The sequence below is a fragment of the Bos taurus genome, chromosome 9, assembly GCF_002263795.3.
Source record: "Bos taurus isolate L1 Dominette 01449 registration number 42190680 breed Hereford chromosome 9, ARS-UCD2.0, whole genome shotgun sequence".
NCBI classification, from domain to species: domain Eukaryota; kingdom Metazoa; phylum Chordata; class Mammalia; order Artiodactyla; family Bovidae; genus Bos; species Bos taurus.
In genome coordinates, this window is record NC_037336.1 from 99,893,609 (window position 1) to 100,037,787 (window position 144,179).

General features: G+C 39.5%; 1 protein-coding gene and 1 pseudogene across 1 annotated transcript; both read left to right on the top strand.

Moving 5' to 3' along the window:
- The first annotated feature begins 38,021 nt into the window (after window positions 1-38,021).
- LOC100848504 (growth hormone-inducible transmembrane protein-like) lies at window positions 38,022-39,326 on the top strand. Its single transcript, XM_059889982.1, is given in 3 exon segments — window positions 38,022-38,140; window positions 38,143-38,874; window positions 38,877-39,326. Coding segments are annotated over 3 exon segments (1,020 nt in total). The 5' UTR covers window positions 38,022-38,097; the 3' UTR covers window positions 39,122-39,326.
- A 3,983-nt stretch (window positions 39,327-43,309) lies between these two features.
- LOC112448110 (regulator of microtubule dynamics protein 2-like) lies at window positions 43,310-105,262 on the top strand (annotated as a pseudogene).
- The last annotated feature ends 38,917 nt before the right edge of the window (window positions 105,263-144,179 follow it).

The window sequence follows — 144,179 nt, forward strand, 5'->3', positions numbered from 1 at the left end:
TGATGCTTTCTATAAAAAAATTATCGGAGTATAATTGTCGTCCAATGCTGTTTTAGTTTCTGCTGTGCAACAATGCGAATCAGCTCTGCGTATATGTGTGCCCCTCCCTCTTGGTCCTCCCTTCCTCCCACCCCATCTCGTCTCTCAGCCAGCATAGAGCACTGAACGGGGCTCCCTGTGCTCTGCAGCAGGTCCCCACTAGCTAGCTATTTTGCACAAGATAGTTTATGTATGTGTTCTGACCAATTTCTGATTTGTTCTCCTGTCCTCGCTCAGCTCCATCCACACTTCCAGGGGTCTCAGCATAGCAGGTACACCCCTGTCTCCCGATTTCTGTTTGCTGTCCACGCCCCCACCCCCCTCCCTGTCTTCAAACCTTCCCTCCAGCTACGTCCACGCCCTGGAAGAGTGCGTCAGCAACCACCTGTGAGCCAGACGTTTCTTTAAGGGAATGCTCTTTTTAAGGGAATGATCCTTTTAAGGGAATGATCTTTTCACATTCTTAAAAAAAAAAGTCACAAATGACACATCATTTGTGTCACAATTCTGTCCACAATTATCTGACCAGCTCTGTGGCAGTGCCAGCGCCAGCCCCCATCTTCCCTCCCTGCCCACTGGGGAGAGGAGAGAGGCATCTGCCTCATGGAGAAGCTGAACAGAGGATTTACAGTTGTTTTCTCTTTAGCTGGTTGTTTGGGTAAAGGAGCAACCATGTGGCATTTTCATATCATTAATGGGCTCAAGTTTTAGGGAACACAATTTGCAAATTTAAGGAGAGAGAAGGCTGAGAATTTAAAAAGTAAATTAAGGTGTTTCATCTTAATAGTAATCAAGGACTTGCTGGTAGGTCCAAAATATAGGGTGCTTCCCTGGTGGGTCAGATGGTAAAGAATCTTCCTTCAATTCAGGAGACCTTGGTTTGATCCCTGGGTCTGGAAGATCCCCTGGAGAAGGGAACGGCTACCCAGTTAATTATTCTTTCCTGGGGAGTTCCATGGAAGGAGGAGCCTGGTGGGGAAGGGAGAGGGAGAGAGCAAAGAGGGAGGAGATGCAGAGTCAAAACATCTGACTGAGGGCTGGAAAGTGTTAGCACACACACACAAAATCTGAAAACAAGAGTTTTAAATGCAGTTTTAAGTTGTTGCCCAGATATTTCTCCAGCAGAAATAGGTTTATTTGGGGCCAGCAGGGAATTGAAATTCAGGGTTTGCAACCATGGTGTGAGCCAAATGCACACACAGCAGGGGAAGGAGAACTCTTTTATGGAGGGAAAGGAAATTTACAAACTGCAGGAAACAAAATCCTGGTTTTTCATTGGCTGAGACCTTGCAAGGAAGAAGATGCTTCCTTCTCTTCCTGTTGGGCTGTGCTATCATCACAGGGCTCCCTCTTCTGGCTTCTTAACTCTAACTGAGGTTTCTGTTCATTCATCTGTAGACTCTGATCCCTCCTCCCGACCAATTTGCTGATAAATCTGCTATCCTCACTCACATAGGAAAATTTTGGTCTGTTTTTCTTTCTCTACATATACTGGATTGAAAGAAAGTGAAAATTTCTATCCGTTGTAACAGAACAGATCCAGTTCCTGTTTGACAGGATCAATACCTGAAGCACTTGAGGAAATCCACAACCTGCGCTCTGGAAACAAGAGCTAGGAGGCACAAGTGAGGTCAAGCATCTGGAAATGCAAAGATTACAGCAATAGTACTTGTTTGCTCTGGGGTATAGTGTATGGGCATGTATGAACTTCGTCTTGACCTCAAGGGGCAGAATTGACATTTAGATTACAGAGATTAGGCAACACAGACAAACTCTGAGTAAATAAAGAGTGCAAAGGGAGACACAGATCCATTCTTTCCCTTTGACGTTATGAGAATACAAACTTCATCATGTCTTACTTATATGGTACAGTGAACATTCACACACGTCCTCCCAGTCGGAGTGCTGTGGGCATGTAACACACAGCTATTAACTCCAAAAAGGACCCACTCCCTGAATAAAGACAGCTCACTTTGATAGTTTACAACACAAAAACAAAACAAATTCAGAAATGTTGAGTAATTCCTGACAGTAATTGTTTTCCTAAACAGTGAAGATAGACAGTTACTTGAATTGTAAATGAAATCTAAATGTACCCATTTATAATTGTTTGAATGTTAATAGGGGATAATGACATTACTATTTTAGAGAACAGAACATTCAAATTTATGAAAGTCAAGAAGTAAAAGCACATTTTAATTATTCATAAGCTGCATGTATTTATATTGTTAGGCTGCACATATTTTCTTTCCCAAATCTGTTATTTTAAATGGTTTTTTGTTATATCAATATTTTCAGTTAAAAATTAGGAAACATATTTTTTTCAAAAAAATGTGAGATGATCTTATCCAAAAATATTACCCACATCTGCCTTTCTAAATGACTTCATGTATTTTAATCTCTTATCTGGCATAAGGGAGAAAGACAAGCTCACAGAGAATGATGTTTTGACTGTTGTCGGTTCATAGTTTTATGTGCTGAGGGGAAATTAAAGCACCTTCTTTTTCACTTGGACAGTGGTCAAGTGGAAAGTATGTGGCTCAGGATCTTTGCTGCTTTCAACATCCTACATGTGTGATGAGGTAGAGACTGCTAGCTGTCCATAAAATTCATATTTGTTCTCTCTTTTTTAGAGTAACACATGCAGAGAAGAAAGACTGTTTGCAGTCCCATGAAATGAGCATTTCGGAGTATAACATCGTAATACTTTCTGTTAAGACTGCAGTGAATTTTGTTTTGCTTTTTGTTTCTTCATCAGGTTTGTGTTTTAGATTCCACATATAAATGAATGCATACACTGTCTTGGTCTGACTTATTTCACTTAGCATAATGGGAAGGGAACTGGGAGGTGGGCAGAACAGGGGAAGAGGATCAAAAGCAGAAACTTCTAGCTTATAAATAAACAAGCCATGAGAATGTAATGGACAGCATAACTTGTTGGGGGCCAGCGTGAGGCGCTCCGCCCTTGGCAAAGGTCATGAGGAAGGAGGCTCGACATACGCAAAGGTGGGATCGAGCCTCAGGAGTCCCCCTGGAAATCCTCGAGCATCTACCCCCATAACCAGAGCCTGCCTACTTTACTACTTTGTGCTCTCACCTACACCTCTGACTTTACGGGGGGCTGTCCCCCACCACCTCTTTTGGAGAAGGAGTTAACTTACAGCTCCAGTTAATAAAAACTCCTGGGTGTGACAAGAGTGTTTTAACCTACAAACTCCTCTGAAGGTTCTCTAGCCTGCCTTACAGGCTTGTCCGGCCACATGTGATTGCTCACAGCCTCCTAACCATGAGAAGCACGAGATGCTTTAAACCTTCTAAAAACAGGTTCCTTAGAGAAGTTAGAAAACTATTAGTATAAGTATAATGGGCTGATTAGAAATTGTATTGGTGAAGGGTTTTTCATTTGTTGAGCCAATGTTTGCTGCTAAGTCTCCACATCCCCTGCCTTTACACACATTAATGAATATATAGAAGAAATAAGTATTAACCTTTGATATTAATCACGTTAGACCTTAGGCTAAGTAAATTCTTTCCTTAACTAAAACCCACTACACCCTCACCCTGTAGGAATGTAACTTTATTTGGGTGGCGTCTGTTTTAAGAATAATCACCCCTGGAGAAATAAGTGTCCTGGTTGACTGACCGCTGTCACAAGGAGAGGGTCATAAATTGTCAGCAGGCCCCCTGGCCAGAAGATGATGTAACACCCCTAAGACCTCTGTATACATTTGTATGAAGCACCTGACTTTGATAAAAGTCAGGACTGCTGACCCCATGTGACTTTTGCATAACATCTCAGTGTATAAAAGTAGACCATGGAAAATAAAGAATTGGGATCAGTTTCTCGAAATCCTGGTCTCCCCATGTCTCTCTCTCTCTCAAACTCTGGCTGAGTCTCCATCTGGAGCGCGGAGCCCGCCATGCTTACTAATTATGCCTGGGCTTCTAAGATCCGACCCGGGAGGCCTCAGTGTCTCCTCTCCTTCGGGAGAACGGAAGGACGCCTGCGGCCTACGTAAGTGGTGCAAACTTCTTGTCTTGAAGTTTTATTGGTCTCCCACGTAAACCAAGCTACTCAGCCTCTTTTCTCCACTGAATTTTCCTACTGAGCTATCCTCATTCTATTACTCTTTACATCTCTAATTAATATCTAATTGAAGCTATTGTATCCTGATCCTCGCCAACACCGTCCCCGCTTCAAATACCCTGGATCAGCCGGGGCTGGACCTCGGCAATAACTATAGTCAAAATATTGTGCTGCGAGTTTGAAAGTTGCTAAAAGAGTAGATGGTCCCATCTCTTCATGGGAAATAGATGGGGAAACAGTGGAAACAGTGGCTGACTTTATTTTGGGGGGCTCCAAAATCACTGCAGATGGTGATTGCAGCCATGGAATTAAAAGACGCTTACTCCTTGGAAGGAAAGTTATGATCAACCTAGATGGCATATTGAAAAGCAAAGACATTACTTTGCCAACAAAGGTCCATCTGGTCAAGGCTATGGTTTTTCCAGTGGTCATGTATGGATGTGAGAGTTGGACTGTGAAGAAGGCTGAGCACCGAAGAATTGATTCTTTTGAACTGTGGTGTTGGAGAAGACTCTTGAGAGTCCCTTGGACTGCAAGGAGATCCAACCAGGCCATTCTAAAGGAGATCAGTCCTGGGTGTTCTTTGGAAGGACTGATGCTAAAGCTGAAACTCAGTACTTTGGCCACGTCATGCAAAGAGTTGACTCATTGGAAAAGACTCTGATCCTGGGAGGGATTGAGGGCAGGAGGAGAAGGGGACTACAGAGAATGAGATGGCTGGATGGCATCACTGACTCGATGGATGTGAGTCTCAGTGAACTCCGGGAGTTGGTGATGAACAGGGAGGCCTGGTGTGCTGTGATTCATGGGGTTGCAGAGTCAGACACGACTGAGCAACTGAACTGAACTGAACTGAAAAGAGTAGATTTGGAAGAGTCTCACCTTAAGAAAAAATAAAAGTTTTGTAACTTTGTACTATGGTGAATAGGAACCAATTAATGTGGCAATCATTTTGCAATGCATACAAGCATCAAGTTTCTATGTGTACACCTGAAACTAACAGACCAACGATGCTTTGATGAAAAAAAAAAAAAAAGACTACAGTAACCTGGGTAAACAGACAGATTTATAATAATTATAGGAATAATGATAGTGGTAATCTCTATTATCTAAGACTATACCAGGCATATTGAAATACTCTCTCTCTTCTTAGTTTCTCAACAACTTTGTAATGTACAGAATCGTTATTACTATCCACATTTTAAGATCAATGATTAGTTGAAGCAGATTTATTATTAAAGCAAGGAGGCAAAGAATGTTTTAGACCATAATATTTGAAGGATTCAAATTACAAATGGAAATTGACTAGGGATGAAAACAGTGGCCCTGATGATGATAATGGGAACGACGATGCTACTAATAGTATCAATGGTAACAATGAGATTCGCCGTGTCATAGTCAAGTGGGAGAGTTAGAAGCATGAGATTCATTCCCCATGTTAGGGATGAGGAGGAGGAGACTCCAGCATTTAAACAGCTTGTCAAGCACATGCAGTCATGGGTGAGCACTGAGGCTTCCAATTGCATCCATTCTGAGGGAGCGTGTGGAGTGGATGGAGAGATAAGGTGTGAATGAAGATGAATGATCTTCTGGTGGGAATTTGGTGACTGAAGCAAGAAAGAATTTTTCACAAGCATAGCAACTATTGAATGATGATAGCGAAAATGCCTCAGTCATGTCTGACTCTTTGCAACCCCATGGACAAAACAGTCCATGGAATTCTCCAGGGCAGAACACTGGAGTGAGTAGCAGTTCCCTTCTCCAGGGGATCTTCCCAACTCAGGGATTGAACCCAGGTATCCCACATTGCAGGCAGATTCTTTACCAGCTGAGCCGCCAGGGAAGCCCAAGAATACTGGAGTGGGTAGCCTTTCCCTTCTCTAGCAGATCTTCCCAACCCAGAAATCAAACTGTGGTCTCCTGCATTGCAGGCAGATTCTTTACCAACTGAGCTATCAGGGAAGCCTGTTGAATGATGGGTATAACATAAATCCCAGCGTGGCAGTGGTGGGATAAAGCAAGCCTGCCTGTCCTAGCCATGGAAGATGAGGAAAGTCAAGTAGTGGAAGCCAGAAAAAGCAGCAGAGATTGGTGAAGTTTAAGCAGGAGAAGTCATCAGTAGATTTTGTTTTATTTTTATTTGCATAGTGGTATATTAAAAATGTTCTATTATTGAATCTTCACCATTCTTCTGACCCTTATCCTAACCCATCTTACGCAAAGAAAGGCAAAATGAAACAGTCAAATCAAGTCCACAGAAATGAGAGAACATAACAAAGCAATGTGATGAAAATGAGTAATCAGGAAATATGTTCTTCATTTTTTTTCTCTTTTCTATACCAAGATAAGAAATAATGCTACAAGTGTGTCAGAGTAGGCTGAATTCCTCCCAGTCCAATCTGGAAAACACACATGCTTTAGATGGTAGGTGTCCTCTAATTCCAATGCCTCAAGTTATATAGCAAATAGCAGTCGATTCTCTATCATTAAGGGTCTAATTAACTGCTCTTTACACCATTAAGTGTCTTGATTTTCTTCTGGGAGCCTGGATTCTGACATCACTCTGATAGCACCTTCCACAGAGGGAGCGAGAGCTGATAATTAGTCCATTTTGCATTTGGAGAACATTTCCTGTAAGTACCCGGTGGACGTCTTAGGTCAAACTAGCACCTAGGCTTCCACTGCTGGCGGCAGCTCTGCGTCCTCACATTCCCGCACTGTGGGTGCTGGGATCACCCACAGATGGAAGGAGCAGACGGGGCAGTCCTCTCCCAGCCTCCTTGCAGCTCCGGGTCCCGGGGTCTGCAGGCCCGTAAGCTTTTCTAGCTGCATCAGGACGCCACTGCTGACAAGAGAGCAGAGAAATAACGAGCTTCAGAGTCCGATCCCGACACGCTGGAAGGGGCGGCTGGACACGAGGGGTCCTTTACAACATCTCTTCCACCAGAATGTGGACAGAGGAGCTTGGTGGGCTGCCGTCTATGGGGTCGCACAGAGTCGGACACGACTGAAGCGACACAGCATGCAAGCATGCACTGGAGAAGGAAATGGCAACCCACTCCAGTGTTCCTGCCTGGAGAATCCCAGGGACGGGGGAGCCTGGCGGGCTGCCGTCTATGGGGTCACACAGAGTCGGACACGACTGAAACGACTTAGCGGCTGCAGCAACTTCCACCAGAAGGTCTATGAAATCTGCCATTTTCACTTGTGCTTCTGCTCACTCCTTGATTGCAGAAGCGGTTCTCCGGGAGTGCACGGAGCAGCTGTTGCAGCTTAGCTGGGAGGACTGAGGACTCAGCCCTCCACAGGAGCAGCCTGGCTCTCCTGACACTCAGGGCCAAGTTCTTGCCTCCTCTCTCTGCCAAGGAGCCATCTCTATGCAGTCTCCCGCCTGAGAACTGATTTGCCGAGCAGGATGAGCCCAGAGGTTGGTTTGCGCGTTGCCAGGCTCTGCACAGATCACGGCTCCACTTCCCGCCACAGTTAAAACCCTCGGGCATTTGCTGTTGGCTCCACCAGCTCTGTTCCCTGAGTTCTTCACATCAGTTCCGCACAGGTACCTGTCAGAGGCAGCATGTTCATCCTCAAAGCTCTTGATGCCCTCAGGTCTGGAGGCCTGAGAGTTCCTTTCTATTTTGGGCAGCCTACACAGAATAGATACTTGTCATCTTTATCCTACCACTAATTTTAGAAGTGCACAACATTATGAAACTGGCTCTACCTTTAGGATTTCCGTGCCTTCTAAAACAATAAGGATCCCGCTTTAGTATTTTAATATTTGGGATTTTAATAGCATGAATTATTCTTTACAAAAAGAGGTTTCATGGAATCCCATTTAATTATCAAAATTCTATGGCATAAGGAGGCAAGATATAATTTCCATTTTACTCATGATCAATCAATATCAGCAAAAAGCTGCAATCGACTAAGTTCATAAGTTAGAACCTATGCTCCTGCCTTGCCCTAGCCTACGCCGCATGGGATGAGGGCTTCTTTATAGACTGTCATTCTCACTCCAAACCCTAAAAACCAGCCTTGAAAATTCAGCACCGGTTATAACTTCTGTTTCCTTTACACTCAACATCCAGGTGTCTAGCCAAGCGACACCAGCTGAACCATAGCCTCCCTTTCATCCCAGCATCATTCTCTACCAGACTGATTTCCCAAGGGCAAGACTTTTAATACTATAGCTTTTAGATATTATTCATTTGTCTGAAGTATGATTCTGATTATGTCATTTTCCTGGCTCATGGGTCTTCTAAAATTCTGTACTAGCTTCTAAATATAAGTTCAAAGGTGATACTCAAGATTTTCAATAACTTGATCAAGCCTATATTCCTGAAGTTCAGTATCACTAACTAACCCAATAATACTGATCCTGCTAATATCAGGTGATAAATTATAGCACTCTCTGGGTCTCAAGCCTTATAGGTAGAACAAGAATTCTCAGAATACCATTGCAGAGATAATATATTAGTCTGCTAGGGTGCCATAACAAAAATACCCACAGGATAGGTAAACTGTGGAAAACTGTATTTATCACAGAGGCTGGGGTCTAAGATCAAGGTGTTGTCAGGATTGGTTTCTCTAGTGGCCTCTCACTGTGACTTGTAGGTAACTCCCTTCTCACTGTGTGGTCATATTTTTTTTTTTTCTTCCTCGTGTATGCATTGTTTGAGTCACTTCCTTTTTCTAAGAACAATCCTATCAAATTGCAGCAAACCCTTGTGACTTCATTTAACCTCAGTTACCTCTTTCAAAGCTCCATCTCTAAATATGGGCTTCCCTGGTAGCTCCGTTGGTAAAGAATCTGCCTGCAATGCAGAGGCCCAATTTCAATCCCTGATTTGGGAAGATACCCTGGAGAAGGGAATGGCTACCCACTCCAATATTCTTGCCTGGAGAATCCCATGGACAGAGGAGGCTGGTGGGCTCTGATCCATTGGGTCACAAAAGAGTCAGACACGACTGAAGCGACTTAGCACACATGAACAAAACCTCAAAGACAATTAACAGGACTGCTGCTGCTAAGTCACTTCAGTCGTGTCCGACTCTGTGCGATCCCATAGACAGCAGCCCACCAGGCTCCCACGTCCCTGGGATTCTCCAGGCAAGAACACTGGAGTGGATTGCCATTTCCTTTTCCAATGCGTGAAAGTGAAAAGTGAAAGTGAAGTCGCTCAGTCCTGTCCAACTCTTAGCGACCCCATGGACTGCAGCCTACCAGGACTAGAACCTTAATATTTGCAGAAGTGGAAACATAGTATTTCTCTCTACTATCACCATAATTTTTGACAAAGATAATCCCAGTAAAGCTAGTTTGTTTGTATTAAACTTGACCTAATTATTTATATAAATGTGACAAGCATAGTAACCGGCCATATAAGTTCCTTTTTAAGATGGCTTTGCTGAAACTTTTCATAGGTATTTTCAGACTTTCTTCTCAATACCATTTCAGTCCAAGCCTCAGTACCACGGTCAATGTTTGCACTCTGTCCTGTTACAAGGGACATGAAAATAATACTCCCTGAGGATACTTGAATTCTGGAAGAACCAGGTAGGGAGAAAAAGTACATTTTTCATATTTGGCCACAAGATGCTATGCTGTGCTAAGCTGCTTTAGTCATGTCTGACTCTTTGTGACCCATGGACTGTAGCCCACCAGGCTCCTCTGCCCATGGGATTCTCCAGGTAAGAATACTGGAGTGGGTTGCCATTTCCTTTTCCAGGAGATCTTCCCAACCCAGGGACTGAACCCAGATACCCCACACTGCAGGTGGATTCTTTACCGTCTGAACCACCAGGGAAGCCCAAGAATACTGGAGTGTGTGTGTGTGTGTGTGCGTGTGTGAAACCACTTCAGTCGTGTCCAACTCTTTACAACACTGTGGACTGTAGTCTGTCAGGCTCCTTTGTCCATGGGCTTCTCTAGGCAAGAATGCTGGAGCAGGTTCCCCTTTTCTTCTCCAGGGGATCTTCCCAACCCAGGGATTGAACCCTCATTTCTTACGTCTCCAGCGTTGGTAGGTGTGTCCTTTACCACTAGCACCACCTGGCCACCAGGGAAGCCCAAGCCCACTGGAGTGGGTAGCCGTCCCCTTCTGCAGGGGATCTTCCCAATCCAGGGATCAAACCAGGGTCTCCTTCACTGCAGGCATATTTGTTGCCAGCTGAACTACCAGGAATTGTTTATAAGATAGAGCTTACCAAATCGTTGAGTGCTTACAAGAAAGATTTCTTTAAATTTGGGAAAAAAACATTAAAAGCCCAGAAGTATTTTAAGCACTTAAATCATAACAATTATAATCATCTCATCAGTTCCTGCAGCCCCACGTTATTCATTCTTGTTCTGTTTAAACCCAGTGTATCCAGTAGTTCTCCCAACTTTGCCTGGTGACTCAGGGTGTTAGGAAGAGTGTTAATTCCAAGAAACTTGCAAGGTTTTTGTTAAGGCACATGTAATTCTCCCAATTTTATCACTGGAGATTGTGGAAAGTATGCCCCTAGAAGGAAGCATGTTTTCTAAGTTTCTTTTCCTCTGTGAAGATGTTGGCTTTGCAGCAGTGGGAGGCTTCAACCTATCTGGCAAACATATGTACAATGATAAGAATATATTGAGAACTCATCCCAAGTGACAGTTGAATGAAGCCCAGATGCAGGTGTTCAAGGGTCCAGAGTCAAGAGGCCTTAGCCTCTGAGAACAAAAGTAGTTTTTTGTTGTTAAATTCACCGTGGTGGGTGAAGGAGTGTAAGATCTGATACATGGGGGGTTGACAGGATGTAGGGGTGAACCAGAGGCCATCTTGGATTTTCCATACATTCCCTGACTATTTACTTCATTTACAGCCACTGTTTATCCATCTTAATTTCTCCAATTCAGGAACAGAGTGATGCCACATTATAAGGACATTAGAATGGAAACAATTGTCAATAAAGGGTAGTTATTTTTTCAGAAGCAGAATGGCCTTCATCCACATGTGCCAACCACCTTCCTACACCTGCCCCTGGGTGAACACAGGCGAAGACACTTTCCTGATATTCAAGTCCACTCCTTGTAGTGAGAGCTCAGTTTTGATAGCAACATTTTCAAAAGCTACCAGAGTAACAATCAGATCAGATCAATCGCTCAGTCGTGTCCAACTCTTTGCAACCCCATGAATCGCAGCACGCCAGGCCTCCCTGTCCATCACCAACTCCCGGAGTTCACTCAGACTCATGTCCATCGAGTCAGTGATGCCATCCAGCCATCTCATCCTCTGTCCTCCCCTTCTCCTCCTGCCCCCAATCCCTCCCAGCATCAGAGTCTTTTCCAATGAGTCAACTCTTCGAATGAGGTGGCCAAAGTACTGGAGTTTCAGCTTTAGCATCAGTCCTTCCAAAGAAATCCCAGGGCTGATCTCCTTCAGAATGGACTGGTTGGATCTCCTTGCAGTCCAAGGGACTCTCAAGAGTCAGAGTAACAATACGAAGATATAGAATATCAACGAGATAGATCATTTTCGTGTCCATTTTTTGATAGGTGTGGCATCATCCAACATGTTAATGTTGATGTATGGCAAAACCAACACAATATTGTAAACTAGTTAGCCTCTAATTAAAATTAAATTTAAATTAAAAAAAAAGATAGTAACTAGAATTACAAGTGATAATATCGTACCAGGGCATACTAGATTTCTAGAAATTTTACACAATTTCTAGAATATTTGTATTATTGACACCTATCTATACAAATATAAGTAAGGAAGGTTTGGCATCTCTTATTTGACAATGCCTCCCTTGTAATTTAATATATCAAATACATCTCATTAGTTTAATAGCTTTCTTTTTATAAATACAGAGAATAAACCTTTTAAAATATTTTAGGGCCCTCTGAAAAATCTCAAAGTTAGATTGTGGTCAAAAAGACTTCATTTGGAATTTTGGGAAGTTTGTCAAAAATGTTTCTTTTAAAATTTTAAAACGCTTGCCTAAATAGGATCACAGAACATTATAAAACTTAACACTTAACTACCTATTAATGAAAGTAACTCTTTTAACATGAAGAGGACTCAGTTTTCCTAAGTAATCAAAGACCTGATGAAGACAGCAGACACAGAAAATGATTTTGATAAAACACAGAACCTTTGTTTTCAAGGCAAACCATATAAAGGGTAAAGAAAGCCTTTGTTTACAATTTCTTATTAACAGCAGACCAGCAATCAAGAAAGCTCTCTCCTTTCAGCAGACGATAGAAAATCAAGTTTAGTTTTACATAAGTACTGAACTGGGTAAAAAGTTCATTCAGTTCCCCTAAATCTCACTGAAAAACCCAAACAAAACTGTTGGCCAACCCATACATTATGGATACTAAAAATTATTTTTAACATTCCTATAATGTATATTCATTTGGGGCCATTTTGATTATACAAGATGAAATTCTCTCTTTTTTCTCTTTCTTTCCATATCCATTTAGTTTGTCTTAATTTTCTTCTTCCCATATCAAAATAATCAGAAGTTCTAGTTTAGACAAAATTACTCTCATTCCCTTAACGAAAAGCATCGTCATTCCTCATATCTTTTCAAAAGCAAAAGCAGATCCTATCTTTCCTGCATGCAGAGCTGTTTGCCTTATTATTCTAGTAGCTTTAATTACATATATTAGAATTTTAAACCTGAAATCCTTAATTTCTAGTCAAAAATAAAGAAGTAAACAATTATAAACTGTCTTTTAGGTTAGATTTCTGTGGTTTGCCAAGTTTATAAATACTTGTTATAATTTTTAGAAACGTGCTGTTAGAAAATTTCTCAGCATGGCACCAGATATATATTCTTGTAGACCCAAATATCTAGTTCTTCTGTAATAAGAAGTCAAAAGTAGAGAACCCATATGTTCTGTCATTAATGTTTCAGTATTTTATCTTTACTTGGAAATGATGTAGATGTTTAACAAATTTCTATCATTTAATTTGGCTTAGCAAAACTCTGACATTTCAAGTTACCAAAAAGATTTTGGAGGTTATTCTAAGTCTATATAATACATAATATAATAAGCTAAAAATTTCATCTAAAATGCTTATTCTCTTTATGCCTGTCACTTGCGTTTAACAATTATGTTTAGATCATTCCCCTAAGCTTCATGAGACATTTGACAAGATCAACTGTCATTCTGAGTTATTTTTACTGACAAATTTTGTGACAGAGATTGCAGGAACTGATTTGACTAATAAACTCTGAATAAAGGTTGTTTATTCTTCTCTGGTGGCTCAGTGGCTCAGATGGTAAAGAATCTGTCTGCAATGCGGGATACCCGCGTTCGATCCCTGGGATGGGAAGATCCCCTGGACGAGGGCACGACAACCCACTCCAGTGTTCTTGCCTGGAGAATCCCATGGACAGAGGAGCCTGGTGGGCTACAGCCCACGGGGTCTCACAGAATGAGACACACCTGAGCGGCTAACACACAACACGGAAGTCCTTTCCCTGTGTCACATCCAGTGTGATAACTGCGATGCATATTTGTTTTAGTTACACCGACCAGCTTCTACTGGCTTTTATTTACCACCATTATGCCAGATCATAGGAACTTGAAAAGCATCTGGGTTAATTTCTGTTGATGTCCGCTCCTCCAAGAGCTGGACTTCAAATCAACTAGAGCTCTTTTATAAATTAATTTTAGCAATGCCATCCAGAAGTTAAAAAACATCACAAATCTGCAACATACCCATATAGATATGCACACACTTATATATAACCAGATACAGAGACTTTGGAGAAGGCAATGGCACCCTACTCCAGTACTCTTGCCTGGAAAACCCCACGGATGGAGGAGCCTGGTAGGCTGCAGTCCAAGGGGTCCCGAAGGGTCGGACACGACTGAGCGACTTCACTTTCACTTTTCACTTTCATGCATTGGAGAAGGAAATGGCAACCCACTCCAGTGTTCTTGCCTGGAGAATCCTAGGGACGGGGGAGCCTGGTGAGCTGCCATCTATGGGGTCGCACAGGGTCGGACACGACTGAAGCGACTTAGAACAGAGACTTTATAGTTACTACTATTTGTGGAAATGTAAATATGGTAAATAAAATGGTAAATATTTTACCATATTTACCATTAGCCCAATTAAAAAAAAAAAAAGACTCCTCTCTCTTTTTCCCCTTCTGACTAGACAAAAGTTTAGTTTGCATTTCAAAGAACGCTTCTTAGGTTCTGGAGAATACAGGCTGGAAATCCACATCCACAAAGGCTGATTATGTGCAGGAAAATTCTGTCTCCAGTTCTGAATTTTTCAATTTTGAGAGAGATAGGTGAAATTTGGAGGATTGGGAAAACAAACAAACAAACGAAAGAAACACTTTAACTTTACAATTCTAGAGCCACACTTTGGCTTTGCAGAGATTTGCAAGACAAGAGCAGTGGTTTCCAATTCTCCAAAGAACTGGGTTGTAGTTTTTGTTTTAGCCATTTTTTATCTCTTTAATTTTTCATCAGTTTTTTGCAACAAATCTTTCAATGAGGCCATTGTGGAATTCTGAAACATTCTGGAGGCTTCTGCAAACTTATTAAAACAGGTATTCCATTCTGCTTGACTTGGCAGTTCATGCTTTTAAGTGAATTTTAAAATGATCTCAACTGTTTGGAATGTTCCTCTTAATGGTTATAATAATTCTAAGTTATTTTTAGTAAAATCCTTCCATCTTATTAGATATGCACAACTTCTGGGGCTATAGTTGTCAAATATAAAATAAGCATAAAATATAAAATAAGTGCTCGAAGGTGGTTCACACAAACCTTTGGATATGAAGAATCTTGTTTATTTTAGTTGGCTTTTGGTTGTCTCCTGCATGTGTGCTAAATCACTTCAGTCATGTCTGATTCTTTGTGACCCCATGGACTGTAGCCCACCAGGGGATTCTCCAGGAAAGAATACTGGAGTGCGTTGCCATGCCCTCCTCCAGGGAATCTTCCAGACCCAGGGTTAAACCCACATCTCATGTCTCCTGCATTGGCTGGTGGATTAATTACCTTTAGTTCCACCTGTGAAGCCCTTCTGGTTGTCTCAGAGTCAGACTAACGCCTAAGCCGGGTGAGGCCCTGGCGTCCTTGAAGTGCTTGGACTCCTGCGCACCCATGTTGCCACTTACTTTTCTTCAGAGATTCCTGTTAGCAACTGCCCTTTATTTAGTATCTACCTGAGGCCTTGAGGACTCAGTCCAGCTCCAACTGGACCCATTCTAATATGATCCCAAACCTAGTCTAAATTTCAGTTTGGACCCAGTCTGTTCCTGGACCCATTCCAGTCCTGGTCCTTCAGATCAGATCAGATCAGTGGCTCAGTCGTGCCCGACTCTTTTCGACCCCATGAACTGCAGCACGCCAGGCCTCCCTGTCCATCACCAACTCCTGGAGTTCACTGAGACTCACGTCCATTGAGTCAGTGATGCCATCCAGCCATCTCATCCTCTGTTGTCCCCTTCTCCTCCTGCCCCCAATCCCTCCCAGCATCAGACTCTTTTCCAATCAGTCAACTCTTCTCATGAGGTGGCCAAAGTACTGGAGTTTCAGCCTTAGCATCAGTCCTTCCAAAGAACACCCAGGACTGATCTCCTTCAGAATGGACTGGTTGGATCTCCTTGCAGTCCAAGGGACTCTCAAGAGTCTTCTCCAACACCATAGTTCAAAAGCATCAATTCTTCGGCGCTCAGCCTTCTTCATAGTCCAACTCTCACATCCATACATGACCACAGGAAAAAATCATAGCCTTGACTAGACGAACCTTTGTTGGCAAAGTAATGTCTCTGCTTTTCAATATGCTATCTAGGTTGGTCATAACTTTCCTTCCAAGGAGTAAGCGTCTTTTAATTTCATGGCTGCTATCACCATCTGCAGTGATTTTGGAGCCCAGAAAAATAAAGTCAGCCACTGTTTCCACTGTTTCCCCATCTATTTCCCATGAAGTGATGGGACCAGATGCCATGATCTTTGTTTTCTGAATGTTGAGCTTTAAGCCAACTTTTTCACTCTCCACTTTCACTTTCATCAAGAGGCTTTTGAGTTCCTCTTCATTTTCTGCCATAAGGGTGGTGTCATCTGTATATCTGAGGTTATTGACATTTCTCCTGGTCCTTACCCACTGCCAATTCCCATGAAACTGTAGACTAGGGGAAAGGAATGAACCAACACCGCTCAAAGAATGGGGACTCTCAAACAAACATCTCAACAAATCTCTCAATAAACAAATCTCTCAAGAAACAAACCTCTCAACACCTCTCAAAAAAAGGGAGAACTGTGCATGCCACCCCCAGGTCCCATCATGGAGCTGGGGAAGTATTCCAAACAAGTGGGAAACTACAACAGTGCCCAGCAAGGAATCTGGGAATCAGGAGCTGAGGTTTTCCATTCAAAAACCAGGGAATCGAGGTATGAAATGCCAAACAGATCAGAAACTTGAACACACAGAAAGTGAAGCTCAACTGGGAGGGACTTACCACCAGCCCTTGAAAGTGTTGAGAAAGACGGTGAATTCAAAATGAAATTCTCAAGTGCCACAGCTGATCCCAAATACCACTGGGACTTGGCCTGAAATCCCATCACTGCTGCCAGCCTGTCTAGCAGTGATCTTCGGACAAGAGGCTCCCCGGGTTTCCAGATTCTCACACCAGCTCACTGCAGTGACCAACAAACTGACTGTTTGTGTCCCTTGAAATTCATAGGTGGAAATCCTAACCCTTGATGTGATGGTTTTGGAACAGAGGTCGGGCCACAGGGAGGTGATTAGGTCCTAAGAGTGGAGTCCTCATGCACGGGATTAGGGCACTTATAAATGAGACCACAGGAAACCCCCACTCCCCTTCCTCCAAGTAAGAATAAAATGCAAAGGTGGTATCTGCAATCCAGAAGTCATCTCTCAGCAGAATCCAACCTTGTTGGCACCTTGATCTCAGAATTCCAGACTCTAGAACTGTGATCAATGGTTACTCTTTATAAGGCTTTCTATCTATGGTATTTAGTTATGGCAGCCAAAACTATGAGACACTCAATCTTGGCATTTAGAAACTCTTTAAAAATTTCACATGAACTTGTTACTCATTTTTATGGTGCCCAGCATCAGTCCCTCTCATGCTCTGATGCAGGTAAGTGAATATTGCCACTCTGGTTCCTGGAAAACACCTGGCTTTCATCGTATTACCTTGGAAGCCCTGCTGGCACAGGTCACTTTGAGATTCAGGAAACATTATGAATTTGTAATTTCCCTGAATGTTATTTTCCCGTTAGGTGGACATTCTTCCCAGGCTTACTATTCCTATTCAGAAGCAGAATCTCTTTCTTTGCGAGTATTCAGAATATTGGAAAACAAAAATAGAGATCTATATTTATTTACACATTAATTATATTTAAGCTAACAGATAGGCATTTGGATAATCTTTCAACCTTTAATAAAATATAATCATCAAATTATATTTCCTACTCTCTCATAAGAAAGTAATATTCACATAAGAGACTCAGTTGAGTTCCGTCTCTCAGTTGTGTCCAACTCTTTGCAAACCCATGGGCTACAGCATACCAGACCTCCCTGTCCAACATCAACTCCCAGAGTTTACTCAAATTCATGTCTGTTGAGTCAAAGATGTCATCCAACCGTCTCATCCTCTGTCTTTCTCCTCTCCTCCTGCCTTCAATCTTTCCCAGCATCAGGGTCTTTTCAAATGAGTCAGTTCTTTGCTTCAGGTGGCCAAAGTATTGGAGTTTCAGCTTCAACATCAGTCCTTCCAATGAATATTCAGGACTGATTTCCTTTAGGATGGACTGGTTGGATCTCCTTGCAGTCCAAGGGACTGTCAAGAGTTCTCCAACACCACAGTTCAAAAGCATTAATTCTTCTGCTCTCAGCTTTCTTCACAGTCCAACTCTCGCATCCATACACAACTACTGGAAAAACCATAGCCTTCACTAGATGGACCTTTGTTGCCAAAGTAATGTCTCTGCCTTTTAATATGCTGTCTAGATTTGTCATAGCTTTTCTTCCAAGGAGCAAGCATCTTTTAATTTCATGGCTGCAGTCACCATCTGCCATGATTTTTGAGTCCAAAAAAATAAAATCTGTTACTGTTTCCATTGTTTCCCCATCTATTTGCCATGAAGTGATGGGACCAAATGCCATTATTCTGGTTTTCCGAATGTTGAGTTTTAAGCCAACTTTTTCACTCTCCTCTTTCACTTTCATCAAGAGGCTTTTTAGTTTTTCTTTGCTTTCTGCCATAAGGGTGGTGTCATCTGCATATCTGAGGTTATTGTTATTTCTCCCGGCAATCCTGATTCCAGTTTGTGACTCATTAAATCCAGCATTCCTCATGATGTACTCTGCATATAAGTTAAATAAGCAGGTTGACAATATACAGCCCTGACATAGTCCTTTCCCAATTTAGAACCAGTCCATTGTTCCATGTCCGGTTCTAGCTCTTGCTTCTTGACCTGCATACTTATTTCTCAGGAGGCAGGTAAGGTGGTCTGGTATTCCCATCTCTTGAAGAATTTTCCACAGTTTGTTGTGATCCACATAGTCAAAGACTTTGACATAGTCAATAAAGCAGAAATAGATATTTTTCTGGAACTCTCTTGCTTTTTTCGGTGATCCAGTGGATGTTGGCAATTTGATCTCTGGTTCCTCTGTCTTTTCTAAATCCAGCTTGAACATCTGGAAGTTCATGGTTCACATACTATTGAAGCCTGGCTTGGAGAGTTTTGAGCATTACTTTACTAGTGTGTGAGATGAGCACAATTGTGTGGTAGTTTGAACATTCTTTGGCATTGCCTTTGTTTGGGATTGGAATGAAAACTGACCTTTTCCAGTCCTGTGGCCACTGCTGAGTTTTCCAAATTTGCTGGCATATTGAGTGCAGCACTTTCACAGCATCATCTTTTAGGATTTGAAATACCTCAACTGGAATTCTATCACCTCCACTAGCTTTGTTCGTAGTAATGGTTCTTAAGGCCCACTTGACTTCACATTCCAGGATGTCTGACTCTAGGTCAGTGATCACACCACTGTGATTATGTGGGTCATGAAGATCTTTTTTGTATAGTTCTTCTGTGTATTCTTGACACCTTTTCTTAATATCTTCTGCACCTGTTAGGTCCATGCCATTTCTGTCTTTATTGTGCCCATCTTTGCATGAAATTTTCCCCTGGTATCTCTAATTTTCTTGAGGAGATCTCTAGTCTTTCCCATTCTGTTGTTTTCCTCTATTTCTTTGCATTGATCGCTGAGGAAGGCTTTCTTATCTCTCCTTGCTATTCTTTGGAACTCTGCATTCAAATGGGTATATCTTTCCTTTTCTCCTTTGCCTTTCACTTCTCTCCTTTTCACAGCTATTTGTAAGGCCTCCTCAGACAACTATTTTGTGTTTTTGCACTTCTTTTTCTTGGGGATGGTCTTGATCACTGCCTCCTGTACAATGTCACGAACCTCTGTCCATAGGAGGTTAATAAGGGACAAGTTAAAACTGGTAGAAAAAAAATGATGATAGAAAGAGTCAGATTTTCAAACTCTGGATCTATTATAAATTCAACAATATAAAATGTCAATGCCTATTTCATCTACTTTTCACCATTACAAAAGCAAAGCTATCAACAGTACATGTATACAGTAAATGACAACTCCTGAGGTTTTCCAGAAGATGACTTATCTTCAGAGAGGTTGCAGTGGACCAATTCTATGATCTCCCACATTATCTTCCTGGTGGATCAGCAGTAAAGAATCTGCCTGCAATGCAGGAGACTTCCAGGAGACACGGGTTTAATCCCTGAGTCAAGAAGATCCCTGGAGAAGGGAATGGCAACCTATTCCAGTATTCTTGCCTGGAAAAATCCCGTGGACGGAGGAGCCTGACAGGCTACAGTCCATGGGGTCCCAAATAGTTGGACACGCCTGAGCATGCAGCATACACACACATATCTTAATTGTTAACACGTCTCTTAATAGCTTTGTCTATCAGAATGCATCTTTTATCTCAAATAAGTTCCTTGGATGATTCATCTTTGGAAATGCTTCTCTTTAATAGTGGTTGTGTTGTTTAAACAGGCAGCGCTGACACAGAAATTCATGTTTGGTCAGCATGTTCCCTGCCTGATTGAGGGCTGGGGGAAGGAAAGGGCGGGTCTGGACTGGGCATAAAGGGTATTCAGGCACTCTATTGTTGCAGTCTAAAGTTTCAGTGCCCTGGAAACACCCCATGGGTGCTCACTCCTCGGAACTAGAGACAGGCAGTGCCCAGGCAACAGAGGGCTTCATTGTCATCGCTGCCTTCTCTTGAGAACATTTAACCCAGTGGCAGAGCGCCACTGCCTTCTCCCAGGGATCCAGGAGCCTGCAAGCAGGCAGTGTTATATTACTCCTGGGTGGGAACAAAATCATGTGGGAGAGGTAAGAACAGCTCATGGAGAAAAATTACCATTTTGTATTTATTACTTTGGCTAGTTTAAGAGCCATAGGAATAGACTCTAATGCATTAAAGAGCAGATTCCCCAACAATTCGACTCTGTTGCTTGGTAAACTATTTTTAGAGACTATCTCAGCTGGCTTTTAAAGACACATGCCATCCCATTGTCAGAGGTTATTTTAGTGGTTCCTCAAAATGATATAAATAACACAACCTCCCTCTTCAGATTAAAGAAATATGGGACGTTCTTCGATGAAATTTGTATTCTTAAAAAAATAAGACGGTTTTTCTTACTCAGTACTTTTCATTGCTAAGCTCTGACACAATTCTGTTTCATGTCTTTGATATGATGCTTATTCTGTAGTTTAGCTTTGCTTAGTTGCATAATCAGATGATAGGATTTTCTTGAAGCCTCCACTTGGAAGGTAGCACCTACTTATCTCTGGCGGAGTTCTAGATGCTGGTAAATTTTGTTCTGCAGTTGCATGGCCGGGTCAGCTTGCCGGAGAGCGGTACAGCTGCCATTGAACTTGAAATGCACTCAGAGTTCTTTCATCCTGACATACCTCGGGATTTATTTAATGTGAAATGGGGTAGAGAATCTACATTTCCATATTTCCTCTTTTTCCACAGGACAAAATAGTAAGGTTGAGACATTTGGGGGGATATTTACCGGAATGAGGCATTCCTAAGAAGATTAACTAACACCACAAGGCAATTTGAATCCTGCATTTTCAGCTAAAGGAGCTACTGGCTGTTGAGGGTTTTTGTTTACTGATCAGCTAGAAGCCCTCCCCCCCACCCACCCCCAAGAAAGCTTACCATTTGTAGTTATTATTTTTATCAACTAAATCCCTTTTCTCCAGTGAGGTAACTGTGTTAAGTATATCACAAAGGAGAAATCAAGCAAAGCAGGTTTTCTTATAACTTTCATTGAATTCTTGGAAGATGTGTGGCCTTTTAAAAATATATTCAAATAAATATATTCTCTAGCGGACAGAATTAATGTGATTCTGGAGAACTGTGTTAGCGATTAACTCTTATTTCTTCTTGAGAATAAATGGTTTGAATTTTTAATATTGTTCACTGCTTTCTAACTATTGTATAATGCTAATGTGTTAGTGTATATTATCATCTTTTCATTGCTGGGCCTTTAAATATGCTAGATCAAGAAAACCAAGAATAATTTCAAGTAGTAGGCAAGTATTAATAACAGTTGGCATGTTGAATTTGCAGGCATGTGGTCCTTTATTTGAATATTGTCATAATGAACAGAGTTATTTCCTCTGTTCATTATGGAAATTAAACATATTTTAACGATCCTGCTGTAAACTTCTTGAAAGTTGGGGCCTTATTTATCATATTTTAGGTACTTGGCATTATAACTAGCACCTAATTAATGTTCAAGAAAGGTTTAATAAATAAATGAACTAACGTATGCATGGCAAATGGTTGAGACAAAAATCTTTGATTTGCATAAGAGCCCAAGGAGGCCTGAATGTGAAGAAGTTTTCTTCAATCATTAGCATTGTTGGGAACATTAACCTGGGAGGCATGGAAACTTGCTCAGGACAGGTTTATTATCTTCTCCATCTGAATGTGCTTGAAAACATGCATTAAAGGTTTTGACTTACTTGATAAATGTACTATATTTTTCAGAAAACATGTACCTTAAAATATATGTAATATTAAGTAAGATTCTCTTATCCAAACATTGATTTCTTAAATTTAAAACCAAAGATACTGTTGCGAGCTGAAAAGTCCCGAATGAGGTGCATGGACTTCCCCATCCTCCAAGGTAAATGATAAGAAGAAGAGAGCCCTTGAAGACAGGGGACGTGCTGTGTGTCTTCTTGCATTATGTATTTTACTCTAAAAGTTGGGGAAATCCACACTATCCTTCATATTAAAAATTGCAACATCTATATAACATAGTCAGAGAAGGCAATGGCATCCCACTCCAGTACTCTTGCCTGGAAAATCCCATGGAGGAGCCTGGTGGGCTGCAGTCCATGGGGTCGCTGAGGGTCGGACACGACTGAGCGACTTCCCTTTCACTTTTCACTTTCATGCATAGGAGAAGGAAATGGCAACCCACTCCAGTGTTCTTGCCTGGAGAATCCCAGGGACGGGGGAGCCTGGTAGGCTGCTGTCTATGGGGTCGCACAGAGTCGGACACGACTGAAGCGACTTAGCAGTATATAACATAGTAAAGTACACATTCTCACCTGATGTGAAGAGTCAACTCATTGGAAAAGAGCCTGATGCTGGGAAAGATTGAGGGAAAGAGGAGAAGGGGGTGACAGAGGATGAGACAGTTGAATGGCATCACTGACTCAATGCATATGGTCTGAGCAAACTCCAGGAGATAGTGTCCAGGAGATAGTGAAGGACAGGGAAGCCTGGTGTGCTGCAGTTTATAGGGTGGCAAAGGGTTGGACATGACTTAGTGACTGAACAACAACAAAAGTTGCTTGGTTGAAAGATGTGACTTTAAATAAACACTGAAATCAGGGTAGGCCAGTTTTGGCCATAAGGCCAAAGATATCTAAGACATGCTTGTTCTTTTTCCTTCTGCTTGGAGTCACTTCCCTAGATTTGTGAAGAAGCACTAATATGACATAAAAATGTTGCAAAGTTAGTGTTGCATAGGTTAAGTCTTTTAAAAAGAGAGAAAGGAACAGAAAATATAAGTATTATTTTGTTTTAATATTAGTCTTAGGTGTATGTGTGTGCAAATGTGTATGTGTGGGTTTGTGGTCTTTGCAAAGGCAACTGCCTTTTAGGAATTGAGTAGTGTGGCATTCTTAGTCAAGCTTTTTAAATACTTTATCCATTGATCCTTCACTCAAGCTGTAGAAAAAACTGAAAACACAAAATAAAATAACTTCTGCAGGGATCCTTCTTCCATAGCTTGCCCTATTCTCCTCTTTCTTCCAACCAACCAGACCAGCTTGTCTTCAACAGCATCTCCCAGTATTCCCAGTATCTCCCCAGGCTCCCAGATGCTGCTGATGGAACGTATCTGCTTAGCACCTGCAGAGTTGCAACACCCGGTAAGCCTGGACCACAAGGTGGAGGTCTCAGCCAGCCAGGAGTCTCTCTCCTCTCTGTTCCTGCTTTTCCTTTACTTGCCATCACCTGCCTCCTTCTCCATTACTCAACCACACCATTTATGTGGCGTTCACGGTCATTAAAATCGTTGCATAGACTATGCAGAGAAAGAAAACTGAGAAGCACATTTAGTTGTCATCAGGCCACCACCTCACACAGTCATGAGTCAAATTCTTCCAAATTTATAATTTTTTTTCCTCTTGTTCATAAGACAGTGCCCATTAAAACTTTGATTATCAGTTACTACAAAACGGAGGTAAGTGATGGGGGACAGCTCATTATTTAAGTCTTTCTCCAAATACCTGATTTTCATCTAAGCCAGAAAACTCTTCCCTTTCTCAGCATTCTCAGAGCACTTTTTGGCTTGACTAAGACATAGTGAAGTTCCCCTCAGCTTGACTAAACTTTAAACAGTTTTCTTCTGACTTTTATAGGGCCCCTTGCCTCCCTTTTCTTCAAGAATTTAATTTAGAAAACTTGCATTTGTAAGTTACTTTGTTGCCACTTCAAGATGAAGGCCTCCTGCTGGCAACCAACCTCCCCTAATATCCTGCAGTGCTTACTTTTCCACTAGTTCATCCCAGCTAACAACCATCCTGTTTTTTATTTCAGCAGAGTTGAGTTTTGTCTCATTCCCCCATCGCAGTAGCATTGAATAAAATCTCCCGTAAATTCAACCAGTGAAATTCTTTTACAAGACAGTCTTCGTGAGGAAGGTAACTATTGGTCTAAGGATCTGATCACTGAGAGTGGTCATTGGATGGATCTTCTGAAATTAAGGAAAAGAGGAAAATGAGCAAGTATCTCAAAGAGGTAAAACAACACAAACATGTATGTACTACATCCTAGGCCGGGAGTGTCTCCCATTCTTCTGTGTACTAGTAAACTCAAGATGTTATAGTTGTATCTGTTGAAGACAAAGTAGCAGAACCCAAAGTTCTGCAAAGACTAGATTCAAGAAGTGAAATACTGAAAAAAAGTTTTAAAAAGTCACAAATGGTCTTTTGCTAAATGGTGTATTGGTTCGAAATATGAATAAGTCTTTATTATTTCCCAAATGAGAAAAGGTTACTTGTCTCCTCTGACTAGTTGCATCATACTAATCAGATGACTAGACTGAAAGCAGCTTGATTTTTTTTTTTTTTGTAGTAAGCCATGAGGAAGAGGTCATTTCCCCTCCACATAACTATCTAATTGACTCAGTGTGGGCATATTCACTTGTGTCTGACTCTTTGTGACCCTGTGGACTACAACCCTCCAGGCTCCTCTTTCCATGGGGTTTCCCAGGCAAGAATACTGGAATGGGTTGCTTTTCCTTCTCCGGGGGATCTTTCTGACCCAGGGATCGAACCGGCATCTGCTGTATGGCAGACTCTTTACTGCTTGAGCCATCCAGGAAGCTGGGTTTCCCAGCTGGCACTGGTGGTAAAGAACCTGCCTGCCAATGTAGGAGACACAGGAGACGTGGGTTCCATCCCTGGGTCTGGAAGATTCCCTGGGGAAGGAAATGGCAACCCACTCCAGTATTCTTGCCTGAGAAATCTCATGGACAGAGGAGCCTCCCAGGATATACAGGCCGTGAGGTTGCAAAGAGTTGAACACGACTGAAGCCACTTAGCACGCAGACACAGAAGACTGAACGCAGCCTGAAAGGTGTGGGTCCAGAGTCCTTTCATGGATTAGAAACCGGAGCCCTGATGGTCTGTGTCCTTCCTCAAGGTTACAGACTCAACGCTCCCGCCCTTTATTCAGAGCCCTTTCACCAAACAGCACTAATTCATACAACAGCTTAGGGAAGGAAATACCATGGAACTAAATTTAAATCGTATTAGACCTGACTGTATTGTTGAATGTTAGCAAAGTCATGTTAAGCAATCACTGACCAATTCAACTGCATTAAATTTATCCAAGTCTATCTGAATTCAAGATAGTTTTATGAAATACATTTTATTGTACTCAAAACTCTGTAAAACTTTCTCCTATGTATATAGGCATTCTGGTTTTAACTTTATATTATTTTATATGGTTTTAAATATCAAAATAAATGATAAAAAGTGGGGAAAAATTAGCACCAACACAGTGGATCAAAACCTCTTTAAGTCTGATGTGAACAACATGCAACTCTGCACCTTTTTCCTAAAGTATAGGACGGCTTTCCATAGCCCACCCAGCGATCACTGCTGGTGCCTGAGCTCTTTCGAAAACGCTGTCATCATCACTGAAGCACAGAGGCACCAGCACCATGAAGATATTTCCACAACTTTTAATTAGCTCCCAGGATTTTTCTTTTAGAGACTGCATTGTTTTAGGAGTAGCAATTAGCGGCTATTTTGGCTCCCTGATTCGTGGCTGTGTTTCTGACTGTCTCTCGTGGATTTAGGAGAGAGAACAATTACGTTTGGAAAGGGCAATGATAGGGTTCTTGCCTGACAGTTTTAACCCGGCCCTGGTGTGAGTCACCATGCTCCTGGAAACAAAGGAAAGGAGTGGGAGCAAGATTTCCACTCTGCTCGTCACGTCGCAATTTCAGGGCGCTTCTCTTTGACCCATCTCTGCTTCTTTCTTTCTTTTTTTTTTTTCTCTGCTTCTTTCTCAGTTCAAACTAGCATCTTCGAGGCACAGCAATGAAAATTTCTCATTTATAGCTAAAGATTTTTGACGAAAAAAAAACTGAAACATCTTCAGAAATAGGGAGAGCACAGTGTCCTTTCCCTGTTGAACGTTCAGATAAGACCCTGCATGAGCCTTTCAGCCTGTCCGATATTTTTGCTTGTTTCCTCTGGAATTTTCCTTCTTTTTTTCCTTCTCTCTTTTCTTCCTTCTTTCTTTCTTCCTTTCATTTTATTGAAGCATAGCAGATTTACAATGCTGTGCCAATCTCTGTTATACAGCAAAGTGACTCAGTTATGCGCATTCCTTTTTCGTATTCTTTTTCAGTATGGTTTATCACAGGATACTGAATACAGTTCCCTGAGCTATACAGCCAGACCTTGTTGTTTATCCTTTCTAAACATAATAGTTTGCATCTGATAATCTCAAACTTCCAGTCCATCCCTCTCCTTCCCTGCTCCCTGCTTTACAAACACTATGAGGAACAAGCACGAAACAAATGGAGAAAGGTTATCAACTGGTCAAGGACTGTATAATCATCAGAGGCTTAGGTAGGATGTGGATTCAGCCAACCACTGCGATATAGTGTCTCATACAGTTCACTGTTTATTCAGGCTTAAAAAGATCACTCTGGAAATTAACCAAGACAGAGGGCCTTTGACTATAACCTCCAAGATTCAGCTCTGTTGTTGCTTCCCTTATAAAACCTTCCTTCCCTTTAGTAAGAAGATAGCACTTCCTTCTCTTTGCTTATAAAGTGTTTTGTTTGGTTCTCTTTTATACCACTCTTGACTGTCAGATCATAATGAATGCAACCATATTTACTCAAGGGTGGAAACTGTCTTACTAATGCTATTGTCTAATTGCTGGTGATCTGCCTTGAACACAGCAGGTTTCCAATATAGGTTTGCCTAATTAAGTTAATAAGAGAGTCCTTTGGACAGCAAGGAGATAAACCAGTCAATCCTAAAGGAAATCAACCCTGAATATTCACTGCAAAGACTAATGCTAAAGTTGAAGCTCCAATACTTTGGCCACCTGATGTGAAGAGCTGACTCTTTGGAAAAGACCCTGATGCTGGGAAAGTCCATGGGGTCACAAACAGATGGACACAACTGAGCAACGGAACAGCAACCAAGCTAAACTGCAGACACGCAAGTATTTGTTCATTAAATGAGGGTCCACTTTCAAGAGCTACAAGTTTTGGTGTATTGTAGTTGGAGAAACATTACAATGCAGCCATCCTAAGATCTATTGCTGTATTTCAACAGTTCTTGTATGTTCTTATTTATCCTGGATCTCTTTGTTCTGATGTGAAGAGTACACACAAGTGCCTAAAAGCACGGATCCATTCAGTTCCATTCCAACTGAGTTCAAATCCAAACCTTGATGCTAAGTAACTGAGAATTTGGGCATGTTTTGATCTCCTTAAATCTCATCTCTCGAACTGGAGTACAAACAGTTATCTCAGAGTGTTGAAGAATCTGAAAATGGTTGAATATTATATTAAAAAAAAGTCACAACTTTGCTATCAGTTTCTGTCACTGAGCAGATACTATAATGATTGTTTCATTATTTTTCTGTTTTATAAGATAAATAGGAGAAAAAGCTTTAAATTATTTTATATTATTCATACATAAATAGGAGAGTTTCTAGGCTCTGTAGCTCTCCATTCTCAACTGTCATAACTCCAAAAGGAAGAAAACTACTCAAAAATCATTACCCATCTTCTTCTCTAACTGAAAGGAGCAGCTCTTAATTCTGAACATAATAATTGTGCTTTGGAATTCTCAGAATCTAAGGGCTAGGTAGAATGACCCCACCTCTCCAGGGATGTAGAGGTAAGATTGGGAAAGACCAAATATAATTTAATGTTACAACCAGAAGAAAGTGGGAATAGATGGGGTTGCACATGTCACAGTGGTAAAATGTAGTAAAAAATTATAGAATCCAGCCAAATGCTAGGAAATACATAAATTATATATTGAAGATTAATAATGACCTCACCCAAATTAACTTTTTTCCCTTGCACTGATGATATTTCAGATTTGGTAGCATGTTTTGATATAAAAATTTATGTATAGAGTTTTATATTTCTTTTGTGTTTTTCCTTTAATTCACACCTAAAATGAAAGTCAATTAACATGCAAATATCTGGGGATGTGTCTATTTTTCCACCACTCATGCAAAGAGGCATGTTTAAGTCCATGAAGGGAAAATACAAGTTGAAAAAAATTGACCATATGCTAATAATCACTGGCCACTTCCAATAACTTCAGTGTGTTTACAGGCGTTTTAAGTGATTGAAGCTGTGCTTGAACTATGTGTGCCTGTGCTTAGTCATTCAGTCGTGTCTGACTCTTTGCAACCCCACGGGCTGTAGCCCACCAGGCTCCTCTGCCCATGGGATTCTCCAGGCAAGAACACTGGAGTGGGTGGCCATGCCCTCCTCCGGGGCATCTTCCCAACCCAGAGATCAAACCCAGTCTCCCGCATTGCAGGCGGATTCATTACCATCTGAGCCACCAGGGAAGCCCGCTTGAACTATATAGATGTGTGTGTGTGTGTGTGTGTGTGTATATATATATTCTGCTTTCTTCTCTCAAGGAAGAGGAAAATATAATGATATGTTTGGTAAAATCTGGAGATTGTGAGATAAATATCTTTGCTTTTTTCCTCTTGAATTAAAAAGTAGTTTGAGTAGTATCAGTACAGAAAAGGACGTAGGGATTATCAAATTCTAACACTTTGCTTTTCAGATGAGTAAACAATAGTCTATAAAAGCCAGGTCACAGCGCAAGCTATCACAAGGCTATGACAGAAGCAGGAGTGGAGGTGTCTTCTCAGCTCTGGTCCAGGCTCTTCCACCACTTATCCTGGTTTTGCACAATTTGGGGTGAGTGGTCATCGCACTTGTACACAGCATTCCCGGGAGTTCCTGTAAAAGGCCCATTGGAACAAGTTAGTTTTAATGTGAGGAGTGAACACTCCTTTGGGGGTGCATTCCAAATGTGAAGTAAGAGTCTATTCTTTTTAGTACACACACAGGCACAGACGAACGAAAACACACACACTCACATTATGTTTGCAGCCCCTTCTACATTTGCCAGAAGAACTAAAGAGCCTCCTGATGAAAGTGAAAGAGGAGAGTGAAAAAGTGGGCTTAAAGCTCAACATTCAGAAAACGAAGATCATGGCATCCAGTCCCATCACTTCCTGGGAAGTAGATGGGGAAACAGTGGAAACAGTGTCAGACTTTATTTTAGGGGGCTCCAAAATCACTGCAGATGGTGACTGCAGCCATGAAATTAAAAGACGCTTACTCCTTGGAAGGAAAGTTATGACCAACCTAGACAGCATATTCTAAAGCAGAGACATTACTTTGCTAACAAAGGTCCATCTAGTCAAGGCTATGGTTTTTCCAGTGGTCATGTATGGATGTGAGAGTTGGACTATAAAGAAAGCTGAGCACTGAAGAATTGATGCTTTTGAATTGTGGTGTTGGAGAAGACTCTTGAGAGTCCATTGGACTGCAAGGAGATCCAATCAGTCCATTCTGAAGGAGATCAGCCCTGGGTGTTCATTGGAAGGACTGATGTTGAAGCTGAAACTCCAATACTTTGGCCACCTGATGCGAAGAGCTGACTCATTTGAAAAGACCCTGATGCTGGGAAAAATTGAGGGCAGGAGGAGAAGGGGATGACAGAGGATGAGATGGTTGGATGGCATCACTGACTCAATGGACATGGGTTTAGGTGGACTCTGGGAGTTGATGATGGACAGGGAGACCTGGCGTGCTGTGGTTCATGGGGTTGCAAAGAGTCGGACACGACTGAGTGACTGAACTGAACTGAAGTACATTTGCATTCATATTTATGATTTTTCTGTTACTTCCTTATTGATATTTGAGATTCCAACAATTAAAAAAGAATATTTCATACCCTAAAAAAAGAAAGCTTACTTTTTTTTAACCATATGGCACAATTACAGTGTAATCAATGCAATCAAAACTGCATGAGGACAGTTGACCAGATTTCATATGAGCAGTTCTACTGAAGGTTCACTAACAGAACCTTTGCACAACTTATCAAGTGCTAATATCTACCCAGGGTTACCCCTCATCCTGCCTGTAGTTGGGGTACCTGAGTGATAGCTTTACAAGACCTTATTTGAAATATCTAAGAAGTAGCAAGGTCTTCCCTGGTGGCTCAGTGGTAAAGAACTTGTGTGCCAATGCAGAAGACATGTTTGATCCCTGATCTGGGAAGATACCCTGGAGAAGGAAATGGCCACCCACCCTAATATTCTTGCCTGGAAACCCCCTTGGACAGAGGAGCCTGGCAGGCTACAGTCTGTGGGTCACAAAGATAGTATATTATCGCATACTCAACTGCACTCTGCCCTTAAAAATTGTGAACAATGTTAAGTGTATTCTTTAAGTTTCATAGGGAAATATGAGATTATAAATAAGAAATCCTAGGGAAAGTAAGGCTTGGCTATACATAGTATTTCTGACTTTATACGAATCTATTTTGACATAAAACTTTTAATATTAGATGAATAAGTAGTAAAATGTAAATATCAATCTTTATTACGTTAGGACTCTTTTTTAAATTTAGAACTTTTATTTCAAAATCAAAGTCATCTGATCTTAATTGGTTACTGATGTGCAAAATCTGTCAAGTTCTCTGGTAGCGATGACAAGCAAGGTACGTACAATGATGCCCAGTTAGGTAGTGTCAAATTCAGTGCTGTAACTTGATGGGATGCTGGGATCCATAAAGGAGAGGAAAAACAGCCCATCCTGCGTCCATACCCATCTCTCACAATGAAAACCCCAAAAAGCTGCTCTTTCCCAGACCAAAGCTGATGTGGCCAGTTCACATCATGGCCAGTTCCTTGAGAAATGGTCTCACCCACTAACAGTAGACTGTTTCTAAGACAATGTAATACATCTTGCAAAACCCCTATTTTATTGCCTTTGAAGCTGTTGAAAGTTCCTCTGATGCCCATCCACTTTTTTTTTTTTTTTTTTTCTGGAAAATAAGAGATACCTTCAAGTTCTGAAGACTACAGGAGACAGTTCATACTAAGCTTAAAGTTGTTTCCACCAAATGTCCACTTGGAAACTAGAAGTTAGCGAATCTTACTCTTCTTCCTCCTGTGTCATCTTGGAGTTCAGTTCAATACAATCCCTTGTCAATGCTCATCTTTCCCGTTCCACTTTTCCCACTTCATATTTCTCTGGAATTTTCCTCCATGTTTCAACTTCTCACCTCTTACCTCCTCCAGCCATTTGAACTCTGTTGGACACCATTCTATACTTAAACAACGACAACAATAAAAAAAACACCCAACCTTAGAAACTGTCAAACTTCATTTGACTTCAGTCACCTGATCGTGTGACCATATTCTTGACCATCTCTTAACCCAGAATTACCACTTCTCCAACATCTTGAACTCCAGAAGTTTCAGTGTCTCAAGTCAGGTCTGTGCTGCCCTCTGCTCACTGCATCTCTGTCCACTTCCACTGGGATCAGTATTCTTCCGCTGTGGCGAGCCACCATCTCTTTCTCCATTTCAGCTCAGTAGTTTAGTTCTGTTCTGGCTTAACCACCCTCCCTGATCAATTTAGTCACAAAGGTTCAGCACTTCAACCATATTATCAATATATTTATTTCTGATAACCTCTTATCATGTGGTTACCATGTCTATTAACATCCTGTGAATCTATTAATTAAAGAACCCACCTTTCCCTTCCTATAACAAGGCTGCTTAGCGATGAAAAACCACAGAACAGGCCCACTATGGACTCATAGTCTTCAGTCTCTGATGATTACGTAAAACTCAACTGCCCTTCTTTTATGTACTCCTAGTTGCTTATTTCTGTCTCTCTTAAAACTCTCAGGAGGGAACATCTCCTACTGCAAACAGAATACAGGCCAGAAGTGGAGGACGGGAAAAAACTGCACTCCCTGTCACTTCGGAACCTGTGTCAATCCAGACCCTATGGAGATCTGTCTCTGTTCTCCTTCTTCTAGCTTCAGTGGAAGATTCCATTTCCCCTCTTCATGTGCTAATGTGTTTAAAATAAGCCCCCTGTAACTCCTCTGGGGGATTATTAAACATTAGCTACCGGTATGGCTCCTCCCAGGACCTAAGATTTATCTCCGTCAGTTCTTACCCCATTCCCCATAGTAAATAGACAGGCATTTCTCTCCTGTCGTGAAACAAAGACTTTCTGTTGACTCTCCTCCTCCTCCTCTCCTCATTCTCCTTTCTCTCTCCTCTGTGAAGCTTTATAAATAAAAGTCAATACTTATTTCTTGCATTTCCCCTTCATCACATTGAAATCTGGTGTCTGATTTTCGCACTCTATGACAATTGTTATTATCCAGATTGTAAGTGGTCAGATGACTTAATTCAGTGAATTTTTTTTTTTTTTTTTTTTGGTTCTTATATTACTCATTCCGTTTATGGTGTGTAAAATTAATTGCTTCTTATAGGTTTTAAGAGTCTCTCTGTCGTCATTGATAGGATTCTCTCTGGCCTCAATTTCTCTTCTTCCGTCTCTAAGCTAATTGTGAAGCAGATTCAGAGACAGTGACTGCAGGAAGCAGGAGTGGTGAAGACCATTCTGGCGATGCTGGTGGGGCCACACAAACTTCTGCAAAAGGCAGCGTTGGCAGTGCTAAAAGTAGCACTTCCAGGGCTAAGAGGATTTTCAGGATAAGCTGTGGAGTCCGGTCCTCAAGGCTAGAGGCAGCAGATCCTAAATAGCTGTTGAGAAAATCGTGTTTTTTCCTCATGGAATTGAAACAGTGGAAAAAAAAAAAAAAAACTAGATAAATATATAATGAAACCTCGAGTAGTGATAAATGCTAAGAAAATTTAAGAAAAATGACACTGTGATAGGAAGTGGCCAGTGTGGACATGTAAGGTTTTAACTACAGGATCAGAAATCAAGCTGAAGAATCACACTGGGGCCAGGTACTAACAGAGTGAAGCACAAACCATGAAAATATCTCAGACAGTCCTTTCCAGTCATGAGAAGGGCTGATGCCAAGGCCCCAGAACAGAGACAGGTCTGGCAATTTCCAAACATGATCAACACAGCAGGAGAGATGAAATCAGAGCTTAGACAAGGGCCAGCACTTGGAGGAGCTTGGATTTAGTTCTGCATGTGATAGGTGTAGTTAGAGCGTTTTCAGCAGTGATGAAACACGACCTGGTTTAATTTGGGGAAATGCTGCTTTGTGTCCTGAATGAAGTAGAGAGTTTCAGAACATCGGAACTGGAAACAAAGACAGAAATAACTGAGTTGAAGGTCTTGGTGCCTTGCAGTTAAGTCACAGGAAAGAGGATGACAGGATATAAGTAGATCCAGGAAATATTTTGAAGGAAGAGCTGATAACACTGGATGATTGACAGCAAATGAAGTATGACTTCTAGGTCTTGAACCTTAGCTCTGAGATAGATGTTAGTGACATTTACGACACTGGGGGCGTGATGGCGCAATGAAGAATTCCTTTGGGGACAAGTTAACATGAATAGGCCTACAAGACATCAGAGAAGAGAGCCTTAAATTGAAGAACTTGACACATAGTAGAGATTGAGCTGGAAATGCAAACTTGACAGCTATTCCAGGTAGTAAATATGTACAGAGAAAAGAGAAATGCCAAGCAACTTAAGGCCAGGGAAAGGATGATCCAGTAAATAAAACTGAGAATAGAGAAAAGAAACGCCATGACTGTGGTGCTCTGGAAGGGTACCTGTGGATCGCATTTCAAGAAAGAGTGAATAATGAAGAAATGGTGCAAACTGCTGACTAGGTGTGGAAAGATACAGGGTACTGGTGCCTTCAACATGAGCAGGTTTGTGAAACAGGAGCGCTAGAGAGGTGGGGTGTAAAGAGGGCTGAGAAAGTGGGGGCAGGGATTGGAAGCAACCCTACTAATGAGCTGTGCTATGAAGAGGAACAGGTGTGGGAGTTACGACATATTCTGAGAACAGACAATGTCTCCACGTTTATATAATTGTTTCTTTAAGGACATGTTTATTTGGTGTGATAAATGAGATCCAGTAGAGAGGGACAAAGCAAAGATGCTATAGGAAGAAGGGAGAATTAAAGGACTAAAGGGTAAGGGAGAGCAAGAATCGATGAAATCCAGAGCAGAAATACGATAGTGGGAAATGCACCTGAGCAGCTATCCACTCTAACAAAAAAGAAAGCGAGCATCTTGGTACCCAGGGAGACGGGCTTTTGATTTTCCTGCAGCTCCTGTTTTCTAAGCAAAAGTAGATGAAATGTCATGAGCTAATGGTGAAGTGGAAGCAGGAACACTGGGCATTTGAGAGGAAGGAGAAGATGTAAAATAGATACATCAGAGAGAAGCAGTGTACTTCATATAAATGAATAGAATTACCAGGAAATAGGAAGGACCCACTTGGGAATCATAGGGAAAAGTCTAAGAAGGGACTGGGTAACACTGCTCTAATTTTCACCTCTTGCAGGGTAGGGCCTGTGTTTTATTTTCTCGGTCTCTCCTGAGCTTTCTGTGTGTGTGTGTGTTAGTCGCTCAGTCATGTCCAACCTTTGCAACTCCATAGACTGTAGCCCACCAGGCTCCTCTGTCCATGGAGTTCTCCAGGCAAGAATACTGGAGTCGGTAGCCATCCACTTCTCTGGGGGATCTTCCCAACCCAGGGATCGAACCCTAGTATCCCACATTGCAGGCAGATTCTTTATCCTCTGAGCCTACCATAGTAGATACTAAATATGGAGAAACAGACATAGAGAATAGACTTATGGACATGGGGAGAGGGGAGGAGCAGATGAGATGCATGGAAAGAATAACCTGGAAACTTACATTATCATATGTAAAATAGACAGCCAATGGAAATTTGCTGTATGGCTCAGGAAACTCAAACAGGGGCTCTGTATCAATCTAGAGGGGTGGGATGGGGCAGGAGAGGGGAGGGAGGTTCAAAAGGGAGGGGATATATGTATACCTATGACTGATTAATGTTGAGCTTTGACAGAAAACAGCAAAATTCTGTAAAACAATTATCTTTCAATAAAAAATATAAATTAAAAAATAATGGAAATAAATGAGTTCATTGCACAACACTCTAAATGAGAAAATGTTTCTTTATATGTAAATATATCTCAGACTGTAAAAAAATACAGGTGCATAATTCATCTAAAAGCTTCTTTCACAAGTCATGATTATCCTCAAGATTATTACCATCCTTATATTCCATTATACTTTTCAGTTTGTAAAGTTTTCCTTGCAAAACTGTGTGTTTTTTAAACTTTGCTTTTAAGCTATTTGCATAAGTTATGACTATATTTAGGTTATTATATCACAGATGTTAAAAGTAAGCTTATTTTTGAATTAGACCATCATCCATTTGAATTATGGCTCTAAACCCTGTTAGCTGTATGACCTGAGACATATTACTCAAACTATTTTTGCATCAATTATTTAAAAATAAAGTGAAAATACAAACACCTATTTTCTATGCAAAGTGCACAAGTAGAAAAATCATTATAACTGCAAAGATCACAGGAGAGAAAAGAATCAATGTAGGTATCTCAATGCATCAATGTAGCAGGAGAGAAAAGAATCAATGTAGGTATCATGTAGATAACCATGATGATGTGATCACTCACCTAGAGCCAGACATCCTGGAATGTGAAGTCTAGTGGGTCTTAGGAAGCATCACTACAAACAAAGCTAGTGAAGGTGATGGAACTCCAGCTGAGCTATTTCAAATGCGAAAAGGTGATGCTGTGAAAGTCCTGCATTCAATATGTCAGCAAATTTGGAACACGCGGCAGTGGCTACAGACTCGAAAAGGTCAGTTTTTATTCCATTCCCCAAGAAAGGCAATGCCAAAGAATGTTTAAACTACTGCACAATTGCACAAATCTCACATGCTAACAAAGGAATGCTCAAAATTCTCCAAGCTAATCTTCAACCGTATGTGAGGCAAGGACTTCCAGATGTTCAAGCTGGTTTTTAGAAAAGGCAGGGGAACCAGAGATCAAATTGCCAACATCTGTTGGATCATACAAAAAGCAAGAGAATTCCAGAAAATCATCTATTTTTGTGTCATTGACTACACTAAAGCCTTTGACTCTGTGGATCACAACAAACTGTGGAAAAATTCTTAAAAATGGGAATACCAGACCACCTTACCTGCCTCCTGAAAAATCTGTATGGAGGTCAAGAAGCAAAGGATAGAACTGGACATGGAACAATGAACTGGTTCCAAATTGGGAAAGGAGTACATCAAAGCTATATATTGTCATCCTGCTTATTTAACTTATATGCAGAGTACATCATGGGAAATGCTGGGCCAGATAAAGCACAAGCTGGAATCCAAATTGCTGGGAGAAATACCAATAACCTAAGATATCCAGATGACACCACACTTATGGCAGAAAACAAAGAGGAACTAAAGAGCCTCTTGATGAAAGTGAAAGAGGAGAGTGAAAAAGTTGGCTTAAAACTCAATGTTCAGAAAACAAAGATCATGGCATCCAGTCCCATCACTTTATGGCAAATAGATGGGGAAGCAATGGAAATAGTGACAGACTTTATTTTCTTGGACTCCAAAATCTCTGCAGATGGTGACTGCAGCCATGAAATTAAAAGATGCTTGCTCCTTGGAAGAAAAGCTATGACCAACCTATACAGCATATTAAAAAGCAGAGACATTATTTTACTGACAAATGTCCATATGGTCAAAGCTATGTTTTTTCCAGTAGTCATGTATGGATGTGAGAGTTGGACCATAAAAAAGGCTGAGAGCCAGAGAACTGATTCTAGAACTGTACAAAAAAGATCTTCATGACCCAGATAATCACGATGGTGTGATCACTCACCTAGAGCCAGACATCCTAGAATGTGAAGTCAAGTGGGCCTTAGGAAGCATCACTACGAACAAAGCTAGTGGAGGTGATAGAATTCCAGTTGAGCTATTCCAAATCCTGAAAGATGATGCTGTGAAAGTGCTGCACTCAATATGCCAGCAAATTTGGAAAACTCAGCAGTGGCCACAGGACTGGAAAAGGTCAGTTTTCATTCCAATCCCAAAGAAAGGCAATGCCAAAGAATGCTCAAACTACCACACAATTGCACTCATCTCACATGCTAGTAAAGTAATGCTTAAAATTCTCCAAGCCAGGCTTCAGCAATATGTGAACCGTGAACTTCCTGATGTTCAAGCTGGTTTTAGAAAAGGCAGAGGAACCAGAGATCAAATTGCCAACGTCCGCTGGATCATAGAAAAAGCAAGAGAGTTCCAGAAAAACATCTATTTCTGCTTTATTGACTGTGCCTAAGCCTTTGACTGTGTGGATCACAATAAACTAGGGAAATTCTGAAAGAGATGGGAATACCAGACCACCTGACCTGCCTCTTGAGAAATGTGTATGCAGGTCAGGAAGCAACAGTTAGAACTGGACATGGAACAACAGACTGGTTCCAAATAGGAAAAGGAGTACGTCAAGGCTGTATATTGTCACCCTGTTTATTTAACTTCTATGCAGAGTACATCATGAGAAACGCTGGACTGGAAGAAACACAAGCTGGAATCAAGATTGCTGGGAGAAATATCAATAACCTCAGATATGCAGATGACACCACCCTTATGGCAGAAAGTGAAGAGGAACTCAAAAGCCTCTTGATGAAGGTGAAAGTGGAGAGTGAAAAAGTTGGCTTAAAGCTCAACATTCAGAAAACTAAGGAAGGGGAACTGCGCGCTTGAGGTGTCCAGGGACTGAGCATTTCAGATCTGCTTGGTAAACCTGGTGCACCACCATGCTGGCCGCAAGACTTGTGTGTCTCCGAGCTCTACCTTCCAGGGTTTCACCAAGGCCTCCCCTGTTGTGAAGAATTCCATCACGAAGAATCAATGGCTTTTGACACCCAGCAGGGAGTATGCTACCAAGACAAGAATTGGGATTCGACGTGGAAAAGCAACCCAAGAACTCAAGGAGGCAGCTTTGGAACCATCCGTGGAAAAAATATTTAAAATTGATCAGATGGGAAGATGGTTTATTGCTGGAGGGGCTGCAGTTGGTCTTGGAGCTTTGTGCTACTACGGATTGGGAATGTCTAATGAGATCAGAGCTATTGAAAAAGCTGTAATGTGGCCTCAGTATGTGAAGGACAGAATTCATTCCACTTACATGTACTTAGCAGGAAGTATTGGCTTAACAGCTTTGTCTGCCGTGGCAGTGAGCAGAACTCCTGCTCTCATGAACTTCATGATGAGAGGCTCTTGGATAACCATTGGTGCAACCTTTGCAGCCATGATTGGAGCTGGAATGCTGGTACAGTCAATATCATATGAGCAGAGTCCAGGCCCAAAGCACCTTGCTTGGTTACTACATTCTGGTGTGATGGGTGCTGTGGTGGCTCCTCTGACGATACTAGGGGGGCCTCTTCTCCTCAGAGCTGCGTGGTACACGGCTGGCATCGTGGGAGGTCTCTCCACCGTGGCCATGTGTGCGCCCAGTGAGAAGTTTCTCAACATGGGGGCCCCCCTGGGTGTGGGCCTCGGTGTCGTCTTTGTGTCCTCACTAGGATCAATGTTCCTCCACCTACCACTGTGGCTGGTGCCACTCTGTACTCAGTGGCGGTTTATGGTGGATTAGTTCTTTTCAGCATGTTTCTTCTATATGATACACAGAAAGTAATCAAGCGTGCAGAAGTAGTACCAATGTATGGAGTTCAGAAATACGACCCCATCAGTTCGATGCTGGGAATCGACATGGATACATTAAACATATTTATGCGTGTTGCCACTGTTCTAGCAACTGGAGGCAACAGGAAGAAGTGAAGTGACCCAGCTTCTGATATCCTCAATACATCAGATATCTGGCTTGTTTAATAGGGGCAGATATTCATTAAATAGTTTGTACAAGCAGCTTTCATTGAAGTTTAGAAGATAAGAACTTGTCATCGTGTTTCAAACGTTCCAGTAATGTGATGCTTCAGGTCTGTTTTTCTCCTGGAGAATAAATTCAGTAGTTCTCTTCCAGATAGCACATGCATTTTCAATTCTTGTGTCTGAGTAACTCTACAATGTTCAAAAGATTGTGAAAACCAAGGTTTGTTTTTCAAGAATTTGAGTGTTTTATCTATTTTAACATTTATTTGGTTTAGTGAAAGTTCACAAACTTGTGTACCTGCAGTTTCCTTTTTGGAATGTTGAATATTAACAAGTAATGTCATAAGTGATGAAAGGATTTGGTGAAGGGACCAGAGAGAAGCAAAAGGGCACCTGCAGTGTTTCTTTGAATGCTCAGCACTGAGGTGATGGCCGCGGCAAGCCAGGGAGTCTGCACATGGGCAGACGAGGCATGGCTGCATCTCCGCAGAGCCGCCAGACACACTGAGCAGGTGACAAAGACATCGAGGGTTCTCCAGGCGCTCCTTACAGGACAGATGGGGTCATGCTTGACTGCCTGCTGTCTCATGCTGTTACAGAGTTCAAAATGCTAACCACATGGAGAATTCCTGTTATGTGACGTGTATGTTGTAAGTCTTACTTTTGAATCACCTGAAACAAAGTATCGTTAAAACACTCAGGAAAAAATACTCAAAGCATGAATGTTATTGCATTTTTAAGTATAGAAACAATATGTGCATAATTGCTGAAAAATTTTGCAAATTTATTGAGATGCTTAAAGAAATGCATGCTTGCCTTTCTCATTTCTTCAAGCTTTAAAACTTTTATCAGAAAAACCTGTTTGTGATTTATACTTGAGATTATGAAAGTTCTTCCCTTTAATCTGATTTCTTGCATTCAAAAAGGAAGGCAAAGTGAGGCTTTTTTCCTGAACTGTATCGATCAAAAATGTAATGGAGAAAACACTTCATTAGAGTTTCCCCCGCCAGAATTTTCCTTCCGTATAGACCGTTCTCTTGTGCCCTTTGTAAGTTTTTTTATACAGAAGAGTTATTTCTGGAAGCTCTTAAGAATGTAAAAAGTGTATGATTATTGAGATGGTATATCGACAAATATTTATTACAGTAATCCAGAAAAAACTATGCTAACCACCTCACTTCAGGATGTTTATTTCTGAATAATAAAGGTTCTAGTCAGATGGTAAAAAAAAAAAAAAAGAAAACTAAGATCATGGCATCCGGTCCCATCACTTCATGGGAAATAGATGGGGAAACAGTGGAAACAGTGTCAGACTTTATTTTTCTGGGCTCCAAAATCACTGCAGATGGTGACTGCAGCCATGAAATTAAAAGACGCTTACTCCTTGGAAGGAAAGTTATGACCAACCTAGACAGCATACTCAAAAGCAGAGACACTCCTTTGCCAACAAAGGTCCATCTAGTCAAGGCTATGGTTTTTCCTGTGGTCATGTATGGATGTGAGAGTTGGACTGTGAAGAAGGCTGAGCGCCGAAGAATTGATGCTTTTGAACTGTGGTGTTGGAGAAGACTCTTGAGAGTCCCTTGGACTGCAAGGAGATCCAACCAGTCCATTCTGAAGATCAGCCCTGGGATTTCTTTGGAAGGAATGATGCTAAAGCTGAAACTCCAGTACTTTGGCCACCTCATGCAAAGAGTTGACTCATTGGAAAAGACTCTGATGCTGGGAGGGACTGGGGGCAAGAGGAGAAGGGGACGACAGAGGATGAGATGGCTGGATGGCATCACTGACTCAATGAACACGAGTCTGAGTGAACTCTGGGATTTGGTGATGGACAAGGAGGCCTGGCCTGCTGCGATTCATGGAGTTGCAAAGAGTCGGACATGACTGAGCGACTGATCTGATCTGATCTTATCTGTTGGAGAAGACTCTTGAGAGTCCCTTGGACTTCAAGGATATCCAACCACTCAATCCTAAAGGAAATCAGCCCTGAATATTCGTTGGAAGGACTGATGCTGAAGCTGAAACTCCAATACTTTGGCTACCTTATGTGCTGCTACTGCTAAGTCGCTTCAGTCATGTCTGACTCTGTGCGACCCCATAGATGGCAGCCCACCAGGCTCCCCTGTCCCTGGGATTCTCCAGGCAAGAACACTGGAGTGGGTTGCCATTTCCTCCTCCAATGCATGAAAGTGAAAAGTGAAAGTGAAGTTGCTCAGTCATGTCCGACTCTTAGCAACCCCATGGACCACAGCCTACCAGGCTCCTCCGCCCATGGGATTTTCCAGGCAAGAGTACTGGAGTGGGTTGCCATTACCTTCTACAACCTTATGTGAAGAACTGACTCATTTGAAAAGACCCTGAATCTGGGAACGATTGAAGGCAGGAAAAGAAGGAAACAATAGAAAATGAGATGGTTGGATGACATCACAAACTTGATGGACATGAGTTTGAGCAAGCTCCAGGAGTTGGTGATGGACAGGGAATCCTGTCTTGCTGCAGTCTATGGGGTCACAAAGAGTTGGATGTGACAGAGTGACTGAACTGTTCTCAAATTTGGATATGTTATTACAGAGTCACTGATGTCTGAACTGTCGTAAATAATTAGAAAACTTGAAAAAATATATGAAACAACTTTTTCACATATTGCACCAAAGAAGGAAAAGGATTCAACCCTGGGAAAAGGGAGACCAATGAGGTGTGTCCTACCATCACTCCGATTTTGCAGATGTCCTTTAGTACGCCATTTGTAGGAGCCGTTCTTAAAGTAGAGTCTGGAGTTTTGCTGACTTGACAAGGAAGAAAGGGGTGTCTGGGGGAGTGCTGATGGCTGGAATTTGAGTTGCAGAGTTCCAGAGAGGAGGATGCAGTGCAGAGGAAGAGCTTCAGGGACCCACACAGTGGCCCTGTGAATTCTTGCCTGGATCCTGAGACGTGCACTTGTAGAGACCAGCAAGGAGAAACTACCCTGCAGCCATAAGAGGCCAGATCAGGCAAACACATGGGGGTCTGAGATGTCTGAGTTCCCCTCAACCAGCGTGGGTGATGAAAGACCATTCAACTCTCTGTTGAGATCCCAGGAGGGTAACACTTCCGTGTCAGATTCACCTAGAGGTAACATACGGCCAGTCCAGAGTTGCCTTATCAGAACATGAAAAGAAGCTGCAAAAGTTTTAAGTTTCAGCGTTTACTTCCTGGGATAAAGAGTATCTGCACCTGGACTTGTCCCTCCCATAACTATAGCTTCACATTGGATGAAAAACTGAAGTAAGCAGATCCTCTGAATGAACTTATTGGAAAAGAACCTGATGCTGGGAAAGAAGAATGGGGTGACCGAGGATGAGATGGAGAGATAGCATCAGCAAGTCAATGGACATGAATTTGAGCAAGCTCTGGAAGATAGTGGAGGACCGAGGAGCCTGCTGTGCTCCTCGGGTAACAAAGAGTCAGACATGACTTAACAGCTGAACAACGACAGCCTACAAGTAACTTAATCACCTGCCATCTCAAACTGAAGCCCGATTGAAGAAATGTTTCAAAATTGTAATATCACAATATCCAGAATCTATTTTTAAAAATCACTTGATATGCAAAGAAACAGAAAAAAGGTGAACCATAAATGGAAAATGTTAGGTAATAGGGACTCAGAAATTCCAGAGATAATATAATAAGAGACAAATTCTTTAAAATAGCAATTATAGCTATATTCAAGTATTTAAAGGAAATAAATAAATGATATAAAAAGAAATATGTGGGACTTTTAGGGAAGAAAAAATATGAGTTGAAATGAAATTTTCAGTGAATTGACTTAATAGAATATTAGATTCTGCAGGGGAAATATATAATGAGTTTGAAGACATAGCAATCAAAGTTAACCAAAATAAAGGACACTGGGAAAAAAAGCTGAAATAAGCAGATCCTCAGAGACTTGCATACAATATCAAGGAGTGTAGCGTGCTATTTAAAGGAGAGGCGAAAGGGGGGAGCAGAAACAGTATTTGAAGGAATAATGACTGAAATTTTTCCAAATCAGATGAGAACTATAAAACTGTAGATGCAAAAAGACTGAAAAATCCAAGCAGGAAAGATAAAAATAACACAAATGACATCATAGTCAAATTGCCCCAAGGGTAGGGCATGGCATTTCTCCATCTCATCTTCTTCCAGAACCTGTTCCAAGCCATGGGGTGTGATGCAGACAACGGGGATGATGGGGAGCAGCTGGTGATTGGTAGGTGTCCTTGTTTGTGAAAATAGGATGCATTGGTTTTACTCTAGGTTCTTTCAAGCTTTCTATTGGTTATAAATGTATTTCTCTACTGAAGGGAAAATGAACAGAGCCTTTTTGGCAAAAGATTTTGCACCAGGCTTCAGGGTCTGAAACACAAGGCCGGAAGTTCCTCTGCTTCAAGTGGAAGCAAGTTTTTGGTGCCCCTTCCCTTCTAGTTTTGACTTGAAGCAGATCTTTTGTGCTAGGCCTTTCCTTCTCTGCCCCACCACAAAATACCCTACACACAGCCACATTTTACTCTCAGAAAAATGCCATCATCCCTAAAATATCGGTACAATCTGGAGAAATTAGAACATCCCACCCTTCATTCTCAGCCCTCTTGGTCAAGACCACTCCTTGCTGTCATTCATGCAAAACGCCTGGACTGCTGGTTTTGTTGTTGCTGTTCAGGCACATGGTGTGTCCGACTCTTTGAGATCCCATGGACGGCAGCACCAGACTTCCCTATTCTTCAGTGTATCCCAGAATTTGCTCAAACTCATGTCCATGGAGACAATGATGCCACCCAACCTTCTCATCCTCTGTTGCTCCCTTTTCCTCCTGCCCTCAATCTTTCCCAACCTCAGAGTCTTCTCCAATGAGTCAGTTCTTCCATAAGGTGGCCAAACTGTTGGAGCTTCAGCTTTAGCATCAGTTCTTCCAATGAAATTCAGGGTTGATTTCCTTTAGGATTGACTGTTTTTTTTCTCTTTTCAGTTCAAGGGACTTTCAAGACTCTTCTCCAGCACCACAGTTTGAAAGCATCAGTTCTTCAGCACTCAGCTTTCTTTATGGTTCAACTCTCACATCTGCACATGACTACTGGAAAAACCATAGCTTTGACCATATGAACTTTTGTTGGCAAGGTGATGTCTCTGATTTTTAACACATAGTCTGGGTTTGTCATAGCTTTTCTTTCAAAGAACAAGAGGTTTGTTTTTTTTTTTAACTGCTAAAACTCTTTTTTTATTTTATTTTTTAACTTTACAATATTGTATTGGTTTTGCCATATATCAACATGAATCCGTCACAGGTATACACGTGTTCCCCATCCTGAACCCTCCTCCCTCCTCCCTCCCTGTACCCTCCCTCTGGGTTGTCCCAGTGCACCAGCCCCAAGCATCCAGTATCGTGCATTGAACCTGGACTGGCGGCTCATTTCATATATGATATTATACATGTTTCAATGCCATTCTCCCAAATCATCCCACCCTCTCCCTCTCCCACAGAGTCCAAAAGACTGTTCTATACATCAGTGTCTCTTTTGCTGTCTCGTATACAGGGTTATTGTTACCATCTTTCTAAATTCCATATATATGCATTAGTATACTGTATTGGTGTTTTTCTTTCTGTCTTACTTCACTCTGTATAACAGGCTCCAGTTTCATCCACCTCATTAAAACCGATTCAAATGTATTCTTTTTAATGGCTGAGTAATACTCCATTGTGCATATGTACCACAGCTTTCTTATCCATTCATCATTTCATGGCTGCAGCCATTGTCCCCAGTGAGTTTGAAGGCCAAGAAAATAAAGTCTGTCACTGATTCCATTTGTTTGTTGTTGTTGTTGTTGCATTTTCCTGGCATGGCACAGTTTGAGTCCAGTTCTAGAGGAAACAGAAGTAGTGGGTGGCCTTTACATGGTAACTGAGGATGAAGTGTGCTCAGTTTATTCAGTACTGCTGGGTAACTTTAAGGGACTTGTGTCAGTGGCCACACAATTTTCCAGTTGGGGGCAGACTAATGTAAATCCATGTTTATTGCTAGAAATCAAACTGAAATCTCAAGTTAGTTACAGGAAAGAGAAATAAAATATTGAGTTATTTGTGTTTCTTTTTAATTAACTTTAGAATCTTTTCTAATGAGTTTTGATGGCTTTCCCATCATATAAGCCCTTCATTGCTTTGTATCCCGTCTTTTCATGCTGCTGTTTCCTTCCATAACACTAGCCATTAGAGCTGGGGGTGTAAAAGTCCTCTCTTTAGCACTCAAAGTCACCTAGCACAGTTTTCTTCTCTTGATTCAACTACTTTCCATCCATTCTGAGCTTGCTAATATAAAAGAACCACCTGTTCTTTACAATTTCATAATTACCTTTTCTTTTTCCTTCTTGAAACCATACTAATTTGTCTTACTCTTGGGTTAGATTTCAAATTTAAAAGCTACATAAAATAAAGTGCCATATTAATGTGGCACTTACTGTTCTTGATTTCTGTGTGACTTATATGAACTAGTGTCAAAGCTTTATTGTCAGCAGTCAGAAAAGCTACACATTTCCTACTATGAAATATATTGCTGTGTACCTATTCAAGAATGTAGAAGTTATTTTTGGTTGTTCTCTGGTTTTCAAAACAAAACCAACTCTGATAGAATTTGTCACTATCAGCAAACCAAAAAAAACCAAAAAGAATAAAAATAGATAAACAGTGATAGCTTTTAGCTTGGGATTCTGTGTTTGCAATAAACCCTAGTGCCAGGCTACTGAAAATTATAATTTTATTTCTGAGTGGTTGAGAAGTAGATAATAAATATACACACACTTAGCCTTATGTAAAACTGCAGAGAATACTACCAACAGAGGAGATGTGTCGGAAGACTCAATGCAGTTTACAGTGAATTAATAACCCTTTATAATAAGCATGCAGTTCTATTAGAGCAAGGAACATGCATTCTTTCTCACTTAATTATGAAATAATGAATAAAATAATTAGTTACGTGACACTACTTCTGCCCAGATTATGTGGCTGGTTTATAATCAAGGCATAGCATAAAGAAAAAAAGGAGCACTCTAAGAATGTTTTTGTTTTGTTTTTTGGAGTAAACAATCTTTACTGGCAGTGTTAAGAGTGCAGAAAAGAAACAAGTCCAGAGGGACCATGAGGGAGGCAGGCATGGCTCTCCTCCCTTGGTTAGGACCTGTCACCAGGCCAGTGGAGTGGAAGTGCTTAACTGTGGATACTCTGAACCCAGAGCCTTCCCCAAAACAAGATCTCAGGTAGGAGGAAGCGTCCATGATTAAAGATTACAGAGGAATACTTCCCCATCTATTTCCCATGAAGTGGTGGGACCAGATGCCATGATCTTCGTTTTCTGAATGTTGAGCTTTAAGCCAACTTTTTCACTCTCCACTTTCACTTTCATCAAGAGGCTTTTGAGTTCCTCTTCACTTTCTGCCATAAGGGTGGTGTCATCTGCATATCTGAGGTTATCGATATTTCTCCCAGCAATCTTGATTCCAGCTTGTGTTTCTTCCAGTCCAGCGTTTCTCATGATGTACTCTGCATATAAGTTAAATAAGCAGGGTGACAATATACAGCCTTGACGTACTCCTTTTCCTATTTGGAACCAGTCTGTTGTTCCATGTCCAGTTCTAACTGATGCTTCCTGACCTGCATACAAATTTCTCAAGAGGCAGGTCAGGTGGTCTGGTATTCCCATCTCTTTCAGAATTTTCCACAGTTTATTGTGATCCACACAGTCAAAGGCTTTGGCATAGTCAATAAAGCAGAAATAGATATTTTTCTGGAACTCTCTTGCCTTTTCCATGATCCGGCGGATGTTGGCAATTTGATCTCTGGTTCCTCTGCCTTTTCTAAAACCAGCTTGAACATCAGGAAGTTCACGGTTCACATATTGCTGAAGCCTAGCTTGGAGAATTTTGAGCATTATTTTACTAGTGTGTGAGATGAGTGCAATTGTGCGGTAGTTTGAGCATTCTTTGGCATTGCCTTTCTTTGGGATTGGAATGAAAACTGACCTTTTCCAGTCCATTCTGAAGGAGATCAGCCCTGGGATTTCTTTGGAGGGAATGATGCTGAAGCTGAAACTCCAGTACTTTGGCTACGTCGTGCAAAGAGTTCACTCATTGGAAAAGACTCTGATGCTGGGAGGGATTGGGGGCAGGAGGAGAAGGGGATGACAGAGGATGAGATGGCTGGATGGCATCACTGACTCGATGGACATGAGTCTGAGCGAACTCTGTGAGTTGGTGATGGACAGGGAGGCCTGGTGTGCTGTGATTCATGGGGTCACGAAGAGTCGGACATGACTGAGCGACTGAACTGAACTGAACTGAACTGAAGAATACTTCACAGGAGAAACACAGTGAGAATCTAGCTTCCACCATTTAAGAATACACTTTATATTAACTAGAACTTGACCCAGAAAGTTTCTAACTTTAAATTTGCAATGGTAAATAATGTGGCTACCTATGATCTTGATTTTCTACTTTTCAAAAAAAACACAAAAACCTATTCTCTTGGTTCAAATTTCTAATAACATATGGAAGATTATTTTAGTAAAGGATTGCTAGAGGTAAGAATCTGCCTGTCAATGCAGGAGATGCAAGAGACATGGGTTTGATCCCTGGGTTGGGAAGTTCCCCTAGAATAGGAACTGGCAACCCACTCCAGTATTCTTGCCTGGAAAATTCCATGGACAGAAGAGCCTGACAGGCTACAGTTCCTGAAGTTGCAGAGTTGGATATGGCTGAGTACACACACGTACACTCACACACGGAGCCCATCAGACAATTCCTTACTTGGGAAGGAAAGATCCAGTTGTATTGAAGATTGCTTAACTCTTTGCAGAAGAAAGGGACATGGAGATGTAAATGTCCAACATCTTGCTGTTAGTATGATGGGTGTAACAGGAAAAAAAAAAAACAAAACCCAGCAAAACCAGATTAGGCAGCCACTGATGCTTATCACCTGAAATAAAGTTGCTATTAAATCACCCCTAAAAAATGACGTATAGAGCTCAGGGTAAGTCAGGAAGACTCTCCATGGCCTGAGTGGAGGCAGAACCCTAGGCAGATAAATGATGGGAAAACATTCAAAGAAAAAAACTGACCAAAATCCAGACTGACTGACAGCTTAACCGACATGTACTCCAACTCTGCCTTTCTCTACACTATTCATTAAAAGATGATCTGCACTTTGAAAATAACCCTTGAATTATGCTATAACCAAGCAAAGTCAGACAGCAAAAATGAGGAAAAATAGTTGGGTGATTTTCATCAGTCTTCAAGGTAGGAAATCAATACATAATTGTTAAGAAATATAAGTAAAATTATATAATATATTAAGGTTAATACAAAACAAAAATGCAATCTTTGATATTCTAATATTTCATAAAGTAACACAACAAAGTATTGACCATATTATGAAGATAAAATACAAAGAATCTATAAGAAATTAACCAAAACATTCCAAATAAATAAATATATTTATTCTGTAATAAAAATATCAGTAAAAAAAATAACAAGCAGTGCAAAGACGCCGATTAAAAGGACAATTGATCATGTCAGAAAAAATTTGTATTCAAAACCCACGTTCCAAAGTACTTTTTAAAATTAGTAATGTAAAACTTACAGAAAGTTTCATAGCCATGAATTCTTAAATGCTTAAAATATTACAAATATTTCAAAAGAAGTTAGACATTCAATTTAAAGAGTTGGAAAAACTTTAAGAACTAAATGAAATGAGAAATAATAATAGCAAAGCAGAATTAAGTTAATAATTAGAACTATGTAATAACTAAAAAATACATTTCTGCTTCTAGAAATAAATTGCCTATAAAATCAATTTCTGCTTCTCTGTGGAAAAATAATACTGAGATAGAGAAGGCACTAGCTATCTTGATAAAAAATAATTTCATAAATTTATAACTGAGAATGAGCTAGTAATCACAGAATTAGAAGTAATTCAAATATAGATATTAAGTAATTTGATCAATTGTCTCCATATTTTTTTGAAAACCTGGGAGAAATGGACAATTTCCTAGAAAAATATAACCTAATGAAAGTAACTGCTGATAGTCTAAAGTGACCAATTACTATTTAAGACATTGAGAAAGTGTCAAACAATACCCAGGTATATTCAGTTTCTCAAGTAGATGCTATTAAAACTTCAAAGAACATTTACATATTCATCTAATTGGAATAGAAAGACTGGAGATAGAAAATGAGTCAGGGAAGCAATTGAGACGATAACAATTTGGAAAATTTCAGAACTGATGAAACACTTTAATTCCAATTAAAACTGTATACAATGCAGCACACATCAAAATATCTCTTGATGTTAAAAACTGAACAGTGTTTTAAAATACATGAAAAAACAGCACACGATCCTATAGGGCATGACGGGGTAGTAAGTCCCAAATTGGTACTTACTGGAAAGCATAATGACTTCAATAGTATTAGACCTTGTAGAATGACCAGCACAGGAGTAGCAATAAAAAGTGTAGTTTTAGAATTAATAAATTAAAAACTTGGCAGGAACTAAAATTCTAAATTCAAAAGGAAAAAAGATGGTTTTAAAATATTAGACAGTAGATCTAATTTTAGAAAAAAACACAAAGACGACAGTAAAGACATATGTAATTGGACTAAATAATGCAGCTAAAAGGCAAAATTTTGTCAAGAATTTGGTAAAGAAATTTCCACAAATAATGGAATAAACTCTTCTATATGTTGTTTACAAAAATATATCTAAATTACAATGTTATCAAAATGTTGAAAAAAAAAAGCTAGGAAAAAATCTACCAAGAAAATACTAAGCAGAAAGAATGCTGGTATAACTCTTTCTTACTGGACAAAAATAGAGTTTAAGGGTAAACATTGTTGCATATTTCATAATGATAAATTTTAATATAGCTGAAAGATATAATTGTAATTAAGATAAGAATATGAATATAATTAATGAATAATTATAATTATAGTGTGCATTTAATAACACAGCTTAGAGATACAGAAGAAAATCTGACAGACTGAGAACTTTTTCAGTAACTAATAGATCAAGAAAACAAAAATCAATAAAGGTATAAAATGTTCAGATTTTATGGCAAGGAACCTAATCATAGTATATATATAACTGAACCCTAAAACTATGAACTCTAAAATTATGAACTTTTTTCAGTTCGGTTCCATTCTGTTGCTCAGTCGTGTCCAACTCTTTGTGACCCATGGACTGGAGCATGCCAGGCCTCCCTGTCCATCACCAACTCCTGGAGCTTGCTCAAACTCATGTCCATTGAGTCGGTGATGCCATCCAGCCATCTCATCCTCTGTCTTCCCCTTTTCCTCCCGCCTTCAATCTTGCGCAGCATCAGAGTCTTTTCAAATGAGTCAGTTCTTTGCATAAAATGGCCAAAGTATCGAAGTGTCAGCTTCAGCATCAGTCCTTCCAATGAATATTCAGGACTGATTTCCTTTAGGATGGACTGGTTGGATGTCCTTGCAGTCCAAGGGACTCACAAGAGTCTTCTCCAACACCACAGTTCAAAAGCATCAATTCTTCAGTGCTCAGCTTTCTTTATAATCCAACTTTCACATCCTTACATGACTACTGGAAATCAACGTGCTTATCAACCATAAATGGTGTATTACATACAATTTGCTCTATTTTAGATTATTTAGTAAATTCAGTAAGTTTCAATTTATTTCAAAGGATTAGTGTCATATAGATATTATCTTTTATCTCACTTTCCATATCCAAAATTCTTATATATTGTAAAACTAAGAAATTCTTCTAAATAACTCACAAATTAAAGGAGAAATAATAGTGAAAATCAGAAATATCGAAAACAAGGCATCATTAAAAATGCTACACAGAAAAAAAAAACATGATTTTTTTTAATTTATTGGCAAAATTGCTCTCTTAAACTTTAAATGAGAAAATAGTAAGAGGTAATAAATTAAGCAACAGACATGGGGAGATATTATGGAAAGGCAAAGCCAATCTGAAGGAAAGAGGCAATTTGGCACTTTTATCAATAACCTCAGATATGCAGATGACACCACCCTTATGGCAGAAAGTGAAGAGGAACTAAAAAGCCTCTTGATGAAAGTGAAAGAAGAGAGTGAAAAAGTTGGCTTAAAGCTCAACATTCAGAAAACGAAGATAATGGCATCTGGTCCCATCACTTCATGGGAAATAGATGGGGAAACAGTGGAAACACTGTCAGACTTTATTTTTGGGTGACTCCAAAATCACTGCAGATGGTGACTGCAGCCATGAAATTAAAAGATGCTTACTCCTTGGAAGGAAAGTTATGACCAACCTAGATAGCATATTGAAAAGCAGAGACATTACTTGGCCAACAAAGGTCCGTCTAGTCAAGGCTATGGTTTTTCCAGTGGTCATGTATGGATGTGAGAGTTGGACTGTGAAGAAGGCTGAGCACCAAAGAATTGATTCTTTTGAACTGTGGTGTTGGAGAAGACTCTTGAGAGTCCCTTGGACTGCAAGGAGATCCAACCAGTCCATCCTAAGGGAGATCAGTCCTGGGTGTTCATTGGAAGGACTGATGCTGAAGCTGAAACTCCAGTACTTTAGCCACCTCATGTGAAGAGTTGACTCACTGGAAAAAACTGTGATGCTGGGAGGGATTGGGGGCAGGAAGAGAAGGGGATGACAGAGGATGAGATGGCTGGATGGCATCACTGACTCAATGGACATGAGTTTGAGTGAACTCTAGGAGTTGGTGATGGACAGGGAGGCCTGGTGTGCTGCGATTCATGGGGTTGCAAAGAGTTGGACATGACTGAGCGACTGAACTGAACTGACAGAAACATTTCAAATAATATCAATAAAAACTCATAAAAGAACATTTTCTTAAAACTGAGAACAACACTGAGTGCTTCCACCACTACTTCTATTTCCCTGGTGACTCAGACAGTAAAGCGTCTTGGTTACAATGAGGGAGACCTCGGTTAGATCCCTGGGTTGGGAAGATGCTCTGGAGAAGGAAATGGCAATCCATTCCAGTACTCTTGCCTGGAAAATCCCATGGACAGAGGAGCCGGGTAGGCTACAGTCCATGGGTTCACAAAGAGTCAGACATAACTGAGCGACTTCACTTTCAGTTTCTATATTTCTAGCTAGTTCAGTAAGTAAAAGGGATGGGAAATTATAAAAGTAGAAAGGAAAGTGACATTACTTAACTTTTGTCTCTATAAAATACCCTGAAGAATCTACAAATAAATTAGTAAAATTAATAAGGGAAATCAGCATAATTCCTGAATGTAATATCAAGATTCAAAAGAATGTATTTCTATGTATCAAAAAACAGGAAAATATTTAATATTTAATATCTTCAACAGAAAAGGAGATGCAATGGTTAAGCAACATTGGAAAGTATGTTCAAATCCAGTAATACTCAGAAGAGTACAAATCAACAACATAATGGATTTCCATTCCACAATGTCCAGATTGGCAAAACATTTAAGCTGTTAAATATACCAAATGTTTGTGAAACTGTGGAACCCTAGAGCTCACAGACATTGCTAATTGGAGTGTCAGTGGTACAAGCAAAGTGGAAAATATTTGGCATAACATATAAATACGAACTTATGCTTATGCTACTACTCAGCAGTAAACTAGAGAGAGATGATCTCACTTAGATACCAAGAGGGAATGGAATAATGTTCATCGCTGCATTGTCTATAAGAACTAAATGTGGGACATCCTACATGGCCTATCTAATGAATACAAGCCTGCAAAGAATCCATTCGATAGAATTCTATCATCAGTGAAAATAAAATTAGCTTGAAGAATTAGATTGACTACTTGTAAAATGACCTAATCTTAAATATGAAATGCTGAGTGAAAAGGCAAAAATCCGTGAGTGCAGTAGCATTCCTATGTAGCTCAAAATCGAAACTAAACAACATATCTTTTAATCTCTCTCACACACTCACACATACACACACACTTAGCTATTAAACCTGTAGAGAACAGTAAGGGGATAACTAACACAAGGATCAGAATTGCAGTTACTTCTGGGCAGAACTATCAGTTGGCATTTGCAAGTGGCAAATAGGAGGCGTAAGTTTCTAACAATATTCCAATTTTATTATTTATTACTCTTCAACCATTCAAACCATTCCTCAGCATTTTTGAATCTGTTTTGTTGCTATCACAGATTTTGTAAAAAAAAAAAAATGGAAAGAATATTTAGGAAGAATGAAGTTTATTATAAAATAATTTATATAAAAATAAAACAACTCTGTGATAATTTAAGTGAGTAAATGTGCGATTTTGTGAACCCCATTTGAGTGGCAAAAGAAATCTAGTTTTGAGCTAAGAGAAAGAATTCAAATGGAAAATATTAATATTTAAATACATAAATTGATATTAACATGTTTGTACATATATGTATATAAATGATTATTGAATAGTTTAAAAGTAATAACCACTCAATAAAACGTTTATCAAATGCCTTTCCTGTAAAGTGCGGTGGAGCTTCATAATTTACATGTAGTCTCTTAGTTAATGTAAAATCTCCATAAAGTCAGCAGTATTTTGTTGTTACTGTTATAGGTTATACTCTGCATATATTCCTTAGGAGCTTTAATAAACCTTTAAGAATAAGTAGCACTTTTTTAGTATTGCTTACTCTTTTTTCATTAATGTATATTTTAGAGCTTTATTGAGAGAAAAATTACATAGCATATAATTCACCCATTTTCTATGTAGAATCCAATGATTTTAGTAAAATTATAAAGTGTGCAAATATTACCACAGTAGTTCTAGAATATTTCAAAACGCCCTTGAATCTATTTTCAATTACCTGCTATCAGGTTAAGCCCAAGGCAACCATTGATCAGCTGTCTGTCTCTAGAAATTTGCATTTTCTGTATACTTCATATAAAGTGATTCATATAATCCATTCCCATATATTTGTTTTATTTTTGGTTTATATCACTTTCATTTATCATAATAGTTGTGAGGTTAATCCGCATTGTAGCATTTATCAATAGTTCTAATTTTTGTGTGTGCGGCTGAATAGCATGCCATTTTATGAACACACCATACACTGATTTGTGTTTAACTTTTTAAAAAACTGCCACACTGCTTCCAAAGCAGCTGTAACATTCTTTATTTCTGCCTGGAATATGTTGAAGTTTTCATTTTTTTCCTCCTCAGGAGCAGGAGGCATTTTTTTTGTTGTTTTTGGTCTTTAAATTATGGTCCTTTTCGTGGATAGACATGAAGTGGTATCTCATTTAATTTGCATTCCCTACAAATACATTTGAACACATTTTCATGCATTAATAGCCATCACTGTATCTTCTCTGGTGAAATATCCATTCAAATCTTTTTCCCATTTTAACTGAATTATTGTATTCCTTTTCATTGTTAAGTGCATTATATAGTGTGGGTACAAGTTATTTATTAGAGAAATGCCTTGTAAATGTTTCCTTTCTGTGTGTGACTTGTCTTTTCATTTTCTCAATAGGGTCTTTTGAAGTGCAAAGGTTTTAAATCTTCATGAAATCCAATTTGCCTTTTGTTTTTGTTTTATGGATCATGCTTTTGGCGTTATGTCTAGTTCTTGACCAATGCACAGTCTTGAATTTTTTCTCATATAAATCTTTGCTCTTCTATTTACTTTCCCAGTGGACACTATTATTATCCTCATTTACCAGAGAGGCTTAAAGATACAGGGTGACAGTCCCCAGTCACACAGTGATGGAGCCAGGATTTGAAACTCGCCTGCTGGCACGAGCTTCTAAACTTTGCAAAACTGTGCAGTGCTGCTTAATGCTTATTTTAGATTTGCTCTATACATGCTTATGACATCTGCGAGGCTCAAAAACAGCAGTAATCATGAACATCATGAAGACGTGCAGTTTAGAGATCGGCAGCAAGAGCAACCGCAGTCTTCATGAGTTTGGAAAGACAGCTAGTTTAAAATTTTAAAATTAAATAATCCTGAGCCTGCGTTGAAGATCTACCACTGCCTTTATATAAAATGAACACTCCTTCTCTGACTGTCAGTTCACTCTTTCCTATGCTGCCTCACCTGTGCGTCTGTAGACTCTTGCCTTCCTCCCTCAATAGCCTCTTTACCCATTTCAGAGCCTGAAATGCTGCTCATAATTGTGCATCTCTCTGTTCTTCCCCTGATCTCACCTGGACCATTTCATTCATTAATATTCTGTTATGTGAAGTGCAGTTTATAGACATAGTTGGGTGGACCAGGTTTAATGTCCAGTAGCTATATTCTACTGGCGGAGGCAGATGTTCTAAAAAAAAGCTCCCTGTCCCTTTAATGAGCTTTGAGTCATTAGTTGTCACTTTAATGCCTTCACAGGGTTACTACTCTCTGAATTTAATCTGTGACCTATGATAGAGACACAGTATGTAGAACGGAGCAATCGATTATACCTGTGAAGATCCCAGGAACCTTTACAGAGGTGATATTTGAGCTGTGACAAGTATTTGCAGCCTCTTTATTGCTTTTAAGGCCCATTTTCTTATAAAGACCTTGGAAAATGTTTAAAGTTTATTGCTAAGCAGATCCTGTGAAGCTTCACCATGGTCTGTCTTCCTGATTTACAGGTGTCTAATGAGATTAAAGGCTTGATGGATCACTGTGCTTTCATGATAAATAATAATAAAGTCCAGGGATGTGACAAGCCCTGTGTTATACTCCACTCATGGAGACACCTTTGTTTTATTCTTTCTTTCCCTCCCACTCAACGTAAAGGCCAAATCAGTAAAAGGTCAAGCTGACTGGTATGGATTATTATAATATTGTTCTCAACCTGTCCAGAGATCAATAGTGAATGTCATCATCCATTTTCCAGAAACATAGACACTAACTTCATTATCCTAATACATTAAAGAAAGCAGAGCCTGAAGCTACATTTCCACAACTTTCAAACTTAAAAAAAAATCTGGGTAAAATGTTTTACAGGTAAATGTTTTTCATCACAGCTGCTTTAGCATTGATCTGAATCAAGCCCTCCAAGTTTACTTTGATAAGTTTGTGAATTTCAGATTTATGTCTTTAAGAAAACCATACTCCAATAAAAACCTTCTTAAAAAATAAAAGTCCTAATGATTATGCTCTCACTATAAACTTCAGTGAATGAGGAATGTCCGTTCCATGTGCCTTCTCTAAGGGCCTTAGATACAGGTGCTGACTACCATGATCACCATGATAAGCAGCACGTGGAAACAGTCCCTTCTCTGCTCACATATCCTACAATCCCCTAGTAATTCTGGAAAGATGAGCGATTTCAGTAAGAATGAAAATATTACCTGAAAAGTAGTCTTAGCATAAAAGAATAAAATTGACTCCCACCTAAAAACAATCTTTCGATATATGAATTATCATTATAGTCAAACTTAAGGGACTAAGGTTATACAATCTATACCACATTTCTTATTTCCATAATGCACCTTAAATGTCTTCATGACTTGATCTCTGGATGCAGGTTGATGTATGGCAAAACCAATACAATATTGTAAAGTAAAAAAAATAATAATAATAATAAAAATAAATAAAACATTTAACCCATGTCTATCTGAAATTAGATCTGAAATTTACTAGTTATAGTCAGCATCCATGATTCAAACATCTAAAATTTGACTACCTTTTCTGTAATATTGGGACTAACACTATCTACTTTGTAAGCTTTTCAAGAAGAATAAACGTAAATCTACTCACTTCTATCGGGCTTCCCTGGTGGCTCACAGGAAAGAACCCACCTGCCAGCGCAGGAGAAGGAGGCTCAGTCCTTGAGTCGGGAAGATGCTCTGGAGAGGAAAACGGCAACCCACTGCCTGGGAAATCCCACGGACAGAGGAGCCTGGCGGGCTACAGTCCATGGGGTTGCAGAGTCGGACATGACTTAGAGGCTAAACAACCACAACAGGCAGCTCTTCTCAATGCCTGGATACACATATATTTTCTCGATACAGTTTGGTTTTGTTTGCTTGGATTGTAGAACATAAATTTCGAAGGTCTGTTAGGACCAGTACAAGCATCAGTATTGATAACATCTCATTAATGATGAAGTAAAAGTATTATACAATGTATAAATTAATGTCATTTTATAAATTTCCTATATTTAGATTTTTATATATTTGGAGACTATGATTATAAAAATCCAATACACAATATACTACAATACACTTTAAAATGTTTTCAACTTTACAACAAAATTTCTATCTTTAATAATTTACCACCAAATCAAAAAGAGCTTAAAAATATAGACAGAGGGTTATATATAATGATTCAAATATTACATTGGATAATAGTCTAAACATAAAAGAATAAAATCGACTCCCACCTAAAAGCAGTCTTCCAGTATATGAATTACAGTCAACATTAAGGAAGTAAGGTTACACAAATTACAATCTATACCACATTTCTTATTTCCATAATGCACCTTATGTTTCTTAATGACTATGATCTCTTGGCACCAGGATCAATGACTGATTCTTTTTTATATATCATATAAAACTAGCATATAGCCTTGTATATTTCTAATGAATGAATAAATTGATGAGCAAATAAACTTATAAAGGTGTGAATGAATCATAGCAATGTTACATACACCAAAGGAACGCAATATCTTATTCTGTAGAATAACATCTTTATCTCAGTTCTTTCTGATGTTTCAATACAGGAATGCAGCCTAGGAGATAAACTACCAATTATCAGATCATTGAGATTTAAAACAAAACGCAAATATTTTTCTAGAAATTCTGGCATCTCCAATGATTGTTGTTGCTGTTAAGTCACTTCAGTCGTGTCTGACTCTGCATGACCCCATAGACATCAGCCCACCAGGCTCTCCTGTCCCTAGGATTCTCCGGGCAAGAAAACTGGAGTGGGTTACCATTTCCTTCTCCAATGCATGAAAGTGAAAAAGTGAAAGTGAAATTGCTCAGTCGTGTCTGACTCTTAGCGATCCCATGGACTGCAGCCCACCAGGCTCCTCCATCCATGGGATTTTCCAGGCAAGAGTACTGGAGTGGGGTGCCATTGCCTTCTCCAGAATGATTGCTGTTAGAGAACACATTTGAAGATGAAGATAGGAAAATTGGAACATATTTTAAATACCAACACCAGTATGATGAAGCAACACATTTTTTCCTATAATAAGCTGTACAGATAAATTTTGTTTGCAAAAAAGGTCATGTTGGGGGAATATGAAAGGCTGCCCCCCCATACAAGGGAATTCGCCTTTTGCACTGTCCTAAGAGGCAGGCCTGTTATCTGCAGGTTAGAATTTACATATAGGGAGATGTGCTTCGAGTGAATTTAAGAACTTCCTATAGACATAGCTACCTCATGAGAAAATACCTTGTTCCCAGTACTCCCGGTGTTAAGTGTAGACAAGATGCTCATGATGGATGAAATCCAAGCTTAACAAGTGTAGCTTTAGGATTATTTCCCACCCAATAGTGGGTTCAGTCCCTGGGCAGGAAGGGAGAAGGAGAAGGAAATGGCAACCCACTCCAGTATTTTTGCCTGGGAGATCCCATGGACAGAGGAGCTTGGTGGACTACAGTCCATGGGGTCACAAAGGGTCAGACACGACTGAGTGACTAACACTTTCACATGATTCATGATAAGGTGTTTTTTTTTTTTTTTTAATTCCAATGCTGATTCCAAGGAATTGAGCATTAATGAAGTACATTTATCAAGGAAAAAGTTGGTAAGGAAAGGAGATGAGGAGACCTCCCTCTGCAGCTGAACTCTAAGGCCACGTGCTTCTCCCAGGTCCTGGACTCCCCTGTGTGTATGTGAGAGTGGGTGTGTGTGTGGGAGCCGTCTATGCGGGCATGAGTGTGCTGTGAGTTTGATGTCTTCTTGTTTTGCACTTGAAAAGAGGCATATAATGGGAGAAAAATTCTTGTGTTTTCTCTGAATTGTGTAAAGAGTGCAACCCTGAGATTTTCACTCAGAAAAACCTGATGAAATGAGATAGCATGTATTATTCCAGCAGGTAGATTTTATGTTCCATATTCTAGAAATGGTTACCCTCCCCCCATCCTCCCAGTAAATGGTGACCATTAGAAAGATACCAGAGTAAACAGTGTCAGCCACAGGGTTGCCAACGATCATTCTGATCCTCTTTAGACAGCTGCGTCTACCCTGGCAGGCTACCATGGGGCTGCAAAAGAGCTGGACATGATTTAGAGACCAGACAACAACAACAACATGGATTTGTCAGTTTCTGCTAAGTGAACACTGAAAGAAGCTAAGTAATTAAAGGCAGTATTTGTGATTTAAAAAAAAAACAAAACAAAACTGTATTCCAGCAGTACATCTTGGAGAGATATCAGAGCAGCCTTGTCTATGCATTTGTAGTAACCAGCTAAGATGCTATCTGAGAAGCAAAGACCTTTTAAGATGGATTTTTAAAAATTTTTCTGGGGTTGTAAGTGACACACGTAAATAAAATAAGTAAAAATACAAATCCAATATTCAGTTAACAATTATACTGTAGACAGAAAGCTAAGTTAGTGTACAATACTTCCTCTCCTGTAATAGGCAGTAGAGATGCTCATTTACTGTTGAACAAAATTAAGTGCCAATCCAATTTTCTCCAGTGAGATATTCTATAAAATGTCCATTAGTGCATTTCAGTATTTTAATCAGTTGAGCGCAGAGCAGTTACAAAGACACTATTTGAGAATGATATTTTTTTTTTCTTTCAACAATGTAAAGCATTGATTGGTTTTAATAGATTTTTGTGTTTAAAAAACTATTAATGTTGATGTTTGACGGGAAACAACAAAATTCTGTAAAGCAATTATCCTTCGATTAAAAAATAAATTAATCTAAAAAATGAAAAAAAAATTACTAAAAAAGCTCTGCCTAAATGACAAAGTCTGACCATGTCTCTCCAGCTGGTCAAAGTCATTACTGTGGACACTCATCCCCTCCACATATGGTTTGGACTTTAAAACCTAAGTTTGTACAGTATACTTGGGAAGACAATCTGAGAAAAAAACTGGATATTGGAAAAATATAAATTCTGAGATAAGATTAAGAAAAAAAATAGAAACGACTAAGATAAATTCTACTGTGTGTTAAGTGTAAATACCACCAAGTTATTAGGGAACTATTTTGGTGGTGTTTTCGTTTATATGGATTCCTCCTTCCATCCTTACCATTGATAAAAGAATAAAATAAGGAGTATTTAAAAACATCTCATATATTCGTTAATTGTTATATTTGTATATATATTCTTATATATGCAAATATATGAGATGCTTTCAAATGCTCCTTATTTATTTGTAGGGCATAAATAGAGGCATGAACATAGAGAACACATTTTGGACACAGTGGAAGGAGGGGAGGGTGGGACATGTTGAGAGAGAGGCATTGATGTACATACACCACCATGCATGAAACAGAGAGCCAGTGGGGAGCTGCTCTATAACATGGGGAGCTCAACTCAGGGTGGTTGGCGGGGAGGTTCAAGTGGGAGGGGGAATATGTATGCCTATGGCTGATTCTTGTTGTTGTATAGCAGAAGCCAAAAGGGTATTTTGGATCAATTATACTCCAATTAAAAAAAAATTTAAAACCTCTTTTTCATGAAGCACTGTAATTTTGTGAAATAAAATATTTAGGATATGATGCATTCATAACCATTCTTCTAGGAAGAAAATATCTTTCCAACATTCTGCAAGCAATTTAACTATATCTTTATTGGTATCTTTAAAAATTAGATAAAATTAAAATTATGGTATAAATTATGCTAAGCCATTCATGCAAAGGTATTATTTTGCAATCAACTAAACAAGGAAAATTTAAAGTGTAAAAGCTTTGCTCCACTAATGGATAAAAAGAAACAAATTCCTTACTAAATGGTCTGTTTTAACTCCAACCCCAAAGAAGGGCAATGCCAAAGAATGTTCAAACTACTGCACAGCTGTGCTTATTTTGCATGCTCATAAGGTTATGCTCAAAATCCGTCAAACTAGGCTTCAACAGTACAAGAACGAAGAACTTCCAGATGTACATGTTGGATTTAGAAAAGGCAGAAGAACCAGAGATCAAATTGCCAACATTCCTTGGATCATAGCAAGGGAATTCCAGAAAAATGTCTACTTCTGCTTCATTGACTGTGTGAAAACCTTTGACTGTGTGGATCACAACAAACTATGGAATATTCTTAAAGAGATGATAATACCAGACCACCTAACCTGTCTCCTGAGAAACCTGTATGCAGGTCAAGAAGAACAGTTACATAGGACAATGAACTGTTTCAAAACTGAGAAAGGAGTACAACAAAGCTGTATGTTGTCACCCTACTTACTTAACTTACATGCAGAGTACATCATGCCAAATACTGGGCTGGATGAATCACAACCTGGAATCAAGATTGCCGGGAAAAATATCAACAACCTCAGACAGATGATACCACTCAAATGGCAAAGAGTGAAGATGACCTACATAGCATCCTTATGAGGGTGAAAGGAGAGAGAGAAAAAGTTGGATTAAAATTTAGCGTTCAGAAAACTAAGATCATGGCATCTGGTCCAACCACTTCATGGCAAATAGATGGGGAAACAATGGAAACTGTGAGAGACTTTATTTTTTTGGTCTGCAAAATCATTGCAGATGGTGACTGCAGCCATTAAATTAAAAGACACTTACTCCTTGGAAGAAAAGCTATGACCAGCCTAGACAGAATATTAAAAAGCAAAGACTACTTTGCCAATAAAGGTCCATCTAGTCAAAACTATGGTGTTTCCAGTAGTCATGCATGGATGTGAGAGTTGGACTATAAAGAAAGCTTAGCATCAAAGAATTGACGCTATTGAACTATGGTGTTGGAGAAGACTCTTGAGAGTCCCTTGGACTGCAGGATATCCAGCCAGTCTATCCTAAAGGAAAACAGTCCTGAATATTCATTGGAAGGACTGATGCTGAAGCTGAAACTCTAAAACTTTGGCCACCTGATGCAAAGAAGTGACTCATTGGAAAAGACCCTGATACTAGGGAAAGATTGAATGCAGGAGTTGAAGGGGATGACAAAGGATGAGATGGTTGGATGGCATCATGGACATGAGTTTGAGTAAGCTTGGGGATTTGGTGATGGACAGGGAAGACTGGCATGCTGCAGTCCATGGGATCACAAAAAGTCGGACACAACTGAACAACTGAACTGAACTGATATCATTTTGCATCCTACACAATAAGAAATGAATCCTAGTTGTTCCACATCTCCAGGCATGGGCATTGTCAGATTTCTAAACTATCATGAAAAAGTAATCTTAAATTTGCATTCTCTTAAACACTAAGGCAGGCCAGGAAGCAACAGTTAGAACTGGATATGGAACAATAGACTGGTCCCAAATACAAAAAGGAGTATGTCAAGGCTGTATATTGTCACCCTGCTTATTTAACTTATATGCAGAGTACATCATGAGAAATGCTGGGCTGGAGGAAGCACAAGCTGGAATCAAGATTGCTGGGAGAAATATCAATAACCTCAGATATGCAGATGACAGCACCCTTATGGCAGAAAGTGAAGAAGAACTAAAGAGACTCTTGATGAAAGTGAAGGAGGAGAGTGAAAATGTTGGCTTAAAGCTCAACATTCAGAAAACAAAGATCATGGCATCACTTCATGGCAAATAGATGGGGAAACAGTGGAACAGTGACTGATTTTATTTTCTGGGGCTCCAAAACCACTGTAGATGGTGATTGCAGCCATGAAATTAAAAGACGCTTACTCCTTGGAAGGAAAGTTATGACCAACCTACATAGCATATTCAGAGAAGGCAATGGCACCCCACTCCAGTACTATTGCTGGAAAATCCCATGGACGGAGGGGCCTGTTGGGCTGCAGTCCATGGGGTTGCTAGGAGTCGGACACGACTGAGCGACTTCACTTTCACTTTTCACTTTCATGCATTGGAGAAAGCAATGGCAATCCACTCCATTGTTCTTGCCCAGAGAATCCCAGTGATGGGGAAGCCTGGTGGGCTGCCGTCTATGGGGTTGCACAGAGTCAGACACGACTGAAGTGACTTAGCAGCAGATAGCATATTAAAAAGCAGAGACATCACTTTGTCAACAGAGGTCCATCTAGTCAAAGCTATGGTTTTTCCAGTGGTCATGTATTCATGTGAAAATTGGACTATAATTGAGTGCTGAAGAATTGATACTTGTGAACTGTGGTGTTGGAGAAGACTCTTGAGAGCCCCTTGGACTGCAAGGAGATCCAAGCAGTCCATCCTAAAGGAGATCAGTCCTGGGTGTTCATTGGTAGGACTAATGTTGAAGCTGAAACTCTAATACTTTGGCCACCTGATGCAAAGAGCTGACTCATTTGAAAAGACCCTGATGCTGGGACAGATTGAAGATAGAAGGAGAAGGGGATGACAGAGGATGAGATGGTTGGATGGCATCACTGACTTAATGGACATGGGTTTGGGTGGACTCCAGGAATTGGTGATGGACAGGGAGGCCTGGCACGCTGCGATTCATGGAGTCGCAAAGAGTCGGACACGACTGAGCGACTGAACTGAACTGAAACACTATGGATGTGTACTTCAGGTTCTACTTTGCCATTTGTTTCTTTTAATTCATGAAGTGATTGTTCAATTCTTTGGTAATTTTAATATCTCTCCATTTTTCCCTTTAACATTTAGTCATTAAAGTTCTTTATACCTAGTTGTTTCATAGGTATGCTCTTGTTGTTGTTGCTGTTCAGTAGTGTCTGACACTTTGGACTCTATCTAGCCCACCAGGCTCCTCTGTCCATGGAATTTCCTAGGCAACCATACTGGAGAGTGTTGCCATTTCCTTCTCCAGGGGGTCTCCCTCCCCAGGGATCGAGCCTGCACTTCCTTCATAAGCAGGCAGATTCTCTACCCCAGAACTCCCTGGGATGTCCCAGGTGTGCTCTTAGGCATAGGTATCTACTGTGGAAAGAAGTTTAGAATACAAAGCACGTCTGTCAGGCTGTTGCTGTATTCTGAGCGAGGTGGAACTTCCCCCCATCCGCACACCTGTGCACTTTCTGTCACTTACCCAATGTATTCATCTTTCTTCCTGCTTGGCTTGCTTGTTAAAAGCAATCAATAGACACAAGCAAACATGCGTAGACATCACAGAACATATCTCTTCCCTGCGAATTCACTTTGTGCGAGCTGGAATGATGTGCAGATGTTGCGGAATCATGGCGGCAACTTGTAAATGATGCATGAAAAGGAAACAAAATATCCCAGCTCAGTGTGGGCAGGGCAATCAAAGCTTTAGGGTGTGTGTGTGAGTGTGTGTGTGTGTGTGTGTGAGTATGCACAAAGCCGAGTACAAACAAAGCTGTGGTATGTGTGTCTGTGTATGCACAAAACTGAGTGCAAGCAAAGCTGTGGTGTATGTGTGTGTGTGTGTGTGTGTGTGTGTGTGTGTGCATGAAACTGAGTACAAGCATGGCCTCCCATAGTTTCCCCTTAAGTTAAGAAAATCCTCAGCTATACCTTAAAAAGACGTCCTCTGGATCCTCACTTCCTCATTGTCAGTACTTTAGAAGCCAAATGAAATCCTAAAACATGGACAGTAACCATGCAGCTGAAATGAGTCATAAAATATGTGAAGTGTTTCTCCACATTTTAAAGGACACTTTCTAATCTGGAAGGAAGGATTAGTGAAAGTGTCTCAATTTTATGATCATCTGGCACTTAAAAATTTCCTTGTGAACTAGTCCTGACGTATTTCATGGTTAAGGTCATGCTGTGTGACCTGTTGCTCTGAGACGTAGGCTAAGGCTCCTGTTTATAACACGTTCACAGTCCACTTTCGGTAAGGAGAGACATTCTCATGTTTCTTGAAAATATGGAAATTAAAAGGGTAGACTCCATACAGCAATATTACAGGGAAAAAGTCTCAAGATGACTGTTTGATTTTGCATTTTTAAGAAGAAGCCATTGTTTTTTGTTATATGATAGAACTAGAAGCTTAAATTGACAAGATTACTAAACAGATGTAAACTTTGAAATATATTATGTGTGAATTTTCTCAATGTCTGTAATAAAAATAAAAAGCAGTCTTTTGTAAATGAAATTATCTAAAATTTTCCAAGCTGGTTATTCTCTGTCTCTTACAGAAGAAATAATTATGATTTCTTTCTTTTGAGCAAACTTCTCCCTGAACAGTGATGGACTGTTCCCTTGGATTCTGATTTTGTCCTGGAATTGAGGTATCCTCAGGTTTACCACATTTTCCTTCTTTACCAGGCTATTCAGAGTTTAATTGAATACCAGACTGTGTCATGCAGGCCACTTTACACATCACACACAACATGCATTTTGCCTTATTTTCAATCTATTGGTTCTCTATCGACATAATGAGTGCCATAATCAGGAAACATTGCTGTGAATTTTATACCTATGATATTGAGGAAGATCATGGAACAGATGACTTATCAACCAAGATTAATCAAGAATATGGTTTTGTACTTCATATTTAAATGTAATGGTGAAATAGAAAAAGAATGTGATATTTTTACCATAGTGGAGAAGATAAAGGCAGAAAACTCTATTTTCATTGTCTCTTTCTTTAAAAAAAAAAAATCAAAGAATGAGATAGAATAAGCATTTTAATTTGTTGAGGTATTTCTCTTTGTTATTATTGGGTTTTCAGAGCCCTGTAGCAGCAGATTATTAATAGAAACTGGAGTCATAAAACCATGATGTGAAGGAATAGATGAGGATTTAATTAAATGGGAAGTCAAAACTCAGCTAGAGTTCTCCCTGAGGGTCAGTGGTAAAGAATCCACCTGCCAATGCAGGAGACACAGGACACCCAGATTCGATTCCTGGGTCAGGAAGATCCCCAGGAGGAGTAAATGGCAACCCACTCCAAAATTCTTGTCTGGAAAATCCCATGGACAGAGGAGCCTGGCAAGCCACAGTCCATGAGGCCGAAAAGAGTCAGATAAGACTTGGTGACTGCGTGTACATCCATGCAAAACTCAGCTATCCTGTGTTATCCTTCAAAAGTGCTAGAGAAATGTTTTGAATGCTTTTCTATGTATTACTTTTCATTTATCGTAGACAATCTTTTATAGCTTAAAAATCTTAAGAATTAAAAAAAATCTTTGAATTCTATATCTTTTCTTGAAATTATTTTAAGAAAAATCTGTTATGTTCTGGAAAGTAGTTTTCCAGTCACCAAAAAACTCATCAGACAGCATGACTACTGATAGGAAGCCATTAGGTAAATTTAGCTTTCTTACAAATAAGCTTCTAATAATCATGTTTAGCTTCTGACAACTTCACAGATTTTTTACATTATTCGTAATATACTCATATCTTGAAACTGACTTGGTTTAGAACTACAGCAGACGGAAAGCCAGATTTCTCCTGGGACTCTGCGCCATCCTTAAAGACATGTCATGCACCCACCCCTCTCTGTCATTTCGATCTCAAAAACCCAACTAAAGAGTATCTACTGAAATATATTGCTTATTAAATATACAGATTCTTAGTTTGGTATATAGGTTCTCCTAAGAAATTCGTTCCCTTGTAGTTATAGAATTTTTGATAGAAACTTACTTGCCTATGTCAGAAACACAGTCTCAGAACCTCATGTTATTTCCTTAGGGGATAAATTTTCCACAGAAACATTTTACATAATTAGAAAGCTTCTCTCCAGTGAGATATTAAGTGTTTCTCTCTTGTTCCCATCTCCTCCTCCTGGATTTAATGTATTTCCAGGTCAATTCCCATATAGTTCCAATTGTTTCTACTCCACTTACTTAGGAAATTTAGCCAACACAACTCTCTCAGCCTACACTCTCTGGAATATAGCTTAGATTTTACCCTCATGTAAATGGTATATTTCATGGGTAACATATCATACATGTATTGACCCACTAAAATGACCCTGATCATTCCCAATTATTATTCTTAGGACAATTTTCAGAAACCAAAACCAACATTTGATATAAATTTAAGTGTTTCAACTAGCTTCTCTTTAAAAAATATTGTTTCAATTTTCCAAATTAAAAATATTGCTGTCCTTAGTGACAACTTTGACAAATGACTTAATGAAACTTTTATAAATCAGAAAAAGAACACAATGCAAAATTGGAAGATTTTTTTTAAAAATCAGTTTTGGAAAGATCATTTGGATATCCTTAGAAATGTGAGCTTATAGCTCTGAGAGGATTTTTGACATTGTTTTAAAATTCTTACTTATCTATTTTCTTACCTGTGTTGTGTCTTCCTACAATATGTAGTTGATAACAGTATGTCAATATGTCTACTTAATAGTGAAATGAAAGATGAATGAATAATGCTAAATGGTGTTCTATTCTTAGAACAGATCTCATTATAATAGGAAATTTGGGGAGAAACAGCAAAGAATGTACTCAGAGAATGCAAAAAAAAATACTTTTGAGGATAAATTATGAGTAAAGCAGTCTTCCTCCTTGTCTTATGCAAAATCTAAACTGTATATTTAGCCTTATTCTAAGAGATTTTACGACGTACAGAACTTGGATAACACCAAAGGCAAACTTGGCATGTGGTATGCAAAGCCAGTGACTCTGGGAAAAGCTTCTTCTACAGAAATAGACAAAGCCCTGTGCAGATTCTGTATTGGTGCTACCCGAATATGACCAAACAACATCACTCTTGGAAGGCTAAGGAGTTCCAGGTCAACTGAGCTGGACATTGTAAGACCAATAGAAAAAAAGTGTGTTAGTTGCTCAGTCATATCCGACTCTTTGCAACCCCATGGACCATAGCCCACCGGGCCCCTCCATCCATGGGATTGTCCAGGCAAGAATGCTGGAGTGGGTTGCCATTTTCTTCGCCAGGGGATCTTCCCAACCAGAGACTGAACCCGGGTCTCCCACATTGCAGGCAGGGAAACCCAACAGAAGAAAAGAAGAGGAGAATGAGTAACACTTTTTTGGCTGTGTTGTCATCCTGCCCGTTTCACTCTTTCAAGCTAGAAGAGTCTTACTCTGCCTTTCCCCATTTTTGAGACTTCCACTCTTGGATTAGTTAGTTACTCCTGTAAACAAATGTGAGCCCCGGTGAGTAATCTGGGAAAAACATCATAAACCAGAGGATCCAATAGCAACAAGAGAGAAAAAGATTGGAACAAACTCAAGAACTGGCAAAACATGGCAGCTATAGGAAATCTCATAAGTTAAGGTTCTCCAGGGAAGCAAAAACCATAGCTGGAGATCCAAGGGAGAGCCTGTTTTGGTTCTAGTTTAAAGGCCATTAGCCTGACAGAATCCCCTCTTTCTTGGGGGATATCTTTTGTGGAGCTAAGGTTTCAAGTTATTGTATGAGACCACACATTATAAAGAACAATCTGCCTTACTAGAAGTGCACCAATTAAAATGTTAATTTCATCCAAAATATCATAACAGAAACATTCAGAATAATGTTTGACTACATATCTGGGCACCATGGTTCAGCCAAGTGTTGACACATAAAATAAACAAAAACAGAAACAAGGCATTCAGCAGATAAAAAAAGAAAAAGGAGGTTTAGGAGAATCATTACAAAGACATTATGTAGATAGAAAACATGATTTATCAGATATAAATTCAACTGAAGAAATAAAGATAGGGATCATCATTATTCATACCTGTGTAACCTCAAGAATCACATGAAATTGGTATTTCATTGAACAAAGAGAAAATATAAAGTGATGAAAATTATAAGATTCTTAGAAGATGTAAAAGATTGTGAGTAGTTGAAGTTCCAGGGGAAAGAATACATATGTGGAAGATAAGAATTATACAAAGAACAGAGGAAAATGCCCATGAGTTGAAGAAATAGCTACACCTATTTCTTCAATAGCTATTTGAAGGGTCCACCTGAATCTAAACTGAAATGATGAGACAATCGTAAATGCAGACTCAACTTGGTTAAAAAATATGCCAATTTTCCAGATAAAAGTTCATGTTTTCTATAAAGGATGCAATATTGACTCTGCATGAGGAATCCATCTACTGAAGGATGAGTGTCATAAAAGCAAAGTCAATGAAGAGTCTTCAACATAGGCACTTATGAAGTGAAATCGCTCAATCGTGTCTGACTCTTTGTGACCCCGTGGACTGTAGCCCACCAGGCTCCCCCATCCATGGGATTCTCCACGCAAGAATACTGGAGTGGGTTGCCATTTCCTTCTCCAGGGGATCTTCCTGACCTAGGGATCAAACCCAGGTCTCCCACATTGCAGGCAGATGCTTTAACCTCTGAGCCACCAGGGCAAGAGGACTTATGGATAGCATTAAATACAGAATTGCTTACAGAACTAAGATTAAACGGGAAGCCACTCCAGTACTCTTGCCTGGAAAATCGCATGGACGGAGGAGCCTGGTAGGCCGCAGTCCATGGGGCGGCTAAGAGTCGGACACGACTGAAGGACTTCACTTTCACTTTTCACTTTCATGCACTGGAGAAGGAAATGGCAACCCACTCCAGTGTTCTTGCCTGGAGAATCCCAGGGACGGGGCAGCCTGGTGGGCTGCTGTCTATGGGGTCACACAGAGTCAGACATGATTGAGGTGACTTAGCAGCAGCAGCAGCAGCAGCATGTAGAAAACCATATGATCTGAAAATATAGTACACAAATGTAAAAATAGAATATGAAGATAGAGTATATAAACTAACCTACTTCAGCTATCAAGATTAGTGAGATAGTATTGGTATGGTTATTCTGAGAGATTTGTATGTGTGATGATGAGATATTTCAGTTCTGTCATCTCCTGTGACCCTGACAACTAGGATTCTCAATGTAAGTGAAAACAGACACAGATGTGATGTTGAAGACATAGAATAGAAGCTGTGCTGTCCTGAGAATTAGAAAAGCAAGCATAAACGACAAGGTATGGGGTAGCTATTAGGTAAATACATATTTGTATTATATATACACATTATAATTTATGCTATATACATAACATTATACATTATTTACATATGTGTTTATTATACATTATATATTATATACGTATCATATATGTTATATGCATTATATATAATGGAGAAGGAAATGGCAACCCACTCCAGTGTTCTTGCCTGGAGAATCTCATGGACGGAGGAGCCTGGTGGGCTGTAGTCCATGGGGTCTCGAAGAGTCGGACACGACTGAGCGACTTCACTTTCACTTTTCACTTTCATGCATTGGAGAAGGAGGTGGCAACCCACTCCAGTGTTCTTGCCTGGAGAATCCCAGGGACGGCCGAGCCTGGTGGGCTGCTGTCTATGGGGTCGCACGAAGTTGGACACGACTGAAGTGACTTAACAGCAGCAGCAACATTAAAATATGTGATGATTGGACTCTAGCATATTTCTGATGATCCCAACCTCCTGGAGATACTCTCCCACTTGAGCCTCCAGAATAGTGTGCAGCCCAAAGGCCTCTCAACCCTACTTTGTAAGATCCTAAATAGAAGATCCAGATTAGCTTTATGCTGAAGCTCAGTCCAATGAAGACCCTAGAATTCATGAGAGTCCAAAGACAAAAACATGTCATGCCCATAGACTTTAGATTTGAATATGAAATGCCATTTTCTATGTAAAGAAACCAGAACTTCTTGAAGAAACAGATGAACTTAAATTTTGAGAAGGAAATGTGCAAGAACATTAGACAAAGAAATGATCAAAGATTTCCAGGTTTATGTCAAAAGGAGTAAGAAGCCAGCTTGAAAGAGCCCTCACTGACAATGATATGGAAATGTTGTAAATATAATAATAATAATAATATGTATAAAGGGTTTTGGCTTTCCTTATATGTAAAGGATTTTATCAGATTAAATATATTTAAGCCATAACTTATATTAAATAGGATTTCCCTGGTGGCTCAGATGGTAAAGCATCTGCCTATGAACTAGCTGCCTCTGAAGATGCTAGAAAAACAATTTGCTTGCCTTAAAATTTGGCATTCATTTTGACTTTCCTATATGAACTGTATGAATGAGCAAACAGATAAAGGAAAGAATCTTATTAGAAAATTACTCTAACAAGTATTAATAAAAATATTATGAGAATTATAAAAGTTATTACTTTGCAATTCCTCAATAAATTGAGGATACAGAAATTAAGGGCTTCTCTAGTGGCTTAGGTGGTAAAGAAACTGCCCCAAATGCAGGAGACTTGGGTTTGATCCCTGGATCAGGAAGGTCTCCTGGAGAAGGAAACGGCATCCCACTCCAGTATTCTTGCCTGGAGAATTCCATGAACAGAGGAGTCTGGTGGGCTACAGTCCATGGGGTTGTAAAGAGTCAGAAATGACTGAGTGACTTTCACACACACACACACACACACACACAGAAATTAAAGAGGAACACTACCAATGTCAAAAAAGCACGAAAACTAGAAACCCTGCATCAATATACTGGAAATCATAATACTATTTTCTTTGTAAGACCGTTGTGTGCTTTAGTTAATGCATAGAAGAATTTCTGGCACCAAGAAATCACTGTACAAATCTTAACGATTAGTGTGTATATATATATATGTATATATATATACATATATATAGAGAGAGAGACTCGGGGAAACACACATTTACAAAGAAATATTCTTGCACGCAGTGCTCAATTGTGTCCAACTCTGTGTGACCCATGGACTGTAACCTGCCAGGCTCCTCTGTTTGTGGGATTCTCCAGGCAAGAATATTGGAGTGGGTTGCTATCTCCTTCTCCAGGGAATCTTCCCAACCCAGGTATTGAACCTGTGTCTCTTGCATTGGCAGGCAGATTCTTTACCACTGAGCCACCTGGGAAGCCTTTACAAAGAATTATAATCACTTTTTTATCAATATAAAATATATTATTTAAAATACATGCCTCCAGGAGGCTGAACAACACGCTGCTGAATAACCAACAAATCACAGAAGAAATCAAAAAAGAAATCAAAATATGCATGGAAACGAATGAAAACACAACAACCCAAAACCTGTGGGATAGTATAAAAGCAGTGCTAAGGGGAAAGTTCATAGCAATACAGGTTTACCTCAAGAAACAAGAAAAAATTCAAATAAATAACCTAACTCTACACCTAAAGCAACTAGAAAAGGAAGAAATGAAGAACCCCAGGGTTAGTAGAAGGAAAGAAATATTAAAAATTAGGGTAGAAATAAATGTAAAAGAAACAAAGGAGACCATAGCAAAAATCAACAAAGCCAAAAGCTGGCTCTTTGAAAGGATAAATAAAACTGACAAACCATTAGCCAGACTCGTCAAGAAACAAAGGGAGAAAAATCAAATCAACAAAATTAAAAATGAAATTGGAGAGATCACAACAGACAACACAGAAATACAAAGGATCATAAGAGACTACTATCAGCAACTATATGCCAATAAAATGGACAAATTCTTAGAAAAGTGACAGCTTTTCAAAACTGAACCAGGAAGGAATAGAAAATCTTAACAGACCCATCACAAGCACAGAAATTGAAACCGTAATCAGAAATCTTCCAGCAAACAAAAGCCCAGGGCCAGACGGCTTCACGCTGAATTCTACCAAAAATTTAGAGAAGAGCTAACACCTATCCTACTCAAACTCTTCCAGAAAATTGCAAAGGAAGGTAAACTTCCAAACTCATTCTATGAGGCCACCATCACCCTAATACCAAAACCTGACAAAGATCCCACAAAAAAAGAAAACTACAGGCCAATATCACTGATGAACATAGATGTAAAAATCCTTAACAAAATTCTAGCAATCAGAATCCAACAACATGTTAAAAAGACCATACACCATGACCAAGTGGGCTTTACCCCAGGGATGCAAGGATTCTTCAATATCCACAAATCAATCAGTATAATACACCACATTAACAAATTGAAAAATAAAAGCCATATGATCATCTCAATAGATGCAGAGAAAGCCTTTGACAAAATTCAACATCCATTTATGATAAAAACTCTCCAGAGATAGAGGAATAGAAGGAACATACCTCAACATAATAAAGGCTATATATGACAAACCCAGAGCAAACATTATCCTCAATGGTGAAAAACTGAAAGCATTTCCCCTAAAGTCAGGAACAAGAAAAGGGTGCCCACTTTCACCACTACTATTCAATATAGTTTTGGAAGTTTTGGCCACAGCAATCAGAGTAGAAAAAGAAATAAAAGGAATCCAGATTGGAAAAGAAGTAAAATTCTCACTGTTTGCAGATGACATGATCCTCTACACAGAAAACCCTAAAGACTCCACCAGAAAATTACTAGAGCTAATCAATGAATATAGTAAAGTTGCAGGATATAAAATCAACACACAGAAATCCCTTGCATTCCTATACACTAACAATGAGGAAACAGAAAGAGAAATTAAGGAAACAATTCCATTCACCATTGCAACGAAAAGAATAAAATACTTAGGAATACATCTACCTAAAGAAACTAAAGACCTTATATATAGAAAACTATAAAACATTGGTGAAACAAATCAAAAAGGACACTAATAGATGGAGAAATATACCAGGTTCATGGATCGGAAGAATCAATATAGTGAAAATGAATATACTACCCAAAGCAATCTATAGATTCAATGCAATCCCTATCAAGCTACCAATGGTATTTTTCACAGACCTAGGTCAAATAATTTCATGATTTGTATGGAAATACAAAAAACCTCGAATAGCCAAAGCAATCTTGAGAAAGAAGAATGGAACTGGAGGAATCAACCTGCCTGACTTCAGGCTCTACTACAAAGCCACAGTCATCAAGACAGTGTGGTACTGGCACAAAGACAGAAATATAGATCAATAGAAACAAAATAGAAATAGAAAACCCGGAGATAAATCAACGCACCTACGGACACCTTATCTTTGACAAAGGAGGCAAGAATATACAATGGAGAAAAGGCAATCTTTTTAACAAGTGGTGCTGGGAAAACTGGTCAACCACTTGTAAAAGAATGAAACTAGAACACTTTCTAACACCATACACAAAAATAAACTCAAAATGAATTAAAGATCTAAACGTAAGACCAGAAACTATAAAACTCCTAAAGGAAAACATAGGCAAAACACTCTCCAACATAAATCACAGCAGGATCCTCTATGACCACCTCCCAGAATATTGGAAATAAAAGCAAAAATAAACAAATGGGACCTAATTAAAATTAAAAGCTTCTGCACAACAAAGGAAACTATTAGCAAGGTGAAAAGGCAGCCTTCAGAATGGGAGAAAATAATAGCAAATGAAGCAACTGACAAAGAACTAATCTCAAAAATATACAAGCAACTCCTACAGCTCAATTCCAGAAAAATAAACGACCCAATCAAAAAATGAGCCAACGAACTAAACAGACATTTTCCCAAAGACATACAGATGGCTAACAAACACATGAAAAGATGCTCAGCGTCACTCATTATCAGAGAAATGCAAATCAAAACCACAATGAGGTGCCATTTCACGCCAGTCAGAATGGCTGCAATCCAAAAGTCTACAAGCAATAAATGCTGGAGAGGGTGTGGAGAAAAGGGAACCCTCTTACACTGTTGGTGGGAATGCAAACTAGTACAGCCACTATGGAGAACAGTGTGGAGATTCCTTAAAAAACTGGAAATAGAACTGCCTTATGACCCAGCAATACCGCTACTGGGCATACACATCAAGGAAACCAGAATTGAAAGAGACATGTGTACCCCAATATTCATTGCAGTACTGTTTATAATAGCCAGGACATGGAAGCAACCTAGATGTTCAACAGCAGATGAATGGTTAAGAAAGCAGTGGTACATATACACAATGGAGTATTACTCAGCCATTAAAAAGAATACATTTGAATCAGTTCTAATGAGGTGGATGAAACTGGAGCCTATTATACAGAGTGAAGTAAGCCAGAAAGAAAAACACCAATACAGTATACTAACGCATATATATGGAATTTAGAAAGATGGTAATGATAACCCTGTATGCAAGACAGAAAAAGAGACAGTCATATAGAACAGTCTTTTGAACTCTGTGGGAGAGGGAGAGGGTGGGATGATTTGGAAGAATGGCATTGAAACATGTATAATATCATATAAGAAACAAATCGCCAGTCCAGGATCGATGCAGGATATAGGATGCTTGGGGCTGGTGCACTGGGATGACCCAGAGGGATGGTACGGGGAGGGAGGTGAGAGGGGGGTTCAGGATGGGGAACACGTGTACACCCATGGTGGATTCATGTTGATGTATGGCAAAACCAATACAATATTGTAAGTAATTAGCCTCCAATTAAAGTAAATACATTTATATTAAAAAAATAAATCTAAAAAAAATAAAATAAAATACATGTATATGCATCCTTAAGTTCTCCACTCCTGAAAAATAAAAAGCTTAAATTATTATTCAATTTGTAGTAGTTGGATATCTACCAAGAATTTAGTGTACATATAAGTTTAAATGTCCATGTCTATTTGAAAGTGTGTGCATTTGTGTTCACACATAAACATTTGAAAAAGATCTTACTTTAACCTTCAGAAAAGCTGCTGTAATCAAGCTTTTGCAAACCATATGGAATTCCTCGAAGGGCTCTCCTTTAATGGGGCATTGGTGCTTTGAATACCAGGTAATGTACTGTTTATGTTGGCTCGTGCCAGGAATATCAGAAGAAGCAGTAACTTTCAATGATTTTTTTTTTCCAACTGTGGCTTTTGTTTAAGATTAAGAAAAGGCAAAGAAAAATAATGAATATTATCAGGACATCTTTACAAGTACTGTTAAACCTGAAAGTCCTTGCATGCTGGCTCCAACTTCCCCCGATGAATCCTCAGGACCCCCTTTCTCAGCAGGATCCACTCACACCAGTGTTCTTTAATGTTCTGGATATGGCCTTTGCCTGTCTCTTGACTTTTTCTGTTTCTGATACCTGAAATTCTGAGCCTTCAATACTTTACTATCACTGTAATGCTAAAATGTAGAAATGGATAACTTGTTAAACTGATTACTACCAGAGAGATGGCCTTCCCTGGTGGCTTAGCAGTAAAGCATCTGCCTGCAATGCAGGAGACACAGGAGACACAGGTTCGATTCCTGGGTTGGGAAGATTCCCTGGAGAAGGAATTGGCAACCCACTCCAGTACTGTTGCCTGTAGAATCCTATGGACAGAAGAGTTCGGCAGACTATATTAAGACTTTAAGCTAAAGATTCAATCCACCACATACTATATGGACAGGTATAGGGTATATAAATTTTAGGACTATACCTGCTGCCTAGGCATGCTCTGGGGGTTTCCCAGGTGGTCTAGTAGTGAAGAATCCGCCTGCCAATACAGGAGATGCAGGACTTGCAATTTCAATCTCTGGGTTCAGGAAGATCCCCTGGAGAAGGGCCTGGCAACCCATTCCAGTATTATTGTCGGGAAAATCCTATGGACAGAGTAGCCTGGAGGGGTACAGTCCATGGGATCACAAAAAGTTGGACACGACTGAGTGAACATGCACACACTGGAGATATAAAAAACATCCAAATAAATATAATGAAGCAGTAATTCTTAAATTTGTATTTTTTTAATTGAGGTAAAGTTTACAGATAGTGCAATGCACATGTCTTAAGTGTACAATCAATTTTGACAAATACACATTTTAGCATCACCCAAACAAGATAGAGAATACATCCATCTCCTCAGATTTCCTTGTATTCCTCTTCTTTAATTTTTTACTCACTGTTCGAATTTTTATTACTGTAAAATAATCTTGTTTCTTCTACAGCTTCATATAAATATTTAACTTGTTTTAGATTCCTCCAAGTTATTGCTTATGCCAGTAGTTCATTTAAAAAAGAATTACTGAGTATTCCATTGTGTTTGGGTTTTTAAAAATAATTTTCTTGTTGATGAAAACTTGTCTTTTTCGCAGTTTGAGGATTGTTACAAATAGAATTGTTGTGAATAATTTTACATGAGTCTTTAGGTAAGCATTTTTCCATTTCTCTTAATCAGATACCTAAAAGTAAAATTGTTGACTCATAACCTCAGTGTCGGAGAAGGCAATGGCACCCCACTCCAGTACTTTTGCCTGGAAAATCCCATGGACGGAGGAGCTTGGTGGGCTGCAGTCCATGGGGTTGCTGAGAGTCGGACAGGACTGAGCGACTTCACTTTCACTTTTCACTTTCATGCATTGGAGAAGGAAATGGCAACCCACTCCAGTGTTCTTGCCTGGAGAATCCCAGGGACGGGGGAGCCTGGTGGGCTGCCATCTACGGGGTCGCACAGAGTCGGACACAAGTGAAGTGACTTAGCAGCAGCAGCAGCAGCAGTCTCAGTGTGGGCTTGCCTGGTGGCTCAGTGGTAAAGAATCCTCCTGCCAATGCAGGAGACACAAGAGACGTGGGTTCCATCCCTGAATTGGGAAGATCCCCTGGAGGAGGGCATGGCAACCCACTCCAGTATTTTTGCCTGGGAAATCCCATGAACAGGAAAGCCTGGCAGACTACAATCCATGGGGTCATGAAGAGTTGGAAAGGGATGAACAATTGAGCACAACCTCAGTGTATATTTAGCTTGGTAAGAATTTTGCACATTGTTGCCCCATTTGTGATCCCATTTATTCTATATTTCAGGAAACATTTATCTGAAGTTAAAGATTTCCAACATTTTAGTATGCTTATCTAATCTATAGTTCTTTTAGTTTTTTAAACATTAATAGATTAGCATGGTTAAAGTAAGTATTGGATTGTTACCTAAAGTAGTGCATGCTGTTTGTTATTAGTATATTGTCACTCTAATTATGTCTTTAAATCACTAGAGCAATATTTCTCAATATTGCATGCAAGTAAAAATGGGACGTATACAGGTTGTAATTGCTCCACATCTTCCCAACATTTGATTAGTCATTATCTTGAATTTTGACATTCTTTTTGATGTGAAATGGCATCTCACAATAGTTTTATTTTCTCTTTCTCAGATGACCAGTGATACTGAGTACCTGTTGATATGATTATTGGTCATTTCTGCATTATCTTTGTGAACCTTCTGCGTGTTCCCATTTTTAATTAAAATTATATCTCTGTTATTGAGCACTGGGGGTTATTTGTGTGCATTGTGTTGGTCACTCAGTCATGTCCGACTCTTTGCAATCCCATGGACTGTCGCCTGCCAAGCTCCTCTGTCCATGAAATTCTCCAGGCAAGAATAATGGAGTGAGTTGCCATTTCTTTCTCCAGGGGATTGTTTATGTATTCTAAATGTAAGTTCTTTAAAAGATATATGTATTGTAAACAACTTTTTTCCCCGATCTCTGGAGTCAGCTTTGCTTTTAAAAATTCTCTGATAAGTTAAAAATGGAGAATAAATGCTCATTTAATTTAGTAATATTTCATTAAATTCATTGCAATGAATACTTTAACTAATTTAAAACATCATCAAATCAAAATTTATTCTATATTTCAGGAAACATTTATCTGAAGTTAAAAATTTCCAGACTTTTAGTATGCTTATCTAACCTATGGTTCTTATGGTTTTTAAAAAACATTAATTAGGTTAGAATAGTTAAAATAGATATTGGATTATTACCTAAAGTAGTGCATGCTGTTTATTATTAGTGCATTGTTATTCTTATTCTTTAAATAGAGGAATATTTCTCAATATTGCATGCAAGTAAAAATGGGGATGTATTGCTTTCTTCAACTAAACTATTTTTATTCATCACATTAACAGTTCTAGACAGTAAGTAAGGTTTTTATAAGTTCTTAAATAACCAGGCTAAGCATCTTCTGTGCTACTGAATATTTTATGACATTCCACTAAGAGGATATGTCTCTTAATTCTAACCTAACCCTAAAAAATTATACAAAGTTTATTCTATGAAAAATCAAATTAGTCATTGTAATTTTAGCTATGAATAGTATATTAAAATAATAACCTATAAGGCAAAAGAATTTGAAAAAGAATATATATAACTGAATTGCCAGGCAGTACACCTAAACTTAACATTATATTGTAAATCAAATATATTTCAAAATATTATATAAATATTAATATATCAATTAAGTCCATACTAAACAATTAATAAGTTTGATATTTAATTTCTTAATTTCAGACATTTAGCTTTATAACTAATTTCTCAAACTCTTTGTAAAATATTATTTTTGGAGGAAACCTTAGTTGTTCCTGGCATAGCAAGGTCCGTTTCAGAAGATTAAAATAATTGCTGAATAAATAACAGGATATCGTTTTTTCACGTATGTGCTTTGGCGGTCGATGTTAAGGTTGCTCAGCAGTGTTCTCTGTTCCTCTCCTTTCGAGCACAGGGCTGTGGATGCTCTCCACCATCTCAATATCAGGTATGGCCATGTGAACTGACCTCATTGGATAGCTGGTTCTGGACTCTCCAGCCTTCTCTCATCTTTGACTTTTGGGAGCAGGTGTCTATCCCTAGGTACCATAACATTAAAGCCATCTGCAGTGCTGAGCTAACAAAGAGACGGAGAGCAGCTGACCTTAACAGACAGTGGAGACAGGAAGTACATTTTCCCGTCCTTGATACCCCTTGACATTACATGGGTGTTGTTACTGTAGCTTACCCTTGTCTATCCTTACAATTAGGAATCCCGTTATTTTTAATTATAAACCATAATGATAAACTAATTATAAGTGTTTGAAAAGTCTTGCTGCAATTATCTGTGTCAAAATATAGGTTTTGATAAGCATTAGGGTCTCACAAGACGTGTTCTTGTGATAGGCTGAGATGTCCACCGTGTCCATAAGTGCACCTCTATTTTTTTTAAACTGAAAGAAAATTCTATGGATTTTATTTCCTGCCTTCAAATAGAAAATGTGAAAAGCAAATGTTGCTTTGTTCAGTCGCTAAGTTGCGTCCAACTTTTTGTGACCCTGTGGACTGCAGCATACCAGGCTTCTCTGTCCTCTACTATATCCCAGAGTTTGTTCAAATTCATGGCCATTGAGCTGATGATGCTGTCTAATCATCTCATTCTCTGCCGCCCCCTTCTTCTTCTGCCCTCAATCTTTCCCAGCATCACAGTCTTTTCCAGTGAATCAGCTGGCTCCTTCCATCGGGTGGCCAAAGTATTGGAGCTTCAGCCTCAGCACCAGTCCTTCTAATGAATATTCAGGGTTGATTTCCTTTAGGACTGACTGATTTGATTTTCTTGCAGTCCAAGGACCTGTCAAGAGTCTTCTCCAGCACCACAATTCAAAAGCATCAATTTTTCCATGTTCAGCCTTCTCTGTGGTCCAACTCTCACATCCATATATGACTAGTGGGAAAACCATAGCTTTGACTATATGGACCTTTGTCGGCAAAATGATGTCTATGCTTTTTAATATGCTGTCTAGCTGTGTCATAGCTTTTCTTCCAAGGACCAAGTGTCTTTTAATTTCATGTCTGCAGTCACCATCTGCAGTGATTTTGGAACCCAAGAAAATAAAGTCTGTCACTGTTTCCAGGTTTTCGCATCTATCTGCCGTGAGTTGATGGGACCAGATGCCACGATCTTAGTTCTTTAATGTTGTCTCAGGTCAGTTTTTCACTCTCCCCTGTCACTCTCATCAAAAGGCTCTTTCATTCCTCTTCAGTTTCTGCCATTAGAGTGGTATCATCTGTATATCTGAAGTTGTTGATATTTCTCCCGGCACTCCTGATTCCAGCTTGTGCTTCATCCAGCCCGGCATTTTGCCTGATGTATACTCTGCATATGGTTTAAATATGCAGGGGACAATATACAGCCTTGTCACAAATGTAAAAAAAAAAAGCCATATTAATCCTATTCATGTGTACTTACTTTGATATCATTTCTTTTACAGAATTTGCTTTTCATTTTCTACATATAACTTAAAATTGTTACTATCTACTACATAATGAAATCTGACTATTCTGTAAGTAATTGCATGTTTCTAAAGTGCATTTCATTGTCCCCCAGTTTATTAAACAATAAATATTTTATCTGTTCATTTGATTTTCTTAGGAGCATCACTATGAACAACAATTATTGTGCTGTGATAGTCAGGACCCCAACAGAGCTGGAGGGAGCTATTGTCTCACACCTAAGACCTTAAGTTGCAGCTGTATTATTGGAAGCACTTTTGATCACAGGTCCTTCTTTTACTCTCAGGATCATACAGCTATTAGCATGTATCCTCGGGCAAGCTATTTCTCATCTAGGCTTTAGTTTTGCATTTTCAAATATTCCTACTTCATAAACTACAGGAGAGAATTAGACGACAGTAATATAAGTACTGAGTAGGAACAGTAGGTGCACAGTAATTAGCATCTCTTATTACCAGTTTTGATATGGGCATTATCTACATTTAAATTGTAACTTCAGTTGTACTGTGAGCTTTCCAAAAGATGCAAACCCAGGAGAATTGCATGAAAAAAAAAAAAAAATGAAGAAAACTACAAGCAAATTCCCCAGGGAATGAACACTGTGAAATTTATTTTGTGGCTCAGTGGTCATGGTTCATATGAATGCTGTGCTTTGAATATGCAAGACTAATGACTGTTTCCTTTTAATAAATGCAGGAGCTGTTGTGAAACATAAAATTTACCAAAATTTAAAATTTTGGCTAAGTTATCTTTCAGGAAATCCATGACTGAATTTCACTTTTTCTTTTTTCGCCTGTATTATATATTGCTTTATATCAAAACATAATATGCAATTATTAAAAATAATAATTAAACAGAATACTAGCATTTATATTGTATTAGCCTGAAAAATCTTATGGATGGAGGAGCCTGGAAGGCTGCAGTCCATGGGGTCGCTGGGGGTCGGACACGACTGAGCAACTTCACTTTCACTTTTCAACTTCATGCATTGGAGAAGGAAATGGCAACCCACTCCAGTGTTCTTGCCTGGAGAATCCCAGGGATGGGGGAGCCTGGTGGGCTGCCGTCTATGGGGTCGCACAGAGTTGGACACGACTGAAGCGACTTAGCAGCAGCACAATAGTATTTGATGACTGGAAGAATGGAGTGAAAGATTCAAAGCTAGAAGATCCCCAAAGACATAATTTATCTCAAAGGGACTTTATTTGAAGGATGGGGCTATCAAGTCTGAACGGCTGGGCCAGAAACTCAGAGCAACACTTCCTATTTCTGCTGGTACTGAAGAGTCAGAGACACACTAGATGACTCTTATACTGTAGATATACAATTCTCCCTTCTAACACAACCCCAAGATTTTGACTTTGTGTGGTGCAGGAAGCAAAAGCAAACTTCAAGAACTCTGAAGGAAAGAGCTTTCAGTATCAAAAAGGCAGTGTTAAGTTGCTGTAGTCAAGTTTGACTCTTTGTGACCCTATGGATTATAACCCACCAGGCTCCTCTGTCCATAAAATTCTCCAGGCAAGAATACTGGAGTGGAATGCTGTGCCTTCCTCCAGGGGATCCTCCCAACCCAGAGATCCAACCCATGTCTCTTAGGTCTTCTGCACTGGCAGGTGGGTTCTTTACCACTAGTGCCGCATGGGAAGCCTAGAGTTTCTGGGCATTCCCTAGCAATCCAGTGGTTAGAGAGCAGAACAGGGAAGAGAAGTTAATCTCTCACCAACTTTGGGTGCTTAGAAGATGAAAACTCCACAATGTGATGTAGAGTGGTTTGCCATAAACTTACAGTTCTTCCCCACAAACCATTTGGAATTAGAACTAGATGAAATTTAAATGAAACTTCACCCCAATTCTGGACAAGATGTATTATTAATTGACTGATTGGTTCATCTCCTCATCCTATCTGTGTAACAGGTAAAACAATATACATGGTCTGGGGAAGAACAATAACAATTTCGACTACTAGATATTATGAGACAAAGGAAGAATTTTCTTCAAGGCCAATAAAACAGCAAGAAAATAAAGACTGTGATCAAGAGAAAAAACATAAATAAAAGTGAATGCATAGACAGTCTATCTGCTGAAGTTAATATCTTTACTTCAAATACATATTTTTTAATAGGAGAAAAGACAAGGAAATCAGGATCTTAAAAAGGAGAGAATGTTAACAGATAATTTCAATCTCTTAAACAAAAAGCAGGCATTCTATAATTAATACAATGTCAGAAAGTTAATGATCGTGAAATAGATTTAATTAATACCAAGAAGATAGGATTAGTAAATTTGAAGACAAGTAAATGGAAATTATCAAAATTGAATCCTATAGTAACATTCAAAAAACCTAATCAGGTTACAGAAGTATATAAAACTATCAAATCAGTGATCATATATGAAAGAATGCTCAAACTACTGCACATTTGCACTCATCTCACACGCTAGTAAAGTAATGCTTAAAATACTCCGAGCCAGGCTTCAGCAATACATGAACCGAGAACTTCCAGATGTTCGAGCTGGTTTTAGAAAAGGCAGAGGAACCAGAGATCAAATTGCCAACATCCGCTGGATCATCGAAAAAGCAAGAGAGTTCCAGAGAAAACATCTATTTCTGCTTTATTGATTATGCCAAAGCCTTTGACTGTGTGGATCACAATAAACTGTGGAAAATTCTGAAAGAGATGGGAATACCAGACCACCTGACCTGCCTCTTGAGAAACCTATATGCAGGTCAGGAAGCAACAGTTAGAACTGGACATGGAACAACAGACTGGTTCCAAACAGGAAAAGGAGTATGTCAAGGCTGTATATTGTCACCTTGCTTATTTAACTTATATGTAGAGTACATCATGAAAAACACTGGGCTGGAGGAAGCACAAGCTGGAATCAAGATTGCCGGGAGAAATATCAATAACCTCAGATAGGCAGATGACACCACCCTTATGGCAGAAAGTGAAGAAGAACTAAAGAGCCTCTTGATGAAAATGAAAGAAGAGAGTGGAAAAGTTGGCTTAAAGCTCAACATTCAGAAAACGAAGATCATGGCATCTGGTCCCATCACTTCATGACAAATAGATGGGGAAACAGTGTCAGACTTTATTTTTCTGGGCTCCAAAATCACTGCAGATGGTGACTGCAGTCATGAAATTAAAAGACACTTACTCCTTGGAAGGAAAGTTGTGACCAACCTAGATAGCATATTCAAAAGCAGAGACATTACTTTGCCAACAAAGGTTCGTCTAGTCAAGGCTATGGTTTTTCCTGTGGTCATGTATGGACGTGAGAGTTGGACTGTGAAAAAGGCTGAGTGCTGAAGAATTGATGGTTTTGAACTGTGGTGTTGGAGAAGACTCTTGAGAGTCTCTTGGACTGCAAGGAGATCCAACCAGTCCATCCTAAAGGAAACCAGTCCTGGGTGTTCATTGGAGGGACTGATGTTGAAGCTGAAACTCCAATACTTTGGCCACCTGATGCGAAGAGCTGATTCATTTGAAAAGACTCTGATGCTGGGAAAGATTGAGGGCAAGAGGAGAAGGGGACGACAGAGGATGAGATGGTTGGATGGCATCACCGACTTGATGGACATGGGTTTGGGTGGACTCCGGGAGTTGGTGATGGACACTGAGGCCTGGTGTGCTGCAGTTCATGGGGTCACAAAGAGTCAGACACAACTGAAGGACTGAACTGACTAACTGACTGATAATTAAAGGACCAGAAAAAGAGGAGTTCATGATTGGGATAGAATTAGACTTAGAAATATAAATGGAAATATATTTCCTAATGTTTGTTGTTAGTATACTAAAATGCATTAGATCTTTATACAGTGAATTTGGGACATCTGATCCTGCTAGATGAGCATGTTCAGTCCTGCCGGCTGTTTGATGGGTTTGTTAAGATATTCTGCACATACGTACGCATCACCAGTGAATAAAGAAACTGATTGCTTTCTTTCTATTTGGTAATGCTTTATATAGTTTTCTTCTCCTGTTGCACTAAGAACTCAGGCACAAAGTTAAATAGAAGCAGTGAAGAGAGACGTCTTGTCTTGTCTTAATATAGAAGAAAACATTCCCTCATAAATACAGAGTGGCTTGAAGGTTTTGTAGGGAGCGTGTATCAGCTTAAGCACGCTTCTTCATACTATTACGTCATTGAGACATTGTAAGATGGATTCATTTTAAATTTTGTCAGATGTGCTTTTTAAAAATCTATTCATTCATTATATTTTTCTCTTAAATGCCCTTAATTTGGTGAATTGCGTTGTTTGTTTTTTTTTCAGTTCAGTTCACTGTGTCTGACTCTTTGCAACCCCATGAATCACAGCAGATTTGTTGAACAAATGTTGCATTTCTATGATAAACTTAAGTATAACTTTTTATTCATTTTATATATTACTGATTTTAATTTTCTAGCATTTTGTTAAAGGTTTTTGGCTTTATATTATGAGTGATGTTGACCTGAATTATTTTTGCAATACCTTTTGCTGGTTTTGGAAGCAAGATTATACTTGTCTCATAAATGTGTCTAGAAATGTCCCTTCCATGTCCATTTTCTGAATTAAAAAAAAGAAAAAGATGCATATACTGACACTTTTTTCTTCCCTAAGTGTTTGACATATTTCATGAGCCCTGACACCTTAGTCTGAGATTTATTCTGTATGAAAAAAAAATTCACTTATGCAATTTTAATAGGATTTAAATAAGGCTACTTACTTATTAATAGATAACAAGCTTTAATAGGCTATTGAAGAGCTTATGTTTATGAAGCTAATTGTCTATTTTATCTAAGCTGGTGAATGTACTATAATAAATTTTTTCATGCTCTTCTCTATTTCTTTAAAAATATTTTTATTGTCTCTACTGGTGTCCAATCCTTAATACTGGTCATTTTTATCCTTGCTCTTATTCTCCCGATCAGTCTAGATAGAAATTTCTTGATTTTGTTGAGAGATCTTGACATCCACTGCTTCATTATTTTTTATTTTTTACTTCTTTTAATTTTTACTTCACTGCTTCTGTTCTTTTAATTTATTTATCTCCTCCTGTTTCTATTCATAAGGTGGAAAATTAAAATTTTCTTTGGAAATCTTTATAGATTTACATAGCTATGATCAATATTGTTTGTTTTATTTTGTGTGATAAAAGCCAAATATTCTTTTTCAAATATCTAGTTTTCCAAGAACTATATGTTTAGAGACTATTGCTCATTAAATTATCTTGGTTCTTGAGGGGAAAAAAAAAGACCATATTTGTTTGGTCAAAGTCCACTTATTTGCACTTTCAGTGATATCCAATCTCTTCTAAGATTTTGTATTTTCATCTAGGATCAGTCTTCAGTCTGAAAATTATCTTTGATTATTTCTTGCAGTGTAATTCCCCCATTGACTCAGTTTCTGCCTAAGAAGTCCTAATTTCACTAGCTCTAGAATTTTAGGTTGACTATTATATTTTCTCTTAATTGAGCACAACACTAATTAATTCTCTTTATTAAGCACAAACTGTTTCTGGCCCTTTTAGTCTAACATAATTGTAGAGTTTTCTTGTATATATCCTCCTTAAATCCTCTCTGGGCTTCCTATGAACATAACAGACACTTACACAGTGCCCCAAAGGGACCGTCCATAACCCTTTGGAGACACGCTCTTTTGCACGTGGTCTTTGTGTGAGGCAGTTGTAGTGCCAGGCACTGAGGGTTCTTAGAAGGGCTTTTGCCAATTTTAGCTTAATTCTACTATCCACTGCCTTATATCTCTCTGAATCCTTGAAAGTACATTTGATAGCCTCATCCTGATGTCATCTCTCTTCTGATGCCTTTCATTGCATACAGATTCTTCTAAGAATAAAACTCCTATTAAAAAAAAAACTCCTTCAACCATATACGTTGTCCTCTATACTGCCACTAAATTGTGCTTACAAACTGAACACAACTGAAGAAAGGAATTTTCAAGCAAACAGTTGAGAATTTCAGAGAGGTCTTGAAAATGGAAGTGTGAATCCCCCAGGAAAAGCTAAACAAACTTGGCCGTACATCCACCCTGCTTTTGCCATCCCATTGTTGCCTTCACTATAACTCTTTAAACAAGAGAGATGGCTCTTAAATTCTTAAATAGAGGGAACCTTGGGATTCCAAGGTGGCTCAGACAGTAAAGAATCTCCCTGCAATGCAGGAGACACCAGTTCGATCTCTGGGTTGGGAAGATCCCTTGAAGAAGCTAATGGCAGCCCACTCCAACGTTCTGGCCTGGAGAGTTCCTTGGACAGAGGAGCCTGTAGGGCTACAGTCCAGGGGGTCACAAAGAGTCGGACACAACTGAGTGACCAACAGTTTCACTTTTCAGAGGACATAGTTCTCCTCTGTGAAAAATCTGTTTCCATAAAGGAGAATGACCTAGAACAGTTCAAACAGAGAAGATGAAGAGAACAAAAACATTTTGAAATAAGCACATTCTAGACTGCATTCTGAAAGTTCTATGAACTGCTTTGGGACATTTGGGTTTCTTAATTCTATCTCCTTTTTTTGACATCACTGACACTTCATTTCTCCTTTCTCCTGTAATCTCTCATCTATCAAAAATGAAGGAATAAGGGATTATTTCACCAAAGCAAGGAGCTCCTGGCTAAATGGAAAATAGCATGAGGCTGGAGTTTCTTAGTGGGAGAGTGCCGACAATATTTTATATCCTCTGCCTGCATGGTTTAGAATTTACATCAAACTAGAGCAACTCTTCGTTATCTCTATTCTTCAAATAAGTAAATTCTGAAGAATATGACACAAATACAAGTCAAGTCACATAATTAGGACAGAGAAAAAGTAAAGACTAGTTATTAACCTGGTTCTGATATGAGTTAAATATGCGGTGAAGGGAAATGACATGATCATAAAGGTATTTGAAAGAAGGAGGGAAAGAAACATTTTAATTTTGTTTTCTCTCTGTACCTCTCTTTTGCTCTTCCTTTCCTTCCTTCTAGGGAGAGGTCACGATGATGAGATAGATGAGCAGAAATCAATGGCTCTGGCTCCTTGGTGGTCTGAGTCCATCCGTCAGACGACTGGTGGCAGTCACTCAGCCTCCACAGTCACCCCCCGCCCTGTGCTGGCCCACGTGAGAATTCATTTGCATAGCTGGGTAGCACTCCCTGTGGGGTCGCATCGAGCAATTTTGCAGCTGTAACAGCTTGAAATAGAAAAGCTAATGCAACCAACCCTTGACTTCCTCTTTTCCTAAGCCCTAGCTGGGAATTCTTGACATGGAAAGGGTGAAGATCCCTTAAAATAGAAGGGAAAATGAATAAAGCTGTCAGGTATTGTGTGTTAAAATATCACCAGGCATTTTGCATTTCTAATTTAACATTCCTTGGCTTTGATTTCTGTGTTCACCTCTGATTATACTTACCTACTTTGCTTTACTGGTTGAAAGGAGAATAGTACTGTTGGGCTCCTTAATAGATCTCTTCCCTTTGCCTTTTGGGAAACAAAGACTTGAGTGATTTTCCTAAAGTTTGAAAATTCAGGAAAGCTTTTTTTCACTTCTCTTTTTTTATGTTTCCTTCGATGTGTACTGGCCTCCTTATCTTTTACTCTCTCTCCAGCCACATCTCTCTGTGCAAACACGAACATGGACATACGCATGCATATGGCACAACGCATTGTGAAACAGGAGCCTTTGATTGATTCTCCTGAATTAACTGAATTTCAGTGTTTTCAGAACACTATGTGGAGAAAGTAAAATATTTTTCGCACACAGACCTCTGTACATTTGTCTATTATATTTAACATTACCTTGCAATTTAAGCAATGATTCTTCTAAAATGTGGAAAATAATATATTCAGTTATCTTTCACTGCAATTTCTCGTCACATAAACCAAATAATGGATTACATGTTGACCATATTTCTTTTAAAATAAGTGAGCCACAGCAATATAGCCTCATTATTTTAGAATATATTATCATGAGGCAGGTACTTGGGGAGGTGGGGAACGTCAGTTTTTCTCACTAAAAAGGAATCAAGACAAAAAGTGTATTGGTTGGAGAAAGCTGGGTTGGTGAAGATTAAAATATTTGTTAAAATTTATTCCTTTACTATTTGTATCCAGAAAGGTCTTCATTAAAATTTATTGGCTCAACTAAATAGGTTTATATCAGATGCATTGACTTTTCCAAAATCTAATATAATGCTTTAAATTAACATTGCAAAACCCAGTAATTATTTTATTTCATGCCAAATGTCAGTTAAAACATCAATATCTGAGTGGTTTCCATGAATCAGATTTTGCTAAACTTTCTAGACCCTTCTGGAGGATATATTGCTTATTGATACATATATACATTTGTGATGCTGTTGGGACTGTGGGGTGAGTACAGGGCTGCAGTGGTGGTTGACTAAAGCTGCTGTAAAAATGATCAGAGAGTTCCATATTGTTCTACACACACGTATATATAGGGAACCATGACTGGACATGAAAGACAGTCAGGACTCATTTAAGGAGAATATTTCACTCTGTCGTTGACTCCTGTGAAGCGTCAAAATCCCACCGTGACTCCTGTTTCATCAGGATCCAGGCAGCTTTTAAATTACATGCACGCAGAGTGACTTCTCCAACTACATCTCCAGGCCGATTTCTCCGAACGATGCCATCTGCTTATGCTGGCCAGGGGAAATCAGAACATGTGAGGACTGGCACCAGCCAGAAATCTCCCTGACACATAGTATTGGGGATTATGTGATAAGCCTTTGGTGAGTTTTCCAAATTGGGTGTGTATATTATCAGGTTTGGCTAAAACTAAGGCAAGAATTAATTTCTAGGTCAACTAATGGAAACATTTTTGCAGGAAAAGATAAATATCAAGATGATCCTACCAGAAACTCCCGTGTAGTTACAAACTCCACTTAGGTTTCCCCAAGCGGAAACTTTCTTCTCCAATTCAGCACCTCTTCTCTTGACTAGCACGTGCTGTGTGCTATGTCATTCAATCTTGTCTGACTCTTTGCAACCCCACGAACTGTAGCCAGCCAGGCTCCTCTGTCTGCGGAATTATCCAGGCAAGGACACTGCAGTCGGTTGCCATGCCCTATCATATAAACCACTTATAGATCTCTTACTTCATTATCACATATTATATGATGTATGTGTTATGTCAGTCCTAAGGATCAAGCACTAATATTAGTCTTATTACTGAAACTCCAATACTTTGGAAACCTGATGTGAAGAGCTGACTCGTTGGAAAAGACCCTGATGCTGGGAAAGATTGAGGGCAGGAGGAGAAGGGGACGACAGAGGATGAGATGGTTGGATGGCATCATCAACTCAATGGACATGGGTTTGAGTAAACTCCAGGAGTTGGTGATAGACAGGGAGGCCTGGCGTGTTGCTGTTCTTGGGGTCACAAATAGTCAGACACAACTGAGTGACTGAACTGAACATAAATGAGAAATTAAGGTAACAATGAAAAGAGGAAGAGAGAAAGATAATTCATTACTCTATGTAGCAGGCAATATATTGATATAATATTTTTTCTTTAATCTTTGATTTTCTTTAACTCTCATTATTCAATGAGTTGAATATCATCTCCATTCTACACCTGAGGATAACAAAACATTATACAGGCAATTGGTGGAAGCAGTGATCTCCTTGGACACAAAGAGAAACCTGTACTTCAGAAGCCTCCATGATGGCCCTTCTCTGACCATGCTTCTCTCCTGGCAAGGAGTCTTAAGCAGCAAAGGGAGATGCCCACAGAACTACTATGCCCGTCTGTAGACCAGGTTCAGGTTCAAGAATCCTGGATTCTTAAATCCTCGGCCAAGTGATCTAAGCTCAGTTCCATCATCAGTATGGATCTTCTCGCCTCCCAAGGATAATCCATACCGCTCAGGACTTCTAACACTGAGTCCACGGGGACTCGGCTTGGGTGTGCAGGCGGGTGTCCATGTCCGTGCACACCAGACTCCTTGTGACGCTGCATAAAGTCAGAAGCAAGAACAAGGGGTGCTAGGCCAGAAACTTGGGGAGAAATCCAACGAGTCTCAATGTGGTCCTAGCCTTTCAGAGTGCTATAAAAGTATATTTGTTGAGGTGAGAGGGGAAAGCCTGTTTTATTTAACATCCTACTAGCTTGGTGTGCAATCTTCCAACCCTGAATATACGTTGGAAAGACTGATGCTGAAGCTGAAGCTCCAATACTTTGGCCACCTGAAGTGAAGAGCTGACTCTCTGGAAAAGACTCTGATGCTGGGAAAGACGGAATGCAAGAGAAGAGGGAAACAGAGGATGAGATGGTTGGATGGTATCACCAACTCAATCGACTTCAGTTTGAGCAAGCTCCGGGAGATAGTGAAGGACAGGGGAGCCTGGCAGGCTGCAGTCGGTGGAGTCACAGAATTGGACCTGACTGATTGACACAACAAAAATGATACTTAGATATGTTGTACACGAGCTTTTGGGGCCTCAGAAATAGTATGATTGGCACTTGGTGCAGGAACCAGACTTTAAACCAAAATCTCTTACTCCGAGTTCTAAGCCCTTTGCCAGTAAACCAGATCTGTCTCTCTCCTTTCGCTTTGTGGGAGAAGTAAAGTAAAAGCCCTATAGATTCCCATCAACTTCATTCTTCTTTTTATCTTTTTATGTACTTTAAGGACAGAAATTCTTTTAAACCTGCTGCAGACTGAATATTTCTCACCCCCAGTGTGGCAATTTTTGGAGGTGGGGCCTTCAGGAGATGTTTAAGTCATGAATTCAGAGCCCTCATGACTGGGATCAGCAGACTTACACAAGAGCCCTCAGAGAGATCTCCCACCCTTCTGCTTTGTGAGGACACAGCAAGAAGAAAGGAGTCTAAACCAGGAATCCGGCTCTCACCAGACACCGACTCCACCAGCGTATTGACCTCCAACTGCCCAGACTGTAAAGCTGTGAGAAATCCTGGCTGGCCACAAAGCTTGCTTCAGTTTTTCTGTAAGATGTTGCAGACTTTTGGACAATCCAATATATTTCTGCTGTTTATAACCTGAGAAAGACATTTCTGTTGTTTATAATGTCCTGGATGGGCTCTGATATCATCTTTTCTTGTTTCTGGTCATAGAAGGAAAGCTTTCAAGAATTTACCATTAAGCATAACGTGAGTCCATCCTAAAGGAGATCAGTCCTGGGTGTTCATTGGAAGATGTTCATCAGTCCTGATGTTGAAGCTGAAACTCCAATACTTTGGCCACCTGATGCGAAGAGCTGACTCATTTGAAAAGACCCTGATGCTGGGAAAGATTGAGGGCTGGAGGAAAAGGGATGACAGAGGATAAGATGGTTGGATGGCATCACCGACTCAATGGACATGAGTTTGGGTGGACTCCAGGAGTTGGTGATGGACAGGGAGGCCTGGCATGCTGTGGTTCATGGGGTCACAAAGAGTCGGACACGACTGAGCAACTGAACTGAACTGAGCTGATAAAGTGAGTTTTGTTTTATTTTTTTATATCCTATTGTTGAGTTCAGAAAGTTTGTTTCTATTCCTAGGGGGATTATTCAACTTTTTTTTTTTTTCCATAAAAGAGTAATGGATTTTATCAAATGATTGTTCTGTGTCTATTACAATTGTATGTTTACTTCCCTTTTATTAATATGGTATATTATATTGACTGATTTTTGTGTGTTAAGCCACACTTAGAATTGTGTGGCAAATTCCATTTGGTCATGCTGTATAATCATTCTGATATGTTAGATTCACTTTTCTAGAAATGTGTTAATATATTTTATGTCAATATTTTTGTAATATTTTGCTATCAAATGAGACTGATCTCAATAAAATTGAATCAGAAAGTGTTTTCTTTTTTTTTCTTTTAGTTTAATGTTAATTCTTTAAATCATCATTATAGTTTACCAACAAAGTAATGTAGGTTTGGATTTTTCTTTGTGGGAAAATGGTTTCAAATACTCAATCTGTACACTTGTTACTGATCTATTCAGGTTTGTGTCTTCTGAGGAAGTTTATTTATTTATTTATTGACCATGCAGTATGGCATGTGAGATCTTAGTACCCCAACCAGGGATTGAACCCAAGTCCCCTGCTTTGGAAGCAGAGTCTTATCCATTGGCCAGCCAGGGAAGTCCCCTGAGTCAGTTTTGGGAGCTTGCATCTTTTTAGGAATTTGTTCATTTCACCTGCATTATATAATCTATTGCCATACAATTGCTCAGAGTATTTCCTTACAACCTTTATATTGTAAATCCAGCACTAATTTTCCCTATATCATATTCAATTTTAGTAATTTAAATCTTTTTTCTTGGTCAGTCTTGCTAAAGTCATCAATTTTATTGGTATTTTAAGTGTTTCACTTTCTTCATTTTCTCTATTACTTTTTCTGCTTTGTAGGTGTGGTTTATATCTACAATCACTTGCCTTCAGGATAAGAGATTATCCTTAATAATGTGGGTGGGTCTCATCCAATCAGTTAGAGGCCCAGAGAGCAACAAATGAGGTTTAAAGTGAAACGAAATTCTGTCTCAAGACTGAAGTGCCAACTTCCACCTGTTTCTAGCCTATGGCTTGCCCTGAAGATTACAGACCTGCCAGCTCTCATAATCACATGAGTGAAGTTTTTAAAAATTATATTTATATAGATATATGTATGTATACATATCATACATACACACACACACACACACACACACACTAATATTCTGGTTTGGATTCAGTGAATTTCCTAAATATGTAAACTGTATATAACAGATTTGGAAACATCTTCTAATTTGCCCTTCTCTCCTGTCCTCTATTATTTCTAACTGGAGTCTTGAAATGGTGCTAGAACGTCTTACACAATCTTATGTATCTTTTTAAGTCTCTTTAAGATATACCCCCACTCTTCTACAGAGCATTTCCTGTACAATTTCTTCAAGTCATCTGTTTAAGTTTTTCAAATCTATCTCTAACTCTCTCTTAAGTGATGTTTATTTTGGTGCACAGCTACTTAATTTCTATTCTAATTTTCATTTTATAATTTGTTTATTTCAGATTTAAATTTGCTGTCACGTATTATATCCTGCTTTCCTTCATTATATTTTGTTAACTTTATTTCTTTAAGTATCAGTTCAGTTCAGTCGCTCAGTCGTGTCTGACTCTTTGTGACCCCATGAATCGCAGCACGCCAGGCCTCCCTGTCCATCACCAACTCCCGGAGTTCACTCAGACTCACGTTCATCGAGTCAGTGATGCCATCCAGCCATCTCATCCTCTGTCGTCCCCTTCTCCTCCTGCCCCCAATCCCTCCCAGCATCAGAGTCTTTTCCAATGAGTCAACTCTTCGCAGGACGTGGCCAAAGTACTGGAGTTTCAGCTTTAGCATCATTCCTTCCAAAGAAATCCCAGGGCTGATCTCCTTCAGAATGGACTGGTTGGATCTCCTTGCAGTCCAAGAGACTCTCAAGAGTCTTCTCCAACACCACAGTTCAAAAGCATCAATTCTTCGGCGCTCAGCCGTTTTCACAGTCCAACTCTCACGTCCATACATGACCACAGGAAAAACCATAGCCTTGACTAGACGGACCTTTGTTGGCAAAGTAATGTCTCTGCTTTTGAATATGCTATCTAGGTTGGTCACAACTTTCCTTCCAAGGAGTAAGCGTCTTTTAATTTCATGGCTGCAGTCACCATCTGCAGTGATTTTGGAGCCCAAAAAAATAAAGTCTGATACTGTTTCCACTGTTTCCCCATCTATTTCCCATGAAGTGATGGGACTGGATGCCATTATCTTCGTTTTCTGAATGTTGAGCTTTAAGCCAACCTTTTCACTCTCCTCTTTCACTTTCATCAAGAGGCTTTTTAGTTCCTCTTCACTTTTTGCCGTAAGGGTGGTGTCATCTGCATATCTGAGGTTATTGATATTTGTCCCGGCAATCTTGATTCTAGCTTGTGTTTCTTTCAGCCCAGCATTTCTCATGATGTACTCTGCATATAAGTTAAATAAGCAGGGTGACAATATACAGCCTTGGCGTACTCCTTTTCCTATTTGGAACCAGTCTGTTGTTCCATGTCCAGTTCTAACTGTTGCTTCCTGACCTGCATACAAATTTCTCAAGAAGCAGGTCAGGTGGTCTGGTATTCCCATCTCTTTCAGAATTTCCCACAGTTTACTGTGGTCCACACAGTCAAAGGCTTTGGCATAGTCAATAAAGCAGAAATAGATGTTTTTCTTAAACTCTCTTGCTTTTTCCATGATCCAGTGGATGTTGGCAATTTGATCTCTGGTTCCTCTGTCCTTTCTAAAACCAGCTTGAACATCAGGAAGTTCACAGTTCACATATTGCTGAAGCCTGGCTTGGAGAATTTTGAGCATTACTTTACTAGCGTGTGAGATGAGTGCAATTGTGCGGTAGTTTGAGCATTCTTTGGCATTGCCTTTCTTTGGGATTGGAATGAAAACTGACCTTTTCCAGTCCTGAGGCCACTGCTGAGTTTTCCAAATCTTTAAGTATATCAAACACTTATTTTATATAGTTTATACGATAGTTCTAATATCAGTTGTCATTGTGTATCTGTATCTGTGATTTCTTCTGATAAATCAAAATAATTGGGCCTTCTTTCGTTTGTAATTAAAAGACTCGGTTTAAGAGCTTTGTATTTTACCCTTGTCATCATAAAGGACCTACTGGTTGAACTTTGAACCCTAGATGTAGGATGCGTGTCCTCAGGATGTGTGTGTCCCTCCCCTTGTGTCATATATGCACACAATTTCTTTCATTTTTTCCTTTCTTCTTCAGGGAAATAGAAGGCACTACCAAGTCCAGATTGATGTAAACTAAATGTTTAGCTCTCATGTAAATTCTAGATTTTTCCTGTTTGATCTACTGAACGTGCTACTGATCAGAGGTCCTCACGTTAGCAAGGTTCTCCTCAATAAATCTGTGTTTTAAACCATCAGAACTGGCATTCACTGTTAGAGGAATATTGACTCCAGATATTTTTGCTGAGTAGACTCATGACTTATTTTTGTTTCCGACTAGAACAGTATGTAAGAATCTTTAAACTTTGCCTTAAATTTTAATTCATTAGAAATAAATTTAATCTACCATACATCGACAGCTAATATGTTTTTAATATTTTTGGAATAAAAAGCAGTTTTATCTCTTATAAGAATATATTTAACAAAATACTTTTTAATATTTCATATATTTAATATTCATATATATGTGCACACATGACTATTGCAAGAGAAAGTTATATTAACATTACTAGTTAACATATATTTCATATTGACTTTAAATGTTTTAAAAGTTGAAATGTGGAATGTGTATTTTAAATTATGTTACTGTACCCCTGGGCTTAGTGACATAGGGTGTAACTCATAAACTGTATAATATGAATATTTATATACACACAGAATGATCCATATTTAAATATGGTGCTTCCTCTGATTATTCTAACTCTGAGTGAATAAGAATACCTTACCATAATAAGGAATTTGACTCTTTATGGAGACTATAGTGAGAATTCATTATATTACTTGTGAAACACTCATGAGAAAACCTTTTTGTCAAGAATTTCACATCCATTCTAGTTACGCGTTCACCATGTTCAACCCTGAAACATTATTTCTTCGGAACAACATTCAGAAAGATGCCCCTGGGAATACAAAAGGCCAGTGGTAAATTTTAGAGAATTGCTTGAAAAAGCTGCTCAAGTGAAGGCTTCACTCAGTTTCCTGGTGTTTGTGCAGGCTCCATGCATTTCCTGTCAGAGGCACAGGTTAAATTTGGTTACCTTCTGAGCGAAATCTGGGGATAACTTGAGTGTAGAACAAGGGAAAGAATACAATATCCACAATCCAAATGCAGGATTGGTTCTAAGGTTTCTCCTGGGATTTTAGAATATGTCTGGGTTGAGTGCCTGTCTCAGCCACTCACCGGCCACTGGGAGCCTGCCAGTCACGGCACCCTGGTCTCAGCCATCACTCCCGAGCCACAGCTCACCTAAGCCCAAGAGCAGGGGAGAAAGAGAACTGCAAACATTTGGAGCAAGGATGAAGGGGGAAGAGCACTTTGGTTTTTAGGAAGGTGAGGGCTAGTCTACCGCTGAAAAGATCTTTAAGACTGTTATATCTGATATATGATTAAAGCTAAGAGAGTATATTTTGAAAAATTATTATAGCATAGTTGCTTTACAATGTGTTGTTAGCTTCTGCTGTACAGCAAAGTGAGTCGGCCATATGCACATGTCTGTCCCCTCTTTGGGGGATTTCCTTCCCATTTAGGTCGCAGCAGAGCATCGCATGGGGTGCGTATACAGCTATGTACCTATGTGTGTGCACCCTCCACTATAGTGTGTGCTGTTGCATCCATCCCTTTGCAACCCTATGCTGGGCTCCTCTGTCCATGGGATTCTCCAGGCTGGAATACAGGAGCGGATTGCCATTTCCTACTGCAGGGGATCTTCCTGACCCAGGGATAGAACCTGTGTCTCTCGCACCGGAGGCAGATTCTTTACCTACTGTTCCACCCAGGAAGCCTGTGTTTTATAGTGGATTAGTACATTTTTAACTGTAATTGGCCTTTCCTTGAAAAACCGTGAATTCTACATATGAGCACATGCTAAGACTCAGAGGACTTTTCCATTTCCTTCTGCTGTTCCACGGAGGATTTGCCTTTCTGTGGTTGGGGAATTACACTGCAGGAAACAAAACTTTATCTCCCCCCAATAAAAACCACAAATGCCAGGTTTCATGTCCCAGACTCTATTGCAGGCAAGCAGGGAACATGACATAGCAACCCAAACTGGACATGCCGACCCCACACTTTGAATCATAAGCAGTGTGACTGAGCAGGACCCATTCTTGCTATGGGTGGAGAACGCTGACAGCAGTTACCTCCAGGTCCCTGGTGGCTCAGACAGTAACGAATCCACCTGCAATGTGGGAGACCTGGGTTCAATCCCTGGGTTGGGAAGATCCCCTGGAGGAGGGAAACGCTACCCACTCCAGTATTTTTACTGGAGAATCCCCAGACAGAGGAGCCTGGCGGGCTACACCCACAGGGTTGCAAAGAGTCAGACATGACAGAGCGACTAAGTACACACACTAGAGGTTAGATCTATATTGTGTTGTCCACTGTTGGTGAGATGCTTTTAGTGGAAAAAAGTTACATCTGCAGCCAGTACTTCACTGACTTGATTTTTTCTTTCAATATTTTTTGATCATGCCCGTAGCATGTGGCTTTCCTGGTGGCTCAGATGGTAAAGCATCTGCCTGCAATGCGGGAGACCCAGGTTTGATCCCTGGGTTGGGGAAGATCCCCTGGAGAAGGAAATGGCAACCCACTCCAGTACTCTTGCCCGGAAAATTCCATGGACAGAGGAGCCTTGTAGGCTACAGTCCATGGGGTCGCAAAGAGTCGGACAAGACTGAGCAACTTCACTTCACTTCACTTCATAGTATATGGGGTCTTAGTCCCTTGACCAGGGATCTAACCCCTGACCCTTGCATTGGAAGCTCAGAGTCAATCACTGGCCCACCAGGGAAGTCCTTTACTGACTGGATTTAGATTATTATTTCTCTTTATGTAGCCTCCAAATTCTGTTCCTTAGATTTCCTAGAGGATTTGTGAATCACTTAATATGCTTTTAATACATTCCTCTTCAGGTTAAATTATTCATACTTTATTTGTTGCCTTCAATTAAGTATCACATATAAAATGTGATAGGTAATATAGCTTATTTTGTTCCTTAGAATTTCAGTTCAGAAAATCATGTAGAAACAATATCAACATTCATTAGTTATTAGATTATGATTTTGCAGGATGATTGTGGTTTTGGCTAACTGTTTCTGAAGGCAAGCTATGTTAGACGCTGCGTGGAGAGTTTTATATGCAATGTTGCCTATACTATTCAACATGGCACACAAAGTAGGTACTATTATTACTTTTCTCACACAGGTGTAGAAGTCTAGCCAAAGACAGGCAGTACTGTGCAAACACTATGGTGAAGCCACAGCAAACACTGCCTTGGAAGCAGCTTCATGCTCTGCTGTGGGCCTGTTCTGTATCAGTTAATGTGCTTAGAGCTAGAAATGCAAAAATTAATTATGAACATTCCTATCCTTGATTCATTGTTTAGGTAAAATAATAAAGTAAATCTATAACTATTCTTCATTACAAAAATTTTATAATAGCATGATGGAAACTCAAATAAGGGCACAATCATTTCTCAACACTAGTGTCCTGAAAAGCTGTAGACCAGAGAAGACAAGGATTCCCCCTTGTGCGTATATGGCATCTGCTGTTGGACAGTTCTATCAGTGTTATTTATGGGCTGAAAGGGTAAGACTGTTGTTGTTCAATCACTAAGTTGTGACTGACTCTTTGTGACCCCAGGTACTATAGCACTCCAGGCTTCCCTGTCCTTCACCATCTCCCAGAGTTTGCTAAAACTCATGTCCACTGAGTCAGTGACGCCATCCAAAAGGGTAAGATATGGTGACTGAACAAAAACTAAATCCTGAAGACCACTCATGATGCCTAATCTATCAGAGAAGAGTGTAAAATATCACTACTGTGGATTCCCTCCTAAGACTGCATTATCAGGAATTTCTTGGGATTTTGTTTTACAAATGATGACTAACTTTGGGGCAAAAGAAAAAGAAACAAGTATCAGATTTGTTTGCAATATTTAAATGATATATTAGCGACAGGAAAACATCTGACTTTATACGGGTCAATTTTGACCTGATTACAAAATATTTTAATTGTGTAGATATTTAATGGTGTCTTTATATGTAAGAGATGGAGAAGGAAATGGCAACCGTGTCCAGTATTCTGGTCTGGAAAATCTCCTGGACAGAGGAGCCTGATCGGCTTTAATCCTTGGGGTTGCAAAGAGTTGGACATGACTGTGTGACTGAGCACACATGTGTATGTAAGAGAAAGCAATTTTCTCAGTAAGAATCAAGTCTGCGCTTTTAATGAAATAGTTTTATGAATAAAGAGGTCAATAAGAAATATAATCTCCCACCACCAGAAACACATTTCAGATGTGAAACCGTTAAGGGAAATAGACCAGACAGAAGCTGCAGCAGCTTCCTACTGTCTCTGAAACAAACCAGACAGAAGTAGTGGCTTAAAAGAACACAGATGTATCATCATCATTTGGAGGATGGCAGAAATCCCAGGTGGTGCTAGTGGTAAAGAAACTGCTTGCCCATGCAGGAGATGTAAGAGATGTGGGTTGGACCCCTGGGTTGGGGAAATCCCCTGGAGAAGGGAAAGGCAACCTACTCCAGTGTTCTTGCCTGGAGAATTCCATGGATAGAGGAGCCTGGCGGGTTATGGTCCACGGGGCTGCAAAGAGTCAGACACGACTGGGCGACTTGACACACGCAGCAGAAATTCAAACTATGTCTCTGCTGCTGCTGTTGCTAAGTCGCTTCATTCACGTCTGACTCTGTGTGACCCCATGGACTGCAGCCTACCAGGCTCCTCTGTCCATGGATTTTCCAGGCAAGAGTACTGCAGTGGGGTGCCATTGCCTTCTCCGAAACTATGTCTCAAGAGGCTCAAATCAAGGTGTCAGCAGTGCTGTGTTCCCTGAGGCTCCAGGGGAGACGCCGTTTCTCTGCCTTTTCCACCTTCTAGAGACACCTCGGTCCTTGACTGCCTCTCATCTTCAAAGCCGTCAAGAACATCACTCAGCTTCTGCTTCTGTCATCACGCCTCCTCCTCTGACTCTCTTTCCCGTCTCCCTCTTTCACGTTTAAGGACCTTTATGATTCCATTGCATCTACCTGGGTGATCTCTCCATCTGAAGCTCCTTTCCCCAACTGCAAAGCTCCCTTTGTCATCGAAGTAACAGATTCACAGATTCCAGAGATGAGGGTGTGGATCTATCTGGGGGGCATTGTTCTGTCAACCACAGAATCTTTTTCCTTCTACTTTGGCTCCCAATTTCTCACCTACTGAATAAACTTATTTTTCTCTCCTGATTTCTTTCCCTTAAATATACAAGCCTATTTTAGAATGTCTCGTTAAAGCAAATAAACTTCTCTTTGGACTTATATCTCTCTCCAATTACCATCTTACAAGGTTTTTTTCTTTAACAGCAGTCTTTTGAAAGTTTCTTTCACTCACTCTTTCCATTCCTTCTCTCTAAATCAATCTCCAGTTCATTTTATTCCCCAGGGAGATTTTATAGCTGGTAACTCCAGAAAACACTCCCTCCCTCTTCATATTCTGAACCCTCACAATAACAATTAAGATACCTTCCTTCTTGAAATGACCATTGAGCTTGGATTTCATGCTATCACGTTTCCATAGTTTTCCTCTGATCCCTGCAGATTAATCTTTTCCTAGTTCATTTGTTACTTTTTTAATTTTCTATCTAGGTTAGTCTTGAACTTTTCTCCATTCCTACAAAACTGTTTCTGTCTAGATAATCTCATTCACTTGCTTTAAGTATGGTCTATATGCCTTTTCTTTCTTTCTGGAAAAAAAAAGAAAAAATATATATATTCTATTTAATTAGAGAAAATGAATGATAACTGTTCATGCTTATGTTTCAGTGAAGTTATATATGGAAATTTTGTGTCAGTTAATGCATATCTATCTCATTTCTATGGCAATGCAATATTATGGATATACCATAATTAATATAACTAGCTTATTGAGAAACTCCAATTTTCTATTTTTTCTATTATAGCATCATTTTGATAAATGTGTAATATGTAGTGACAAACATTTTATCAGTGAGGAATACCAGACAAGGATATTGAATTCATTTCAAAAGAAACATCATAGATGTTATACTGTGAACAGTATTTTGGTCTGAAGTCCTTTCCGTCAGCAGAGTCCAGCAGTTCACTAACTTACTTCCCTATGCATTAAGGACCTGAAGTCATAAGAAAGAGAGTAAGTAGTTATGCAACCACATTGGAAAGTAGTCCGTTTCCAACTATGTTCTCTTTTTTTGGAGAGGAGATACTTCCTCTTTCCTTGGCGCTTCTCCATAAGAATGCCCCTTCAAGAAGAGAAGAAATATTCCAATAATATACACGTGTACAGTGAAAAATTCTTTCTATATGTTCTGTTAAACTTGTATAGAAGCAGGGACAATTTTTTTGAGCAACAATATAGGTTAAAACTCAGGATTTATATGGTCACATCTCTGATGTTATCTGCTTTTCTCATGAAAAGCAGTTGATATCCAGCATAGCAGTGGTTTTGCTAAAGGTACACCTTCTGCCCTGTGACTTAGGTTAGCCTTAGGAAACCACCCTGTTCACCTCTGAGAAGGTTAGAAATAGTCCCTCCAAATTCCCGTTCTTTTCCTTATAAATGATTATCTGAACTGTTTGTCCCCACTGATCAATGGGAACAAAAAGCTTGGAATCCAATTTTCCTTAAGATGCCCTTGAACTTGAACTCTGGCTGACTCAGCCCCAGCTGGCACAGTGCACCTCCTTAGGTGTCTTCCAGAAAAGCACCCTGACCTCAAGTGAAACATCCACCTTCCAAGAACACACAAGTTGAGGGGATTTCTGAACCTTTTCTCTTTTCCAGGATCACAAGGCTCAGGTAATAGTCAACATTGTCAAGAATAGAAATAGTTGAGCATGAATCAGATCAGATCAGATCAGTCGCTCAGTCGTGTCCAACTCTTTGCAACCCCATGTATCACAGCACACCAGGCCTCCCTGTCCATCACCAACTCTTGGAGTTCACTCAGACTCATGTCCATTGAGTCAGTGATGCCATCCAGCCATCTCATCCTCTGTCGTCCCCCTCTCCTCTTGCCCCCAATCCCTCCCAGCATCAGAGTCTTTTCCAATGAGTCAACTCTTCGCAGGACGTGGCCAAAGTACTGGAGTTTCAGCTTTAGCATCATTCCTTCCAAAGAAATTCCAGGGCTGATCTCCTTCAGAATGGACTGGTTGGATCTCCTTGCAGTCCAAGGGACTCTCAAGAGTCTTCTCCAACACCACAGTTCAAAAGCATCAATTCTTCGGCGCTCAGCCTTCTTCACAGTCCAGCTCTCACATGCATACATGACCACGGGAAAAACCATAGCCTTGACTAGATGGACCTTTGTTGGCAAAGTAATGTCTCTGCTTTTGAATATGCTATCTAGGTTGGTCATAACTTTCCTTCCAAGGAGTAAGTGTCTTTTAATTTCATGGCTGCAATCACCATCTACAGTGATGTTGGAGCCCAGAAAAATAAAGTCAGCCACTGTTTCCACTGTTTCCCCATCTATTTCCCATGAAGTGATGGGACTAGATGCCATGATCTTCATTTTCTGAATGTTGAGCTTTAAGCCAACATTTTCACTCTCCACTTTCACCTTCATTGAGAGGCTTTTTAGTTCCTCTTCACTTTCTGCCATAAGGGTGATGTCATCTGCATATCTGAGGTTATTGATATTTCTCCCAGGTAGGCACACACAATTTTTAAACAAAGTGGCAGAAGCAATTTAATGATGAAATGTATTAAATAAATCATATTGGAAAAAAATGGACGTCTGTAAGCAGAGCAAACAAGCAACAATCTTCATTAAAACTACATTGTATTTAAAACATTGACCTATAGGTCCAAGTGTAAAAAGCGTAATTATAATTTTGGAAAACACGGAGAAGAACATGTGACCTAAGATTAGACAGAGTTCATCGATACGACTCTAAAGAGCACAGTCCATTAGAAACATAATGAAGAAATTGTGCTTCACCAAGATTAAAATCATTTGATTTCTGAAAGACCTTGTTAAGAGGATGAAAAGGCAAACCACAGATGGGGAGCAAATATCAGCAAACCACATAATTGACCAAGGACTTGTTTCCATAATTATAAAATATTTTCTAAATGATATGGTAAGAATACAATTCAGTTAGAACATGAGCAAAAGACGTGAAAGACATCAGGGAAGAGAATATGAAATACCAAGTGTTCACAGGAAAGTTGTTGATGTCGTTGTCCATCGTGGAAATGCAAATTAAAGCATTTTAATGATGAGATACCACTTGTTCCTGAAGAATTACACGTGCTTACATGCTAAGTTGCTTCAGTTGTGCTTGACTCTTTGTGACCCCATGAACTGCAGCCCGCCGGGCTCCTCTGTCCGTGAGATTCTCTAGGCAAGAACACTGGAGTGGGCTGCCCTCCTCCAGGGGATCTTCCCGACCCAGGGATCAAACTCTTAAGTCTCCTACATTGGCAGGCAGGTTCTTTCCCACTAGTGAGTGTGTGCATGTGTGTGTGTGTGTGTGTATGTGATAAATACATATGATTCACACACACACACACACACATGCCAAGTTCTGATGAGGATATGGAACAACTAGATCCTGATGCATTGCTTGGGAGATGAGAGATCATTACAGCTACTCTGGAGACTGCTTGGCGATTTTTCTTTTTTTTTGCACTCACTAGAGTTCATTTCATTGAATTGATCTAAATATTTTATTTAAAGAAATATCTGAAGATTACATTATTAATGGGAAGAATATAAACATACATATTTAAAGATCTTTTTGTAGTGACATATGGGAAATAGATTTCTCCAATAACATGATTAGTTTTGTCATTCTACTAGTGGAATACATCCTGCAGAAACATGATTTTACCTTCAAATCTGAGCACATTACCCTCACATAAAAAAAGAAAAAAAAAAAAAGATAATTGAAAAAAAAGGAAACTTTGATTAGTTTAAATTTGCGGTAGACCACATCTGATTTGTTGAAGAGCAAGTTCTTTTCCAGTCCCTAAGACATCCAACACCCATGCAGAGGAATTAAATTTAGATGCCCTTCTTCAGATGGCTGATAATTTACATGTGAATGAGTTCAGCAAGTTTGAGAGTTTGAACTACTTTTGTGACCCAGAAGAAAAGTTTAGAGATGCAATGGCGTTTATTTGGGAATTTGCTCCTGCTTCTGGAGATATGTATGAGCTATCTACAAACACACAAGAAAAGAAGCGTTATGCAAATATTGTAAAGACGTGGTGAAAAAGCTATTAAGAGAACACTCAAAGATGGACATTGTCGTCTATGGCATGTGGTTTTGTGTGGCTGTGTATCTGAATGTGAGGGCTTACAAAACAAAATCAAATACCAACAACACTTAAAGAAACATCTAGATAAAACAAGGGGAGATACTGTTACACTCTCAAAACTGAACTGGGTTGAGCAAAAGCATGGCCGCTACTCTGTTTGGAAAAATACCGTCCTCAGCTACACAGGAAGCTTTGCAACATTTCCTTAAGGCTGAAGAACTAATTCCTGGGTTTTCTAAGTCCAATTATATATTCTTAGCAATTTCTTATTGAGCTGAATATGTGCTATATGTTCCCGCAATTATATTCCTGAGTATTTATAATATAAAAATGAAAATATGTCTACTTAACACTCATAGCATGAAGTTGAGCAAGATGTGATTTGCCCATAAAACGTGCAGTTACCAGATGACTCGGGCTTCCCTCATAGCTCTTCCCTCAGCTCAGCTGGTAAAGAATCTGCCTGCAATCCAGGAGACTCCGATTCAATCCCTGGGTTGGGAAGATTTCCTGGAGAAGGAAAAGGCTGCGCACTCCAGTATGCTGGCCTGGAGAGTTCCATGGACCGTAGTCCATGAGGTCATAAAGAGTTGGACACGACTGAGCTACTTTCACGGCCACTTTTCACCACCAGACGACTCAACGAGTAGATAACAGACTGTTCAGTTCAGTTCACGACAGTCGCTCGGTCGTGTCTCACTGTTTGCGACCCCACGGACCGCAGCAGACACACAAGGTGAAAACAATTGTTCACATTAGTGTTAGTCCTAACAGCCATGACCAAACAAATTCCCACTGAATGATAAATAAAGGAAGAAAATATGGTATATACACATCACAGAATATTATTCCAAAATAAAATGGAATGAAAGTGTGTAGCATGCTAAAATGTGAACTTTGGTGCCATTATTTTTCAGTTGAAAGAAGCCAGAAGATCATATATTATACAGCTCCACTTATATTAAATACACAGAATATAAAAATCCAGGGTGACAGAAAGTAGAAAGTAATTCCTGATTTCTTAATGCTGTATGAGCTTTTTGAGTATGGAAATGGGAGGAGGCCATGATGGGCATGGGGTTTCTTTTTGGGGTGAAAATGTTTTAAAATTAGTTTATGGTGATGGGCTATACAATTCTATGAGTATCCCAAAATGCACTGAATGGTATATTCCAAATGGGTGGCTTGAGGACATGCCACGTCTATCTCTGTTAAGTTGTTTAAACAGCTTATATGCTTTTTCATTTAGTTTTTATAACATTCTTTAAATGACAAAATCGTAATGATGGAGAAAACTCCATAGTTGCCAGGGCGTGGGATTGGGAGGAAAGACTGTATAAGTGTGGTGTATCGATGTCATATTGCTGCTCTTGATACATGTACAATAGTTTTGTACAATGTTATTATTTAAGGAAGCTTGGTCAAAGGTATCTGGGAATGCTGCTTTTTTTTTCAACTTCTCTTGAATTTAAACAATTTCAAATTTAAAAGTTTCTAAAAATCTAACTCTTTAAGAGACTGAATCTTATTTTTGAGAAACTTTCTGACATATTATGTGTTGCCATTGTTTAAAGTCAAAATCCAGCTGAACAATTGTATTACTGATATTTCAGTCTGTTAGTTATTCTCTTTCACAGCTTAAGTCTTGAGGTTGGTTCTGCTATGTCCACACATTGATCTGTTAGAACTTTAAAGTTTTCAGCTCCAGAGAGCATCACTTTCAACACCTAGGGAAAATGTTGTCAGAAATCCTGGAGATTTAAGGAAAGAATACAACATATTTAGCCACACACTCTCCAGTTTAAAATAAATAAATATAAAGGAAAATATGTAACTCACATTCCCAACCTCATGAAAAGGCAGAAATTAAGTGGTGTGAAGCATCATCATGCTAGAAATATATCATTTCTTGTGTTTTGTCCCCTTGATGGTAGTTTGGTCACGAAGTCATGTCTGATTCTTGCAACTTCACGGACTGTAGCCTGCCAGGCCCCTCTGTCCATGGGATTCTCCAGGCAAGAATACTGGAGTGGGTTGCCATTACCTTCTCCAGGGGATCTTCCCGACCCAGGAGTCGAACCCAAGTCTCCTGCATTGCAGGCAGATTCTTTACCAACTGAGCTATGAGGGAAGCCCTTTGTCCTCTTAGGATATTTTAAAACAATAAAATGAGTTAGCTCATATATGTATCCTCTTCGTTAGACCTTCATGTTGATTTATTGATTAGTCCTTCATGGCCTCTGTGTGATCATGTGAGCTTGAAGAAAAAAATAAAAAGGAGACTAAAAAGTGATACCTGCTGAGCCTGCCAATACAAAAGCAGCTTTGACAGTTACAAGAGAAAACTGCCACGCTGTCAGAAAGGCTTTGACGGAATTAAGTGAACCACGTTGACAGGATATCACGCAGCATCTGGTGGGCTGTCTCAGATGAACGCTCTCATTTCCTTGTCAATGTGCTTACGTGGGATGCATTCTGTGGACTGTCTTGGTTTCCCACAGCTCCTTGAAAGCAGGGGACCGGTACCTTGAGCAGAATCACTGCTCAGCTTTTTATCAACTGCCTTCCAAAGGAAACGTGACCATCGGAGAGGTGACAGTGGAAAATTCTGAGTTTTAGCCCAAATTGCTGGTCAAAAGGAATTTCCATTGCCTCAACGCCAGGCTAACAAAACAGGCAAAAGGGATTTTCCCCTATACTTCTGTACTCTTTGGAATACTGTCTCTTTTTTCAGGGACATTGTTATGGAAATTCACTTATCTCTGCTCCAAGAGAAGGAGAACACAGTGAAAAACTACTTTCCAAGTGTGATTTTTTTTGACTGCTTACCTCACTCCCTATCTTATGATAGACTCTCTGGTCCTTCCACACAGGGAAGTAATAGTTACTGAACTACTGGACTCTGTGCTATGATCACAGGATCAGAATAGTATTTAATATCATAATTTGGGAATATGTTAACTATTCTATGGCATTCTCCACTGACCAGTTATTTGTTACAGCCTATTACATAATTATTAAAATGCTTTTAGAGTAGAGACAATAGAAAAAGAGAACTACTCAATAGGAGAGCTGTTATAATAATTATAGTGAATCCAGAATACTGCATTGCTGTACAAATGAGGTAAATATCCATGTGCTAATATGGAAAATTTCCATGCTATGATTTCAGTAAAAAGCAGAAATAAATAATTATCATCTCTTTTCCCTAAGTAAGCAAGAAAATATGTTTTTTTTTTCTTTCTTTCTTTCCAGGAAGAGTTATAAGAAAATTAAAAGAGTGATCATCTTTAGGGGAATAAACTGGGAACTGGGGTAGGGGTATTTCTTTCATTTTTCACCTCACTCCTTTCTAAACGGTTTAAATATTTTAGCTATGCATGCGTAGCACTTTTTTATGTTAACTATCATTATCCAGGAAGAAAGAACACAGACACCTGTTCGTTTCAGTCATTGTGTTCTCTTTCTTCAAACAAGAACCACAAGCCTGCTTGCTGCATTCATCTGAGAGATTCCGTCTGTTTATTCACTGGTGATCCCTCACACTTGGCACACATTAGGAACTTAATAAATGTTCATTTCATAAACAAGCAACAAAAATGAATAAATATATTTAAAATGGCATTGGAGTTAAAAGGTCTCTTTAAGTGCAAAGTAAACAGATTCAATTATACTTATTCTTAGCAGTACTTTCCCAGAGTGTTAACCCTGCCTGATAAGAAGTGAAGACATTCCCGTTAATGAAACACTTTTAATGCTGAACTCATTATAAAGTGCGTTATTGGCTCAGTCAGTAAATATGTCAATACTAATGCCTTGTATGAGCTAGATGAATGAACTAAAGAGATAAGCATGCACAAATGTGTATATGAGCTTTAAATTATCATATGAATACAATTCTAAAATTAATTCGGGATAAAGAGTTGTAACAGAGTGAGAATTCACTTACATTAACCTTCCAAAGAAAGTCTTCCTGATTAAACTCTACAGAGATTTAAATCTAGAGTCTACATGTACATGCGGGGAAAGCCTTTCAAAGCCATGCCAGTTTTGGTTCAGAAGAGCTTCCCAGGTGATGCTAGTGGTAAGGAACTCGCCTGACAAGGCAGGAGACATAAGAAACGCGCGTTTGACCCCTGGGTCCGGGAGATCCCCTGGAGGAGGGAACGGCAACCCATTCTAGCATTCTTGCTGGGAAAATCCCATGCACAGAGCAGCATGGAGGGCTACAGTCCGTGGCGTCAAAGAGTGGACACAACTGAAGGGACTGACCGCCCACACACACACACACAGCGTGTCCCCAGAGACTGTGAGCAGGGCCTGTAATTGAACTGTGGCATGTAGCACCAGAGAGATCACAGAGGCCAGTCCCGACAGAGTTGTGGGATACTTGGAAAACTCATTCTTCAGTCTAAGAGCAATCAGAAGCCATGGAAGAGTTTTAAGAATGGGTATAATTTGCCTAATGTCTTCCTTTTATTAATTGATTCAACCATGTGGGGTTTTATTCCTTAGACAGGTGATATAATGGACTATATAATTGAATTTTGAATATTGAAAACATTAACATTTTGGAAAGAAACCTGAATTGTTAGTGGCATGTTATTCTTTCAGTTCAGTGGCTCAGTCGTGTCCAACTCTTTGTGACCCCATGGACTCCATGCCAGGTTTCCCTGTCCATCACCAACTCCTGGAGCTTGCTTAAACTCATGCCTATCGAGTCGGTGATGCCATCCAACCATCTCATCCTCTGTCACCCCCTTCTCCTCCTGCCTTCAATCTTACCCAGCATCAGGGCCTTTTCCATGAGTCAGTTCTTCGCATCAGGTGGCCATAGTATTGGAGCTTCAACCTCAGTCCTTACAATGAACATTCAGGACTGATCTCTTTTAGGATGGACTGGTTGGATCTCCTTGCAGTCCAAGGGACTCTCAAGAGTCTTCTCCAACACCACAGTTCAAAAGCATAATACTTCAGCACTCAGCTTTCTTTATGGTCCAACTCTTATATCCATACATATGACTACTGGAAAAATCAAAACTTTGGCTAAATGGACCTTTGTTGGCAAAGTAATGTGCAGTGATTTTGGAACACAAGAAAATAAAGTGTCACTGTTTCCACTGTTTCCCCATCTATTTGCCATGAAGTGATGGGACCAGATGCCATGATTGTTGTTTTCTGAATGTTGACTTTTAAGCCAGCTTTTTCACTCTGCTCTTTCACTTTCATCAAGAGGCTTTTTATTTCCTCTTCACTTTCTGCCATAAGGGTGGTGTCATCTGCATATCTGAGGTTATTGATATTTCTCCCAGCAATCTTTATTCCAGCTTGCACTTCATCCAGCCAGCCCAGCGTTTCTCATGATGTACTCTTCATATGAGTTAAATAAACAGGGTGACAATATACAGCCTTGAAGTACTGCTTTCCTGATTTGGAACCAGTTCATTGTTCCATGTCCAGTTCTACCTGTTGCTTCTGGAATGGGTAGTCAGAATACGGGAGTGGGTAGCCTTTCCCTTCTCCAGGGGATCTTCCCAACCCAGAGTTTGAACCCAGGTCTCCCACATTGCAGGTGGATTATTTACCAGCTGAGCCACAAAAGAAACATGCTATTCTTTAGATTTCTAGTTGTCTATGTATTTATGTATGAATGTGTGTATCCATCCAACCATCTAAATTTATACCAATATAAATTTATATCAATCTATCTATACACAAAATACTAGATTTGATTTGCTACCATTTATGCTGAGGATTTTTGTGTCTAAGCTCTTACAGGATAATATTCTATAGTGGGTTTTTTTTTTTTTTTTTTTGTACTTTTTTTTGTCTAGTTTTAAGATCAGGGCAAAGCTGGCGTCATGAAATGAGTTGAAAAATGTTCATTCCTATTCTATCTCTGGTGCAGACTGTGCTGAATTGCTATTTCTTCTTTTATGTTCGGCAGGATTGAATCTTCCTGAGGGACTTTGGTTATGTGTAGTTGTCAAGGAGCCCTTTTATCTAAGCTGCTAAATTCATGTGCTGATAGGTGTTTGTAGTATTCGTGGTGATTCTTGTAAAGTCTCTGGGATCTCTTCTCATTATCCTCTACAGGACTCCTGATATTAGCCATTTGTGTCTCCTCTTTTTTTTTCTTTTATCAGTTTTGATAAAAGGTCGTCATTTCATTGTTATTTTTACAGAGGTAGGTTTCGGTTTGACTGATTTTTCCATTATTTTTGCTCTTGATTTCATTGATTTCTTTTCTATTTCATTTTCTTCCTTATGTTCATTTTGAGTTTATTTTGTTATCCACTTCCTATTTCTTGATGTGGAAGCTGGTATTATTAATTTGAAGCACCTCCATTATCTTTTAAATGAACTTCAAATAAGAAGAGATGTCTTATTACTGACGTTTATAGATCCTAGTGATCTTAAATCCTTTGTATAGATCCACATTTCCATCTGGTCTAACTGTCTTTTGATTGAATGACTTTCTAAATACTTCATTGGTTACTGGTGATGAGTTTGTTAATTGTCTGTACCTCAAACATTTAATATCACCCATGTTTTTTAAAACTGACTAGGTGTAGAATTCTTCTTTCCTTCTTATTTTGCATTAAACGTGGTCATCCTGGTTTTCTAACTAGGATTTTTGATGAGAAGTCACCTGTACTTCTCCTTTTCCTTATGTATGTAGGTATTTTTGGATGTTATTTTTTAAATAATTTTCTATAGACTTAAACAATTTTATTTTCACCAGTTCTGTATTTTTCTTCCTATTTCAGCTGCTTATGGTTCATTAAGCTTTTCGCATCTGTGTATTTACAGCTTGTATTTTTTTTTGTCCATGCCATGCAGCATGCAGGATCTTTGTTCCCTGTCTAGGGATTGAACTTGTGCGCCCTGCAGGGAAAGCTCAGAGTCTTAACCACTGGCCTACCAGAGAAGTCCCAAGAAAAAGAACTAAAGAGCTTCTTGATGAAAGTGAAAGAGCAGAGTGAAAAAGTCGGCTTAAAACTCAACATTCAGAAAACTAAGTTCATGGCATCTGGTCCCATCACTTCATGGCAAATAGATGGGGAAACAATGGAAACAGTGACAGACTTTATTCTGGGGGGCTCCAAAATCACTGCAGATGATGACTGCAGCCATGAAATTAAAAGACTCCTGCTCCATGAAAGAAAAGTTATGACCAACCTAGACAGTATATTAAAAAGCAGAGATTACTTTGTCCACAAAGGTCTATCTCATCAAAGCTATGGTTTTTGCAGGAGTCATGTATGGATGTGAGAGTTGGACTATAAAGAAAGCTGAGCGCTGAAGAATTGATGCTTTTGAAGTGTGGTGCTGAAGACTCTTGAGAGTCCCTTGGACTGCAAGGAGATCCAACCAGTCAATCCTAAAGGAAATCAGTCCTAAATATTCATTGGAAGGACTGATGCTGAAGCTGAAACTCCAATACTTTGGCCTCCTGATGTGAAGAGCTGACTCATTTGAAAAGACCCTGATGCTGGGAAAGATTGAGGGCAGGAGGAGAAGGGGATGACAGAGGATGAGATGGTTGGATGGCATCACAGACTCAATGGACATGAGTTTGGGTAACTCCGGGAGTTGGTGATGGACGGGGAGGCCTGACGCATTGCTGTTTAGTTCAGTTCAGTCCTTCAGTCCGTGACCAGGCATGACTGAGGGACTCAACTGAACTGAATTTACATTTTTTATTAATTCATGAAACAACTGGCCATATTTCATCACACATTTTCCTGTACCCCCCTTTTTCTAGAGTTCCAATTTATTCAGTATATATTCAGTATATTCAGTTCCAGTATATATTTGGCCTCCTGATGCTTCATATCTTACTGAGTCTCTGTACATTTTTTTCTCACATTAGGTTTTTTCTGAGTTTGTTTGTTTATTTGTTTGTTTTTACTACATCCTAAGTTCATTTGTCTTTTTGGTCTTGAATGTCTAACACTTTTAATCCCACTCAACATATATTTTATATGATACATTTAGTCTCTAGAATTTTGATTTGAGTATTTTGGGCATGCATATCTGCTCTTGACATGCAGCCTATATTCAAAATAGCTTCCTTACCATCTTTACTCACTAATTGCACTTTCTGTTCCTTTTTACGGTCTGTTTCTATTGACTGACTAGTCTCATTGTGGGTCATCTTTCCTGCTTCATTGCATGTCTGATTTTTTTGTATAAGTAATTCTATTTCTTTATGGCTATGCTGGATCTTCGCTGCTGCATGGGCTTTCCTCTAGTTACAGTGAGTGCGGCCTACACTTCAGCTGTGGTAGCAGGCTCTTCTCATTGTGGGGCCTTCTCTTGTTGAGGAGCATTGGCTGTATGGCACGTGGGCTTCAGTAATTGCAGTGCTTAGGCTCAGTGGCTGTGGTCCCCAAGGTCTGGGGCACAGGCTCAGTAGCTGTGGTGCATACGCTCAGCTCTGCAGCCTGTAGGCTCTTCCTGGATCGAGGATCAAACCCACATGTCCTGCCTTGGCAGGTGGATTATGTCCCACTGAACCACCTGGGAAGCCCCCTTTGTCATCTTAACTTTGTCATATTTTATCAATCTGGTAAAATCAGAGCATTATTTTCCATTACTCTCTCTATATATTTTTTAAATTTCTCTTTTGCCTACACACTTGTTTTGAAGATTCAGAATCATCTTGTCAAGAATTCATTTCTGACCGCATACACCTTTTAACCCAGCAAAAACACACACTCTCCATAGAATGCTAATCAGTAATAGTGAAGTTGGAAATTTAGTTGGAAGAATCTGCCTGCAATGCAGGAGACCCCGGGTTGATTCCTGGGTCAGGTAAAGCTGCTGGAGAAGGGAAAAGCTACCCACTCCAGTATTCTTGGGCTTCCCTGGTGGCTCAGCTGGTAAAGAATCCACCTGCAATGTGGGAGACCTGGGTTCAATCCCTGTGTTGGGAAGATCCCCTGGAGAAGGGAAAGGCTACCCACTCTATTCTTGCCTGGAGAATTCCATGGACTATATTTCCATGGGGTCACAAAGAGCTGGACACGACTGAGCGACTTGCACTTCACGTCACTTCACTACAGTGGTTTCAGCTACATCTTAAAAAACATAAAAAAGACTGCTACTCAGTCAATTCTTGTGGCTTTACAGGTGCCTTCTTCCCTCCCATATTTCCATTATGCTATGCAGGCTCTTACCATAAGAAACAACCTCACATTCCTGGGCTTCCCAGTTAACTATATACTCTTCATCACCTTATTAAGGGAAAGCATGTGCATTCTATTTTGCACCAACTTTAAAAGGGAAGGATGCAGCAGAAATCCAAAACAAACTGGAGTTAACAATTGTCATAAATAAAAATTGGGAGGAGATGGGGATAGTCCTGAAGCAGTTTCCACAGCCATTTGATAAAGAAAAGCTTCCCAGTTGACTCATATATTTATGACACAGATGAGTAAGGTGATTATTCCCAATTCCTGGCAGTAAAAACTATACCACACCCCACAAGTTCCCAGCATTTATTTTCTCTCTCTGAGTGCATTAATAACACTCCTTTTTCGTAGAAAAATGTCCAGCTTCAGTCACCTTTCCAAAGCTTGGCCCTTAACAATTGTACAACCACGTTCAGTGACAGAGTGAAGTTGCAGATGGGTCAAAATGACCTGGGAGAGGAAGCGAGCAGTAGATAGCACAGATGGATTTTCTCTCTTTATTTGACCAGATAGCCCGAGTGGCACTCAGAAAAGCACCCAGCGACGCAGAAACACAGCTCCTATCGGCTGTGAAGAGATCCATCTCCGTCAGTCCCTCCACGTTGGGCAGTAACCTTCTGACGTGCTTTTGCACACAACAAGGTGTTTGATAAATAAAGCGAAAACCCTGCATCTGCCACTTCATTGTCTTCTTCTAATGGCATTTTAAATTATCTTTATGATCTGATTGTAAGTGTTCGAGGTGTCCTGAGGAAAACTGTTCACACCAATGACAATTCTTTAAAATGTTAACTGCATAAACCACAGATATACTTGGAAATGTGTATTTTTAAAATAAATTGGAATATATTAGTGTAGCAGGAAAGTAAAGAGGGTTCCCAGGTGGCGGAATGGTGAAAAATCCACTTGGCATTGCAGACACCAGAGTCATGGGCTTGATTCCTGGGTCAGGAAGATCCTTTGGGGAAGGAAATGGGAACCCACTCCAGTATTCATGCCTAGAAAATCCCATGGATAGAGGATCCTAGCAGGCTACAGTCCATTGGGTTGCAAAGAGTCAGACAACTGAGCACACAGGAGAGTAAAACTTACAAAAAAATAGATTTCATCTTAATATTTTTAATTAAAAGAAAGAAAAAGGTGATTTTTTATGCATGGATAAGGGGTCTGGGTGGGCTCCAGGAGTTGCTGATGGACAGGGAGGCCTGGCGTGCTGCGATTCATGGGGTCACAAAGAGTCAGACACGACTGAGCGACTGAACTGAGACTTCAGCAACTGATAAAAACAAATTCTGTGGCCTGATGCTATCAAGACAATGGGAGAGGTCACCCCTAACTTCAGTCGTCTCAATATAATAAAGGCCATATGTTACAAGCCCACAGCTGACGTCACACTCCATGATAAAAGTCTGAAAACCTCTCCTCTCACATTAGTAACGAGACAGAAGCACTCACGGCCATCACTTGTGTTTCACAAAGCGCTGTAGGTTCTGTCCAGAGCCATCAGGCAAGAGGAAAAATGAAGGGCATCCAGAAGAAAGCAGGTGGCCGGCAGGTTTTTCTGACTAAATGGATGGAGGAAGAAGTTAAGAGCTTAATCTATTTCCCTTGTTAATGAAGTCAAAATGTAGTGCTGGCAAGGGCAGTGTTCTAAAATTATGAATCATTATAGCAAAAGTGCAGTTGCTGAAAAGATGGAAGATTAACCTTAGGGTACACCAGGTACACCAGGTCTCGGTCACCTAGATAAATAAAAAATAGATAATAAATGCACCTTGGTAAAAAAAAAAAAAAAAAAAAGGCCAAATATCATTATAAAACACTGGAAAATAATAGTTTCAAATTAGTCTAAAGGAAGTTCTGAGCATCTTGGCTTATGCATTTATGGGTGCTTTGCACATGGCATATAGTGGGCTTTAACATGATTCCAAAGCTCAGCTATTAATCTGCTTTATCTTTTAATATTCCAAACTCAAAAGAAAATATTGACTTTATATTTAGTTTACCACACAGAAAAATGCACTTAAGTATAGGTAGCTTCAATTGAACACATAGACTTCCCTATGTAAGAATGAAGCAAAAATCTAGTCAAGGGAATATTTACCTTGAATTTTTTTCCCTAATAGTAATGATAAATTGCACTGTGTCATCTGCATTCCTGTGACATATCACTTTTATAACCCTTAATGTGCATCTACGAGACGTCAAAGTGAGAAGCACAGGTGGTAGCTATGTACAGAGACTTTTTTCTAACTGAGAACCTAACAGGAATTAAAACCACAGCTCTGGCCTCATGATCACCATTCTAAACCTCCAGAGCTAAGTGACCAGACAATAGAGACTGCTGAAGATACTTGCTGAGCTATTAGGCTGATGAATGGGAAGTATTTCAGAATATGGCATCTTGTGAAAAATAATACAATAATACAAGTACTTGTCCATCCCAGTGGTACCAATTTATAGGCAAGGCTAACTCAATACTCTTTTTTTGCCCAGAGGCCAAGCACTGCTGAACTACTTCATTGCCAGAGAGACAGAAAATAAACACACCTAATATATAGCAATGTTGTAATCAGGCTAAGACAAAAGCAGATTCCAGGCAGAATTTCAAAGCTCCTTTTTTACCGCTACTATCAAAAATGAAAGAGAAAGAAAAATGTGCATTAGAATGCTATCCTAAATTATTTTTTATAAATTATTTATTTAATCAATATAAAAGTATCTATAAGGATATGACAGGGTATGTCATCATAAGAAGAACATTAAATTTATTTTCTAGCATATATTAATAATGAAATATAACATTTTTAAACTGTGTACCAACTATCAGCTTACATAAAGTATATCCAGAGTGTTCTGCCTTGAGTTGTTAAGAATAAAAATTTTAACTCCTGAGTAACACACATACTAACAATTACATTTGAGCCACAATGAAAACCTTCAGTATGGAATAGTTGTTAAGCAGCATGTAAACTTATCTATTTGAGAGAAAATTTAGTAAAGAATGTCTTTTGTTAGCATTGCTTGAATTTGGTTTTGCTCTGTTGATCTTACAGCACTTTGATCAGTTCTTAATAGGGAGAGGCTGGAATTTAGGAGATTACCACTTAGCTGAAGTCCTTGGTGGCATGACTAACCAGCTATATTTTCCAGAAAAATCTGTAATTGAAAAAGAAATAAATTAAACACAAGTATTTTTAATAATTCTGTCACTAACTTTACCTAAATTATATATGTTAAATACACATATGAAGTGTACTTTATATATTTTGTATATATTTGCCTCAAATATATACATATGTGGAGAAGGCAATGGCACCCCACTCCAGTACTCTTGCCTGGAAAATCCCATGGACAGAGAGCCTGGTGGGCTACAGTCCATGAGGTCCCGAATAGTCGGACATGACTGAGCGACTTCACTTTCACTTTTCACTCTCTTTTTTTTAAAATTTAATTTATTATTATTATTGTTTTTTTTTTTACTAACCAAGTATGCGAGACAACAAAAGAGACACAGATGTATAGAACAGTCTTTTGGACTCTGTGAGAGAGGGAGGGGGGGATGATTTGGGAGAATGGCATTAAAACATGTATAATATCATATAAGAAACGAATCGCTAGTCCAGGTTCGATGCAGGATACAGGAAGCTTGGGGCTGGTGCACTGGGATGACCCAGAAGGATGGTATGGGGAAGGAGGTGGGAGGGGGGTTCAGGATGAGGAACACGTGTACACCCGTGGCAGATGCATGTTGATGTATGGCAAAACCAATACAATATTGTAAAGTAAAAAAAATAATAATAATAATAATCACTTTTCACTTTCATGCATTGGAGGAGGAAATGGCAACCCACTCCAGTGTTCTTGCCTGGAGAATCCCAGGGACGGGGGAGCCTGGTGGGCTGCCATCTGTGGGGTCGCACAGAGTCGGACACGACTGAAGAGACTTAGCATGTACATATGTACATGTGTGTATATACATATACATATATATGTATATTTGTTGTGATTGTTCAGTTGCTCAGTCATGTCCAACTCTTGGCAACCCCGTGGACTGCAGTATGCCAGGCTTCCCTGTCCTTCACTATCTCCTGGATTTTGCTCAAACTCATGTCCATTAAGTCAAGAGAGAAAATATGTAATAAAATGTCCATAATCATAGTTACATAGTCACAGATTACAGATGTTCTTCAGTGAAAAGGTAATCTTTCCCCCCTTTCATATATTAATAGATAGCTAGGCAAAATGAAAAGAAAGGAATACATCATTGGAACAATATTATTAAACATGTGACCTAATTGCTAGAATACCAATACCGAACAACTGTAGAAAACTGTATTCTTTCCAAATGCATGTGGTATTTGCACCAAGACAGATCAAATCCTTGGCCATAAAGTATGTCTTATTATATTTAATAGATTTCTGTCTTACAGAGTACATTCTCTCACTACAATGTAATTAATATATACATAATCTTACGTAAAAATTCCTGAGGAATCAATAAAATAGTAATAAAGTCAGTAAGTAAATTTAACTAAATTACAAAGCATAACATTGAAACTCAAAAATCATTTGTACTCTGTATACTAAGAGGCAGAGAATTAGACGGTTAGAGAGCATCACCAACTCAATGGACGTGAATCTGAGCGAACTCCAGGAGACGGCAGAGGACAGGGGAGCCTGGCGTGCTGCAGGCCACGGGGTCACAGAGAGTCGGACAGGACTTGACGGCTGAACGACAAGATGCCAACAGTGCAGAGCCAAAAATGATAGTTTCAAAGGTTTTATTACAGTTACACTGAGAACGTTCAGTAGGTATGAACAAAATTTTTAAAGACTTTTGAGTCTTGAAAACTATAAAATACAAACTAAGAAAAATTAATTAGCAAAATATCATGTTCATCTATTGGAAACCTCAATATTTTCAAGATATCATACTTTAGATTGACCTGTACATTCAATATAAACCCAATAATAATCCCACCAGGCTTTTTCTTTACATTTACAGGCTGACTCTAAAACTTTTATTGAAATTCCAAGGGCTTAGAACATCTTTAAGAAAAAAAACAATCTTAAAAAAGAATAAACTCAGAAGACTTGCATACCTGTTCTTCAGACTTCCTGTAAAACTAACCAAGACGATCCGGAGCTGGTCAATGGAAGGGGACAGGGAGCCCACAGACAGATCCTCAGGTAAGCAGTCCTTTGATATAGACAAGCCAGCAAATCAATCTCAAGTAGAAAGAATGGTTTTTCAAGAAATGATTCAGAAACGACTGGATAGTTACATGAAAAAAATAAAAAGCCAATGCTTACTTTCACCATTCACAAAAATCTATTACAAATCTAAGTATAAAAGTTGAAAGGATGAAATTCTTGATTAATCTTACTGTGGCATATGACCAGGTCCGTATAGAAAATGGGCTGAAGCTTAGTCTTTAGTTTTTCTCGTTTGTTTCTTTTCTGTTTTACAATGTCTTTCATTTGCTCTTGCTGTGATATTGGCCTAAAAGGTGAGGTGTAATGCTTCTTTTTTTTCCTCTTATATTTTCTTAAAGAGTTTGTTTATAATTTTTGTTATTTCTTTCTTAAGTGTTTAGCAAAATTTACCAGTCAGTCATCTGGGCCTTGGGCTTCCCAGACAGTTCAGTGGTAAAGAACCTGCCTGCCAGTGCAGGAGCCACAATAGACATGGGTTTGATCCCTGGGTCAGGAAGATCCCCTGGAGAAAGAAATGGCTACTCACTCCAGTATTCTTTCCTGGGAAACTCCATGGACAGAAAAGCCTGGTTGGCTACAGCCCAGGGGGGGTCACAAAAGAGTTGGATGTGACTAAGTGATTAAACAACAACAGCTGGGCCTTGAGTTTGCTCTAAGGAAGGCTTTTAACTACAGCTTTAATTTGTGATAGGTATGGAGTGCTCTGGTTATCTCTCCATATGTAAATTCTTTCAGTTCAGTTCTGTTCAGTTCAGTCACTCAGTTGTGTCCAACTCTTTGTGACCCCATGAATCGCAGCACGCCAGGCCTCCCTGTCCATCACCAATTCCCAGAGTCCACTCAAACTCATGTCCATTGAGTCGGTGATGCCATCCAGCCATCTCATCCTCCATCGTCCCCTTCTTCTCCTCCCCTCAGTCCCTCCCAGCATCAGGGTCTTTTCCATTGAGTCAGCTCTTCGCATCAGGTGGCCAAAGTATTGGAGCTTCAGCCTCAGCATCAATCCCTCCAATCAACACCCAGGACTGATCTCCTTTAGGATGGCCTGGTTGGATCTCCTTGCAGTCCAAGGGACTCTCAAGAGTCTTCTCCAACACCACAGTTCAAAAACATCAATTCTTTGGTGCTCAGCTTTCTTCACAGTCCAACTCTCACATCCATACATGACCAATGGAAAAACCATAGCCTTGACTAGATAGACCTTTGTTGGCAAAGTAATATCTCTGCTTTTCAATATGTTATCTAGGTTGATCATAACTTTCCTTCCAAGGAATAAGCGTCTTTTAATTTCATGGCTGCAGTCATCATCTATTATTTAGAGTAAATTTTAGAAGTTTCTGTCTTCCAAAGAATTTGTCCATTTCAAGTGTGTGCTCGATTAATTTACATAAGTTTATTTACAATTTCCCCATGTCATCCTTTCAATTTCTGTAGTATCCAGCAGCATCATATCCCCTATTTCTTTTCTAATATGTTTGATAGATCATGTTTTCACTTTCATTCAAACTATTTAATTTTTTTTTCCTGACCGAGGTCTGACATTGAAAGCTATGATTTTTCCAGTATTTATGTATGGATGTTAGAGCTGAACCATTCAGAAGGCTGAGCACTGAAGAATTGATGCTTTTGATCTGTGGTACTGGAGAAGACTCCTGAGAGTCCCTTGGACAGCAAGGAGATCAAATCAATCAGTCCTAAAAAAAAATCAACCCTGAATATTCATTGGAAGGATTGATGCTGAAGCTGAAGCTCCAATACTTTGGCCTCCTGATTCGAACAGCTGACTTACAGAAAAAGACGCAAATACTGGGAAAGGTTGAAGGCAGAAGGAGAAGAGGGTGGCAGAGGATGAGATGATTGGATGGTATCACCGACAGAGTGGACATGAATTTGAGCAAACTCTGAGAGATGGTGAAGGACAGCGAAGCCTGGCATGCTGCAGTCCTTGGGATCACAAAGAGTTGGACATGACTTAGCGGCTGAACAACAGCAATTTTCATTTGACCTCTGAGATACTTAGAATTGAATTGCACAGCTTCCAAGTATTTAGAGATTATCTAGGTGCCTTTTTATTATTGATATTTAATACGATTTTATTTTGGACAGCAAACATACTTTATATGCTCTTAAAATATTAAGTTGGTTGGTAATATTCCTGCAGGCAATTAGCTCACTGGAAATGTGTTTGGGTTTTGTTCTGATGGAAGAGGCAAGGACTGATGTGACCCTGTTTCCTCAGCGTGTCCTTTCAGCCGCTGTATGTCGAGTCTTCCTGCGCATGGACCTCAGTGAGTTAGTGGTCCTCAGCTGGCGAGTAAGGAAGATGGAAAGAGGAGTGAAGGGATTTCCCTGGTCGTCCAGGGGCTAGGACCCTGCATTCCCAATGCAGGATGTGCGGGTTCGATCACTGACCAGGGAACTAGATCCCTCATGCTGCAGCTAGGAGATCCCACATGCCACGGTGAAGACTGAAGATGCCTCGTGCTCCAGCTAAGACCTGCTGCAGTGAAACAAATAAAAATAAACATCACAAAACAAAGAAGTCAAGGTGTCTGCGGGAATGACGTCTGGAGCTTTTTCCAAATGCACGCATTATCTTGGCCTCGAATCCCTGGTTAATAGAAGGTGGGGGGACACATCTCAAAATTTTCCCATGGGTAATTTTCACTCCACTGTCCTCAGACCTTCATTAACAGCCATGTGGTCCTACTTTTATTAAATAGGCTGTGGTCCTATTTTTATTAAAATAACCTCTCTCCTTCCATTTCTCTTTCCTGTATTTACCCCTCCCTTCCATCCATGCTTTTCATCAAGAATGATCCACTCTGTACCTCCTGGGTACTACAACCTTAACCACAGTCCTGAGGAGAGTACCCGCCCTCCATGTGAAGAGAACACACACACACACACACACACACACACACACACACACACACTCCACACACTCCACACACTCTTGCTAAGAAAACTTAGCAAGAGGGAATGGAATTCATTGGCAAGTTAATTGGTACATGAATTAATTGCTGACCAACTGTGTATTTGTATTACATACAAATCCATATATTAGAGGTAGGTTTGCAAGAAAGACTGGATTAAGATTTAAATGCAGAATTTCAATTGACAAACTTGGGAATTAGTCATGACGTTTAGGAAGTAGCACACCAAGCAGGATGTGTTCAATACATACTAGACGGGTGCACATATAATCATGAGCGTGACAGGCCACCGAAACTGTAAAGAAAAAAAAAAAGCAAGAAAAACAACCAAATAATGTAAAATCTTCAAGTAATCAAAGAATCATACCAAAATACTTATGGTCTCCTTTTTCAGTAGTAGAGATATTTAGAAGCTCATTTTCTGTTTTTCTGTATTTGCTAAATATCTTTCTATTGATTTGTATTTGTGTTAATTTTTGCTCTTTTATATGGTTCTTCAGTACATGAAATATATACACAGACATTGTCGTTGTTAACAAGTCATATGATATAATGTGAAATTATTACCTGAATCTTGACTTCTCAAGTCTGAGTCCACTCCTTCACAGAATGCTTTGTTCAGAACTTTACTCCAGGTTCTGTCTTCAATTTTATATTCGAATGAAAATGTGTAATCCCATGTTTAAAAACAATGTGTTCCTATTATATTTGTGGTTCTAAAATTTGTGCTTTATGTTTTCTTCATATTTTCTTAGGCATTTTCAGTGCATGTATGTGCAAAATTATGAAACAAATTATACACATCATTCTGTGTAGTAATATTCACTCTTCTTTATTTTATGCACATATGTCTCTACTTTCCAGTGATCCGCCATCTGGCTTTCACCCGGGGAACACTGCTCTTTCCCGCTTGTCCACCTGCCAGCCTCACAGCTCATAACTGGTCCTCCCCTCCACTGGTCTCCTCTGCAGCCCTATTTACCTCCTTCTCACCTTTCAGAAATTACCGATAACTCTGGGTCCCCTAAAGGCAGTCCATTCTCCCTTGCTATTTTGGATTTATCTTTCTAAACACGCCCCTTCACCCCCTCCAGAAATTATATCTGGGGGAGACTGGTAGATTCATGAGTTCAGTCATCCATCTGATCAATCCATATGTTACTTTTTATGGGAGAAATTAACTGCTTTCCACAATTTAAAAATGTTACAACCTAGATGATCTTTTTATAATCTATTTTTCCTCAGGCAGTAAATCCAATCAAATATTGAACACAGGAGGAACAAATTTCAGTTTAAGAAATAAACTAAAGGCATTTGAAGAAAAGGAAATAAGTCAGTTACTTGCCAGAAGAGAACAAGATAGATATGCATGAGGTTTACATAAGGGGCATGTTCACTGCACCGTCATTAGGCTTTCCTGTTGTCAACTAATCTAAACACCTTAATAAAAGATGAGATAATCTAAAGGAAAAACAAATTACCCACTCTTTCCTGTTTACTTATTTTGGAAAAGATTATCTACACCCTAATTTTCTACCCAACTATAATTATTTCATCTATCATTTATCTTGAATTAATTATCTCTCCTTTAAGTCATCATAAGGAAACTATGGTGTTCCTTTTCTTTCAAATCCTAAAAGATAATGCTGTAATGAAAGTGCTGTACTCAATATACCAGCAAATTTGGAAAACTCAGCAGTGGCCACAGGACTGGAAAAGGTCAGTTTTCACTCTAATCCCAAAGAAGGGCAATGCCAAAGAACGCTAAAATTACTGCACAGTTGTACTCATCTCACATGCTAGTAAAGTAATGCTTAAAATTCTCCAAGCCAGGCTTCAACAGTACATGAACCGTGAACCTCAAGAGATGTTCAAGCTGGATTTAGAAAAGACAGAGAAACCAGAGATCAAATTCCCAACGTCCCTTGGATCATCAAAAAAGCAAGAGAGTTCCAGAAAAACATCGACTTCTGCTTTTTGATTATGCTAAAGCCTTTGACTGTGTGGATCACAACAAACTGTAGAAAATTCTTCAAGAGATGGGAATACCAGACCACCTTACCGCCTCCTGAGAAACCCGTATACAGGTCAAGAACCAACAGTTAGAACTGGACATGGAATAATACTGGTTCCAAATAGGAAAAGGAGTACATCAAGGCTGTCTGTTGTCACCCTGCTTATTTAACTGATATGCAGAGTACATCATGTGAAATGCTGGGCTGGATGGAGCACAAGCTAGAATCAAGATTTCTGGGAGAAATATCAATAACCTCAGATACACAGATGACACCACCCTTATGGCAGAAAGCAAGGAAGAACAAAGAGCCTCTTGATAAAAGTGAAATAGAAAAGTGAAAAAGTTGGTTTAAAGCTCAACATTCAAAAAATGAAGATCATGCCAACCAGTCCCATCACTTTATGGCAAATAGATGGGGAAACAGTGGAAACAGTGCGAGACTTTATTTTTGGGGGGCTCCAAAATCACCGCCGATGGTGACTGCAGCCATGAAATTAAAAGACTCTTGCTCCTTGTAAGGAAAGCTATGGCCAACTTAGACTGTGTATTAAAAAACATAAACATTACTTTGCGGACAGAGGTCTGTCTAGTCAAAGCTATGGTTTTTCCAGTGGTCATGTATGGATGTGAGAGTTGAACTACAAAGAAAGCTGAGAACTGAAGAATTGATGCTTTTGAACTGCAGTGTTGGAGAAGACTCTTGAGAGTCCCTTGGACTGTAAGGAGATCCAACTAGTCCATCATAAAGGAAATCAGTTCTGAATATTCATTGGAAGTATTGATGCTGAAGCTGAAACTCCAGTACCTTGGCCACCTGATGTGAAGAGCTGACTCATTGGAAAAGACCCTGATGCTGGGAAAGATTGAAGGCAGGAGGAGAAGGGGACGACAGAGGATGAGATGGTTAGATGGCATCACCAACTTGATAGACATGAGTTTGAGCAAGCTTTGGGAGTTGATGATGGACAGGGAAGCCTGGTGTGCTGCAGTCCATGGGGTTGCAAAGAGTTGGACATGACTGAGTGGCTGAACTGACTGATTGACTTCTTTCTATATATAAGTGTAATATCTCCTTCCCTTTTACATCCCCCTTAAATAAATTGTTTGAATCTGGTAAGAAAAGTTAGATTAGAAGTGTACTGAAAAGATCAGGAAATGCTCTGATTTATGTAATAGTTTACATTATTGCTCAGCAGGTTGCAACTACGAGTTTCTCCCACACCCATCCTGCTTCTTAACCATGTGAGATGGCGCTTGGCTACATCACTTGCTATGGTCAATGAAATGTTAGTAGATGTGAGCAGAGTCTCTAAGATGCTGTTTCGGATGGTTTTGCTCTTGCACTACAGTGATTTACAGTGGAAAACCACAGCCCAGGGAGCTGCTGCATCTTCATTCTAGGTCCAGTAACAGACACTTGGAACACACCTGAGCCAGTTATCCTATAGAACCAAGCATAGGAAACCAACAACCTGAAGTAGGGCTTAGCTGAACAAACGCTTCCTAGATCAGTCAAATGTCCTGAATATTCATGAACTCATTGAGTTTGGAGGTGCTTTGTTATGAGATACTTCTGTGGCAGTTGCTGGCATTTACATTGTGAGACACATTGAATGCATTTAAAATGCTGAAAACTTTCTGAGGTATAGGTCTATGGAAGGCAGCAGCCACTCTCAGAATCTGGGCGAGAGACTCCAGTGATGTTTGTATTTCTTTCCTATTCTTCCACTTCTTCCACCTGAAATGAAAAAGAAAAGGAAGGAAAAAGAACATACAACTATAGTTTTGGCTCTCAACCTGCTGCAATGGACAAAGCAAAGGAAGCCCTCTGGTGACAAGACAGGAGAAATCCGTCTGGAGTTTGTAGGCTGATATGAACAAGACACTTTTCAGAGCTCCTGGAGGCACAATGGCTCCCAGTGGTGACCCAACGAGAGGTGGCAGCCACATAAGTTTACCGCAGCAGCTTTTCCCATCAAGGAGCAGTGATGGGCAAAAGTTCATGGCCCATCGCAGCATGGACAACAGCATCATCTGTTTGCCCTTCCAGATTTCTCCCCACCTCCTCTCCTTAAAAACAAGAAGCCTGAAAATTGATGCCGCTTCCAACTTACTGGACTTCCCAATAGGTTTTGTGGCTACTTGTGGCTTGGTGAAAAAGCATCTGCTTGCAATGCAGGAGACTTGGGTTTGATCCCTTGAAGAAGGAAATGGCAACCCACTCCAGTATTCTGAATTCCATGGACAGAGGAGCCTGGCAGGCTACAGTTCATGGGGTTGCAAAGAGTCAGACACAACTGAGCCATTAACACCTTCACTTTCTAGGAATGTACTAGACACAGGGAATCTAGAACTAGGGGAAGTGAAATCTAGAATCTAGGGAAAGTGAACTAGACATGTTCACTTTCTAGGAATGTACAAGGAACGTACTAGACCCTTCCAAACTGGAAGATAAGTTATTGACCCTGTAGTGACCACCACAAAAGGAGACACAGCCTTGCGGAGCCTCTTCATACCAACGTCAATATTAGCATGTTAATGGTTGGAAAAGCTGTAAAGAAATTCACTACCATCACCTGATTCTACGTTTATTTTGCCATTTGATAATGAAATCCTTTGCTCACAGCAGTGGAATCATTTAAGCAACTTTAAGATCCTTTGGAAAATTCCCCTGGGAGACCTGTGTGGGAATCTACACTGTAATTAAGACTATATTAAACTTATACATAGAGTGCAATGCATCTTGCATTTTTAAAAGAAAGTTATATAAATATCTAAGATGTTTAAAATATCTAAGATGCAAAGCATAACAAAAAGCCTAAAGAGGAGGTTTTCCATAGACTGTGAATAACTATCAATCTATAGGTTCCAATTTACCCTTCCAGAACATTCTACCAACAAAAGCAGAAAACAGCTTCTTTCCTAGCACTGTTGGAACATTCACCAAGATAGAGCATATTCTGGCTTATAAAACAAATCTCAGTGCATTTCAAAAAAAATTAAGCCACATAGAGTATGTTCTTCTACCGTAATGCAATCGAACTAAAAATCAATAATAGAAAGACAACGTAAAAATCTCTAGATACTTGGAAATTAAGCACACACTTCTAAATAAGCCATTGGGTCAACCTAGAAGAAAAATATAAAATATGAACAATTGAACAGAAATGAAAATACAATATGCCAATTGGACTTTTTCCATTACTTTACATGAGGAAGTTTAAGATTGTCTACTTGGGAGGTCATAATCAAATTAAAGTAAAAATAATAATGAGATTCATGGTTATTGCACCAGGATGTTATGTACCTCTCTCATTTAATTTCCTCAGTGGTTTTTCACGCCTATATTGATCACGTCTTGATTTTAGGGCCCCTTTGCCTTATTTTATCAGCAGAATCACTACAGCTATGATAAATATGCTAATATTAACTACTCAGGTTTGGAAATTAAATGTTGACAGTTTTGTCATGTCTGCATTTTCAATAATGGTGGGTCTAAATGCAGTTTTCAGAAGTGGTCCTTTTACTTGTTTTATTGAACTAGACGAGCATTATCAGTTAGTCACGTTTCAAGCTACGAAGTGCTTCACTGACGTGAAGTCAGGCATCATCCTTTCATCTTAGAAAACTTGCAAAGATAGTACCTATTTATCATAACACATAAAAAGTAAGCAAAAAAAGAAGAAAACTTAGAACCAGTGATGAAGTATTAAAACAGAACTTTGAGGTAATGCATAATCACACAGTTAACTCTCTGAGTCCGTTCTGAAATGAACCTGGCAAATGATGATAAATTATAATTGAACATCTCAATTTATGGCAGGTGCGTTATTGCTGGGGCAGTGTATTACATTTTTAGAACATTTCTTATTATTTCAGAGTTCTTTTAATTAACCTGAAACATATTTCAATTTCATTTTTAATATGTGGTACTTTCTTAGTTTGGCTTCTTAGAGTTGGGGGAAATTCTAATAAATCTATATATATTTCCCCCCCTAAATTCTTCACTAGGTTTTATGACTCAATCATAGTTACCTTAATGTCTTGTTATTGTTGTTGTTCAATCGCTAAGTCATGTCTGACCCTTGTGCCCAGGGTCTGCAGCACGCCAGGCTTCCCTGTCCGTCATTATCTCCAGAAGTTTGCTCAAATTCATCAGATTCATGTCCATTAAGTCGGTGACGCTGTCTAACCATCTCAACCTCTGCCATGCCCTTTCTCCTTCTGCCTTCAATCTTAATCTTTTCTTAATATGGGTAGCCTTAACCCTGGGCACAGTTGCTTGGGTCGCCCTCTCTCATCACTAGGAAATTTTTCTCTCTGTTGAGACCCTCGTCTGATTCAAAGGAAGTATCCACTTGTCTCTTCATCCACCTTTTTGAATCAGAGGAACTTCTCCCTCCCTTGAGTGTCTCTGGCAATACATTTGTGATATATTGTTTGCTTAACGTCCATAACTTCCCAGTCTCTGAACACACTTTAAATAGAAGAAAGAAGAGAGGCAGTCCTAGAGCGTTACCATCTGTTTTCATGTAAAATTGCTGAACTCCATTTACTTTTGTCATTGTCTCTTCGAGAAACATGTTTAAAGTGTCCTCTTGCTTTTTGTCCATCTCAAATCTGCAAATACATATGTAAAATATGTATTTTACATATCATGATCTTTTAATTAGTTATTTAATGTCCTGGACGGGAAGTTTCTTTGGAAATGACTTCAGATACAAAATCTATAGGTTGAGAAATCACAGTGTAACAGAATAAAAGTGAACTATATTTTATTTTTTTTTTTTTTTGGTTTTAATTTTATTTTATTTTTAAACTTTACATAATTGTATTAGTTTTGCCAAACATCAAAATGAATCCACCACAGGTATACATGTGTTCCCCATCCTGAACCCTCCTCCCTCCTCCCTCCCCATACCATCCCTCTGGGTCGTCCCAGTGCACCAGCCCCAAGCATCCAGTATCGTGCATTGAACCTGGACTGGCAACTCGTTTCTTACATGATATTTTACATGTTACAATGTCATTCTCCCAAATCTTCCCACCCTCTCCCTCTCCCACAGAGTCCATAAGACTGTTCTATACATCAGTGTCTCTTTTGCTGTCTCATACACAGGGTTATTGTTACCATCTTTCTAAATTCCATATATATGCGTTAGAATACTGTATTTATGTTTTTCCTTCTGGCTTACTTCACTCTGTATAATAGGCTCCTAAGAAAGCTGTGGTACATATACACAATGGAGTATTACTCAGCCATTAAAAAGAATACATTTGAATCAGTTCTAATGAGGTGGATGAAACTGGAGCCTATTATACAGAGTGAACTATATTTTAAATTGATCCCTGGAATCAGTAACACTAAGAATCACAGCATCCCTGGTATCGCACACCATAGATTGGATAAAGGCGTTCAGTCAGAACGGCTTCTTGTGAACTGCAAGGAGATAAATTATTGCACTTATTAATTCTGTACACAGAACTTCAGAAAGTCCCTAAAGTAAACAAAGCAAGTAGCTAGAAGGGAAATGCTGAATGTGGAAGGGATGATGAGCTAATTACATGATTATTGAAATATATTAAACAGCCAGCAAATCTAAAGGGGTTAAACTTTTCATCTGAATGCAACTTCTGGAAGGTTGTTCTCAAAACAATAAGGGAGTTAATGCTGCAGTATCAGGGAAATAAATATTTCATGCTTCATTGCTAGCCTCATTTAAATATATTTCTCTGAATAATGTTAAATATTTTAGAGTGGAAATATGATATTTCATTGCTATTTTCAAGAATTCTCTTTTGTTTAATGTAAATGCAAGAAGCATATTTTTCTCTGACCCATGACCTTAGGTTCAAGAAAAAAGAAAGATTAAAAAATAGTGGTCAGTATAGGAATGAGGAGTGCTTTTAAAATTAAGTGCATTTAGAATGTTAGCTAACTGCGTTTTCATTAATGTGGATGATGAGATCAGGCTTAATATTTTAGTATACTGGCCTCACACATTAAAATCGGACTCACGTTCTGGTCTGGCTTCCTTGTTTTCATTAAATTGCTGCCTCTCCTCAGGAACCCAGACAAACAGGGTGCCTGCATCGCTCTGTGTGACTTTCTGTAGGAAGCTTCCATAAAAGGTTGCATAATTGTGAATAAGCCTTTTGGAAGAGATGTGAAAGCTTCCATTGTGGGAAAACAAGGAAGTCGGCCAATGTTTGAGAGTAGGTTGCTATAGTTTTGCCAAATTAAGGAAGGAAAAAATGCATGGGGCCAATTTTAAAGCCCAGCTGCATCTTTCTAATCTAAATATATAGAGAAATTGGGGTTCAGATTTTTAGATTTGAGTAAAATGACAGCTCTACCAAGGTAATGATTAAAAATATGTTTTAACTTTATGAAAATAATGTATCTTGGTCTGCATATGACACCATAAAATCAACACTCTTTTGCCAGCGTCTTTCAGTGAATTGAACTGAAATCTTTTTGACACTGTCCATCCCCTAGTTAAGCCCAGTAATGCCTCTCATTGTCTGCAAACCTTCATTCACCCTTATTTTCTTTCCCAATTTTGTATCTACTACATCCAAAGCCCAGACCTCTGCTTCGTGGGGTAGAGCCCTGGGCTCTCCATGGAGAACGGAGTCTTGAGTAAAAGATCAAGCTTGCAATATTCTGAATTAGAATATCCTCTCCAACTTCTGTTTCTCTCAAGAAGCTTGCATGCTTTCCTAAGTTCGGGTCTAAACTCATTTCTCAAGGATCTGTTGCTTCTAGTCACATGACATGGCATTTCCTCAGCCACCCCAAGTTCAAGCCCACACGTGTGTCTTTGCATGTACTGCTTTGAACATGCGCTGACAGACCTTCTGTGTCACACAGCCCCAGGAGAGGGGTGTCAATCATATGGAACTAAAGGCCCCGCTCTGCTGTTTACCAGATGTGTATGCACTTCAGAAACTCAGTTTCTCAGAACCCTTAAAGCAGAGACTCTGGAACTTGCTTTGACTTAATTTAGAAAAGTTTTATGAGGCTCCCATGAGACAGAAGTTCTTAGTAAATTATTAAGTTCTGTGCAAACTGACTTTTCATTATGAAAACTGTTTTATGTGCACCTGGCTTGTTTCTTTAGCTAATTAAAAATTATTGATGGGGAGTAACCGTACTTTATACTCCATTGACTTATTGGAAGTTTAATAGAGGCATAAAATATTACAGTCTATAGATGCTCAATACATACTGTCTAAACAAGTGCTAGTTCATATGTCATCAAATGGGCTAAACATTCACTCAATGGAACATTCCCCAGCACATACACTGTTGAAAGCACTGATAAATCCTATTGCCTGGATACCTGGGACATATCTGGTAACTTTCAGAAAATCCTGAATCCTTCTATGATTCCCAGGTGGTGCTAGTGGTAAAGAACCCACCTGCCAATGCAGGAGATGTAAGAACACAGGTTTGATCTCTGTGTCAGGAAGATCCCCTGGAGAAGGAAATGGCACCCTGCTCCAGTATTCTTACCTAGAGAATCCCATGGACAGAAGAGCCTGGCGGGCTACAGTCCACAGGGTTGAGAAGAGTTGGACATGACTGAGCACAGGCACAGGAACAAGAACACATAGATCCTGTCCTCCAGAAACTACTTGAAGAGGCAGGTCTCCCGTGGTTCATAAAACAGCAGAGTTATGCACAGGGAGCTCAACCCAAGGGTGGAATTCAACATGATTGAAGTGGTTGTTAACATTTTTGATTATGACACATTGCAGAGAGAACACACTAAGACGTAGTACAGGGCTCCAAGAAGCCTAGTGAGGGCAAAGACCATATGTCTTTAGCCGTCAAGATGAAAGGGCTACCGAAGAAGAATTGAATGCTCACGGATGCTATACAGAGGTTGGGTGCAGTATGCAGTTGGAACAGCTCTTAAATTTCTTTTAAAGCAAACAAACCGGCCTCATGAATAATACATGACTGTTTGGCTGAATGCCTCGTGATTGCAGAATCCTTTGGGGACAGTAGGTTGAGAGTTTGCATTTATTAAAACATATACTAACAATAATAACAATAATGAATCTTAACTCTTGTTTTTTCGTCTTATCTCTGCTTCAGAGATGCAGAATATTCAGATGCTCTAACGGCAAAAATAAATCAATAATAGACAGTCTCTTAAAAATGGCACTTAGGTGTTTAGAATTCCAAACTCCTTCCCTAGTACATAGCAGGCCTCTGGTGGGCTTCCCAGATGGCACTAGTGTTAAAGAACTCCTCTGCCAATGCAGGAGACTTTAGAGACTCAGGTTTGATCCCTGGGGTGGGAAGATCCTTTGGAGAAGGGCATCGTAACCCACTCCAGTATTCTTTCATGGCCAATCTCATGGACAGAGGAGCCTGGCAGACTACAGTCCATGGGGTTGCAAAGAGTTGGACATGACTGAGGTGACTTAGCGTGGATACAGCAGGTCTCTGACTTGACCCTTAAGCAAGCATTAAAGGTACACTTTCTCCTCACTGAAGACAGAACATTTGGTTCCGTAAGACAAAGATGTTTCATTAGGTCTCCATTTATCTTCTAAGACAGATTTAGAATTTAGGTCTTCCTCACTATTCTACTTCCCTTGACATTTTCCAAACCCTGCTTTGTCTATTACTACTCTTGATTTTTATTTGTATCTTCATATTTTTATAGTACTTTGTAGCTCTTAAAGACATTTTATAGATACTCTTTTTAAGATGACATCAATCTTGCAAGATGAACTGGATAAATAAAACAGGTGAGAAAACTGCCTTACAAAAAATTACGTTAACATGTCTGGCAATTCACCAGCCTTTTATATTAAGTGCACTTTCAGACATGTGAAGATTACTAGTTCTCAGACTTATCCATTCTGTCCAAACTCTCTTGAACCCTTACTTTACTGGCTGCCCAGTTTCCACTCTCAGTTGATGCTTCTCTTCCTTTATGGAAAAAGCAGCAGAACCGTCTAGTTCATCATCAGTGCAATTGCAAGCTTCCATGCTCTCACGGCTTATCCTATTCTCCCCATTAGAGCACTAACCAACTCACATGCAATGCATATACTCCAAGGCTTGTGTCCTTGAGGTCACGTCTAACTCCTAAAATGCTCAAGGGTCAGAGGTTGCGAAAATAAGGAGAAAGCTGCTACATAGAGGTTAGAAACCCAAGAAGAGCTTTAGGCATTCTCTCAGGGAAAAAAAAAAAAAAACAAATAAACAAATAAATTCTCTCAGATAAACAAAACCAGGCCTTCAGATCCACTGAAAGAGGAAGGGTCTTGCAAAATGCCCTGAGTTTTCTGCTGAGACCTCTGAGTGGCTTTTCTCTGAGAGACAGGGCCTATGAAAACGGACCAGCACTCACGAAAACATCTCAATTCTTGCTACTGCTGCTCAACTGCTCAGTCGTGTCTGACTCTTTGGGGCCCCATGGCCTGTAGCCAAGCAGGCTCTTCTGTCCATGGGATTTCCCAGGCAAGAATACTGGAGTGGGTTGCCATTTCCTTCTCCAGGAAGCTTCCCAACCCAGGGCTTGAAACCACACCTCCTGCATTTCCTGCTAGCTGAAAGAAAATTAAATCCAACATCAGGGAAAGTAACTAAAATGTAAGATAAAAAGTCAGAGAAGGCAATGGCACCCCACTCCAGTACTCTTGCCTGGAAAATCCCATGGACGGAGGAGCCTGGTGGGCTGCAGTCCCTGGGGTCACGAAGAGTCGGACATGACTGAGCAACTTCACTTTCACTTTTCACTTTCATGCATTGGAGAAGGAAATGGCAACCCACTCCAGTGTTCTTGCCTGGAGAATCCCAGGGACAGGGGAGCCTGGTGGGCTGCCGTCTATGGGGTCAGACAGAGTCGGATACGACTGAAGCGACTTAGCAGCAGCAACAGTAGCAAGATAAAAAGTAAAAAATGAAAAGTCATTATTTGCATATGAAATATTTGTGTACATAAAAATCAAAAGACAATCAATGCTGCTAAGTCACTTCAGTCGTGTCCGACTCTGTGTGACCCCATAGACGGCAGCCCACCAGGCTCTCCTGTCCCTGGGATTCTCCAGGCAAGAACACTGGAGTGGGTTGCCATTTCCTCCTCCAATGCATGAAAGTGAAAAGTCAAAATGAAGTCGCTCAGTTGTGTCCGACTCTTAGCGACCCCACGGACTGCAGCCTACCAGGCTCCTCCGTCCATTGGATTTTCCAGGCAAGAGTACTGGAGTGGGGTGCCATTGCCTTCTCCAAGACAATCAATAAATCATAGATAATTTATCTGTAGATAAATTATAGTAATTCATATGTGAATTTAACAGTATCATTGCATGTAAGTTCAACATAAAAATTAATTACAATTCCCTGTAGTAGCATTAAGCAAATAAATTTAAGTATAAAGAAATATGCAAATTGAAGTCAATAAATGTGAATAAAATAAATTTTGAAATGTAATCCGTATCACTGACAATATCAAAAAATCTACAATGTCATAATGAATCTACAAAGTGATGAATGTAAGTTTTACTCTGAAATTTATAAAACATTGCTGAAAATAGTCAAAGAAGATTTAAACTTATGAATGTACATATGCATTAAAGTTTCAATGTTATAAAAAAATCATTCCCAAAATAATTTGTAAATTCATGGCAATTCAAAACAGAATTCCAGAATTCTGGAATTCTAAAATTCTAGAATTTTTCTAGAAGAGTGTGGAAACTGACCAGCCAACTCAAACACTTTTATAGAAATCCAGAGGTCTGAGATAAGAAGCAGAAATGTAGAGGTCTTACACAAGTAGAAACGAGGACTTACATACCTACAGTCACTAAGAGAGTAACACAGCCTGTGGACAGACAAATAGAATGGGGGACTGGAAGTGGTGCAGTCACACACTTGACATGGTCCCCAGATCTATAGCAATGGTGGGAAATGTGAAGCCAGATGCAAAACCAGCCTCTGCAGTAAGATGTTAGACAACAGGAGACTGGCAAATGGACAGTACATCCATGAGCAGTCACTCCATTCACAATTCAGCAGGGAAAGGTAATTTAAAACTATAACAAGATACCCCTACCTACCTATTAGAATCATTAAAATGAAAACAGGAAATATCTTACAAAGTTTTAGTAGAAACGTGAATCAATTGAAATCTTTCTAAAGCTGTCAGGAATTGAAAACAGTACAATTATTCTGGAAATAAAGTTTGGCAGTGTCTATTTAAGCTGGATATATGCAAACATTTGAGGAGTAATTTTGTACCTTGGTGTTTAATCAAGAAAAATGGAAGTATTTTTCTACAAAAGAAAGATGTTAGAGAATATTAGAGCATCTCATTCATTACTGAACAAATCCAGAAATAACCTAATGTCTATTAAAATAGAATGCAACAGAAAAATGTGGTATATTGGGGAAAATGCATACAATATAGCAGTGAAAGTGAATGAAGTATTTTATAAAATGCCATGAAATATAGGAACTTCACAAATATAGGAATGGGTGAAAGAAGCTAGACATAAGCAAACACATGCTGTCTGATTTCATTTATGTAATGTCAATAATATGCCAAACTAAGTGGTGGTGACTGTAATATGGAGAGCTGACATTTTTGGTAAAAGGTGATGACCACAAAGAAGCTGGAAATATGTTTCTGGGTATTTTTGTAGTGGTGTATGCCTAAAAAAGCAGGACTGGTTTCACAAGTGTCTTAACTGTTAGAAATTACCTACCTGCACCTCCAGTATTTGTGCTTTTCCCCCTACCATCTTTTATGGCCTCTTGGTACTGAATCTCTTATCTGTATCTCTGCACAGATAACGTCTTAGCTTCTAAAAATATAGATAAACTTCTAAAAAAGTGTTATCAGTGCAGTTGGTTCCTATCCTCACCTCTCATTTTTTATCCAGTTTTTTCATATGTTTTTTCTCCCAAAGTGCAAAAGAATACCACTTATAAAGATCCAAAGACCAGGCTACTTGTTTAAATCCAGGAGATCCTATCCTATTCTCATCTTGTTCCTCTCAACAGAATTCAGCATTTCTGAAATCTTCCTCCTAAACATGCTCCTCTGTTAACCTGTTAACTGCCAAATCTTTCCTTTTTTAAATTTCTTGTTTCCTGTTTTCTTCTGAAATAAGCGTGTATTTTTTATCATTTCATCATATTTTTTCTATCAGTGTTGCTTTATAACTTTTCATATCATTATTTTCTAATTGAAAGTCTAGAATTCAAGTATATGCTTTAACTTATTCAATGATTTCCTAATTTATTATCTTCTCCACACACAGAATACTACAAGCATTTTATAGCAGTTTAAATACTTTTATCTCCTTTGGATCTTTTCATTAATGTTGTCGTGTGTTTTATTTCTACAGCTTATAAATCTAAATAGATGAACTTATTGTTTTCTGTTTAAACAACCAATATTCTTTCACCTTTGTGTACAAATTTCCATTTTCCAGTATCATTTCTTCCTGAAATTTACCTTTAATGTTCAACATTGACTATGATGTGTCTAAAAGTGCTTTAACATTTGATTAGTATTGTACAGTCAAATATTAGGTATTTCATTTTGTTTTAATCTGTCTCTCAGCCTGTAATTGTACATATGGGAGACCATTTTGAGCTTCTCTTGTGGCTCAACTGTTAAAGAATCTGCCTGCAATTCAGGGCACCTGGGTTTGATCCCTAGGTTGGGAAGATACCCAGGAGAAGGGAAAGGCTAACCCCACCCCCGTTATGCTGGCCTGGAGAATTCCACTGACCATCACAAGATGGTCAATATTGAAATCAGAATGACTATATTCTTTGCAGCCAAAGATGGAGAAGCTCTATACAGTCAGCAAAAACAAGACCAGGAGCTGACTGTGGCTCAGATCATGAACTCCTTATTGCCAAATTCAGACTGAAATTGAAGAAAGTAGGGAAAAACACTAGACCATTCAGGTATGACCTAAACCAAATCCCTTATGATTATAGAGTGGAACTGAGAAATAGATTTAAGGGACTAGATCTGATAGATAGAGTGCCTGAAGAACTACAGATGAAGGTTTGTGACGTTATACAGGAGGCAGTGATCAAGACTATCCCCAACAAAAAGAAATGCAAAAGCTCAAAATGGTTGTCTGAGAAGGCCTTACAAATAGCTGTGAAAAGAAGAGATGGGAAAAACAAAGGAGAAAAGGAAAGATATACCCGTTTGAATGCAGAGTTCCAAAGAATAACAAGGAGAGATAAGAAAGGCTTCCTCAGTGATCTATGCAAAAAAATAGAGGAAAACAATAGAATGGGAAAGACTAGAGATCTCTTCAAGAAAATTAGAGATACCAAGCGAATATTTCATGCAAAGATGGGCTCAAAAAAGGACAGAAATGGTATGGACCTAACAGAAGCAGAAGATATTAAGAAGAGGTGGCAAGAATACACAGAACTGTACAAAAAAAGATCCTCATGACCCAGATAATCATGATGATGTGATCACTCACCTAGAGCCAGACATCCTGGAATGCAAAATCAAGTGGGCCTTAGGAAGCATCACTATGAACAAAGCTAGTGGAGGTGATAGAATTCCAGTTGAGATATTTCAAATCCTAAAAGATGATACTGTGAAAATGCTGCACTCGATATGCCAGCAAATTTGGAAAACTCAGCAGTGGCCACAGGACTGGAAAAGGTCAGTTTTCATTCTAATCCCAAACAAAGGCAATGCCAAAGAATGCTCAAACTACCGCACAATTGCACTCACCTCACACTCTAGTAAAGTAATGATCAAAATTCTCCAAGCCAGGCTTCAACAGTACAGGAACCGTGAACTTCCAGATGTTCAAGCTGGTTTTAGAAAAGGTAGAGGAACCAGAGATCGAATTGCCAACATCCACTGGGTCATCAAAAAAGCAAGAGAGTTACAGAAAAACATCTACCTCTGCTTTATTGACTACACCAAAGCCTTTGACTGTGTGGATCACAATAGACTGTGGAAAATTCTGAAAGAGATGAGAATACCAGACCACCTGACCTGCCTCCTGAGAAATCTGTATGCAGGTCAGGAAGCAACAGTTAGAAGTGGACATGGAATGACAGACTGGTTCCAAATCAAGAAAGGACTACGTCAAGGCTGTTTATTGTCACCTTGCCTATTTAACTTATATGCAGAGTACATCATGAGAAATGTTTGACTGAATGAAGCACAAACTGGAATCTAGATTGCCAGGAGAAATATAAATAACCTCAGATAAGCAGATGACACCACCACCCTTATGGAAGAAAGTGAAGAGGAACTAAAGAGCCTCTTGATGAAAGTGAAAGTGGAGAGTGAAAAAGTTGGCTTAAAGCTCAACATTTAGAAAACTAAGATCATGGCATCTGGCCCCATCATTTCATGGAAAATAGATTGGGAAGCAGTGGAAACAGTGACAGACTATTTTGGGGGGCTCCAAAATCACTGCAGATGGTGACTGCAGCCATGAAATTAAAAGACTCTTGCTCCTTGAAAGAAAAGCTATGACCAACCTAGACAGCTTATTAAAAACCAGAGACATTACTTTGCCAACAAAGGTCCGTCTAGTCCTATGTTTTTTCCAGTAGTCATGTATGGATGTGTGTTGGACTATAAAGAAAGCTGAGAACCAAAGAATTGATGCTTTTGAACTGTGGTGTTGGAGAAGACTCTTGGAAGTCCCTTGGACTTCAAGGAGATCAAACCAGTCCATCCTAAATGAAATCTATCCTGAATATTAATCAGAAGGACTGATGCTAAAGCTCCAATATTTTGGCCACCTAATGCGAGGAACTGACTCATTTGAAAAGACCCCAATGCTGGGAAAGATTTAAGGTGGGAGGAGAAGGGGAAGACCTAGGATGAGATGGCTGGATGGCATCACTGACTCAATGTCCATGAATCTGAGTGAACTCCGGGAGTTGGTGATGGACAGGGAGGCCTGGGTGCTGCAGTTCATGGGGTCGCAAAGAGTTGGACAGGACAGAGTGAACTGAAACTGAGGCCATTTTACCAGAGCTATCCATTTTTTTACTTTCTTCTGTCTTTTATTTCTCCTTTGGTGCTTTAATTTGTGTATTTTCCATTGATCTAGTAAAATTAGCTTTACTAATTTTGTTTAAAACTACTTCCAGGACGATTTTAATAGCACTCTTTTGATATGTTTTATTATTTAGTTCTACAATATTCTTTTGGTCCATTTTTATGGATCACAACTCCTCATTAAAATCTGTACTTTTAATCCATTTTCTACAGCTGTCTCCGTAGTTTGACACATTTACATTATCTATTTTAAAGTCCTCGCTGGCTGGCTTCTGAGCCAACTGTGGATTCGCCTCCATTACTTGTTTCTTGCTCAAGTACATGTCCCGTTTTCCCACACCTTTGCATTTCTTGTAATTATTTACAGTGGAGTTCATGTTTCAACAGACTATACAGAAGAAAATCAATGTTTTTTCTCCACAGATACATTATTTTTTATTTATTCTTTAGACAGATCGGATGAAGGACTGTTTAATTCAATAGAGTCATGTATTTTGTTGTGTCCAGGTTGGATTCCAGTTTTAATGAGTTTCAGTCCAGTTCTTTTTTCAAATATCTTGAAGCTGAGTCTCTTTATTGAGACTTTGTTTTCTAAGCATTGTGAACAGATAATTTAATTTCCAGTCCATTCTGAAGGTTCGCATTTCTCCACATCTACCAAATATTCCAGGAAGAAACATGAGTGCGCGTTTGGAGTTCCTCTAATGTTAATTCATTATATCAGTTCTGGAGGCCATCAGAACTTTTTAGTGACCTTCGGCCTATGGCAAGCCTGATTCTTAGCCTGTTTCTACTTCAAGAAATTCTCTGAAAGAAAATGTTTCCAGTATTCTTTCTACTAAGGAAAAACATTTTTCTACCTGGAATTATAGTATTTTGATGGGTTTCCTAGGTGGCTCAATGGTAAAGAACTCACCTGCCAATGTAGGTGACGCAAGAGATATGGGTTTGATCCCTGGGTTGAGAAGATCCCCGGAGAAGGAAAGAGCAACTCACTCCAGTATTCTTGCCTGGAGGATCCCCATGTGGAGAAGAGCCTGGAGGGCTATAGTCCATGAGGTCACAGAGCGTCAGACATGACTGAGCACAAATGTTATAGTATTTGTGGTCCTCTTAAATATTCAGACTTCCATATCTTCTAAAAATATTTTTTTAAACTATGTTTACTTCTTTAATTGTTGCAAAGGAGTGATTTCCTCCACAACATCCTATAATAGTAAGAAAAGTCTTATTGCCATTTAAAAAATGCTGAAAAATCTCCTTTAAAACCTTGTTACTCAGAAACTGTCTCTGCCTGTCTTTATCTCTTTCTCCTTGTCTTTGTAGGTGTGCATATTTCAAAGCTTTATAGTTCCAAGTAAGAATTATATTATTTGTTTTTAAAAAAACTTCTCCACCAGTACAAGGTATGCAAAATTTTCAATATATTTTGAAATGTTTAAAGTGAAAGTGTAAGTCACTCAGTCGTGTCTGACTCTTGGCGACCCCATGGACTGCAGCTTGCTCAGACTCAGTCCATCAAGTCCATGGTGCCATCCAGCCATCTCATCCTCTGTCTTCCCCTTCTCCTCCTGCCTTCAATCTTTCCCAACATCAGGGTCTTTTCCAGTGAGTCAGTTCTTTGCATCATGTGGCCAAAGTACTGGAGTTCAGCTTTAGCATCATTCCCTCCAAAGAAATCCCAGGGCTTATCTCCTTCAGAATGGACTGGTTGGATCTCCTTGCAGTCCAAGGGACTCTCAAGAGTCTTCTCCAACACCACAGTTCAAAAGCATCAATTCTTCAGTGCTCAGCTTTCTTTGTAGTTCAACTCTCACATCCATACATGACCACAGGAAAAACCATAGCCTTAACTAGATGGATTGTTGACAAAGTAATGTCTCTGCTTTTCAATATGCTATCTAGGTTGGTCATAGCTTTTCTTCCAAGGAGCAAACGTCTTTTAATTTCATGGCTGCAGTCACCATCTGCAGTGATTTTGGAGCCCCCAAAAATAAAGTCTCTCACTGTTTCTATTGTTTCCCCATTGTATTTGCCTTGAAGTGATGGGACCGGATGCCATAGTCTTAGTTTTCCAAATGTTGAGTTTTAAGCCAACTTTTTCACTCTCCTCTCTCACTTTCATCTGTAAAATTTTAATAACTTCTAGAAAAATTACTTTTATAATTTTTTCTCAGAAATAAACCGTAAGTTAAAAGCATAATCATATACAAATAGAAATGTAACAGTATTCAAATATGTAATATAATTGCAATATTTAATTTAATTTATATATTTATATCAAGTTTACTGTTCTACCATAACAAGTATTGTAAGTAAAAATATAACCCAATTTTTCCACGAGGTATATGATTTTTATTAGTGGTATCTAAATATTATTTGGTCTTCCCAGGTGGTACTAGCGGTAAAGAACCCTCCTGCCAAGGCAGGAGACGTGAGAGATGTGGGTTTGATCCCTAAGTCAGGAAGATCCCCTGGAGTAGGGCATAGCAACCCACTCTAGTAATCTTGCCTTGAGAATCCCAGGGACAGAGAAGCCTGGCGGGCTATACAGCCCATAGGGTGGCAAGAATCTGTCCAAACACGCTCTTTGTCTCACTCACTATCTAATCTTGATCTCTCCTTCTCCTTAAGAAGGCTGACTATTCTAGTACAGGGACCACTGTTACCATCACCTCCTTTGTCGTTGTTCGGCCTGGACAGGTGAGTAAATGAAGTCGGACAACTTTTCTGGGCACTAGAGACAGCCAAGGGGTATATGACACTGCTGATGACATGCCCTTGCTCAGCAGTGACTTCTCAGTGAATGACAGCCAGCTTCCTGGGGCTGGCCTGGAGCAGTGCGCCAGCAGAACTGATGACCATCCTGAACCCCTGGCAGCAATGTCAGTAGGAGATGTCACTCCATCACTTCAGGGCCTGCCCCGAGCAACACAATTTGATTTGTCTTTGGTGGTTTCTCCCTTTTGCTCATTGATCATCCCTACCCATTCGAAACTCCCTTGGCTTTATGTTACCTGTAAAGAGACTGGTTATCAAATGCCTCGTTATAAACACGATGATGTGTGTGCTCAGATTGCATCTAGTCCAGATGACTACTGACCTAACACATCATTGTTAATAAACTATACTCCAATTTGAAAAAAGGAAAGAAATCATCTGCCTCAGAACAGGATTTGGTATTTATAGTCCGCTGTAAATTTTTAAAAGTAAATTAAAAACTAAAAAAACTCTTAGCAGAAAAAAAGTAATAAATAATATAAGAAGCAAATTGAGAATATTAATATTATTAGAGATGGGCAGCAGGAAAAAAGTAATAAATAATATATGAAGCAAATTGAGAATATTAATATTATTAGAGATGGGCAGCAATACACTTTATTAATATTTTCCAAATTAAATACATGATTGATGTTTAGGCATCCATCAGAGCAACAATATTCCCATTTTTACCACTTTTGTCACAGAAATACAAGTCATTACGCATTTTTTGGTTGGAATGCTTTAATTATTTATGTCATTTAGACATGGATTTTAAAGTACTTATAAATTTATTATAAATCTATTATACAGAAACAGTTTGGGCCTCTCCTTAAAAATATTAACAACAAATTATATCCCATCTTCCATTTTTCCCAAAATTCTTAAAAGTCTGATTTTACAATGAGGATAACTTGGAAACAGAATACATATGTATGCTATAGAAAATTAAGAAAAACTGATTAAAAAACATTGAAAAGTTGAATTATTGTGACACATTAAATTATTATTAATGTATTGAATGTATATTAAAAGCTGAAATGCTCTGGGACTTCCCCAGTGGTCCGATAGTGAAGAACTCACCTGCCAATGCAGGAGACATGGGTTTATCCCTGGCCTGGGAATATTTGACATGCTGCGGGGCAACGAAGCCCACGCCCCCAGCTACTGAAGCTCTTGCACCGGGGCCCATGCTCCACAATAAGGGAAGCCCCTTATTCATTTCTTCTCTTCATAAGAGAACAAGTGGAAAATAGCTCCCACTTGCCACAGCTAGAGAAAGCCCACGAGCAGCAGCTAAAGAAGACCAGCACAACCAGGGAGAAATAAATACATACATAAATACATATGTATATGTTTTTTGAAGGTGAGGTGCTCCAATCACTGATGTGTTGATATGATTCAAATTTGGGATTTACTAATAACTGATCCTCTTTGCTGGAGAGTGTTCAAAGCTCATTCATACTCTGCTGCGGTGGGCGAAGATCTCAGACATTCTCCCTTCCATCCTCACGACAAAAGAGCTGAACAAACTGAAAACCAACAGCTCTTCTTAGATCTGTCAGAGAAATGAGGTCACAGGAAGAACAGCTTCCTGCAGGAATGGAGAAACAGATCAAGAATCAGAAATCCTTGACGCAGAAGCCTGGAGGCAGAAACTGCCCTACACTTTGGTCTTAGCCTTTACTTCCACTTTGCACAGAGCCCTGGGCATGTGCAAAGTGCACGGAGTGAGTGTGGCCTTGTACATACCTACACCCTATGGCAGCTCATTCTCCACTGTTTCCTTCACAGATTTTTTTCCAGCTCCTTGTTTTCCCCAGTTGTCATCACCCACATAGGCAGCTGCAATATGAATTAGTTCCTGCTGATTTTTTTCAAAAAACACCCTCAAGGAAAGTCTGTCCCCATAGGGTCACCTCTGTGCATGTGTGTGTGTGTGTGTGTGCTTTGTTGCTCTGTCATGCCCAGATCTTTGTGAGCCCGTAGACTGTAGCCCACCAGGCTCCTTTGTCC